Below are 144,179 nucleotides of genomic sequence, written 5' to 3'. Positions count from 1 at the left end.
CACATCCTGGCAGGCCACTTGGCAGCTCCCCCCACCCACTTATTACGCCGTCACGGACCAAAACACACCCAGACCAGGCGACATTCCACCAATCGCACATCTGGCATCCGCAGGTCGTTAGGAGGCCGGACCAATGGGAAGGCTCGCTCCGGCGATGGTGTGCGGGCGGGGGGGGGGGGGGAGAGTCGGCTCTGTGCCCGGACCCTCCTAATCTCACCAATGGGAATGAAGCACTACTTGTAATCCAATTAAAGGAGCGTAAGCGGTTTGTTAGACACTGTGTGTTAATGTAAGCACTATCCAATATCGCCGGGGCTGCTAACAGCATGGCTGGGGATACATTTGGTCCATGGAACATTGAAGAAGTATACAGCTGGAGGGGCTGCCGGGCTAATATCAGGATCAGCACATTTCCATGGTATTTGCTTTGGCCTTTTGGAGTCTCATTTGTACCATCTCAAAGCAGGCTTGTGCGTGCAGAACACCCAGACTGACAATAGCGCTGACCTTGCATGTTCTCCACGAACAGATTGCCGCCCAGAGTCCCGCCGCCGGGAAACTTTCAGCCTCTTGCAAAGTTGAGAGGTTGAAACAAAGATGTGTTGTATAACCATTGTGACCAAAACATTAACATGAGAATCATTTCTTTGGATTTATATTCATGTTTATTTATTTTTTTAATTAAAGCTATAGAATTTTTAGATTAGACAATAATGTTCCTGAAAAACCCAGTTTTAAAAGTAAATATTTGATTCAAAAAATAGTTTTTGTTATTAGGGGTTTGATATTGAGTTAAGTTTATATGTATTTAATTAAAATTGGCCTTTTAAATTAGTCACTGGTCATTTATAGATTTAGATAAAATCTAGTATGATATTTACGTTCAGTTGAAATGTCTAATGTGAGGATTTCATTTGGATTAAGATTACGTTTTAAAATATATCTTCAAGATACACATACACATTTTAAATTAAAACATGTTTCTTCATATTTAATTTCTTTTTTCTATTTTGAGATAAATTTAAAAAAAAAATTTTTTAATTTAAATGCAGAATTGATGATTATTTTTGATTTAAGAGTTATTTTTATGATTCTGATGTTAGCATAGTAAAAAATGTTTATATTTTTTAATACCTAAAATAATAAAAACAAAAATATAAAAACTACATCTTCAAATGAAATGATTTGAGCCAATAGTTATTTCTAAATATTTTTTATTTAGATAAATATCCGATTGTGCGTCAACATAATTTCTAGTTAACATTAATTTAAAAAGAGTTAATTTCTCACAAGATTTGAAAATGAAAAGCGTTTTTTTTTCTCGGTATGATCGAATGACCATCATTTCAATATAATAATAAATTAAAAGTGTTGCTGTCACTCCACCCATCATACACACACGTCTGTATATATTCCTGCTGTAATAATAATACTCTGATGCAAATGTTTTTTTGTTTTCTGGTTCTGGCACCTTCCATTTCCTCCGATCCGGCTGCTGCACACGAGCGTCTGACACGGAGGAACTTAATCATATCATCCTTTTTTTTCTCTTTTTTTTCTCTCTCTCTTCTCTTTCCCAGATGCGGCGGATTGAACTTAATTAGATGCTACATCACCTCAGTGAGGGGCTGCGTGGAAAATCTTATTAAGCACGAGCAAAGTGTGTTTCTCCAGCGCGCGCTGATTCCTTTACATCGCAAGAGAGAGAGAAGGAAAAAAAAAAAAAGAAAAAAAAACCCCGCCGAGGCTCAACTCTCCAGCCCGCGTAACTAATGACGGCGCTGGCCAGATCTGACAGTGAGCTGTGTCTGTATATTGTGCCTAATATCATAATAATAATGAGAGCAAATTAGAACAATCAATTTCCGGGGGTTTGCTTGTGGATTGGAGGAGGAGGTGGAAGTGACAGGAGGTGATCCATCATCCTCGGCCAGTCACATTAAGGCAGGCGCCGTGGAGCAGGTGGGGCCCCCAGCCCGCACCCCGCAGCAGCCAATCACAGGCGAGCGTCAGAAAGGAAAAGGGAGGAACATCCCAAATTAAAGATAAAAAGAAGAGACAAGCGATGACTTTATCTCCTCCAGAGAGAGAGAAAAAACATCCCATAATCGTCGCCGGATCATGTGCCGCTGTATCCAGGGCCCCCGAGCGGCCCCAAGAATGCGTGAGATGATCCCAGATTTTCTGCCTCTGTGAAGAAGATAATGCGCGGGGATAATGCCGGGCGGGTGACGCTCACGCACGCTCACGGTCACTCCCCAGACTAGAGCCCGTGAACCCACAGTAAAAAGAGTTTTTCCGCGTAATCCTGTTCCTGCTAAACGATGGCGTGCGGCGACTATATTGGGTTCCATCAGCAGCCATCAATCACGGCCGCACTTAACACGATCAGCGCCCGCTTTATTCACCGCGAACAATGGGGGAGGCCGCGTCCCGCCTGCGACTGAGTAAATGAGGAATTTAAATACTGCAGCAGAGGCTCACGGGAGGTCCACTGATTCAAGGCTACAATATCTGCTTTTCCAGGGCAACATGATCTGTCACCCGGATGTGCTCCGTTGGAATGATGATTGAAACTACTGGAGATACTTTTTGGGGAGGTTTTTAAGTGGGTCAGAACCAGTGTAAGCTCAATTGAAGTTTGGGGTGACAAATATCGGGAAGGTTGCAGGGTTCACTTGTTTGTGGGTTTACTCCTGGTACTCCGGTTTCCTCCCACAGGCCAGAAACAGACAGAGGTTGATTGGGAACATTGCGGGGAAATTATCCGTAGGTATGAGTGTGTGTGTGAATGGTTGTGAGTCCTGCTAATGCTGGCATCCTGTCCAGGGTGTCCCCCGCCTCTCGGCCAAAGAAGCTGGGATAAATAAGCGGCAGAAAATAAATAGATGGCACTACTACTTATGGATGAATGGATGGATGATGGATGTATGATGATGATGATGATATGGATGGATGGATGGATGAAGATGATGATGATGATGATGATGATGATGATGATGATATGGATGGATGGATGGATGGATGGATGAATGGATGGATGGAGGATGGATGGATGGACGGATGGATGAAGAGGATGGGGATGGGGATGAGGATGAGGATGATATGGATGGATGGATGATGATGATGGATGGATGAAGATGATGATGATGATGATGATGATGATGATGATGATGATGATGATGATATGGATGCATGGATGGATGGATGGATGGATGGATGGATGGATGGATGGATGGATTGATGAGGATGGATGGATGGATGGATGGATGGATTGATATGGATGGATGGATGGATGGATGGATGGATGGATGGATGGATGGATGGATGGATGGATGGATTGATATGGATGGATGGATGGATGGATGGATGGAGGATGGATGGATGGATTGATGAGGATGGATGGATGGATGGATGGATTGATATGGATGGATGGATGGATGGATGGATGGATGGATGGATGGATGGATGGATGGATGGATGGATGGATGGATGGATGGATGGATGGAGGATGGATGGATGGATGGATTGATGAGGATGGATGGATGAGGATGGATGGATGGATGGCTGGAACTGTATTGAAATTGTTTTTCCAATTAGAAGACATACAGACGATAATTCATAAAAATAAAATAAGAACAAGAACAATGTCTCTATTTAAAAAAAGTACAAGATGACACAATCTAAGTCTATAGATAAGAACATAACTCAAAGACAAATAACAAAGACAAAAGATATAAAGATTAACATAGAATAGAATGTCATGGTACTTTCGCTCCACGAACTTATCAGAGTTATCAGAAAACTAGAGGGTATTTCCAAGTGTTATTTTTTTACACTTCTAGGTTAGCTAAAGGCATTTTTAATCCTTCAAAAGAAAATGGAGGTAGATTTGTTTTTATTTATTTAATCAAATTAAATTCTTAAGAAAAGAAGTATTATTAAATTTAAAAAAGGGGTACTTTGTTCCAAAAATATATTTCAAATGAAATAGAAGTTGCTTCAATTAAAAAATTGAATTGTTATAATAATTAAATGTGAGTGAATGAATAATATAATAATGTGAATTAGTTGAACAAATATTTTTTATTTAAATAACTTTAAAATGAATATAGATTTTTTTTCATAGAAGTTGTAGAAGTTTTTATTGAAGCCTTTTTTCAACCTTTTTTGTAGAAATGGAAAACTTGCAATTTTGTTTTGATTGAATAATGAAGAAACAAATCTACCTACTTTACTTAACCAGGGAATTTGGAGATAACGAAGAGATGGTTAAAAAAAAAAGCAACAATATCAAAAGCATGTGACTATGAATCTTTAGTTACACATGCGTCTTTATTCACGCTTTGTCAGCTGGGAAACAAACACTTGTAGAAAACACAAATAGTATTCAACAGGATACAGCTGTGACTCATTCAAGCTGGTTTGGTTTTCAATCATTTTGTCATATTTCTACAACTCAATAGTTAATATAGTGAATATTTTTCTAGTATGACGACCTCCCGTCACTAGAGGGTGCTGTGTCTGCTTCTCCGATCTAGAGTTTGCTTTAGAAGAAATGTACATAAATGATCTCAAGAAGAGATAATTATTATAAGACTCTTCACGTCTGACACGATCGTAATCAGGACCCGGATCCCAAGAAGTCGAACCAGCGTCTGAGATGAATTCACTCGACCACAAACTGCCAACTGTAACAATTTCAAAGCGTGACCCGGATCACCAGTACAGATCCGAATCTGCTCTAATGCGAAATGTTAAGTGGCTTCTCTCCGTGACGGAGCCGTGAAGAGTCGTCACCTGACGTACGGACACGATGTGATCTTCCAGCTGTTCCCGAGCGTCTTGTTCTTCTTCCTTACGCAAAGAATCGCATGTTCACCGTGACTCAGCATCATAGAGCTCCTGATCAATTACATCTTTGAAGCGTTCAAATGAGTGAGGAATGAATCATTCATGAGCCGTGATGAATCCGTTGAATTAACCCATTTTACAAATCTTGACAAAAAGTCTCATTTAAAGAGTATTTTAGTTGTGAAAGTGTTGCCTGCAACCTTTAGTTTCCACCAGCAGGGGGTTATATATCGCTGCGTTCGTTCGTCTTATCGATAAAAGATTAAAATAAACAACCAATGTCCAACTCAGGGTGTGAATGTGGCTTTTAAAAATAGAAGCAACAAAGTTTAAGATAAATATAGATGAAGGCAATTAAAAATGAGATTAAATTCTGACTATAGTTAATTGATCGCAATTAATCGCATCATTTGACAACCGTAGTTAAACAAGCTTGTGTAGATCGGGGTAGGTTAACGTCGTCGCACACCTTTTGTATTGACGCTCTCCTTCTCCGTCACTGCTTCTTTGTTAAGTCTTTATTATTCTGCGGTCAGGCTCCTGAGAGCCACGAGGGCCTCATGACGCCGCCATGTCCGTCTGAAGGGGTCGCAGACGAGGGAGCTATTATTCCAGATGAATGTAACGAATCCTTAATTTGACGGTCCAGATACAGATTCTGAGACTTGTCACATGTCTCTCCAGCAGATGCGAGGGGTTTTCCTCTGGGTACTCCAGTTTCCTCCAGTAGATTTAAACCATACAGGCATACGTCCACCATCTTGTACCGCATTTTGACCTTTGTGTTGATGGCGAGATCTACGGATGTCCAGATTAACACATTGATCAGTTTTATTTTCATGTTATGGCAAAAAAAATTAAAATAAAGAAAAATAACTCAAATTGTAAAAGTTATTTCTTAGTGTTTTTTGGCATTTTGTGTTTTCTCCTTGTCAGTGAGTCATGTGATACACACCGTAGGCATAACTACAGTAGGTTTACCAACCTTTGTTTGAAAGTGGTCTTCAATGACCATACATACAATTTCAATGGAAGGAATCCGGCCAAACTGTTTTCTTTTTGAGTCAAAATGATGCCAATTTAGTTGATTTTTGGTCAGTTTCTGAAAAAGTTGAAAACGTATTGTTCAGGATTGGGTTATAAATGATGTCTGATTGGGAACAATGTTGTTTTTAGCCTGAGGGATGCTAGTTTCTGGGGGAGGGGTCCCCTTCTTTTACCTGGTTTAATCTCTGACATTCTTCCTCCAAATCCAACTCTTCAATACAAAAAGTCAACCCATTTCATATAAAACTTCCATTTTTCATTTGTTCCATTAACTACTGAGTACTGTGTTTAAATCTTACATACAGTATATGGTCATATTACTCTAGTTAACGCTGGAAAGGTTTTTCTTCACTTTCTCTACAATAAACAGATCACATTTATTGAAACATTTTTTACATGTCATATATATTTCTTATTTATAGCCTACCTCCTTCTTTGTTGCTTGTTCAAAGTCACTGGGTTTTGGCCATGGTTGTTGGCTAGTTTCTAGCGTGGTGTTTTTAACTTCTACTCTAGTAGAGAATTCTGACCCGCTCTAGTAGAAGAACTCACATTTCTCCGATCCTTAAAACTTTTCACTACCTGCCAGTTTCTTTCAGGATCAATTTTAAAATTCCGGTTCTTACTTTCAGATCTATTCATGATCAGGCTCATCCTTACATCACTGATCTGACCCAGCCTTACACCCAAGCTCGGGCTCTGAGGTCTGTGGATCAGAATCTACTGATGGTTCCTGAACACGGTTCCGGACCAGAGGAGAGAAATCCTTCCAGGCTGTTGCTCCATTTTGCGTCAAAATGATGCCAATTTAGATGATTTTTAGTCACTTTCTGAAAAAGAAAAAGACTAGTTATTGTGGTTTTGACTGGTTTACATTAAGAATACTTTTGTGCCATCTTACTGGTGATATATCATCAAGAAAGGCCAGAACAGGTCCATGTATAGGATGGAAAAAACATTCAAAAATCTATTTTGTAGACAGAAAAGTTAGTTAACACATGTGAAAGTTAATCTTAACAATGTTTCTGTTATTGTGGTGATCTGTAGTGGAAAAGCAAACCTTTGAATATAAAAGTATTCCTCTGTGGGGGGGACACTCGAACCAGCCGAGTCACGTGATCATCCGGAGCATCATCTCACAGACACACCCTCTTCCTTCCAGCCTCAGACTTGACGGGACTACAAATGGGCTTCTCAGAGTCACTCAAGAACATTTGTAGTTCCAGGATCTTATGCTGCGTCTCCTCTGAAGAGCTCAGGAGGATTTTCTCTCACAGATGGCCGAGGAGCACCTACTGGAAAATGCTGGGAAGATCAGCTCTGTGAGTTTTGCTCAAAACTTTGTTGAAAACTGTCCATGAGAAGTTAACAGGTCTTTCTAAAAATCAGAAGTTTTACATCGATGAACATTTGAGCAAACTACGTTTTTTGCTGGTAGAAGTAACTTGAGAAGAATAATGTGTGAAAATGAAACTGCTCTGAACTATTTGTGGTCTCACAGATTTGCAGCTAATCGAATTAGATCGAAGCATCTATGGGCTTTTTGTCCGACATGAGGGGGAATCTTGGTCCTCGACTGCTGTGATGGAGCTCTTCGCTCATATCTTCAGCTTCTCTGGGGCTTTTACATCAAACTGAATCGACTAGAAACTTATATTTATTCTTGTTTCTGACTTCTCGTCTAAACTGTAAGTGCAATAAAAGTTGGCAACTTGTCACCAAAGTCACATTACAGTTGATACATTTCAGTAATTTGACTTAAAAATGTATTTTGAAAAGGGAATTTTTCCATTTTGCTCGTTCAACAAACATCATACATAAGTAAATGACACGACCTTCCTGAATCCATAAGGAACTACCACACGCTAATGAAACTGAATAATCTTCTGCTCGTCTCAATACCAACTGGTACTAGTTCCTCTTTAAAATACACTACAATTAAATCTCCTCTCCCTCCCAGCCAGTCACAGTGGAAGGCCGGCCACACTGTGTCTGGTTCTGCTTTAGGGTTTCTGCCTGCTTCACCAGTGTCAAAAATTGTTGCTGATACTGATTCGCTGGGACTCGTTTCAACTGTACTGGCACTTTAAATAAATTAAATTGAATTGATAAAAAAAACAACAGATGACACCAACTCATACATATTGAAACCTTTAAGTGCCTGAGAAGAGTGAAGATGAAATAATAATCACTAAAACTGTTAAAATGCTGTAAACAAAGAAACATGTATTATTACATACTTAAGCAGGAATCTCACTATTAATTCACAAAAAATGCAATTCAATCTTTTAATATCATTGGACGTCTTTACTGTTATTTAAATACGTTTGATTCCTGATGTTTTATCTCCCCCAGCGTCTCACCAAGCCTCTGCTGGCGGCGGCTTTACTGGCATCATTTGGCAGCTCCCTGCTCTACGGTTTCAACTTGGCTGTGGTCAACTCGCCGGCACTGGTCAGTATGGAGGTTCAGAGTCATTAGGTTGATGTCGAGAAGTCACACACGTAGATGCGTATCATTTGTCAGGAGATCATCTTTGTTAGGTGAGTAATGTCCGTGGCGTTCCGCTTCAAACCGCATGTGTGCGTGTCACATTAGCCGGTTTCTCCTCGCTTTACGAAATGTTCACACTCTTTAGGCTGTGGTCCTTATATAAACTTCTTCCATATCCTGGGAATATTCGCTGCCATGAAGAGGATTTCCAAGCAGTTGAAAACGTATCGTTCAGGATTAGGTTATAAATGATGTCTGATTGGGAACAATGTTGTTTTTAGCCTGAGGGATGCTAGTTTCTGGGGGAGGGGTCTCCTCCCTTTACCTGGTTTAATCTCTGGCATTATTCCTCCAAATCCGACTCTTCAATACAAAAAGTCAACCCATTTCATATAACTACTGAGTACTGTGTTAAAATCTTACATACAGTATATGGTCATATTACTCTAGTTAACACTGGAAAGGTTTTCCTTCGCTTTCTCTCCAATAAACAAATCCCATTTATTGAAGTTTTACCTTTTTTACATGTCATATATATTCCTTATTTATAGCCTACCTCCTTCTTTGTTGTCACTAGGTTTTGGCCATGGTTGTTGGCATAGTTTTTGCGTGGTGTTTTTAACTTCTACTCTTGTAGAGAATTCTGACCCGCTCTGGTAGAAGAACTCACATTTCCCCCGATCCTTAAACTCTTCACTGGCTGCCAGTTTCTTTCAGGATCAATTTTAAAATGCTGGTCCAGCCTTATACCCCAGCTCGGGCTCTGAGGTCTGTGGATCAGAATCTACTGATGGTTCCTGAACACAGTTCAGGACCAGAGGAGAGAAATCCTTCCAGGCTGTTGTTCCTAAGCTTTGGAACGATCTTCCTCTCCCTGTGTTTGATGATCTACTGACTCCTTCAAGAAACATCTTAAGAAATATTTAATTTTGCAGGATTCTCCTTGATTTTCTGTAACTCTTGTGTTTCATGTGTCTTGGCCTTTTTAAAGTATATATTTTAACTGTGTTTGGTTTTGCTTGTTCAAGCGCTTTGTGACCCTGGTCTAGAAAGTCGCTTTTAAAATAACCTTTACTTACTTACTTACTTACTTACTAAAGTGAGGCTAGTCTAAGCCCAAAAAAAACCCCACATCAGCTTGAATTTTCATCTCTGAAACCGATTCTTATTTTTTTATTTCCTTTTTCTTTAGCATGCATGCACAGCCGATAATTCCTGTCATTTATTCAAGTATTTTCTCTCCCCTCCAACAGTACATCAAGTCCTTTTACAATGAAACGTTCTCGGAAAAATACGGATATATTCCAGAGGAGCGGCTGATCACCATCTTATACTCACTAACAGTCTCCATATTCGCCATCGGGGGCATGTTCGGGGCTCTGTCCGTGGGCCGGCTGGTGACCAGATTTGGACGGTAGGTAATCAGAATGACCTCTGCAGACATTACATGGAGTTGGTTTTACAGATTTCAACACACATTGTGCTTATAGGAAGGGTACTCTGGTGAAGTCAACAATCCTGGTTTTTATCGGAGGAGCTCTGATGGGACTCAGCAGGACATTTAGGATGCCGCTGATGGTCATCGCCGGCCGCTTCATCGTCGGTCTGCACTCAGGTGAGGTAGAGCGTCTTCAGTTTGGTCTTTCGGTCGGAAATGTTTACCGTGCTTTGTCGAACAGGGATCAGCCTGAGCGTGGTGCCCATGTTCCTCGGTGAAATTGCTCCCAAAAATCTGCGTGGGTTCCTGTCGCTCATTCCCAGCATCCACATCTGTCTGGGAGTCTTTATCGCTCAGGTTCTGGGGCTGCACGAGCTGCTCGGAAAGGTACAAAATCAACCCCGAACATAATAGTTTCTGTTTCCTAGTGATGGTCTGATGAAGCTTCATGAAACAGTGTCTTTATTTTCAGAGTCCACTAGATGGCGGTCTCTGCACTATTTTCCTTTGTTTTGAACAACTTTTCTAATGAAACATCACATAATTTTTAAACTGATGGCGCCACCTACTGACCTCTAAACAACATGACACTGTTTCATGAAGCTTCATCAGACCATTGTTTCCTAATTCTTGGTCTGAATATTTTGGGCATTGATGGCGAAAATTAAAATATATATATATTTATATATATATACATATGTTAACACTTTTCCAAGATGTTGAAACATGTTTCTCCTCTAAGCAGTTCTTCTTTTTGTTTTACAAAAACAGGAGGAACACTGGCCTTTGCTCCTTTCTCTCATCGTCTTTCCCGCCTTGGCCCAGATGTTGTTGTTGCCATGGTTTCCAGAAAGCCCTCGATACCTTCTTATAGAGAAGGGCGACAATCAGGCCACACTCGCAGGTGAGACAAACGGCTTTCAATTCGATGGAAAGATTTCGGACACGTGTGTTTTGCAACCAGAATCCATATTGGCCACCATGTGTAAGTAAGTAAGTAAGTAAGTAATATTTACTTATATAGCGCTTTTCGAGACCAGGGTCACAAAGTGCTTAAACAATCAAAACAATACTCAAAAAAGTACATACTTTAAAGATCAAGATAATACTGAGAACAACACAGGAGTTCGAGAAATTCAAGGAAAAGCCTGAACAAATAGAAACGTCTTAAGATGTTTCTTAGCTCAAGTTCCCTCCAACAATAGCTGGGTTGAAATGAACTTGAAGAAAAAAACATCTGGACTATTGATTGTAGATGCTTGTTCTGCACAATAGTTATTACATGTGAAGAGTAGTTATAAAATAAAAACCACACATAGCAAACCTCATTATAAACACATATATAGCAGAGATTATTCTAACAATGCTTTTTCCCTCCAGCTCTGAAATGGTACAGAAAAAGTGGGAACATCCAAGAAGAGTTGGAGGAAATGAACGAAGAACAACGCTCCCTCAGCTCCGTCAAGACCATCTCGGTCTTGGGTCTTCTGGGCGATCGTTGCGTCCGCTGGCAGGTCCTCACCATCGTCGTGCTGAACATCGGCATGCAGCTGTCTGGCATCGACGCGGTGAGAACTTTGTGTCCGTGTGAAGTCATGTCGGGTGTGCAAGAGGGTGTGCAGATATGATGTGAAAGTGTCCAGCTGTGCTGCTCACATCTGCACTTCATCGCGGGCCCCCCAACGCATCCAGTGTACGGCTAAGCAGGGGGCAACAAGGTCACACTTCATTATCTTCGGGTCCACCTATCTTCGGAGGAACATTCAGATGGAAGCGCGTAGATGTTTCACTGGCCCCAGCAAGGGGTTGTAGAGCCTACTGCTCTACAAAGACCATCAAAGGTTGATGTGTTTAGGTAGACATAGATCACGCGTGTCACACTCAAGACCCTGAGGCCACATCTGTCCCGCCAAGTCATTTAATGTGGCCCTCCAGATGATACTCTTACAAGAAAGTGGATTAATGTTAATGTATCTTTTGTGACCTATAAATACACCCGTGTTTAAGATAAGATAAGGACAGACTTCCAATAACAATACAATTGATGTTAAAGAGATAGGTCGGACAAAATTCAAACCTCACTCATTTTCTACTCACCCTCATATCGACTAAGGGTTGAGATTCTTTTCACATTAGTCTGTGCCTATAACTGATCTTCATTTACGTCCAAAAGACAAACATAAAAACATCCAAATACCTCCATACTGCCCATTTATAACGTCCCTCTTGTGTTGGAGCCTGAATGAGAAGAATTGTTCTGGTAAAACGTAAACAAGTCTATATTTTAAACTTGTTTCTAGCGGAAGTTTAAAGAATAACAAGCGATTCAGACAGGAAGTACTCTAGGTAAATATTGCGAGCGCTTCCGGAGCGCACACAGTCTACTGTGTACACTGAATTTGATTTTTTGGGTGAACTATTGTTTTAAGGTTATAACCACAGAGATAATTAAGATTAAGGTTTTTGAAGTTTGGTAAATATATCCGATTATTTTCAGAGATTCTCTGGCATGATTGACACCCCTAACATAGATCCATAGTTGATGTAGCTTATATTAAGGTTCACATTATTTTTTAGTTTTTTTGGCATTTGTGTCAAGTCAAACATATCAATAAATGACGTTTATATTAGTGCATGTTAGTAACCAGAGTCCCGCGTTGCCAAATTCGAATGGAACGTTGCTACGCCTACTGAATAAAGGAAGGAGGTAGAACAAGATCGACCACTGACTCCTCAGCGTTTACCTTTAGAACGTCTATCACCCTAGTTCTGACTCAGAACTCTGCATGATGAGTGTGAGAGTCACAAACATCCTACTGTAATGGTATTGGATATTAACAATACGGCCGAAAGAAGATTCGCTGCTAACAAAACTAGCAACAGGAAGTTTTCTTTGGGGGAGGCAGCCAAGCGGCATCTCAGCTGGGGATGAAAACAAGTTAAAAAACTTCGATTTTTCTTCACAACATTACATTTTTGGAGAAAGTGATTAAGTGACATGAAATTCTAGCGACAAAACGAATCATATTTTTTGTAGCTTTATTCCAAATGAATTACAATACGCAGAAGGTGAACGCTTAACCTCTGAATGATTTCTAAATCCAGAATGAACTGAAAACACAATATGTTATCATCTGATGAAATCACTCCACTGAATTGGTACATTGGTATATCCACAAGAGTCCAAAAGAAAAACAATAGCGCCAAACTTCAATTTTAGTTGTCTCGGCTTCTAAATCAGTGAATATCGTCGCAGGTCGTAACGGTGATGAAACGCTTGTGTTTCCGTTAGTGAATCAACAAGACGGCGTTTAACCACAGACTTACCCATAGTGTGTACATCTCTCCAATGATGGATGTTGCATCAGCAAATGTGATTAATGAGAACACGCAAATTAATTTCAAAGGGAGCGCTTGTCAGGAGTGTGTACCGATGAATCGCTGCATCTCAATCACATGAATGATGGAGGCTGTGAAGATAATGATCGGTGTGATGGATCACATGGACCAACATGGCAGCGCTTCTGTTGTTGAAATGTTTCCTACCTGCACACGTTTGTTTGTTTTTTATATCCGTATCACGTCCGTTCAACTCATTACTTTCTCCTTCAAGATCTGGTTCTACACGAACGATATATTCAGAGAAGCAGGGATCCAGGAGTCTCTGATCCAGTACACCACAGTAGCAACTGGAGCCATCGAGGTCATCTCAGGGATGTTGGGTGTAAGTATGAACGGACAAGAAAACTTCTGATTCTGGGTGTGGACCCGGAAAAAGTCGGCATATAATCTTTGACGGAACAAAGATTATATCATCCTATTTTATCATTTATGTATATCTTTTTTAAATAGAACATGAAGTAACCTTAAATTCGCTGTGTAACCTCAAATAAACTCATTTAAGAACTTCTTGATTAGAACCAGCAACTTGTATTGAAGCCTGTCAGGCATTTTAGTCATAGCCAATAGAGCACTAGTGACTTTACCAGATGTATCATTTCATATTAACAATGTGTTATTAAATATAAACAACATTTTTGTCACTACAGTCCAGTGTTGCATGTTTTGACTGGTTCAGAAATACAGGTGTGCAGCAGCAGTTAGTGGCCATACAAGTGAATGACAAAAGCTTCAACCCTTCCTGAACCTGGAAGAAAGTACAGAATACCACCAAAATGAAATGATCCGATCTAGATTTTGTTGTAATATCCTTGTCCTTTTACTCTACGAAAAGACAGATAACGTAACAAAAAAACAGCAGAATCTCCTTCGTGAAGGTGACCGTTTTTTTTCTGGTATCTTTCTCAGTGTTTCACGATCGAACGCGTCGGCCGAAGGCCTCTGATCGTCGGAGGATTTTTCTTCATGGGAATCTGCTGCGCTGGAATCACCGTCTCCGTTCTCTTACAGGTGTGTGTCGTCATCTTTCAGCACAGCACAAGTGTTAGACAAGTCCATAAGAAGAATTATTTTTATTCATTTATTTTTACTTCTCAGATCGGTAAAAATAACTTTAGGTAGATCACAAGTATTTGATGTCAGCTAATCATTCATCATATCTATAACTATCTATGTGTTTTGGCAAAATATAACCATTAGTACGTTAACACACTGTTACTTAAATGTGTACACAAACTTCTTTAAGTGAGTCTGGGCCAAATTTTTATTATTATTATTGTTATTATTATAAATTTCTGCGTCCCCCTCACTCTTAGTTCAAATCCCTATATCATTAGCAAACATCATGGTCTAAGACTCTAAGGTATAAAGTCACTTGTCTCTAGCTTCATCAGTGTACGACTGACATAGCAAATTAGTTAAAGGGCAGGTTACCTCAAACCCCAACTCTCCACTACCACTCACATGTCTCCAAGATTCAGTAAGTATAGTTCTCCCTGTTGGAAATCTCAGCAAACAAGAGGTTACGAGAGCGTCTATTATGATGGAATGATGGCTTTGGAGGTTAATGACGAACAGGGACAAACATCATTGCCTGACCAATCACAACAAAGTGGGCATGGTTATGGTAAACAAGATTCCACATGCAGATTAAGTGCATTTTAAGTGGGCGGGGCTTAAGCACATTTTCTAATGTAAACATTTAAATGAACAGAGTTTTGTACAAACAGACACACACTGATGAGTACAATAGAGTCCAACATCTATTTAAGACACACTTAAATCAACATAAGTTGCCTTTTATTAACATTTTTTTACGTGCACTTTTCTTGTTTTTAAAGACTAATTCTATACAAGAACATATTCTAATTATTATTTAAATTAAAAATATATATAATCGTTCATATTGCTCTCAAATAAAAAGGAGTAACGTATTTCAAGGGTAATCCAGGGGCGAGAGACTTAATTCTTTCTTCTTTGCTCTGATTTTAAATCCCTATATCCTCCGCAAACATCATGGTTCATCACTTAAAGCCTTTCCATCATATTGCAAATTAGCTTATTTCTGTCACTTATATTAATTAAACAACGCATCATGTAAAAAAAAATATTATTTACAATGAATCAAACATGTATTTATGCATGGAATACGTTGAGAAGTCATGTTATGTGAAAACCAGAGGATACAAAAAATGTTAACAAATGTCACGACGTCACACCCATGACTCACGATGACACGTCCACAGGCTCAGATCGCCTTCATGCGCTACATCAGCGTGGGTTGTGTGGTCGGGATCATCGCTGGATTCTGCATCGGACCAGGTGAGAATTGAACGAGAATTGGCGCTTTCCTCCAGCACTGATGCAACACTGCTCCCTACCGGACACTCGCGTCACTGCAGCCAGTGACTGTGGGGGGAACCAAAAAAAAACATGTATTTCATTAGTCTTGTAAATTAGGGGGAAAACCCGTTAGAGTCACACTACATCTATTCCAGCACCGGGCGGGTTTTTGTTGAAGTGAATTAAGAGGCGATCATTTACAACACGTTGCGTGTGAGGATGATGTATGAGGGAGGATCCTGTGTCGTCATCCGTCAAGCTCTGGGATCCATACCTCCGCACACGGACCAGGAAATTCTGTTGCTGCAATTAGACCTTTAATGGTCCATTGTTCATCAGCTGGCTGTGATGAATACCTTGAGAGGAAACCTTGCTCAATAAAGACCCCCCATCCCACCCCACCATCTCCCCTCCACCACCAAACCACAGATGTTGACAAATTATGGCCCAGTTATTGTTTGACAATATTAAACATTCCTTTATGCAATTATGGCGCTCGGATAATGAGGGTGTAGTTTGGAAGCTTGTTATTGGAGCTTTTTTTTTTTTTTTCCCCTCTCTCTTCACATCCCTCACTTCTAACAATGAAGAGTAATGAGAACATTCAGAAGGAAAAGAGAGAGCTGTTGAACACACCATAATGAGCGAATCATTCTAATAAATGTGGTTACAAACTGACTATCATGGAGGATGTCGTCTAAATAAATATGGAAGCATCACTTGGAGGATAAGGCTGTTATTAGTTATTTAATTCGATTGTTTTTGTCAAGTCGAATGTACCGAATACAGAGTCATCCGAAGTACACACTTGACACCACCATTTTTATTTCCCGAATTCAGTCTAAATATTTGTCTTATTGTCACAACTCAATTTTCTCATTTAAAATGTCCTTGACGGGACTCGTGCTTGGATTTGAATGTCTTTTCCTGTCACTGAAAGAAACAGTGTCTTTGTAGGAGCAGGAGCAAGAAGCATTACGAGTGGTTTGTTAAACTAAAGTACTTATCATGTTTTTTATGAAGTTATTTGTACTTAAATTGATACATAATTTAAAAAAAAATGGGTTGGTATCAAGTGAAACTTAATGAATTAGTGAAGAATTATTTGGATTTAATTATTTCCTGCTATTATTACTTATTGTTATTTATTGCTCCTACCCAGGTGCAAAACAAATAGACTCAGGGACTCATTCATTCCTCGAGCTATTCAATTGTACAATTCTGAGTTCGGGGGCAGGAGTGGAGTGAAAGTATCTGGATGTTCTGTTCTATGTTAGTCTTTGTATCCTTTGTCTTTGTTGTTTTTCTTTTACCTTTGTTCTTTGTCTTTATCTTTAGACTTAGATTGTGTCATCTTGTTCTTTCTCTTTATGTTCTTCTTCTTATTTTCTTTTTTATATATTTATACTTTTGGAAAAAAACAATTTCCCGAAGGAGACCTACTGATGAATCAATAAAGTTTTACCTTACCTTACCTTACCTTATTTAATAACAAATCAAAATTAATTAATCTCATATATATCTCAATGTGATTAAAAAACGAGTTTAAAAAAACAAAGAAATGTTTTGAAAAATGTATAGAAAATGTTTGATTTAATATAGAAAAGGGTTATAATGAATCCTTCATGTCGGTAAAGTAGAAAGAGGACACCCTGGAAAACCCCTAAACCTCTGCCTTCCTGTCGATTTCAGGCGGCGTTCCGTTCCTGATCACGGCGGAGCTATTCAAGCAGTCTCACCGGCCGGCCGCCTACACCGTGGCCGGCTGCCTCAACTGGCTCTCCAACTTCACCATCGGCTTCGTCTTTCCCTTCCTGGAGGTCAGACTCATGCTTTTTAAACTCAGGGACCCCAACGCTTAGCCAACGTCCCTAGACTGAGGCTGGTGACATTTTGGTGTGAGATTTCCGTCGATATGAGGCCTTGAATACAATGTCGAGGAGATGTGCCGGATAAAAGTCACAAGTCTGTGTTTATTTTAACCCGCTTTGAGGAATTACATTTTCAATTTGACACCGAGGGTCTACGGCGGCTCCCCCTCAGTGTCAGACACAGGTCACTTTTAATAAGAGCCGCCCCGGTCTAGTCGGAGAGGAGGCGACTCCCATAACAGCAATTAAATTACCAATTAAAATCCCGACCTTGACGCCTGTCAGTGTCCTATTGTTGCGACGGGAAGTGGAAAGGGCGGCGGTCTCTTCACGAAGCTGTGCTAATAAAGTTATTACAAAATAATTAATGATATTAGAAGATGACTTAGAAGGGAAAGACCGGACCCTCTGTGTTTCGGTCGCCACCCCCACGACCCGAACCTGATGATTGGAGGATTGCATAGACACAGGGTTACCTGGGTATAACCCCAGTTTTATGTATGTATGAGTTTCATTTTGGGTAAATGCAGCTTCGCAGAACCGGCATTACATCATGGTAACCCGATATACAAGGTCCCTAATAATAGCCAGAAAAAACATTAGAAGTCAGGTAGTGAAAGTCTCTGACTGTAACATTTTAGGAAACCATGTAATGAAGATACAAAATGTAGTTTTATATATATCTACACGAGTACTATATTGTTAAAAACTCAGAGTTATGTTGAATTACTGCCGGATATTGAGGATTATCTTGGAAAAAATAAGACAGTGTTCAATGATAGCCATTCTTATTAAAAATTATATAGCCTTAAAATCAAAATAAAACTACAACCTGAAGGAAGATTTAAAGCTAGCGTTGAAGGTTTATTTTTATTAATACATTTTTACTTTACAATAACTTTAAGTGGTCGAAATATTTCAATCCAACTAACCTGTGATTTCTACCTTCAACCATCCCGTTTGGTATAAGCAAGATGATGCGCAGCGTTTTGAGGAACACCTACCCCACCTTTAGTCCTTTATTATATTGGTTTAATGTCAGTGATGTTATTTTAAAACAACAATTCTTTCCCTCGTGTCCTCAGATGGCTGCGGGTCCATACTGCTATCTGATCTTCTGCTCAATCTGCCTGACTGTGGCGGCCTACACCTACTACGTCGTACCCGAGACCAAAAACAAGACCTTCATGGAGATCAGTCAAATGTTTTCCGCCAAGAACAAGATGAGCGAAGACGACGTCAACGCCAACGGACACCTGAAACTGTCCCAGATGAACATGAACGGCTACGGAAGTCTGGGGATCTTTCGTGAAAACTGAGTTCTTGCCTCGGCGAAGCAGCCGGAGAGAGAGCGACCACGGCCACGTTACGTCTGCACACATGGTGGCGTAGAAATTGCAATACTGTAAGGTTTCGTTACGGGCGTTACCAAATAATGAATCCCATTGTTTCTCTGCTGCGGCACACCGGTCACAGGTCGTGCGAGCGTTTCATTCGTTCTGTGAATCTGCATCTGTAACCTCATCTCGTGACTCGTAGGGTTCTCGCTCGACCTTCTCAACCATCTTTATTTATTAGTGACCAGTGGAACGAGCAGGCAGCGCCTCTTGTTAAGCGTCGGGATGAAAATGGCTTTATTGGTTGTCAGTGACTTTGGCTGTCACTTCGCATCCGCGGAAACTTGTTGGTGATGTTTAATTTATAAACATTTGCACTGCTACAAACCAGACATTGTTTCAGTCAATAAACGTATCGTTCATTTATTCATGTTTAGTGTTGGTTTTTTTTCTATTTCCGCCTCTGGTGTTTCCATTTCCAGATGTTGTAGGCAATCATGGATCAATTGCTTAAATACTTAATAAGCTTTTTTATTATTATTATTGGTTTTGTAGTCAAGGTCAGTGGACATCAACGTGCAGGCGGTGACTACAAAATGCAATCTGAACAGGGTGTAGGTTGGAAGCGGTTTACAGCGAAAGTTGTTGACTTAAATGAGAGGTCCGGGAATGAGGCCGATCCAAGTGCGGCGTGGAAACACCAGTCTACAGGCAAAAAAATGAGTTTAAACACAATCAAAAGTACCACTACGACAAAATAATAATAGAAGAATTGTCCAGAATCAGTGTCCATATCACAGTCCAACTTAGAGCACACCACAAACCGTGTTGAGAACAAACTAAGGAAGACATGGAGCATGGATTATAATCTGGCGCCTGCTGCTGGGAAATGCGTGGCTTTACATTCTACAGCTGATGGTGTAGTTGCTGAAGAGCTGCAGCTGTTGCCGCAACAAGCGCGGAGGTTCTAAACAAACTCAAACAAGCAGAACAAAGCAGGAATTGTGTCACAATAAAATAACAAGACATGACATTAAAGCCCCAATATGTAAGTAAGTAAGTAAGTAATTCTTATTTATATAGCGCTTTTCACAAGGGTCACAAGGCGCTTAAACAATCAAAACAATATTCAATAAAGTATATATTTTAAAGATCAAGATAAAACTGATAACACAAGAGGAGTTCCAGAAAATCAAGGAAAAGCCTGAACAAATAGAAACGTCTTAAGATGTTTCTTGAAGGAGTCAGTAGATCATCAAACACAGAGGGAGAGGAAGATCGTTCCAAAGCTTAGGAGCAACAGCCTGAAAAGATTTCTCTCCTCTGGCCCTGAACCGTGTGCGAGGAACCATCAGTAGATTCTGATCCACAGACCTCAGAGCCCGAGCTGGGGTGTAAGGCTTGATCAGATCAGTGATGTAAGGAGGAGCCTGACCATGAATAGCTCTGAAAGTAAGAACCAGAATTTTAAAGTTGATCCTGAAAGAAACTGGAAGCCAGTGAAGAGTTTTAAGGACCGGAGAGATGTGAGTTCTTCTACTTGAGCGGGTCAGAATTCTCGCTGCAGAGTTCTGAATCAACTGCAGGCGAGACAGCTCCTTCTTGTTAAGACATGAAAACAAACTGTTACAATAGTCCAGACGAGAAGAAACAAACGCATGGATTACAAGCTCCAGATCATGTTCCGACAACATTTTCCTAAGTTTAGAGATTTTTCTCAGTTGAAGGAAACAGTTTCTGGTCAGTTTTCTGCAGTGTTGAACAAGAGACATGTCTTTATCAAATACAACACCCAGGTTTCTCAGGCTCAGACTGACGTAAGTCACCCAAGCACTGACTCAACCCTGGAACCTTATCATCAGGAGCAATCACAAGAGTTTCAGTTTTGTCCACATTTAGCTGTAGAGTGTTTACTTCCAGCCATTGTTTGATTTCTAGCAAACAAATGACTGAGCTGTTCAGCCTCTGGGGCTCATGTCATATCAATGAGATTGTTTCTGGCTCCCCTAGTGTTGGAAAAGTGTAACTGCAAGGTCAGAAAATTACTATTGCAAATCGTGTAATTTTAAAATAAATTCTTGTTTCATTTACAAGCATATATCAATAAATAAGGACACTCATTTCCGTTTAATAAAAGTACCAAAAATGTACACAAGTCAATGCCTGAATGAATTGTCTTTTAAAAAGAAAAACTTCCAATAATGGAAGGTACAGCAACCTTAGAAAGTGAACTCTTATGGGTAATAGAAAATAGTAATTTGAATGTGGTTCATAGATGAAAAGGGTTCTTGTTAATACTTCTTACATTATGGTAAAGGCAAGTATCGTCTACGACCCACTGCTGTAAAACAGTGTGGTGGTCGTGTGGGAAAGTAGTTGCCAAGATATATTTGAATACTGAGTGAATAAAGTACCGCATTCTTCTGACTTTTAGGCACAATTTTGACAGAATGATATTATTCAACTTACTGTCCAACTAACTGACAATATTAATCAAAGTTTAGGCTTTTATTTACAGATGTTTATGTTGAGATGTTCAATCAACAATTATTGATTTGACATGTTCACAACCAGAGTGTTAAGTTCATGCAAAACATCAGATTTTATAACGTGAAATTAAGTGTTTTCTGGTTCATTGATAACAGCAGCAGTGACGTCACTGTTAGAGTCGTTTGCTTTGTTGTGATACTCACAAGACCTAGACCACATGACTTGAAAACCTCCTGACTCACTGAGCACTAAAGGGGGAACAATGACCTATTCACCCCTTCAAAGTCGATTTGAATATGTGCGACAAAGAAAAAATTCCAAAACAACTTTGAAAACAGCCAGACATCAGAGTGAGCTCCCTCTAGGGGTATATCCGGGAAGGTTCTCATTCATCCAGATCATGGTTATCCAAGAGGTTTGAAAGCGAGTCAACTGGACTGTGTCGAGTTCTAGGAAGACGTTTCGTCCACTCATCCGACAAGCTTCTTGAAGCGCATTTGTTTATAACATTCCAGGAAGTCAATTCCTGGGTAGAATTCCAGTTTCCTGGTAGTTCAGCCATTTTACAACAAAGGCAAGCACCAATTTTGTAAAACATCTTCACTTTTAAAGTGAAGTAAACCTTTTAAAGACACCTTTTTAAGTGGCCTTGAGTTTACGATAGCCCCAAAATCTTCGGATTGTGTTTACAGAAAAATCTTACCATTTTTTGAAATAAGTCATATGTGTGTACAACTTCACGGTACACTGAACTCAATGTCTTTTGCTGTTTTCAAAAAACATATTATTCCAATGATAGCATTGGACAAGGTACATTTATGTTTATGTTAAACTGAAGGCCCAGGAGCCAAATCTGGCCCAACCCATTATGTGGCATGTTCACGTGGATATAGTGAAGAAATAAAGCTATAAAATGCTAAGGATAGGCTCCAGTCTCCACCCTGACCGGGATAAAGCGGTAGACAATGAATGAATGAATGAATGCTAGTGTTTAAGATACGCTGAGAAACAAAGATTGATGTCAACAATGATTAAGGAAAGTAAATAAAAGTAAAACGTTAATATGGAGGTGGATTTGATACGAGGAAGCATGTTAGCAAACATTGGACAAACACAGGTAGTTATGCTAGATTTAGCATCTATTCTATATTGAAAAAATAAGGTCGCACTTTTATTTACTCTTAAGGTACAGATGGTAAACATCAGAATGAGTGAATTTGCCACCATTTATTCACGGGAATGTTTCTCGCAAAGGAACTTTCTGAAGCATCACCTTCTTTGTTCAGGAGTCTGATGGTGTTTCCTTTTTGAAGGATAGAAACTGGCAGCTTCTCACTTTTTCTCTCTCCTCCCGCCTTTGGCCTGGTTTGATTCATCTGTCGGGGCCTGCAGAGGGGCCCCGCGGCCCCCAACCGAGGCCAAATGGATAAATGTTGTCATGTTCCGCTTGTCCTGCCATCACAGAGGACAAACAGAGAGAAAAGGTGCTTCATCAGAGCAGTTACAAACACTTGTTTGGAGCTGGAATAAAAAGCGGGAGCAGAAGGGAGGAGGTCAACCTGAGGAGTGTTTTTTTTTTTTTTTTTATCTGACGCTGAATGACAAATGGATGCTCAAGTCGTGGGTCCTCAGAGAGGAGAAGAAAATCTCAGGCCTTTTTTCATATGTAACCCGAGTCTGATCCAGCTCTTGCCGTACTGTATGTGGCTGCTGTTAATGCCACAGCATCATGAACATGTACGCACACATGTGCCGGCTCATGTGCCTCGGGCTGGCAGAAGCTATAAATCAAACAAATAGCATCACAGTCTGGCTAAGGAAGCATTCCAACAGATAAAATGCTCCCCCACACAACAAAGCCACACTCAGTGCGTAATTAATTGCAACAAATTACCTCTTCCTCTCCCTGTCGACCCCCACCTCTCACACACACACACACACACACACACCAACACACACTCGCACACGGAGCAGTGACAGACGGCGCACAAGTGGAACTACAACACACACCCTTCATAAGTGCTTTAATGTGGCTTATTGCAGTGTGCGGTCCCCTTAGCCGTGGAAATATTCGCTTGACGGATGTGCTTTGTCGCCGGCGCTCCCCGGCGGAGGGTGGCTGTCAGGGAGGAGATGATGACATTAACAGGGAGGCAAGGCGATGACAAATGCCTGTTATCAGCGAACGAGGCCGGTGACAAATCGAACGGCAGCGCCCAGGCAGCCCCGGCGCGGCGTAATAAAAAAGAAGATGGATGAAGCAGCCAGACAGGCCTCGCGTTAATGCGATTTCCACCGCTCTCCCTGACTCCCAATTAAGGCTGGGGGAGGCGGGGGAGAGAGGAGGTGGAGACTGTGGGTCTCCAGTAGGAGACTGTTGCAGGATGAAGGAGAGCTAAAGGGAGGAAAAGAGGTGATAGGGTTTCATTTGACAGAAATGGGAATATGGGAATGTTTTTCAAAATAATCAACAAAATAAGTACGAATTTAACAATGGATCGGTTTTCGTGACATAATGAGGAGAAACAACGGATGTGAACAAGGAGACTTAAAGGGTTTCTGTTGCATGGCAAAAATAATGGGATGTGTCCCAAATCGCTTACTTCTGTCCGCGCAAGTGCGTCCCGATGAGCAGTGTGCGAAAATGTAGTGCGCAGTGAGCACTCAAATGGCCGGAAAATTGAGTGTGGATCGATGGACGCTTTCCACGCTTAACGGCCGCCGTCGTAGTGACGTAGATGACGCTAAACTGAAGCTACGTTACTGACAACATGTCTTCAGAGCAGATACCGGCGTAAATGTCTCGAGAAAACACTAATTGTACCAGAAAACAACAATAATAACACAATGAAACACAACTTAAAATATCTTGTTTCAATCTGCAAAGAGTGCTGTCAAGTGTCAACGATAGTGTTCCAACAGCTTGTTGCAATAAGTGTTAAAAAGTAGTAGAAGAAGAATCTGTCGAGTCATTTCCAGTAAGTATGTAGTTGCAGTGTTTGATTTGAGACTAATATCTGTTCAAAATGTGTGCACTGGCCAAGTAGGTGCACTATCTTAATGTGTACTGAAAACCAGTGCACTCTGAGAAGTGGGCGATTTGGCCCTAGTCCTTCTTGATCATTGTCTTAGTTTCATTGTCGAAAAAGCTTTGGTCTTATATTGGTCTATCTTCTTCTATGTCTTGATCTGAATACTCAAGTCTTACCATTGGTCCAACGCCTCAGAAAGTATTGGTCTTGAATTGGTCTATGTCTTGTGCTGTATCTTGAATCGCATACTTCTCTTAGTGCACTGGCGGTTATTATGCATCAGGACAGTGTACGCACTAACTAGTAGCAAATTCTCGACAGATAGTATGTCTCAAATCAAACGCACTAACCGGAAATGACGCGAAAGCTTCTTACTACTATTTAACGATGAACAACCAGCTGTAGGAACACTATCACCGACACGCCTACAACGTCAACGTCACTAAGATGGCGACCGTTTAGGGTGGAAAGTATCCATCGATCCATACTCAGTTTTGTGGGTGTTTTGTGGTACGCCAATTAAGTGTGCATGGTGCACTACATTTCGCATACTAAGAATTGAGACGCACTTATGCCCTAAAAATAAGTTTAAGTACGCAAGTTTGCTATTTGAAACACACAGCTCTAGACTGCAGAAATAGGACTGACATCATGTTCCTGGCCACAACTTTTAATTCTCTAACAAGATTCAAGTTATTATTGTTATTATGCAAACAAAACAAAATCAATTCCTGAAAAAGTCTTTGTCTAGCCTTGGCCTCAACACTCTCTAGTCTTACTCTGGACTTTGGAAGCAAAATGAAGCTACATGACAACAGATGCTAAATGGCATTCTGGACTTCATTGTTTGAATTCAAATTTCCCAAATGTGTTTTATATCTTGGTCAACACGATGAGATTGTCTGAATGTATCTATCCATTAGCAAAAATAACTCAAAAACTGATTCATGCAATTCTTTAAAATGTTAGCAGTTGGTAATTGTTGTGGTTTGGTGGTTAGTATCTAGATCTAGGAATGTTGTTGTAACCTAATGCATACAGTGCTGCAATAATAAATACATCATAAGCTGCTTGGCAGAGGTCTGTGCTCGCTGAGTCCTTTTCTTGACTCATTACAACAGTCCCACTCCCCCTTGTGGCCGTCACAGTAACAGTGTACACGGTACGAGGAATTGTATAAAAAGAAGTTCAACAGCTTGATCTTTCCACGTCCTTTACCTTCCTCACAGGGACGAGCTTGTTACGAGTCTCTGTGCTTCGTTGTGTCCCGGTAACAAACGGTATGAACGTATAAGCATCACTTGCCCCGGCAGGTTCAAGTGTTCATCAGCAGCAGCAGCAGCAGCAGCAGGTGTGTGTGGCCCTTCATGCTGCTGTGCTCTTCAGGATTGCGCTCGCTAAATCAGCTCTTATAAAAACAGAGCTGACAGACTGTCACTGGCTCACAGGCAGACAGAGCTATAGAGATGAGCTATGGCCCTGCTCGGAGTGCCTGTTCCAACTCATCCTGTCCAAGGACCCAGATGTTATCTGTTGCTAAAAGGATCAGCAGAGGATATTGAGGAATGGCTCCTGGGAAGAGCGGGGCATCTGTGCCTGAATACCCATGGGCTGCTGTTTTGTCACTCTGACAATGTTTTAGAAGAGGCTGAGGAAGCTCAGAGAGGCTGCAAGAGACCAGGCCATATATCTCCTGCTATTACACACAGGCGAGGAAGAGAGGGCTGAAATGACAATGAAATATTGCAGACGCTCACAGCAGAAGGAGGGAGAAAAAAAGAACAGGGTCTAAAGAGCGACGACAAAGTCTCCTCGGGAGCCAGCAGTGGCTGACAAATCCACAGTCACTAACCTGGATTATAGAGCAGAGGCGAGGAGAAGATGCACTTCATCAAAAATAAATCTACTTTATTTGTGGACAACAGAATTCCTATTAGTCATAGTGTATGTGTTCTGCTGTTACAACGACTTCCTCTTACATTCTTCAACAACAACAAATACCTGAATCCTGGAACAACTTGGTGATAGAATTATGTCCAAAAACATCACAACTAAACCTAATATTTATTTTGTAAAGCAGTTCACTGTGGAGATTCATTAGAGAGCAGTTTGTTAGATTTCAGAGAAGATTTTTCAGTTCGATTTTTTTAGCCAAACAAAGCAAGTATTTACCAGAAACTGTAGCTAACTCAAAGTTGATAAATACTTAGTACTTACTTTACAGTTCAACTATTATATAAACCCAACTTTCCTGACTGACTCACATTATTCAAAAGTTGACGTCTTCCTCTCCAAGATGCAGTAAGTCTCTCATCATGATGATGTTTTGAAGTTATTACTTTATAAAGTTCTTCCCCGTCTGAAATTTGAGCGAACAAGAGGTTACGAGGTTAAGAGCGGAGTCCATTAGCGTCATAATGGCTTCACTCCCTCTCCAGCTAACTGTAATCACACCCCACTTTGTTTATACAACAAGTCCCTTGAAGGTGGAGACTTCTGGGATTAATGCGCTCAGTGACGAACCTCAATAATTGACCAATCCCAGCAGAGTTGGTGTGATTAAGGTCACCAGAAAAATAAAGTGGTTTCAGTGCTTGATGAATGGATGAACAAAGGATGGGTCAATAAAGGGTCATGGATGAATAAAAGATGGATGTAGGATGGCTGGATGAATCATTTCTGATGAAGGTTGGATGGATAGATGCTGGATTGCTGGATGGATGGATAAAAGATTAATGGAAGGGTGGATGAAGGGATTGGTAAAAGATAAAGGATGGATGGCTGGGTAATAGTTAGATGATGCATGGATGGATGGATGGATGGATGGATGGATGGATGGATGGATGGATGGATGGATGGATGGATGGATGGATGGATGGATGGATGGATGGATGGATGGATGGATGGATGGATGGATGGATGGATGGATGGATGGATGGATGGATGGATGGATGGATGGATGGATGGATGGATGGATGGATGGATGGATGGATGGATTAATGGATTAATGGATGGATGATGGATTAATGGATGGATGGATGGATGGATGGATGCATGGATGGATGGATGGATGGATGGATGGATGGATGGATGGATGGATGGATGGATGGATGGATGGATGGATGGATGGATGGATGGATGATGGATGGATGGATGGATGGATGGATGGATGGATGGATGGATGGATGGATGGATGGATGGATGGATGGATGGATGGATGGATGGATGGATGGATGGATGGATGGATGGATTAATGGATGGATGATGGATTAATGGATGGATGATTGGATGGATGGATGGATGCATGGATGGATGGATGGATGGATGGATGGATGGATGGATGGATGGATGATGGATGGATGGATGGATGGATGGATGGATGGATGGATGGATGGATGGATGGATGGATGGATGGATGGATGGATGGATGGATGGATGGATGGATGGATGGATGGATGGATTAATGGATGGATGATGGATTAATGGATGGATGATTGGATGGATGGATGGATGCATGGATGGATGGATGGATGGATGGATGGATGGATGGATGGATGGATGATGGATGGATGGATGGATGGATGGATGGATGGATGGATGGATGGATGGATGGATGGATGGATGGATGGATGGATGGATGGATGGATGGATGGATGGATGGATGGATGGATGGATGGATGGATGGATGGATGGATGGATGGATGGATGGATGGATGGATGGATGGATGGATGGATGGATGGATGGATGGATGGATGGATGGATGGATGGATGGATGGATGGATGGATGTTTTTGTCATGTTTACCTAAACACACAGTTGTTGATGTCGTGGTCTGACTAACAGGAAAAGAAGTCGATCCCAGAGTTGTCATGTGGACACGAGGGCCTGAGTATGTCCGGGAGTTATTGCTGCAGCTCTGATGATAGAAGAATTACAGTACATGGATCATAGCTGGATCGATGGCGAGACAAAGTCATTATGGGGACTGGAGTTCAATGCCTCCCTCGGGCTGCCAGGAGGGACAAAGGCAGGGACGAAGGGCCGGGATTTATCGCCATGGCGACGCGCAACACTCCAAGCGAGCCGGTCATTTGTTGCTCTTATTTTCTAAAGCAGTGTTTGTTTTCCAGGCTCGACCTCCACCTGTGACACGTCCTCGCGCTCACCTGGGGAAGGATGAGCACATAACCGTGTGTTTACAGGTGAGCTCAATGTCCTGCTCCACTGCCAGTAATCAACATTCGTCCTTCTCTTCTCTCGGCGAGAGGGAAGCGAGGGATGGGGAGCACGAGCGGGGCAGCATCGATCCTGTGCCGGGAGAAATTAGGCATGAAATTAAAGCTCCCATCACAGGCCTCTCACCTGATCCGGCACTATTTACACTCCCAGGAGATGATGGCGATGATGATGATGATGATGATGATGATGTCTCCATGACGATAACACGGACAGAGAGAGAGAGGGAAAAGAAAGGGATGCGAGGAGGAGAGAGAGAACCTCTGTCCACACGGCCACTGACCTACCATCAGTTATGCTGGCAGGGCTCAAGTGCAAGGTCAGCCGCAGCCGGAGCCCCCATAAATCACCGGCCCGCTGGTCAGAGAGTGGACGAGGTCGCCGCCTCTCCAGGGCTGATGAGAGAGTATTTATAGATCATAGAGGAGGGAGAGTGGACATTAAGAGGTCTCGGTCCTGAATGCGATGATATAGTTTTATCTTTAACGTTTTTCCAAATGTACAAATCAGTCACGTTAGAAGTGCAGGTGTTGCTAGAGGGCAGCAGAGGGCGCCACATACACATGATCGTCTCACGCGTCCTTCAAATATTTAAATGTTACAACTTATCGAATTAAAGTAATAACTTATCATTATTATCGTTGTACAACGCGAGCATGAAGCGGGTGTGCAAGGACTATAAATTAATGGGGTTTTTAATGTGGGAGGAAATCAGAGAGAAAAGAAAGGACACAATTCTACTCTGAGAAAAGCAATACATTAATTATTGTGCAAATAATTGTGTTAGGTTGGAAGACTGCAATAAAATGAAATCATATTTTAATATTTATGTTGAACTCACTTCTACCATTAATTTGAAAACCACAATATATGTAATTAAACCCATTTTTCTTCAGTGTAGAAGTTGCCTCGAGATGGAATCGTACATTTTTCGGTCGTCTTTAATTCTGATGATGTGTTTTGTAACGTCTCTTGTGTGTTGTAACTACTGTCAATTGAAAAAAATATCCTTTTTTGCGACAAATAAATCTAATCTAATCTAATCAATTTATTAAAAGAGCGCCCCCTGTGTTTGAAACGGATTTAAGTGTACAATGTACCATAATCAAATCTTCTTTAAGGCAATAATTCGGATACAACGATATTTGTATTTATTATTTTTATTAAAATAGGTGAGCACTATGATAAAAGCTAAACAGACGTTCTGTTTCCCCAAAATTGTTTTTATGTCCAGTCATGGCGATTCGCTTACTGACATTTTTTACATTTTTTGTCTTATGAATATTGTTTTTTAATTTAATAATTAAATGTAAATGCGATGTATTTATTCACAGTAAAAAAGAAACGACAAGTCATATATATTGGTATACTCCTTGTACCAATGTTTTTCATTCCTTATTTTTTTTAATTAGTCGATAACACATTTTTATACGACTGTTTACGTCCTTTTTAAATCTTATTTTAACAGCGATAATGAAGATTTATTCTCTTTTAAGCAGTATTCATTTGTTTATTTCTCATTTTATTTGACCTTGTATTACATTTTAAACTTTATTTAATATTTTAGGGGCAGACTAAAAACCAAACTGCACTCTTTTATCACAGCAAAAACTCCTAAACCTACAAGAAGCACTCTTCAGCTCCTCACATTGACCCCCCGTCTCCTGTTACACCCAAATACCTTCGACTCGGAACGTGAAGGTCATCGTGGTGAGATAGCAGAGGTGTTTGATCGATAAGCGCCACCCTCACACTGACAGCTCCTGTCAAGTGTCCGGCAGGAGTCATATCAAATGGATCAACCCTCCGACACCCCCGCCCACGCAGCAAGCCCCCCCACTTTAAAGGAGAGCTGTCACTTAACTGCCGCTGTCACATACCAGTCAGGTGCTTTCAACGCACTGATAACACGCCGGGAACCTCGGCAAGACTGTTAACCTCCCGGTCAGGGGAGAGAGTGTGTGTGGGTGTGTAGCGAGGAGGGCTGCTGAAAGCTTTCAGACAGTTCTGCTTTTAATTTGTAACTTTAATCCAAACGCTGGAATCGGATCACTCCGGTTATCGCAATCAGATTCCGATGTTTTGAGTCTTGAGCCAGCTCCGTTAAGAACTCGCAAATAGAGAATGATTTTTTTTAATGTTAATGTGAATTTAAAATATTCATTTTTGGCTCCACTGTAATCTCCTGTGTATCGACAGTTGTGAAAACTGAAGCGCCTCAAACCCTGCCGCCAAAGTCCGCACGTGCATTTGCCCAGATGTTTTCAGTGTTTCATCATTTACTTTTATTAGCTTTTACGCAACCAGCTCCGTTAAGAACTCGCTAGCAGAGGATGATTTTTTTTAACGTTAATGGAAACATTTCCATACTCACTTTTGGCTCCTCCCACTCAAATCTCCTTCGTATCGACAGTTGTGATAACTGAAGCGTCTCCAGCCCTGGCGCCGAAGTCCGCACGTGCATTTGCTTACAAAGCATAGGAAAACTCAAAGCACTTTGGCCTGAAATGAATGTAACTGCCGTCTCCAACCTTCAGAAAAGGCAAAGCAGTTCGCCTGGTAGCATTAAAAAACTTTAAAAAAGCTCAACTAAAGATAAAATGTTATGTAGTCCTGCTGTACTGGTCCGTCCCATAATGCATTGTTAAAGCTTTCAAAGTTGTATTCCCCGGTTAAGATTCCAGTATTTTAACGTCCTTCAAGATTGGCTTAGTCTGTCCTGGAATTTAAAAGGTAAGTCTAAGGAGTCTAAAAGCAAACACTTTCATTGATTCATTGTTCATCGTTCAACTTTTGAGTTTTTTCTTGCAGTGATCCGCATCCCAGATTCCAGAGGCAGGAGACTCACTTTGTGTGTGAAGTGTAAGAAAAGTCCATTTGCGTGTCCTCCAGCCACCATCAGGCAGCATTCTTGGGTGCTTAGCACTCGGACAACCCTGGACCTGAGGTGCAGTCGAGCCTGCTCGTGGTTGTGTTTGTGTGTCTTGAGCAGGGGTGACAAGAAGATAGTGTTGCTGACTGACGCATGAAGAGTGGCAGAAAAATGCCCCCCTTTGGAATGTGACAATCTCCCAGGGTCCCATGTTGCTCTTCATCTAAAAGCCAATTGTTAAAAGCATTCCTTGGTGAGGGTGAGAAGGGTGGGCCGGTCGCCTCTAAAATGAGAAGACACCCAGTTAATTTCACTCCGACTTTGTGCGAGAAGCTATCTTTGGGGTGAAAGTGTAGGCCATAGTTTAAAGAGGCTCGGTGTTCCCAGAGCTCCTGTAGTCACATACCATCAAACCCACCCACAGAGCTAGGGTAGGTGGTGGTTCTGCTCTGTGGTGAGCCCGGGTCAGAGCCCCAGGTTAAAAGCGACCACACGACAGGGGCAAAGGGCCCCTGCTCACCGGATTTAATTGGTTGAACAGGTTGCGGACCGCCGGGGCCAAACTGGAGGGATCGGATGAAAGAGGCAGAAGAAGATATGGGAATAGACGGTAACATTGAAAGGTAGAAGAAGGCACAGGAAGGGCTGGGATGAGGGGCCACAAAACAGGAAACGTGGAAGGAAGGAATATTAGATTGAATAGATTGAAAAGGCAGAGAAGACGCGAGAGGTACAGGGGACGGCGGGGACGAGAAAGACAGAAGGGGTCAGTCTCCATGATAGGATAGTTAACTTTTACGGCCTCTTTTTACGACTGTTTTGAGAATAGTTCAGTCGGAGAGCTGCTGTGACGGGACCCTCAGCCTCCCTGATGCGTCACTCAAAACACGCACAGGCATCCCTTGATCTCTGTTTTTAACTTTCTAAACATTTACATATATTCAATTTCTTTTATAATTATTTGTGTATTTTGGTGACCACTGGAGCTCAAGTATCGTTGGGTCTTGGTTCATGACTGGAGAAAAGCTGGAGCATAGATAGCCTTAGAACACTGGAGTCGTCAATCATACGGCGAATGTAGGGGTCCACCGTGGAAAATAAAGGGCCGAGTCAAAAGGCTCTGAATCTAACTCTCCTCTATGGTCACGAAATAAGTGACCAAAAGATGGTGCTTAAAAGTGTATGAAATTATCTTTCTCCACAGGGTGGATTCTCCCTCAGTGGTAACTTTGTCATTCGGGAGATACTCAAAGTGGAATGGTTGCAGTGAGAGAAGCCAGTTAATGTGGCTCGTGCACCTCGCTCGTGGGTTGACCCAGGACCACAAGAGAGGCTTTTATAGAGGAGCAGTTATTCTTCCAAACAGGCCAATTGAGACCCACTTTCAAGGCATCCATGATGAATGGGCAAAACAACCTCAGTGCAAACATAAGGTGCGAGGTATTTAGAAAGAATAAAGTATCGTAAGCTTTCCACGAAAAGCGTCACGTTGCGAAAATTTGACAACGTTTGAAAACATTAACGAAACTTTGCAAACTGACGATGCCTTTACAAGGAGCCCGCTGGTTGGTGCTGAGGTCCGTGCGAGGGCTTTTTACGATTCAAGACCAAGTTGTCGAGGACCTTAGAGGTCTCCACCCCCTGTGACAAATGGTGTCAGTGAATGGATGGTTTCCGTGAGCGCAAATGAGGGAATGGCAGGAATTTCTGAACTCCTGTGTGAAGGACCCAGTAGACTGTGACAGACCATAATGAGGAACCTTTAATTGAAAGTTGAGAGGTTGAGAATAGTTTTAAAAAATGGAAGAACAGCTACAACTCATGACAACTATGTCAAATTTTCCAGGTTAGGTTTGACACCGCCGTGACTCGTCTGCTACGAGTCTAGACCATCGTAAAGCACATTCCTAAAGTCACTGGCAATCTCATTTAATGTAAAGTGATCTCCTGTGCGGGGCAAGATTAGTGCGGAATATAAGATCATTTCGCTCTTTAAACCCTTCACTTCACAGTATAAAATAAATGAAAGAAGTGTTAGCTTCCTTAGCCTTGGTGCTAACTAGCGTTCACTATGAACTCACAACTACATTTAATAATACTTCCAGAATTTAAATTTTTGTCCTGACACAGGACAATAAACCGGACCAACTGGCTAAATCACGCTTTTACATCTGCCTTGCATTTAGACCAAATCACAGGGTGTCACGCTAATCAACTTTCGATGTCTTCACTTCTAGACTATAAGTTTGACAATCTGAACAAGTTTTCTTATCTCGCGCGAACTCTGTGAAGCGTTCTGTTGTCGGGAGGCAGGGAGTTAAGAATCCACAGATAGAACCCAGAAGGATCTGTGACTCTCCACGGGGCAAAGCATGGTGAAACAATTAAGCTCTTCTTTGAAGAAGACTAAACAAACACAACACCACTCAACACCACTCTCTCTCTCAACTTCACCTCTTTGCCTCAGGGTGGACTTTTCTTCGCTCTCTCTTTCCCAGCCCCTTTACCTGGTCTACTCTAACCCTGCGTGTTCGCCAGCCGCCTTCTCACTCAACGTTTCCCATCACTTCATCTTCTCTTTTCATCTCAATTTCTGTGGTTTGTTCACACTCCCCATGAGACAAGGCAGTTTTTTTTAGTAAAACAAACAGGCTGCGACAGGAAGGGAGATTCGGTGTACTGCTGCTAGAGTACTTAGCTAATATCCCGTGAGTGAATGTATTTATATCAATAATTTATGTGGATGCACAGATAAAAAGATTTAATCCTTAAAATGCATTTGCTAAAAAAATATACCTTAAAATGATTCTTAAAAAAGGTAAGTAAGCAAGTAATAGTTATTTGTAAAGTGCCTTTCTAGACCAGGGTCACAAAGCAATACAGAGTTAAAAATACATACAGATTCAAAAACTATAAAAGGCCAAGAAAACATAAGACAAACGCAGGAGTTCCAGAAAATTAGGGAAAATCACTATCAAAAATAATGTCTTCAGATGTTTCTGGAAGGATTTCTCTCCTCTGGTCCGGAAGCGTGTTTAGGAACCATCAGTAGATTCTGATCCACAGACCTCAGAACCTGAGCTGGGGTGTAAGGCTGGATCAGATCACTGATGTAAGGAGGAGTCTGACCATGAATAGATCTGAAAGTAAGAACCAGAATTTTTAAATTGATCCTGAAAGAAACTGGCAGCCAGTGAAGAGTTTAAGGATCGGGGAAATGTGAGTTCTTCTACTAGAGCGGCTCAGAATTCTCGCTGCAGAGTTTTGTATTAACTGCAGGCGAGACAGCTCTTTCTTGTTTACACAAGAAAATAAACTGTTACAATAGTCTAAACAAGAAGAAACAACAACATGGCGGTGTTTAATTCATCTTGTCAAGCCATGAAAACTTTTTTTTTAGTGTTGTTTGATTTTGTGTTGTCACAGGCGTGATTTAGATTCTCCAGAAACAAAATGAATGGACCGATATAAGTTCCAAATAGGTTATATATCATGTGGTCTTACAACACTTTTTCAAGAAAAACAACAAAGTCATACATCCTTTTATCGAACAACGTATTTGGTTTTCTGACACATCCAATTTTTGCCTATACCTTAATCGGGGTTAGGGTGGGCTAGGGGCTATTCCTGCTGCAGAGAAGAAGTTAACAACCTGTCTAAGGATTGGATATATATAAAAAAAAAGATTAAACGTACAAATGTGTCGTCCAGATAGTAGCGACTTCCAGATTACAGTGTTTTTCTCAGATCTTCTTAACATCCTATCAAACATTTTACATTGGTGCAACACGAATCTCAGGGTTGGTCCCATAATCTGGTTGAGCAACAAAAACCAAGTGAATATACAAATTGTCACCCTCATGCCAACGCGTTGGTAATTGAGTGGTTAAAGGTGGAGTGTGCTGTTGTTTACGAAGAAAAAAAGAAGTTGAGCTTCAAGGGACGAAAAGGTAAGGCAATAAAGATAAATGACCCCGTTGAAAACAGGAAGTAAGAAGGTCGAGGCTGAAAAAAACACTTATAATGAGAGGTGCCAGAGAAAGATTGGGAATGTGTTAATAACTACCGAGCAAAGGAGCATAGGAGAAAACAAAAAAAAGGCAAGACACAGTGAGGTTTCATTCCCGAAGGGGTGGTGAATTCCTTTTTCCTTCTTTCTGCGTTTTTCATGCTTCTCTCACTCCCAGGTCCACACAGCTGTTTTAGAGCCGGGGGCTTCTCTCTCTAGAGCCTAGATGAAAGAGTCGCCCTTAGCAGCCCTGCAGGTACTTCTGGTAAAGCCATTTCTCTGGCTGTCCACTGCCCGGCGTATGAAATGAAAAAGGCAGAAAGGGAAAGAGAGAGGAGGGAGGGTAGAATGCAGTGGGTTTGTTGGGAAAAGAAGAAGATCTGACCAGACCATTTGGTAAATGACAAGGTTAAAGAAGAGGGGGAGCATACCTTAACTCACCCTACATTGACCTCGGCCTTTCTCTGACTCTTACCCTGCACCCCCAATACTAGGAATGATATCTGCTTTTATTGACTTTGTTAAAGCGTTTTCAATGCTACTTCCTATGTGTTTACAAGACAGTAAATCACGCTCCTTTCTGGGTGGGGGGGTTATAGGTTGAAATCCAGAGGCCAACACTCTGAACACTAAGGAAGAAAACATCAGTGGAAGCCAAAGCACGGCATCTTAGCAGGCATGAGGTCACACACCCGCACAAGTGGAGCTGATGTCTTTGTTTAAGTGGGTTCAGACGAGATTAGCAACTCCTGTCTCTAAAATGAAGAAGCAATAAAAGAATTCGACAACCATAACTAAAGCTTGTCTGAGGAGTACGTAACGACATTAACACTCAACATTCGAAGTTTGTGTTACAACCGGACTTGGATTCCAAATGTGTTTTTGCAAACCTACCGCATGCACTTGTAAACTGTATTCTGAAGCACTTTCCAACTCTCCAGGAATTGTGGATTACGTCTTTATCTGTAGGTCTACACTGCCATTTTTTCAGAACAATGAATTCTAACGTGTCGGTCAAGACTTTCTTCCCAAAGGTCACAAGCTACAGAGTAGCTTTAAAACACTTTAAAAATGAGTGTGTAAAAGATGACCAGAACTTACTCTTGCTATTTTTAAAGGCCAATCCAAAAGTCCCACAGAAACAAATTCAGGCCTCTTGTGTCTCAGATCTTGCTCTTTCAGGTACCACAACTGGGTACATTGAGCATAGATCAACTGCTAAATCGATCACTTTTTGTTTTGGCTCAGGTATTTCTTCAACACAACGGTCTGCTGCACCGATCTATCTCTACACTTCAGACAAGTACTTGTTGGAAAAGCATTACGAATACCTGATCTAATGTGGGTTACAGGTAAAAGTCTGTGGGAAGGGGTTGATACGCAAGTCGCTAGTGGTCACAGTTGAATCCTTAGGGGTCCAGTCTGGCTGAGCCTGAAAGAAAATGGTGGATCTGGTCTATCATGGGCCCACCACCTGCCAAAGGAATAATAAAAATCGGAAGCACTTGAGATAAGAGATAAGAGACACTGACATGACTGAAATAATCACCTAAAATATCATAACATAGATAAGGTACTTCAGCAGAAACAGCACAGGATCTTCGGTTCTGTTGCCTGATCCTTTTTTTTTAGATTTTTCTCAAATGTCATCAAAACATTGGCCGTCTCTCAAATTCCAGATCTAGGTGAGTTACGGTGGTGTGTTTTACAAAGTGCATAATTAGAACAGGTGCTTGTAAACCATCAGGCTTTTAGAAAAGCCACAGTGGTTTGGACTTTGGTAGGACCAGATGAGAAACTCAACATCCCACATTTCTTTCCACTCCAACACATTCTCTGGTTCTTTCAATCTTCCTGTGCAGCTGTTTTTTTTCTTGCCGCTCGTGGTGTCTACCTTTCCACTCGCTCAACCTTATACGGGAGTGTGTATTTTTACGTCTCATATTAGTTTGGAGAAACAATACCGTTCAGTGAATGGTTGTCTGTTCTGGGGACTTCTCAGACGTTCAGTCACTTCTTTTCTAAGAATAACTGATGAGCATTTCAGCCAAAAAAAGTTCCTTTCGCATATTTTCTACTCAACAGCATCCATTTTTTTTTCTGTCAGACACTCCCACTTTTTGAGCTTTGTATTATTTAACAAACTCTCTGCTAAATGGGAAAAGCAGTAGAAGCGGGATCAGTGGTAAATCTGGGTCTGTGTCAACTCAGCTCAAAGGCATTAAGAAGCCAGCATAGCGGCTCTCAAGAGAATCTCAGGAGCGAAGCAGCAGACAGTTAGGTATGCAGAAAATATTGAATAAAAAATGATGCCCCTTTGGTATGTTTGCTGCGAAAACCTTTGATGTACAGTCTGGAGAACTTTAGCCAGACATGCCACCATTAAAGAAAGGTCAGATTTCGTGTGCGAAAAACTTCTTGTTTTAAGGTTAAAAGGTTGCTGGTGACAGTTCACTTAAATGACTTGTTATGGTTGGTTAGCAACTGCCAGGAGTTCACGATGGAGCGTGAGTTTGACGTGTGAATAGGGAGACATACGTTAGACATCATTAGTGGTAAAGAGAGAGCTAAGCCAAAAGGCAAAACTACCCTCACCTATGGTCCCGAATGTTGGGTTGTGAACCAAAGAACAAGGTTTCGGGTACAAGCTGCTATAAGAAGTTTTCTTCGTAGGGTGGCTGGGCTCCCTCTAAGAGATAGGGTGAGACACATGGTCATCCGGGAGAGGCTTGGAGTAGAACTGCTGCTCCTCTGCGATGAGGAGTCAGTTGAGGTGCCTTCGAAATTATAAGAATGCCTCCAGGACGCCTCCGTGGTGATGTGTTCAGGGCATATTCCCCCAGACCAGGGGCTCCTATGTTGGCGAAGAAAAGGTGGGCCTCCCTGCTGAAGCTGCTGCCCCCACGACCTGATAAGTAGATGCAGATGAGCCGAGGTTGTTTAGACAATCATCTTAATAAATTAAAGTCAAGATTCATTTTTGAAATTGGCCTCTAGGGAGTATTTGGAACACAAGATAATGACTTTTCTCAGTCAGAAAACCTCCCAAAAATGATCATCGTCAAGAGTGTCTGATTCACAATTTTAGGTTCTTTGTTATGTGATTGAGCACAGACTACAAGTTTTATCGTTTCATAGCCAGTGATGTTAAGACTCTCGCAGAGCCAGAGTACTAATATCTTATTTCATGTTTTAGTGCGTCTTACTCTTTCGTCTTTATATTCAATCTTAAAATATTTCTGATCTATTTCCAAGAACTTAATTTATGTGTCAGCTTTGGCTTTGAGCGACCCTCGTGTGAGATTGTAAAAAGGAGCTTTCACACCAACTTTAATTATCACGAACGCAGGTTTTTAATACGGGTGTGTCCGTTGCTTTACAGGGGTCAAAATATGAGAGAACAAAGTGTTGAATTGTTCCAGGTGGCAAAGTGACTTGTACAAAGTCCCGCTGGAACTAATAAGGCAGGTCTATTTTCACCCTTTAAATCCCCCGCATTGGTTAAAATGACTGATTTACAGCTAAGACACAGACTCAACTCAGTTTATTATAGAAATATTATATTATATTTAACTTTTGTACTGCTCTTGCAGTGTGAAAAGTGTAATAGTTTCCCAGAGAAGAGGGGGCCTGCGTTTATGAAGCCTCAGCGGTCCCGGAATGAAAAAGTCAGTCACGGCTCGTTAGCAGAGTAATCCTATTTGAGGCTCGGAATAAAGTAAACCTACACTGTAGATTAACACTTCCATGTATGATTTAAAGCGGGGATACAAAAGGGATCTGGAAAATGCGTTCAGCAGGTGGTGTCAGCGGGATTCCATCTTTTAAAGGTGTGAAAAGAGCGACAAGTGAGCTCACCACCAATGTGGTGGATATGAAGGAGGATTGTGACACTTTCAGATGAAGGTTTTTACAATCGACAGTTTTTATTTGGCTGTTTTTGCACCAATAAATCAACATATTTTCTTTTAAATACTTCCAAAATATACCTTGAAATATAGAGGAACATTCAACCTATTAATGTCTGTATGTTGGTGCTCAGCTTTTGAACATGATCATCAAGACCTTCGCTTAGATCCTCAATAACTGTTTCATGTTTATTGGACAAAACATCACTAGTGCTCTGATACCAAAACCCGAAAACCTCCGAGACGTTAAGATCAGGATTGTGGTCTTAAAATCCCTCACATGCTTATCTTCATCTTCGTATGAATTAAACTTCTGGATCTGCAAACGTGTGTGACACTTTTATATGTGTGTTAAAGTGCTGTGCGATGAGAGTTAACATACCAGAAGTAGCTCCAGATGTGTCTGGGGTACCACACTTCACTATTTAAGTAGTTGGGGCCAAAATGGCACTTCATTTATGTATCATGTCAATGTAGTTGTTTTAGGGGAAGACTTTTCGAAAGTTGTGGATATAGCGTTAAAACAAATGTCTTGAAACTATTGTATGTTAAGAAACTTTTTTTTTTCCGCATTTAGCATTTGAATTATCATTGACAGCCACAGACTCGATCAAACAGTAGGTGGCAGTGGTGTTTCAGAATTCACATGCACACAGCCTTATTAGAACCAGAATACAAGCGGTTTCTGTCAGCTCCACCTGCACCACAGAGAGTGACAAATCTTCAACAAATGATTGGTGGATCCACACCGTAATTTGAAAAACTACTGAAATGTATATATAAGTATCTTGTCCTATGGTCAACATTTCCAGAGAATTTTATTGAAATCAATTTGATCATTTATTGAGTTATTTTGCTAACATAAAGAGTAACTTTGATTGTTAAATTACCCTCTTGGGAGCTGGAATAAGACGCTATTGTTGTCCTTTAATTTAGATAACAGTTGTTTAAGGTCAACTAACTTGAAAACACAAGTCTTTTTCTCTAAGATGCAGTAAGTCTCTCATCATGACCGTGTTTTGAAGTCATTACTTTATAAATTCCTCCCCCTTCTGAAATCTCAGCAAACTAGAAGTTACAAGACCGGAGTCCATTATGATGTAATAATGGCTTCACTGTTTTGTCCAAACAGACAAATAGTGAAGAGTTCAACAGAGGTCCATGACCAATTTAAGACACACTTTAATCAACATATTACTTACAACACATAAACATACAATTAGTAGTTTGTTACCAAAGTCAATTTTTTTCGGAATTCATTGTTGAAAGGTCAAGAAATAAATGGTTAAAATTTGAGTGATGTAAGGAAGTTCCACTTGGATCCAGGTATGTTTTGAAGAATTCTTTCCCTCATTCAATCAAATCACTGAAATAAATAGTTCATGTGACTGTGGTGCATTTCAACACTTGTTGAATCACTTCATTCAAGCAGCAAAGGTTCGAACTCCAGGTGAGGTTATTCCTTTTTTGCTGTGAGTGCCGAGATTTTTTATATTAAGTCATGTAAATTGGGCTCGTTGGCAGAAGCATGCTCCGTTTCAGTGCTTCCATAGCTCCATTAGATTTTGGATGTTCAGATACAGAAGCAGGAATGTCAAATATCAGGTTTCCAAATACTTACCTTTTCCCACAATAATGAATAAAAAGTTGGGGCAAGACATACATGCAAAGGAAGTTGACTAGGGGATGGGAAATGTTACTTGAATAAGACAATACTTGGATGTTAAACATTATGACATGTGTCCGTGTCCTGCTTCTAAGGTATGTGGTCCTGAACTGGACTCCAGAGGAAGACGTTACTATCGTAGAAATGATGACACCCCTCAACGAGGTGCAGGAACCGTCCTACAAGGACGTGATTAAAGTAAGAATTAGTCACCTCAGTTGTGACAGTGAGAAGTATGAATTAACCAAAGTATTTCTAAACAATGTCTGGTGTTTGACAGACATTCAGAACTGACCCCCCCCCCTCTCACGCACACACACACACACACACACACTGGGGGCTCCGCTGTTTTTTTATGGCGGCCAGAGTTCAAAGTATAGCATGTTACAGCCATCATCTTTCTCCTCCTATCAAGCATACGTGTAACAGTCATGTTCCCCTGAAAGCAACCCCGCCGCTTTGTTGTCATAAAGAGTAATTACAGTATAATTGCATGATGTATGAAAGCCTGCAGCGAGAGTGTAACACACCAGGCGCACAGTGACACACTTAAAGAAAGTCAAGCCAACGTAGTGAAAAGTCAGAGAAGAAGGATTGTGAGCGAGAGAGCGTTTGTCTATAAGACCGAGGCTTAAGATTTGATGTGAAAACCATTCTTTGTCATGTGTTCACATGGAATTCATATTACTTACATGTGTAGAGTGAAAAAAAGGAACATCAAGGTCTGTCCTTTGAGACCACCAAACAACTTAGAACCTGCATTCTGGGAATAGGTTAATGTAACTGTAGATTTTCTTAAGTACATGCCAGTACATTTTTCCATGTGCCGGTGATAGAAAACATAATGTGATTTAAATGCGGAATTCTTTGGAATACAATCTCCCACCAAAAATCTGATTATAGCAAATAATAGAATATATTTATTTACATTAACAACAGTATAGTGTTATTATATTGTTTTTTCACTCTGTGATCATAAACATAAACCACATTATTTATTGTGTATTTTTATGGTCCAAATAGTCTATATGAACAACATGTACTTCCTCATTTCCTATGAGCTATAAACAAGATCAGGCAAGAGTGAGATATTAAAAATTCAACAAAATGTATACATATTTAACCGTCTAAAACGCTGAAAACAACTTAAAAAAAATGTGTTTCCTGTCTTTATTTACAGTTTTAAAAATAAGAGTTTCCAAAAATGTAAAAAAAACTGTTCCTTTTCCTGCATCAACCGATTAAACTGATCAAGAACTTTTTAGCAGCAAAGAAACATGAAATTGTTTCGTGTGTCGAGTTTAATTGAGAATTATCAAGACTATTATAGCTATCCCGTTGTTTGTTTATTAGCCGATGCTACGGTAGCTTGTACAAGCTAGCTGCATGCAGTTTTTCATTAGCTTATTATTTTATAGGGTAACTGGTCAGCCAGAGAAACAACATATTTTCCTTTAAATCTAAAATGAAGAGCTGAATGAATCAGCGCTGTTTTTTAGTTGCTATTTTTTTTATGAAATATCAGATATTTTTTTCTTTTTTTTAATCACTCATTTGACTCTTTTCTTAAGTGAAATACATTTAATTGATTCACAGATGTTTACGTCTCCAAGTGTTTATAGTCTAACATAGTGTCATTTCATTTATAATCCCTCTTTGGAATTCACACACACAAAAACAATTATAAGTATAAAGGAGAGTAAAATGGGGTGTTATGAACACTGTAAGTAAGTAAGTAAGTAAGTAACTTTTATTTGTATAGCGCTTTTCCAGACCAGGGTCACAAAGCGCTTAAACAATCAAAACAATATTCAATAAAGTATATACTTTAAAGATCAAGATAAAACTGATAACACAACAGGAGTTCCAGAAAATCAAGGAAAAGCCTGAACAAATAAAAACGTCTTAAGATGTTTCTTAAAGGAGTCAGTAGATCCATCAAGCCCTTCTTCGGTTATTGTTATTTATTTTTTGTCATTAATTCTTGTGCGATCAACAATCTTAACACTGGGTATCACTGATTTAGATAAGAATCAATACACAGATTCCAATGTTGGAAACAGGTAATCAATTAATTGAAACAAAATGTGTATTTAATTTCAATTTCATTTGAGGGTGAGAGACAAGGTAGTGGTGAGAGAGATTAATTTAAGTCATTGCACTTTAAATGTTTAAATACAAATGAATTTAATTTAGAAATTAATATTGAAGCGTCAAACACAATCTAAGGTCCATTTGGCTTTATTTCAGTGCTCAAAAGTATTTAGGCGGAGTGTTCTAACAAATGTTCAATTTGGAAGTAGCTCCGCCTGCTGAGGATGTTAACTTTCCCGCAAGTTCATTTAAATGTAGCAGCCAAAGGCTGGACGCGACCGCAGAGAAACACACGTGAGGGACGAAGACGCGCAACTTTTTTTGACGCACTGAGGAACCGCAGGATTCAGCAAACCCCAGAAATATATCTATATATATATATCCAATCCGGGGATATTTCATCATTATGCAAACGGTTCTTGAGAACTCCCTGAAAATGTCATAAAGTCAATTTGTTCTCATTTTGACTTTAATGGAATTGTCCAGTCAGTGAAGAAGAAGGAATCTGGGTTGGAATCTCGCCTCCAAAACTTCTGGACTTGTCATTACTTTGAAGGATTCTTTCACCTTCCAGATACACGTCTTTTTTTTATCGGAGGGAGGTGATCGCTCAATTGTCACGAGACTCTCAGTGTGATGACAAGGATACATCCGAAGGTGAAACCTGCGGAGGAATTTTAAAATCTCCAGCGCACACAGTGGAATATTCATGCATCAATATTTGAATTATTACAAGATGAGGCTGAGAACATCGAGGTTTGGTTGTCTGTAAGTAAAAACCATAAGATAATATAACTGTAATTCCTGCTCTCTATTAATCACAATTTTTTGTTTTTTTATCCAGGTTACTTCAGTTCACAGCGCTTTGCTTTTACGCAGAGGTAAATATCTTTTATAGTCAACTTGAATAAATCATAGTTACTTAAAAAGCTTAACCCCAGCGTCTGGACCTTTTTTTTGGTTTAAAAAAAAAGGGCTGCAATAACGATGGGAACACTTTATTATAAAATGGCATTTGGCAACAATTCAAACATCTTGAAAAGTAAGTTTAAAGGTGATTGTAAAAACATGTGTGCAGCGGGACACCCGAGGAAGAAAGTCAAGAGGTGAAAGATCGCTGCTGATGGAAGAATATATATTTAAAAATCATTATATTACAATAAAAAATCTGTCATAGTCGTGAGGTTTCAATTTGACGTCACAAGGATGTTCGAGGCCCCCCTGCGACGCTCTTAAAAAAAATAGGTGTCTTCACCGGTGCCTGATTAAATTGATTGACGTTCTATACGTTTGTCCACAGGGTTCCGTGCAGCCTCCACCGAACTTTAAACACCATGTCACCGAGCAGAGCCGGCTGTCGGACCGAACCAGCCGGCGCTTGACCAGAACCTACCAGTTGTACAGCAGAACCAGCGGCAAACACGTCCAGGTCCTGTCCAACAAGCGGGTCAACGCGAACGGAGAGGACGGAGCGATGCACGGTATGTGTTTTAATTATTATTTTATTTATTTAATAAACAAATGTATTAACTTTTTTTGTGCTAAATATGTAATAGTTTTAATTTCCAAAACTATTTAAACTTTTTTTGAAAATTAACTAGTCCTTTTTTTAAAACCAAAGACCGGCCATTTAAAAATAAAATATCGCGATATTTGAATTTGGTTTAATATCAGAATAAGAAACAAAAAGTGTTGTAAACACAGCATATTATTTTTATGTGTGTGTGGTGGCAGTACTGAATAAAAATAAATAATAAAAAAGGCACAAAATATGCAATGGAAAAATAGAACCATAACAAGAGTGGAAAGTGTTATTATTTAAATCATAATTTCCATCATGGAAAATATATTCAATAAGTTAAAGGATACTTAAAGACGTCTGGCATCAAAGTTCAAATACAATATGGTAAACAATAACAATTGTGTTGTCTGTAAAACTGTGCCATTTTAATTTATTATTAATCGTGTTTTACTATAAATTATTATAAAATATTTACAGTAAAATGTAGAAAATAGTCTCTTAAATACACTGAATAATTAAAAAGATCAATAATGTGCATCAGTGGGTATTATGGGATTTACTAATGCACTATAAGATTTTCTTTAAAAAAAAAAAATGTCATTCAAGCAAAAATATTTTTTTTTATTAATTACCAGGTCGGTGTGTTGGTGAGTTGTTTATTATTTCTGTACCTAAAGAAGGCCCTTTTTAGACGTTCATGTAGATATAATAATTTAATGTCAAAGTGATCAAACATATCACAAATATAAATATATTCTGCTTCCATATACACAAATGGTTCCTTAAATAAAATGATGTTTCAAAATTGTAAATAAAAAAAAGTTTAAAATTGTCTCAGAGTTTGAATTCACACAACCTGGAAAGTTCATCATCTGTTCTTCTGACCTCTGCAGGGTTCATACATTCTTGCAACCTGGGTTCCATCTAACGCTCTGACCCTTGGCTTTCTGACCAATATTAAAATTCAAAATGACACTTAAACAATTCAAGCTCTGAGAAACGTCTAGTCACTTCTGACATGCATCACTAATTCTGAAAATGTGTTGGTGTTGCCATCATTGTTTAACACTTTTGTAAGTTTTGACTCCATTCATCATAACCTTTAGGAAACCACTGAAAGGAATACAACGACATGATCACACAACTGGTAAAATATGAAACACATTATCCTCAAAAACATGGGATAGTGCGAGTGTAATGGTGCGTGGGCGTTGAAAAGCAGTGACTGGAGGAATAATCCCAGAGCCAGGATAAATTGTATTAATTATAAACACAGTCAATGGCTTGTGTCACCATATTTCATTTTTTTTCCCCAATCTTGTTTCTCTCGACTGGAGAAATATAGTTTTCAACCTGGTAATGTTACGAAATGCCACTTTTTTCGATCAATTTTTTTCTCTGCAGAATTCATCCGACTAGTTTTTTCGAAAGTATCCCTTTGAGGATTCTTTTAAGCTATGTCGTGTTTTGTGAGCAGAAACATTATATATTTTGTTGCAACAATAAAACAGAAGTAACTAGTCTGAGTAAATGAGCATTTTATTGTACTTTATTACATCTGAAAATATAATTACAATGTAAATTCTTAATCATTAAACTTAAACAATAATATTTGTTGGTCCATTTTCTCTATGTGACAATACCACCATAAAAATACATTAGAAAAATAAGTATAGTAATAGTATTTCTGTCATAAAGGAGAAGAATCTGATCATTACTTTAATGAAGTTTGGATGTTTTAACATTTGAAAATTAATTTTTAGAACTAGAATGTAGATAAACATCGTAATAGTAAATCAATCAAAAGGTCTGTAACTTCTAGTAAAGCTGTTCTTTTACTTAGAAGGAATTTTAACTCTTCCTTTGGTACTTTTATTGAAGTAAATGATCTGAATAGTTTTTCCATCGTCTGTGTGACTCAATTTACAAGGTGAGGTGAAGTAAGGCATCCTCACTTTATACCCTTTCCATTCCCCGGCCTTTTCCTTTTGTGCTCTTTTGTCTTTCAAACTCTTCCCACACACACTCGCTCACACACTCTGGCTACACTTACCTACTAAGTGGGTGTCAGTCTTGTCAGTGTCCCAAATCTGACCGCTGCTCGGTGCATGTGGCCGCATCGCTGACCGCAGCATTGTCGCTCTCCTTTATCTTCCCGCGGCACTGCATCACCGCACATTTGCACAATTCCCCACAAACGGTCAAACAACCGTTGTCGTCAACCATATCGTAAAAGAAGGACATCTCTCCATAGAGATTTTTCTGAATCAGTGGAACAAAATCTCTCATTATTTTGTGTTTTTTTTTGTGTGCAGCTAAACTGGAGGTGGAGACCGACTCGTTTGGGAGTCGGGTCCGGATCAGGGGGGTGAAGACGGGATATTACATCTGCATGAACAAGAGAGGGAAGCTGATTGGAAAGGTAAAACAAATGTCTGTTTATTTATGTTATCTTCTTGAAAGGTATGGAGCTGACCTGGATAATACCCATATATTAAATATCACTTTAACAACAATGGTTTATGATTTAGAATTAATTTTTAAATGCTCTTTATTTATATATTTGTTTATTCTTTATTGAATCTGTTGAAGTAGTAGTAGTAGGCTTCAGGGGTGATCCAACATTTTCTTGGGGGTCAAATAAGATTCATTTTGTAGTCCCCGGCCCCGTACAATTATTACCGAGCTGCATGGAAATAAAAAACGATTGAGATCGTTTCTGATCTATTGATTATTACTGTCTGAAAGTGTTTTGTTTTGGAAAAAAAAAAAAGTATGCATCGATCAAACTTTCTTAGTCAGACACTAAAGACTATGAGACAATAAAGAATGTAATATTAACAAGGTTGCTCAGTTTGATGGGGAAATTTAGCAGACGTACAAATTCTTCTTTTTTAACATAAAAGGCACTTAAGAGATACGTCTAACTTTCAATGCTTCATAAAATTCCTTCACATCTGCATCAAGCTTTCAGTTCTGAATGACTGTTACTATGGTGACCTATAAAGATGCCAGTGTTTACGATAAGGAGATTATGGAGACGAGTTAAAGTGACTGCGAGGGGAAGGACCTAGACGAGAAAAAACACAATGATTATGATAGATCAAGATTAAGAATAATATCAAACTTGTATACTAAATGTTTGGCCCTCGACTTATAATAATCAGTCTTTTTTTCCCTTTTGAGTGATTAAGCTGGAGCCCACTATTGAAGATATATTAAGATACTGTAGTATTTATTCGTAGTATTGTCGAGTATTTCACTCTGGAGTACTTGAGCTACAAAGTTGGATCTTTTTTTGTTTGTTTTGAAACCAAAATATGTTCAAACATCAGCTTTAAAAGTTGCTGGAGTCAACTGTATCCCCTCGTCCTCAGTCATCGCTGGGATTTTATCACTTCTTTAGCTGAGAAGTAATGACTGCTGCCATCTTGTGGCTGGAATTTAATTGCAACACAAAAATGCTGCTGTTGAAGATCAATACAGTATTGTGGAAAAGAATATTGCGATGTGTCCGTGTATCGATGTTTTGTCACAACCCTACTATGCTAGCACCTCCTGCTGTGTTGCTACGATACGCTAACGTTTAGATCTGTTATTAGAGTGTTTAATAACAACCTTTTTTTTCCACATATTTAGAGGAAAGGTCGAGGCAAAGACTGTATCTTCACAGAGATCGTTCTGGAAAACAACTACACGGCGCTCCAGAACGCCAAATACGAGGGCTGGTACATGGCGTTCACACGGAAGGGCCGCCCGAGGAAAGCGTCCAAGACCAAGCAGCACCAGAGAGAGGCCCACTTCATGAAGCGACTGCCCAGGGGACACTTGCTCAGCGAGAGGAGGCTGTTCGACGTCCTCCCTCTGCCCGGGCAGCCTGTCGGTAAGCGGACTAAGCATTCCCAGCAGTCACGCTCGGAGGGCCGCTGAGGGCCCCCCGGGAACCCCTCCTGAAGAACCGCGGACAGATCTGCACTACCAGAGACGCTGAGGACATAGTGCATGTTAATCTCCTTATTTCTGAGCCAGTCAGCAGACTGTAGTTGTTGTCATTAAATCAGGGAACTTATAACTGAAGAAGCTCGTCTGTATTGGACTTTTCCTATAAACGGGACCGGATGTCTAAAGGTACGATGAAGACTGACATGGCAGCTACCTGTGGATCCTTTTTGTGGGTAATACTTTTGCGTTCCAGCTGATTTTTGGCCTTAGAAGGCTGTTTTCGGAGGAATCTTTAACCTGTCGTTTTCTACGTATATGAATATATTTTTATGTAAAATATGTAAATGAAGGTAAATGATGGAAATATTTATTGTAGAGTGTATATTAAAACCACTAAGGACACACCAGAGCTTGGCTTTTCCTTTTTCTTTTGTAGGGGGCTGTTTTGGGAACATTGATCGTTGCCCCCCAAAAAGTCGGGAGACCCAGATAACTGAGAGGCAATATCTGTGACTGGCTTCTGAATTCAATGTGCTCAGCAAGTGAGACTTGGGCTTGAATGGCCGGAGCTATGCGTTAAAAGCGATGAGGTCAGCCCACCATTTTGGCCCAGACAAAGGTTACCACCATGTAGTTGCATTTCTCACGATCGCACACCGTAACCCTCTGATCAAATGGGCTCTTTGTGGAAGCTCATATAAAAGGGCATGTTATACAATAGTGGGTTCGAATAATAACACGAGGAGGGGTCAGTTATCAAAAAGAAGCAGGGAGGGTTTCGGGGCGCGAAAGGGGGGGGGGGGGGCGGCGGCAGAAAAAGCATAGACAGAATGTGGCATCGACTGAAAGAAGGGGAATGGCTGGGAAGAGGCATTCGGGAGTGAAAGAAAGGCAAAAAAAAAAAAAAGAAACTCTCTTCCCAGGAGCAGTTGAGCATGACCGTCAGAGGCCAAACGACAGGGGAGGAAGAAGACCCCTAACAAGAACCCGGCGGCTCTCAATACATGAGCTGGATGTCCAATTTGTTGGTCCCTGTTTGCTCGGACAGAAATCATCTCGTCAGCGGAGAATTGAGGCCAAAAAAATCAAGAATTTAGCTTCTGAGTATGATTTATTTGCTGGTTTATGTAATGCTAAGACATTGATTAGATGATCTGATGCATTTAAGTTAAAAACAAACATCAGTAGCTAACATATGACAAGGTAAATGTGCTGTAAGTCTTCAGAACAGCATACATTTATTATAAAATGTGATATTTTCATCAGGTTCTGTCACATGGATATGGAGGCCAAAATATGCCCAACTCATTTAATATATTGATTTTACTTCATCTGAAGTATAAAACAGCTTCATTACTTTAAAAAACATTAAGTGAGTTATAGCGTTCTATAGCCATAATAAACCTTAATAATGTCTTAATATATTTTTTAATTTAAATTGTCAAACCGACAATTAAACTTTCCTCTTGAAAAATGTTAAACATGAAAAAAATGACTTATTTTGAAAAGTTAATTACAGTAAAATTGAAAAACTGTAAAAAAGGGGCTTACCGCTCAAATCATAACCCGGGGCAGCTGCAGCAGAGAACCCAACGGTGATGATGGAGCTGAGAATTTGACTTATTTGCAGGAGGTGAAATTCCTCCAAGTCCAGGGTGGAGCGGATCAGGAGCTTAAATGTACCTTTTTTAAAATAAAAAATGTTTTTTGTAAAGTTAAATGCGACATAATTTGTAAGAAAAGATGTAGTTTTTGTCTTTTCTGTATTTTGGTGGTGAATTTCCACAAACTGGATCAGTTTTGAGCTCAATCAATTATTCAGTGTGTTGCTAGACTTGGAACTTTCGACACTTTAAGACTTTTGGACAAAGTTAGAACGCAAACACACAAATAAGTAGTTATGGTAAGAAAATCTGATAATCATTGGGAGTTTAATCATGTAAATACTTTTTCACTTCTGTGATAAAGATGTATAATTGTGGTTAATTATACACAAAAAAAGGTGATATTTAATATAAATGATTTTAAAAGAACATTTGTCCATTCAATCAAGAGTAGAAAGTCAGCTGGTGACTTTCCGGGTGGCCTCGCTACATGCGAAGAACATGAAGGTATTCAGTTTAACACAAATAGGATGTTCTGGTAACTGTGACCCTGGAACGAACAGGGACAAGCCATTGTGTGTTTTGAGTGTTTTACAAGGCCATCAGTGAAAGGAGGGCGGGCAGTTTATATGACCCCCGTCAAAACTGCAGCCTGGAGAGACACAACATGTGAAGGAAGAAAAATAGTCTTGTTAAATTAGTTACCGGCAAGCGTTTCAAAGGGAAGCAGCAGAAGGTTAAGTATTTAAGATATTCAAATACTCATGCATATCTGATGTATAACGAAAACAGGTGGGTTTCTTTCCCACTTCATGATCTTTATTGCTCCAAAGCAAAACACAGAAGGCTTAATATAAACAAGGATTTTAATTCTTGCCACAGTCAAAGGAAAGAAGAGATTTCAAATCGCTGTTTCAGTGCATTTCCTGCAAGTTCCTGGGATTGTTTGCTCATACAAAAGGCACCACACAGCGAGAGCTCCACAATTATTCCGCTTATGGAAAAATCTTTTTGGGAAATTTGACTTTTCCTGGAACATCATTATTCAACTCATTTCACTGAGTTTTGCAGTCCACGTCCCCCTCGCCGGTCCCCTTCAGCTTCTTTATCTCCCGCAGCAGCTCCTGCTCCAAACTCAGGATCTCTTTGGGCTTCTTGTACTGGACCAGAGAAAAAGTGCAATGATGACTTTAACATGCCTGTTCTTGTTCTGTTTATTTTTCATCAGAGATTTTTAGTGGTGATGTGGAAGCCATAAATGACAAGAACACCATGTTGTAAAAGTGAAATGCTGTTCTGTTTGACCACGGCACAATATTTTGACCACTAAATTAACATTATACACTAGAAAACAACTACCATGTTCGAGGGCAGACGACTTTTACTTAATAAAACCAGAGACAATATCCATTTTTCTTGTGTTCATACAATTTAAGGGTGACTGAAATGTATCCCAGCTAACTAGGGTGAGAGACGGGGAACACCCTGAAACGGTCCATCGCAAAAAACTCAATTCAAAACACAATAATAGCTCCATGTTTTTGCACAGTATAGTCAAATCAGAGTTACTCGGGACATGATTAGAGAAAAAAATCCATTATTCTACACAATTCAAGTCGATAATGACATTATTCTAGTGGTTAAATTCCAGAAACTTTTTATATATCAGTCTTTATTTAACTTTAATTACATGTTTCTTTGTTGTTATACTTACACTGACAATCAGTGTGTTGTTGGCGTGACTGTGGGTTACAGATGAGCTTTCCAATGGCAGCTGATTACGATCCAAATCAGGAATGTTGAACTTTTTGTAGTACCTGGCAAAGCACGGAGAAATTGTCAACCAGATGTTGTGGTAAATGTATTGTACAGTGCCATCTATGGGAGGAGTTTGGGATCGCAGACGGTGCAACTATTTAGGAAAAGGACTGACATTTGACTTGGTTTATGAAATAAAATGGAAAAAAGGTACTTTTTATTTGTGGTTCTGATGACAACACATCTCTCCGACGGCGATGTGGAGACGCTGAAAACATCCTTCGGGTATGGAAGGTTCCGGATTCTCCATTGAAAACTGTCCTTGGTGTCTTTTCGGGTGAACACAGGCTGTGGAAATGCAACAGAAATGTAGACTTGAGGATTAAAGAAAAGGTTGATGTTTGAGGACAACATACGTTCAAAGAGTTCTCCTTAATAAGATCCTCAATTGGAGAAGCGGCCAAGTTTGGACCAGAATCTCCAACTTCTGTTTCCCATTGTCCTTGCGACCCAAGCGTGCTCTTATTCCGCCACTTTCGTACTAAAACAGAACATTGTGTTAGAAGTCCATCTTTAAGGAGGTTTTTGAGGCTGAAATAAACTCGGCTTACCAATAAGTTCATCTGTTTTCAAGTCGTACTCTTCGGCCAATTCTTTACCATCTGAGAAAAGGTAATGAATTTTCCTTTTCCCTTAAGAAAGAATAAGAGAAATTAAAGATAATTTGTAACATGTGATACAAAATAAAACCAAAACATATGTGCACATTTTTTCGAGCGTTTGCCTGTTTATAAAGCCATAACAAAGATTCATTCCTAGATGTTCATGGTTAAAACTATTTTGATGTACATAGACACATAGAACACATGTGAATATAATATTGCTAACAGTAGCATGAGTGCTAGTCAATGAAGCAGATACTGCTCAAAAATATAAGATAGAATACGTTAGAATATTTTAACGTATATGACGTTTTAGTACTCACCATCGTGGATTAATGCCGTTTTCTTTGACGACTTGAGCACATCGACCCAGCTTTCTACCGCCATGTTTTTCTGTGGCAATGGGTGACTTCCGTCTACAAAAACGTTACCATAGCAACAAGGGTCGGCGCATATACATTATTTATCCAGGTCATTTATTTCCTAAATTAATGACTTTAATCGATTTATATAACAGCCTGTATGTTTTAAATTGTAAATATATCCAATAGTCAAAAAGGAAAACCGGAAGTGCAACATTTAAATTCCCGGACTGCAACAACTTGGTTCCGGACGAAGGGTAACAGACTACACTTTAAAGATAGTATTTGCTGTTAATACCAGATATTACAATAGGACGAGTAAACGTGATATTTTACTTAAATTGCTTACTTATAAAATTGTGAAATTAATTTATTATAAGAGCGTCAAGAACAGCAAAGTAGAGTGTTAGCACATGCTAAGTAGTTAGCTTAAACAAATGTAAACACAGATTCAGAAGCAAGTCATTTGATGCTTTGAAAATGCAGCTTACGATGGAATTGTTTACTTCATGGCTCATTTGCAATGGAAATGAATCCGTATAAGATGTGGATATTCTGAGGAACTTTTATGTGTTGATAGAATGTATATGAAACCCGTTTAAAAACGACAACAACAATTGTTTTGGCTCAGCATTGTGTCCAGATAGCATGACATTAATAGTTAGTTATACGTATAAACAATATATATTTTTATTTATTTTGGAATATTTTGTAATGCATCAAATCATATCAAATGTATAGAATGCAATGAAGTAGGGATACAAAAGAGATACACTTGGTTAGTTTTGGTGAATGCCAAATTTTATCACAGTCTCTTTATTAATCTGTAGGCACTGATACAGGATAAAAATTGGAGATGCTGTGGCCATTCTGTCATCTTTAAAATAAAGGGGAATATTATCCTTAAAAAATAATATAGAGAAACTGTGCATTGTACCAGTTTATGTTTTGGAACTTGTGAATAACTTCATGGCTCCTTTGCCATGGAAATGCATCCTTATAAGATGTGGATATTCTTAGGAACTTGTATGTGTTGATAGAATGTATATGAAACCCGTTTAAAAACGACTACAACAATTGTTTTGGCGCTTTGTGTCCAGATACCATGACATCAATAGTTAGTTATACGTATAAACAATATATTGTATTTATTTTGGAATATGTTGTAATGCATCAAATCATATCAAATGTATAGAATGCAATGAAGTAGGGATACAAAAGAGATACACTTGGTTATTTTTGGTGAATGCCAAATTTGATCACAGTCTCTTTATTAATCTGTAAGCACCAGATATAGGATACAAATGGGAGATGCTGTTGCCATTCTGTCATCTTAAAAAGAAAGGGAATAGTCACCTTAAAAAAGAATCTATGCATTATACCAGTTTATGTTTTGGAACTTGTGAATACCCTGATAATGTTTTTTTTTAGGCCTCTGGCTCTGTCATAAACGCTACAATGGAACCATGCCGTGGGATTCTGAAAGCTTTCCCTAAAGTTAAAAGAGTCAAAGCCTTGCATGGAAACGAAGCACCGCCAGTGAAGAAGAAGCTTGAAGACTCTGATGCCAAAGGCAGGCTATCTTTCTATTTTAATGTTAATTTGTTTTCTGTCACTAACTCTAACCTGCCTTATTTCCTCCTCCACAGGAACAACTTTCACTAATGTCAACATCTTCATCCTGCCGGCCGGAATAGGCGGTGCTAGATGCCAAATCTTTCAAAGGCAAATTCAGCAGAATGGGGGGGAAATCGCAAGCTCCCTGTGTCCCGGAGTCACTCACGTTGTTGTTGACGACAGCATGGACAGCAAAAGGGCTCTGCGCCTCCTGAAGGTGGATGGTATGCCCTCTGGAGTCCAACTGGTGAAATGCAGTTGGCTAAGTTCGTCCATCAGTGAGAAACAGCTACTTGATGCAGACAGTTACAGTCTTTTACCTAAGAGGTGAGATGTCTTTCCTGATAACTATTCTTCTTCGGGGGTTGCCTCAGAAAGTGTCTTTTACCTCAGCCTTTTTTTGTGCATCGTACCTGGTGACACTGATCCTTCCTGTCCTCCTCTCCTTTAAATAAGCTATTGTATTCATCTCATTTTCTGTTTAGGCTTACTCTACATCCATCCATACTTTCTTTGAATGAAAATAACTATATTCTACGATTCCTGGGAAAAGATATAATGTCATTTTTTTATTAACATTTGATCAATATCTCAAGATGTCCGTATCATTATATTTGCATGTGACACGATTGGGTGAGTATCTAATCTAGTGATAATCATATGTAAAGATATTCATATCTTGTGATCATGTGCATATAATCAGTACCACCATCCCATTTTAGTGAGGAGCATAACAAGATTTCTTACAGTTTATACATTTGAACTCTAAAGTCCAATTTTTTAATTTCTTTACAGAAGGTTATTGGCCTTGTTATATTTTCCTGGTTTAAGTTTAAATAAAAATGATAATGCATTCATTTCTTCTCCATCAGAGTCCTTGATAAACCAATTGAAACCACCAATGAGGCCCTGGAGAAGAAAATGAAGGCTGAGACAGATGTCAAGTCTCATCAAAACAAACAGGCGGATTTCCCTGAGGTGTCCGAAGTAGGTTGAAAGGATTATTGATGAAAAGAAAGCATGTAATCCCCCCCCCAAAAAAACGAACATCTTCTATTCCAGACAAGCCCAGAAAGCAAAGGAGAAATGCAAAAAGAAGAAGATGGGGTCTCCAAAACTGACCTTGAAGCTCTCATCTCTGGTCTGCACCCCAAAGAAGAGACTCCTGGTCCGAGCCTCGATTCTGGTCTGGCATCTGGTGCCAACGCTGTTCCAGGAAAGTGGGTGTGTGCCCAGTCCTCCCACTCCAAAGCAAATAACTACAATCAACACCTCACGGACAAACTAGAGCAACTGGCCAAGGCGTACACTCACCAGGGCGACAGGTGGAGAGCGCTGGGATACTCCAAAGCTGTTAATGCTCTCAAGAGCTACCACAAACCTGTGACGTCCTATCAGGTGAGTCACACTTCCTCTTTTATAATACCAATGTCATTTGTGATCATATATGATGATGTGATCTTCTCATTTAATGTCACACATGTAATGTACAGTCATGGGCGAAAGTATTGGCTATTCCTTAAGTGCATTGTGACAACAAAAAAAAGGAGAGAAAAAGCCAAATATTACATAATTTACACAAATGGACAGGACAAAATTAGTGGCACCCTATTAAAACTGTGGGTAAATATTTTTATTTCAAGCATGTTGTTTAAACATACCTGTGGCAGGTAAAAGCTGCTGGCAATATATAAATCGAACCGAAGCCAGTTAGAGTGTATAAAACTTGACTCATCCTTTGAGTTATATACTCTCTATGCATGGAGAAGGGAAAGATAATTGTTTGAGGACTCAAGATTTTGGAAAAATATCAAAAATATCAAGGTTACAAGTCGATCTCCAGAGACCTTAAAGTTCCTTTGTCAAATGTAATCAAGAAGATCATAACCCATGGAACGGTGGCAAAGGGATGTGGACACAAGAGAAAAAATGATGAAAGAATGCAACTCTGAATAGTTCGAAGGGTGGATTAACAAACTCAGCCAACTTCTACACAAATTCAAACTGTCCTCCAGACTCCGGGTACAATGGTTTCAGCTCGAACCATACGTCGTCATCTGAACGTGAGGCAGGGCTATGGCAGGAGACCGAGGAGAACCCCACATTGTGACACAGAATCACAAAAAAGCCAGACTGCAGTTAGCAAGAACATACCTGAAATAAGCCTCAATCCTTCTGGGAGAATGTTTTGTGGACAGATGAGACCAAGGTAGAGCTTTATAGCAAAGCACACAAAGAAAAGAACACCGTACTTACAGTCAAATATGGTGGAGGTTCAAAGATGTTTTGGGGTTGTACTGCTGCTTCTGGCACTGGGTGCTTTGACGGTGTGCAAGGAATCATGAAATCTGGAGACTATAAAAATATTTTGGCCAGTAATGTAGAGCCTAGTGTAAGAAAGCTGGGTTGTTCCAGCAGGAAAATGACCCAAAATGTACCTTACAAAGCACCCAGAAATGGTTGGAGACAAAGCGCTGGAGAATTCTGAAGTGGCCATCAATGAGTCCAGATCTAAATCCGATAGAGCACCTATGGAAAGATTGTTGTTGCGAGAAGGCACCCTTCAAATCTGAGAGACCTTATTTTCTCCAAAGGAGGTGCAACCATGTGTTAAGTTGAGGGTGCCAATGATTTTGTCCGGCCCAATTTCTGAGTTTTGTGTAAAATGTGAAATTAAAAAAAAAAAAAAAAAATCTTCTGCTTTTTGTGTTTTCCCAATGTACTTCAAGTAAATAAACATGTGTATAACAAACAATTGAAATAAAAGGTCAACCTCATCTACCTTAATGCCAAACATAAACTTATGAAAATGTTAAACACCTCTTTCATAATTTCCTCTTTTTTCCCATAATCAGGAAGCTTGTCTGATTCCTGGCATCGGAAAACGCATGGCTGACAAAATCGACGAGATCATGGAGAGCGGTCACCTGCGGAAGCTGGACAACATGGGAGACGCTGTACCCGTGTTGGAGCTTTTCACTAACATCTGGGGTGCAGGAGCGAAAACGGCACAAGCGTGGTACCAACAGGTAAGAGATGAAAACCTGCAGGCCATGACTTCTCATAGGGATTCCCTGATATCTGCATTATATCCATGTGTAAAAGAAGTTTCCCAGGGGATCAATAAAGTGATATATTATCTACTTTTGATTACATTATGTTCTTTATGTCTCAACTTGAAACAGCCTTGTTTAGTATCTTTTAATAAAATGGATCTAAAAACCACTCAGAAAGAAAGAAATCAGAGGATGAAACATCTTTATTTTTTAATAACCCCAAATACTTAAGAAAAAAATATTTTATAAATTATAATTAAAATGTCTATTTTAAAATAAATATATTCCGGCCACTCCGGTTTCCTCCCACAGTCCAAAAACATACAGAGGTGGATTGGGAACTTTGTCCTTAGGTATGAGTGTGTGTCTGTGTGTGAATACTTGTGTGTCTTTGTGTGCCCTGCGACAGACTGGCGTCCTGTCCAGGGTGTCCCCCAGATCTCGCCCGAAAAGAAACTGGGATAGACTCCAGCCCCTCGCGACCCCAAAAATGGAATAAGCGGCAGAAAATTCATGAATATAGTAATTTAAAAATACATAACATGCTTTAAATGTATCGATCAAAACTATTAAAAATAAAATATTTTTTTAACCATTTACAAAACTTACAATAAGATCCTCTCAGATCCATTAGCATCGAGGCAACTTCACTGCAGTGTGTTAAAGTGGCTTTTAGCACCAAAATCCTGATCCATATTTAGAAGTCGGTTCATTTGGTCAACATCTCAAAAAGATAGATAATGACAAAAGTAAGAAAAAGCCTTAAGCCCTTTGTGATGAACAAAGGATAGAAGATTGTTTACTGGTGTGTAAAAATGACAAAAACTACAAGGAAATACTGCAACGTGATCAGGGTTTTATTATGGTTCAACTTGGCCTGTCAAGTTAATAAAAATGAACAGCATATCATTTTGAAACAATAATCTTTTTGTGAGGCTGTTTGTCACGATTTCGCCTGTAACGTTTGACTTCAATCTGCTAGAATAAAAGTTGTTTGATTCTCTTAATTTAACATTTTAAGGTTTGGTAGTAAACGTCTTGTCTCCAAGGGATTCCGTACTCTGGAGGACATCCGCACCAAAGCGCACCTGACCAACGTCCAAAAAATTGGACTCGAACACTACGATGACTTCCTGGACAGAATGCCTCGAGAAGAAGCCGCAGCCATCGAGAAAGTGGTAAAGCACTCTCTTCCCGACTAGATATTAGAATTGAAATACCAGCGTCTTCATGTCTGCTTCAATTTATCAAAACGATATCTCTTGACAAAGATTCCGACCTTTAGAAATTTTTACTTTTGAGAGGATGGAAAAGTGTTTATCGGCTGCCTGTTGATGCAAAGAGCAGACTTTGAGGAGCTTTCCACAGCTGAATATTTTTGATCAATGCGTGAGCCAAATCACTCCAGAGCACTTTTGGAACAATGTTTTTTCGTATAGTGTTACTTTGAATGTTCATTTTGCAGGAGATACAATCCGGGTTGTAGAGATGACTAAAGCATGTGTGCTTCCTATATCTGGAAGATGCACAAATTTGGAGGGAAAGAAAAATGTGTCAAGGATAATATTCCGAAATGGAAACTCCCTCATGTATCACCCTGCATGTCCACCAGGCGTAAACCAGCTCTTCTTCAGCTTGTAGCCTTTGAATTATATCTGTGTTTTGCAAAAGGTTTGTCTTCAGATAAATATTTTGATCTTTAACAATTGTGATTTTTGTATTTAAATCTTCAACCTTTGATATTTTAAACTCTAAAATAATGTAACCGCTTGAAGTGATTTTTTTGTGGGGTGAACTACCCCTTTAAAAGTAAAAGGGAACAGTTCAAATTGACATTTAATAGCACAGCCATGTTGTGCTGTTGAGCTTTTTGTTATTATAATTGTCCTTCGTTTTACATGGATGAGTTCTCATTTGGGATGTTCCACAAATCACGTGTTTTCATCTAAAAGTATGGGGTACAGCTGGTAATAGCAGGGACATAGAAAACATGGGGTACATGGTAACGATTTGTAATGGAACTTTTTTTTTTTCTTGAGTATCTGCGACAAACTTCTTCCCCCATAAATTTGTGATAGAAACTCTGTCTTCTCCACCAATCTCAATCCTTTTCTCTAAAACGCAATCACACGTGGGACCAAAAACTTTTAGTACTTTTGGCCACAAGCGGAAAAGAATATTAAATTCCTAATGATAATAACTGTTTGTTCAGCTTAATCACTGATATGTTAATGACCATCTCATCAATAGAACATTTATATTCTTTGGTTTTCTTGGTGTAGGTGCGGGATGCTGCTCTGTCTGTGGACCCCGGCCTGGTGTCTGTGGCCTGTGGCTCTTATCGTCGTGGAAAGTCAACATGCGGAGACGTGGACGTGCTGATAACTCACCCAGACGGAGTCTCACACAAAGGCGTATTCAGCAAAGTGCTTCAGATCCTCCGTGACAGCGGTGAGAGCGCCGACATCAGCGAAAGCACCGGCACTTCCCCGACACAAACAAAGTGATTTTTATTCTCCCTTCCAGGGTTCTTGACGGAGGATCTAGTGAGCCACGAGGAGAACGGGAATCAGAAGAAGTACATGGGCGTGTGTCGCCTCCCTGGTCCGGACCGCCGCCACCGCAGGCTGGACATCATCGTGGTGCCGTACCGCGAGTTCGCCTGCGCCTCGATGTACTTCACCGGCTCGGCACACTTCAACAGATCCATGAGAGCTTTCGCAAAGACTAAACACATGAGCCTGTCAGAGCATTCACTGAACCAAAGCGTGGTGAGACAAGGCAGCACAAAGGTTTACGCTGGCACTCCGCTTCATACGGCGACAGAGAAGGATGTTTTTAACCTCTTAGGGATCCCGTTCAGGGAGCCTGGTGAACGGGATTGGTGATGATTTACAGTTTTCTGGGAGCTTTTTCTCGTCCATCATTGGTTACTGTAGCCTTTATATTTGTTGTGTATGCATGTCATAATTCCAAGGAGAAATCCATACATCCATCGCTCACCATCAAGTGTGGGTCGCAGGGGCAGCAGCTGGAGCAAAGTCGCCCAGACTTCCAGAAACATCTTGTAGCCCTGCCATGAGAATAATGAGGATTTACCAGGCTCACCAGTGCGTCCTGACTCTCCTGGAGGCTTCTAAGAAGCTGCCTAAGCGATAGCAACATGAATGTCTCATTGTGGAGGAGCAGCAACTCTACTTTGAGTCCCTCTCGAAGGGACCTCACTTCATTGTAGAAGAAAAACTAATTTTCTATACTTGATCACTACCTTAAGTACACAACTATAGGTGAGAGTAAAACGCCACTTTTTATTGTTAAATGATGATGTTACAGTTTGCTATTAGATGTCAATTATGGATTTAATGGACTGGTGGTTTATTTGGCATTAACTGAAATTATATATGTTTTGATCAATTTTCCCTTAATCAGTGAATGTTTGCAAACTGCTTATACAGAGACAAGTTTTACCTTTAAAGAAAAAAATCATTCAACACATCCTGATGATGAATGGAATGTACTCATGAAATTATAGTTTTACCTGGTAAATAATTGAGTGTTTACTCTTTGTTATTGGTTTTACTGAGTTGTATTGTTAACTTTATAACAAATATGACACTATAAATTCAACGTGATGATTATTTTTAAAAACATGTCTTACCTGCTGTTATGTTTTTCCACTACATTCTCCTTTTCCATTTTCCCACTCTGTCCTCTTTCTAATCTCTGAAGAAAAATAAAACACCTTATCTGTCTATTTTCTTACTTTTTAGCCTTGAATCGCTCCTGCTTATATGGGAAGAAGCTCCTTCCCATGTATGGTAGACATAGCTGGAGAGCAAATAGTAAGATATTTATCAGCAAGAATGTGGCGAGTTGATACGTATCGTGATATGCGCATGAACAACGATACATTTGTTGTACGTGTGTGTGTTTTTAAACCGAAAGGTGTCCAAACTTCAGCAACTTTAAAAACTTGCTGGAGTCTACTGTATCCTCTTGTCCTCAGTCATCGCTAGGATCTCGCAGGATTTAAATGTTCCTTTGGCTGCGGAGGACGTAATAACTGCAGCCTGAAGTTTAAAAAATGAAAAAATGCTGTAAATATTGAATGTTTTTTTGTTTTTTTTAATCACAAAAACAAATCAAATTGTTTTATTTCATTCACATAAAAATATATATAAAGCATAAAATAACTATGATTAGATAAGATAGGATTTGAAAGATAGATAGATAGAATTTGATAGAAATTGTTTTTCCAATTAGCACACAGCAATTTTCATTAAAATAAGAACAAATAAAAAGAAAGAAAGTACAAGATAACACAATCTAAGTCTAATGATAAAGAATATGGCTGAAAGACAAATGACAAGGATAAAGGATACAAAGAAAGATTAACATAGAATTTTAATGTCAAGATACTTTCTCAGAATTGTACAATCTAATAGCCCGAGGAATGAAGCACAACATCTGAAAAAAAAATAGATACAGATAAATAGAACAGTGTCGTGGAGAACAAATAACGAGATTTACTGCAAGACAATAACCCTAATATGTGTATATATGTCGATCAGAGAGAAGGTCATACGTATGACGATAAAGATTGCTTCTGTTTTCGTACTACTTGTGTGCTATCTTGTTTTGTACTGTCACCACACACAAAAAAAAATGTTGTGATTGCAACACTGGCCTCAAAAGTTTCCGATTCTTCGAAAAAAAATAAGAAGTAACACGAGTCCTCTCAGCGTGTGCGCCGATCAGACGCACTCGTCGCTGATTGGCTCCTCCCAGCTGCCGCCGGCCAGCCAATCACAAGTCAGTGCGCAGCACCAAGCGACGTCGTGCACATGGAGGCTCATCGCCACACCCCGCTGACGGAGACACTTGTGTAACAGCTGTTTTTCCCCGAGAGTAGAACCAGCAGCACCAGCGTCGAGCCCCCGCTGGACATGTCGAGCACGCCGAGGACGCGGCGCACGCGGCGGCCTGCCTGTGCCGCGCGGCTCGCTGAAGACACTCCGGTCCACAGGTTGTAGCAGAACTTTTGGTCCAGAAATGAGAGCCGAGGCGTCGCTGCTCGCCATGGGTTTGTTTTTGCACGTCGTCGGCGCCACTCCGACCGCGTCCACGGCAGACACGGTAAGACGGAACGCTTGTCAACAAAGCTAGCTCGTTGCTAACGTAGCGAAAACTCCAGCTTTTGTGTTTGAGAGTTTTTTTAAAAAAAATTTTATCAACACCGAAATGTTCTAGTAGTTTAGTCGAGAGTCGAGGTTTCGCTTTTAAAAGTCCGGGACCAGGTATAGCGGGGACGACAGTCCGCTTGTCACCGAGGCTACGTGACCTAGCTTTGGTGGTTCTGTAGGCCCCGCAGTTGGACATCACTTTCAAATAAATGAACGCATCGAGAAAAGTTATTTAACCATCCAGGGGCCACTCTTTCCTCATGACGAGTTTTAAATCCCCTAAGAACCAATTTGTTTGACTGCTAAAAAATCATGTCACAACACGGTCTGGAATTTATAATCCATGCCTTTGTGTCTGGACTATTATAACAGTTTATGTTGGTGTCTAAACAAAAAGGAGCTGTCTCGCCTGCAGTTCATACCAAACTCTGCAGCGAGAATTCTGACCTGCTCTAGTAGAAGAACTCACATTTCCCCCCCATCCTTAAAACTCTTCACTGGCTGCCAGTTTCTTTCAGGATCAACTTTAAAATTCTGGTTCTTACTGTCAGAACTATTCATGGTCAGACCTTCCATCAGTGATCTGATCCAGCCTTACACCCCAGTTCGGGCTCTGAGGTCTGTGGATCGGAATCTACTGATGGTTCCTGAACACGCTTCCGGACCAGAGGAGAGATCTATATTCGACTAAAATAAAACCACTGCAGTGTTGTAATGATCACACAAATTGTGTTGGACAACCAAAATAAATTTAAAAAAAATTAGGTGATGCATATTTTACATTATGATGTCACACATGTTTGGCTTCTATTTCGGACTAACAACGTGGATAAAAAATAAATGTTGATCAATTTAGTTAATTCACGTGTCAGCAGAATTGTTATTTGTTTCACATAAGCTTTCTATTGGAGCGAGCTCGTGAATCCAACCACACCTGTGGACTCGGGGATTAAACCCTGTTGCTCTGGCTCATGGGTTTCTTTCTCTGCTTGAAGCGTGGTCAGCGATTTCTTATCGCAGACCGCACCTTAAATCTGCAAAACTTTGTTTAGTCACAAACAATTTCCGGAAGGAGACCTCCAGAGGGATTAATAAAGTTTTATCTGTCTATTTTGTTGAGACAGAAAAAACAAAAAACTTAGGAGTTGCTAAAGTATGTTATCTTGAGGAATGATGACACTTGGATTAGGGAAGTATTGCCATTAATAAACAACATATTCACATGTGGAAGCTGCCTATTATTATGGAGAACTTATTGGTAGTGGTGTAGCAAGAAACTGGCGATACAATACTTATCACGATCAGTGTTATCTTGACCTTTAAAGTTTATACCTTATTGAATATTGTTTTGATTGTTTAAGCGCTTTGTGACCCTGGTCTGGAAAAGCGCTATACAAATAAAAATTACTTACTTACTTACATAAATTATATATTGTGATACTGTAGGAACAAGGATATATTTGTTGTATTGTTGAGTACTTGACTCGTCCATCAATTTAACGAACGCATGATTCTTGACAAAGTTGTAACTCTTTTGATTTGTTTTAAAAAACGAATATCAGCTTCAACAGCTGCTAGAGTCGACGGTATCATCGTGTCCTCAGTCAGCACCGGGATTTCATTTGTTTTAATGGTTCCTTTAGTTGCTTAGGACATAATAAACCAGCAGCCTGCATGTTTAATTGCAACGCAGTAAATATTTGCATGTAAATTGTTAAAAAAAAAAGTATATTATTTTGTACACACTTAATCGGATTATAAACTGTAAAAGATGTATCGTGGAAAAATAAAATGTAATTTGAAAGTCAAAAAATTACAAAATCACTATAGTACTATCGGGTATTTTGGAAAAATATATCCACATATGGATCATTAGCATGACTATCATCATCCACAAGGAAACGATGATAAAAGATAGATTTTTTTTCAGCTTTATTAAAGCAGCACCATGTGAGTTTAAAAGTTTATGATTAAACAAATTTGTTTCTGGCTCCCTCCACTGCTAGAACGGTGTAACTGCATCGCCGCCACAATTTTCATACTGATTGTTTACAAAACATAAAAAAGGCTATTTTGGTTTCACTGCCTTGAGACAGTTTGGTGGTCATGTGATGTACACATGAGTCACTCTGACCAAGTTAAGTAATGTAGAGGACCTTTAAAAATACTATAGTTTTCTTTGCAAATTAAATAAACTCTCTAAAAAAATGCCACATTAAATAGTGTTTTGTACAATACAACCTCAATGACCGTGGAAGAAAAAGTCAAGGGGTTCATTCTACACTTACGTCTGCAACCTCCGTGAGTAGATCGAGTCTTCTGGCAAATTAAGAACCGACGCCGCTTGTGCTCGGATCTTTTCAACAGCTTCTCATTTTTGTCTTGATCTATCTCTAGCAGAGGATTCTTGGAGGGGGGACACCCGCTTGCAAGTAATGTATCAGTTTTGCGTGGAAGACTGACATTTCTTGGACTTAATAGTGTCTGTGGACATTAGGGCTGCACGATATTGGAGATATGTGCGATATTCTTGAATTGCTATATCGATATTTTTTCTTTGCCTAAAAATTTATTTTATTGTATGCAGTCGAGCGCAGGAGCGAGTACTGTAGGGGAGGTCCGTAATGTAGATGAGGAAAACGATGCGATATTTCCCTTTCGCGCTTCGGTGCCGACATGATCGCTCACTTCTAACGCTCAGTTTCGTGGGACTTGCATCGGTTTTCCGCGAAACTGAGCAACATCAGAGAGGAGCCACCGGCATGTCGCGATATCACCAAATCAGTAATACCTCCTTGTACACAAACACATAAAACTTTATAAATGACCTGACGCTTACAAGTTAGCTTATTAGCATACGGCGAAGACGGGCGGGTTTACACTTGTTTGGAAGTTCTGCGATCTTACAAGAAAACAACTCGGACGAGAGGAAAAGTACTTACAATATGCTTTAGCAAAGGAGGTTGAAAGAGATTAGCTGCTGACTGGATTAATCGCGTTTGAGGTAGGGCTCATAAATTAGTCTTAATTCCATGTATATACAGCGCGCCGGTGTAGGTACATTTTCTGTCCCCCCCCCTACAATTTCGGTCCCCCCACTTCCTACGTGATGACGTCACTCGCTGCATAAGCGAACGTCTCTTTAAAATATTTTTTATGGGTTAAAGAAACGTCAACAGAACGTTTACATGATACTTTTTACCACACATAAAACATTTATATTGACAAAAAGACGATCTTCGTCAACCTTATCACTTTCGGTTCTTTAATTTCCTGGTCTGAGGAAACATGTGACTTTGACACCAATGGAAGTTCCTGTGCTACATGTGACGAAGCCGCTGATTGGCTGAAGCTGTTTCACTAATAACAACGCACAACTGCACAATTCAATACAAACATTCGAGTTCCAAAATAACGATGTGACGTCATCCATACCTACACCGGCAAGACCATAGTAACCGAAACTAGCAAGCTGTGCCGCACAGCTGACAGACAGACGGAGACGTAAACACAACAAGACATAGAAGTACAAATTTACAACTTTACAGAACGTGACACTGATGGGTCAAAATACCGATTTTAAGAAATGCTTGATTTGATTGCTTGATTGTTCTATGAAAAATTGGAATTTATGGCACATGTTTTCGATATGCATTTTGCACGTGCCAGTATGCAGCCCTAGTGGAGATTACTGGCTCGGCCATCTTCGGCGTCCCTGGCTAGATTAAACATGGCAATCATGGAGCGATAATGATGTGAGCTCGAGGGATTTTATCAGCCCAATTTGTCAGCTCTGCAAGTCACTTTGAGGTTATGGAATCATTCCAGCTGTCTTACTTTGCCTTTGTGTAAAACTTGTGTCGTGTTAATAACTCTTATCTGAGGTCAGCCGCTGACTCTATCAGTTGGAAAGAAACGAAACGGAACATCGTAGTGTGGGATTTTGTAGTCGGCTGCAGGACATTCGCTGATAAACAAAGTAGATTTGTGTCATTTGTGAGCTGATTATTTGTATTAAGTTGAGTTTGTTTCTTTTTCTCTGCAATAAGTTATAAGATGGTTTTAGAAAACAAACATACAGTCAGAATCTCAAAGGTCAACTTAGTTGCTTCATATTGTAAACAAGCTTAGTAATTGATACACTTTTATTGAACTTTCAAATGATTGAAAAATAAACTTTAAAAAATAAATTGTTCGTAAATCGCTTGTTTTATTTTGTTATTTGTGTTTTAATTTTGTAGTTTCGCTGAATCTTTTTACTGTCGCCACACACGCTTGCATTGCGGGAAAGAACAAGAAAACAACATTCGACAAAGGTGTTTTCTAACCTTTTTTATTTTAAACATTCTGTTTTCATGGGAAGGTGTGTTCAATTGGATTTTGATTATTTGTCCAGTCCAATCTGAAGGATGGGTCCAAAGTTGAGGCCCGAATTACAGGAGGAATCTTTTATTTTTTCTGTGGTGACGGACAGATTGACAGATGGGGTTAGTGAGGACAATGTTTTCTAATGTGGGTGTTTTCTGGAGACAATTGTTTTGAACGATGCAACGAACTGTAAACATACAAGGAGAAGATTTTTTTTTCGGATTTCGGTGAATTACAGGTATGTGGAGACGTTTGGAGTCAATGTATAGGGAAAAGGAATGTTGAAGATCCCAGGTTGAAGGCCAGAAAGATGACCATTGACGTTGTTTTTCAGGTGTTTACTAGATTGTTGGTGGTTCAGTCCTTCACAGCTCGCAAGATTATCCAGTAAATTAAGTAAATATTGACTCTGAATAAACAAGTAGTAAAACAAGCTAAATAATATGAATTATATTTGTTTGAAGACTCTTTTGCACCTTATTAGAAGTTTAAACATTTGTAATTTTATAAAAATGAAACTTCAATGGTTTTTATTTTTAGATGTTGTCGTAAGTACCCTGTCATGCAATTTTAATGTCCACCATAAAATAGTCATAATTATGTATAGTCATATTCTGTGCCTCTCACACACCTTATTCTTCCTGCCAGGAGCTGGCTGGAATTTTCCGTAAGGCAATTCCATGTGCACGGTTTGAGTCACGGTGGGTGCTTGTGGGAGGGTCTTCTAGGCATAAGAGGGAGTGAAAACATTTGAGAGCACTTTGACGTCTGGCCGTCTGAGGTAATCACACATGAAGTTGGGGATCTTGCTTTGTGTGGAGCCGGGATCATCATGCCTTTCATTCTCGGACCTTCTCTGGTAATTTGAGGACAAACTCTTGACAAATCCTTGCATGGATTCTTGCAGGCAAACCTCACCTCAGGGCAAAGTGCTCGACGTCATCCTGGTGAGACCATTACATGATCATTACACGCAGCGGAACCTAATAATAGAAGAATAGTCGAGCACATGCTGGAAGGGGGTCAACATGCCTGCAGTACAACAAGACGATAGTTTATTGTTTATGTCTGGAGAGGGAATAGGTGTTGTGCAAAAGTTCTGACTTGTTCTGCTCTGGCAGTTTTTCAAACATTTGCGTCTGATATGATCCTCGCAGACGGATGAAATTCAAGCAGCTTACAGGCACAACCGGTTAGCACTTGTTTACTCCACATTCATTACTAAATATAAATGCCTGCGACGGGTACATGAGATCATCTTATAAACATTTGACTTGTTTCTGTAAACAAGTTAAATCTGTGAGCTTATTTATTTATTTCTTTCATATAAAAAGTCTGTGAAGCCAAAAGTAATTGAGGGAAATAATTCAGTTACACAATAGTTGGGATGATTCAAAGTAAACAAGTTATATTTTTGCGATGAGCCGTAATGTTATTATCCTCTGACAAGTTCATCGCTAAACCAGTGGGATGTTTAGAGGTTCCATGTCTCATTTGTGGTACACCAAGAATGAGTGGTTAAACCACGGCAGCTTAAGGAGAGCCAAGTGTATCAGAGGCTGGTTCGGGCCGAGTTTACAGAAAAGTTCCTAATGATAATCCGGATGTAGATGATTTAGTTGTTGCTATAACACAAAAATGAAAAAGTCCTTTCTCATTTCATTCTGACTCTTGTCCGTCAATGGCGCTCAGGGCGCTGCCATGAATCTATGTTTGTAACAAGTAGACACTAACTTAATAAAGGGTTTGATTCAACCAACAAGATCAAACCTCGTTCCCTACAGCCATGTTCCCACTGTCCTTTAACCCTTTATATCCCTTTTCCTACTAATTTAAAGGTCGCCCGGATTTTTATATACTGATTGAATGGCTGTAATATGGTTTGAAATATAAACATAAGTTGCATTTTAATAGACTTAAGTTGCTACTGTGAGTTTTTGACCGTGTACATCTAGTTAAAATGGGCGGAAAACGGACAAACTGCATGCGGGCTATGTTCTAGCTTTCTTATATCTCTTCCACCCTTTCTTTTATTCCTCTTTTTCTACCCCATTTATTTAAATGGGGAAAATCTTCAATATATGTTTCAACTCCTTCCACTTTGACCTACTACTTCCACTACTACTTCTACTACTACTTCTACTCTTACTACTAATTCTACTAGTACTTTTACTTTTCTTTTAGTTTCCTACTTCTGATTTGACTACTAATTTCACTTCTTCTACTTGAACTACTACTTCCACTTTTACTTTTCTACTACTTCTATTTTATAGTAATTCAACTACTTCTTCCACAGCACAGCAGGGTCAGCATTCCCACTGCATTTTCTTCTGGAAATGCATTTTTCTAGTTTAATTAATTATTGTTTTGTTTATTTTAAACACTACACAATAAGCACTATTAGCGTTAGAACTAAACACTTGTAACTTGTGCTTCCAACAGAACACCTTCTTTGTCTCGCTCCTACTCCGTGAACTCACCTGTGTGTTTTCCCTCCTAATAAGATGTTTTTTACCAATCTTTTTACCAGTCGTTCAGGAGTTATTGTGCTGATGAGTAACAGTTGATACAGTCTTACTGCGGAAAGAGTTGGTGCTAGTGTAGCGATGGTTTAAAGATCACAAAGCATTGATTTTTAGATTTTCTTTTTATTTTCTAGATGCAATTGACCTAAAGAAGCTACAGCAGTTTTAATAATAAAGGGTTAGACAAGTTTTTAACGGTCAAATGATGACTTGTGTATTTTTTTTTTTTTTTCAATGAATGATGTCATAACTTATTTGGTGCATTTCAACTAAGCTTGTCCAGGCCTTGGTGGATATAAGTGTATGTACCAAAAAAAACTGTTTAGTTTGGTTTAATTTTGTTCCAAATTAAGGATAAAAAAATAGAAATCAACCGCTTACAGCTTTTGCTGTCAATGTTCCTGAAACTATTTGACGATGAACTCTGTACCAGTTGAAGATCAGTGACTCAAATTAAATGCACAACATGATAGGAAGGGCACAATGTCTGGCAGACGTGGTGCAATAAGAAGCTCCCTACAGTGCCAAGAACTCCTTGACCTTTTTTTTAAATGAACCACACTATGTGAGTCACTACAGATAATGCATTGTGCTAAAGTGCAAGTGCCACAGTACCCAAGCAGTTCTGGTTCCTGTTTGAGTGGTGTTGATTTGAATGTGTTTCTGTCTCTCGCAGAAAATGAAAAACTGCGACGGCGTCAACAACCAGAGTTACACATGCGAGTCTGGACACTGCTGCGGGGAGTCTCAGTGCTGCAGCTACTACTACGAACTCTGGTGTAAGTTCCCTTTTCTTCACTTGAAAAAAAATCAAGACGTTTTCCTGATTTGTCAAGTTCCTCAGGAAACCAGCTCGGTGGCAGAAAAAAGGAATCTCCCTCGTTGCATTATTCTACATTTTTTGATTAAAATAACTTAGCTAATGCTAGTTAGCATCACAGGTATTATGTCTGATATGGTCCTGATGATGTCATTTCAATGCTACTAGCCCATGAAGCATTTGTAACTGGGTCGCACCGAAAAAAAAGTGTTTATATAATTTCTCTGTCTGAAAGGTCTTCTTTCGAAATGATATATTTTTCCTGAAGTGTTATTGGCCTGGGACTTTTCGACACGTCAAGGAACAGTCTAGGCTTGGTGCTTAAAATGCTTAAGATTGGTCCGTGATTTAATGGTGAAAACAAACTAAAATAAAGGTATGATAACAGAGTTGCAGATCTGCCGCGCAAGTCTTCATTCATGAGCAACATGTAATCGAAAAATAATCTGGATTATTTATGTAGCTGGAGAGTAGAAATATTAGTAAGTAAGTAATTTTTATTTGTATAGCGCTTTTCCAGACCAGGGTCACACAAGCGCTTAAACAATCAAAACAATATTCAATAAAGTATATACTTTAAAGTTCAAGATAAAACTGATACTACTTGTCGTTTACAAACATTCAAAAACATTGTGGACTTTTCATCACCTTAATGGAAACATTCTATTGAAGAAAAGCTCTGAACCGGCCATTTATTCAATAGAAAGAAAACATCCCGTCCTACCAGGACGTCTGTTGGTCTCATGCCAGGATCTGACCCCTCTCCAGCCATTCATAATGAACCCCGGCTCAGACCCTTCCCATGCAGCGACGATCCAGTTTCAGACGTCGATGCGAAGCCAAGCAATGTGACCTCGAAAGCTCCCTTTACTTAAGTTGATCACTCTGTAGCTTCTGACCACGAAATCAGTCGATACAAAGGTCAAATTCCACTTTTTATTCTTGAAACCCCTTTATCATCCGACCCCTGACATGTCCCTGTCACACGAAGCGTGTTCAACTGTGACTCGTTCAGGACGGCAGTGACTCTTTAATTAGAAGAACTTATTGTTTTCATATCATAAGACCCTGTTGCTGTGCAGATGATGGCTTTTAATAAACTCACCAATCAGATGCTACTTTCAATCTTTGTCAGTCGTTTACCACCTGACTATTTCCAATTAGCTTCTTTTATCCAATTTTCTCTTTCATCCTTGTTGTTTCAGTCTTCTCGAAACTCTATTATAAATGGGGTTTTTTAAATAAAAAAAATGGGGCTGAAATGACCAGCCATTTGAACATTTATGACGTCAACCATAAAGGGCAACTAATGTCAAACTTCCCCGACTCACTCGCATGTTTCAAATGTTGAAGTCTTCCTCTCCAGTAAGTCCCTCATCATGACCATGTTTGGAGCTTATTACTTTATAAACCTCTCCCCCGTCTGAAATCTCAGCGAACGAGAGGTTATGAGAGCGGAGTCCATTATGAAGTAGTAATGGCTTCACTCCTGCTGAACCACACCCCGCTTTTTTTTTTTTTTTACAACAAGTCCTTATAGGTGGAGACTTCCATGATTGATGACGAGCTGTGACAAACCTTAATGTTCAACCAATCACAGCAGAGTGTTCCTAGTTATGGTAAAAACCATTTAATCTCCAGATAAACTAATTGTTTTAAGCACATTTTCTAATGTAAATATTTCAATGAAAAGAGAGTTTTGTACAAACGGACACATACTGATGATACAATAGAGTCCAACATCTATTTAATACACACTTCAGAATCATTGTCTTTTAAATGGCCGACCAAAGCAGATGTTATATTTTTAAAAGATGCTATTTGTATTAAGTCTTGTTACTCCTGTTTAGTTGATGCATGAACTCTGTTTTGTTCCCTCCAATTGCAGGGTTTTGGCTAGTGTGGGCGATCATCTTCATTTTGAGCTGCTGCTGCGTGTGTCATCATCGCCGAACCAAACACCGCCTGCAACAACAACAACGCCAGCATGAGATCAACCTCATCGCTTACCGCGAAGCACACAACTACCCATCCCTGCCCTTCTATTTTAGTAAGACATGCCAGTCACCTTGCTTTTAAAATATGTGCGTCTTCAGCTCTGATATCGATTTCACAATCAGCCTTTTTGATTTTCTATCGACTCTAGACCCACTTTAATAGATTTGACCAAGATGAAAGGGGAAAAAAAAATTTTTTTTTGGACATGTAGCATTTACATTTTTATGACACATTTTAGGGCCGAACATTTTTGAAGACGACGTCGCAATGAGCTTGTGACGTTACAACTTTAGGAAGCACATGTGTGGAAGGTTCTGTTGGCAGTTGAGTTTGAATGTAAAGAAAACTGATGTTGAAACACTATTATTGTGCCATGAAGTTATACAAATGATTTTATTGTATGTTATTTAATTTGATATACACTGTACTTAAATATAAAATCGCAATAATTATGGGTGAAACGTGTAAATATTTGGGGCACGGTTAGCGGCTGTCGCCTCGCAGCAAGAAGGTTGCTAGTTCAATTCCAGGGCGAGTTTGTATGTTTTCCCTGTTTTGCTGCGGCACTCCGGTTTCCTCTCACGGTCCAAAAACATACAGAGGTTGATTGAGAAATTTGGGAAAAATTGTCCATAGGTTTTATTCAATTCAATTCAATTCAATTTTATTTAAAGTGTCTTATCATAACAAAGTTATCTCAAGACACTATACAGTTGAAATAAGACTACAGTTGATTAGGGAAAAATAGATCCCAGCAATTCAACAAAGAGCAAGAAACAATGAGTGTGTGTGAATGGTTGTCTGGATTTGTGTGCCCTGTGACGGACTGGCATCCTGTCCAGGGGGTCCCCTGTCTCTCACCCTATGACATTGGGATAGACTCCCGTCTCCCGGTGACCCCAGTATGGGATAAAGTGGTAGACAATGAATACATGTATTTTATTAATTTATTTTTCAACGTTGATTAGTTCTCATATGTGGAGTTCGCCCAGTATCTCTATTGTTTTAACTATTAATAGTTATGTAAATAATCTTTACATTTCTTTCCAGGATTTTTACCAAACTACCTCCTACCTGACTATGAAGAGGTGGTCAACAGACCGTCCACTCCTCCCCCTCCATACAGTGCCTTACACACTGGGCCCACGACAGTGGTCACAGGTCCACTTACTCCTGAGCACACGGAGCCAAACTGTACTGTCATTCAACCCACCGCGGTGCCCCCGCATTCTGACGTTCCCATGTACGGAGGCGCAGTAGAGCCACAGCCGCCCCCTCTAGACTTGAACAAGCCCCAAGATGCCGCAGTGATCCTGACCTCCGACACTGACACACTGGGCAACCACCAGAAAGGGTCCGCGAGTCCAGGAGACCCCGACAAGGACGCCCTGCTGTCCGACGGAAGCGCCGGCGGGAGGACGCGCCGGTTCACGGGCGACTCCGGAATCGAGGTGTGCGTCTGCGGGTCCCAAGGAAGCAAGTGCGGCGGCGTGGCGGCGGGCAAAGAAGGCAGCGGGCCGCCCAAGGAGGCGGACCTCCTGCTGGGACGCGAGGACGACAAGCGGGACTTCTGCGACAGTTGCGGCCACCGCTCCTCCATCTGCGTGGAGGAGGAGCCGCCGCGAGAGAGTCGGGCGCCGCTAGGACACCCCCAGACGCCGCGCAGGAGCAGCACTCCGGTGTGCCTCGTCCTCCACACCATCAGCGAGCAGGAGGCGCCGCACCACAGCGCAAGCACTGAGCCACAGGGTTGAAAACACTCGGCTAAAGATACTTGAGCAGGGAAAAAGTTTAGCGTGAAAATGTGGAGAAAAGAACTTCATGTTAGCGAAACGTCGAGAAAACTCCAAAAACATTTTTGCCTTAATCTGTGGAGGTCATTTCTAGGCTCTTGATCGGCCTTAATAAAGCTCTGAAGACACGGCGAGGCATCTCGTGCAGCAGGAGCTTCAAGTCAAGGCAGTGATGACGGGACGTTGCCTCGGATTATCTCAATGCTCTAGTGTTCTGTGAGGAAAAAAAAAGATGGAGAGAGAGCTCTTGCATGAGGTGCACAATATTTCACTTTAAATTCAAGAAAAGAAGAAAGAACTTTGTTACGATTTTTAATATACAGCACTTCACTTTTGTCTTAATGTAGCTCATGCCTACGGTTAAAATAAAAACCCTCCTCCGGAGACTTCGAGGCAAGGAGAACGATACACTAAAGAGCCTGAAACTAAAGAGATTATTGAAAGTACACAACTTCAGACCTCACCTTTTACAGATGACCATCAGCCATCATCGGTGTGAAACAAACTTGCTGCCTTTATACTTTATACAATAAAGTTTAAACGTAATTGTTACAAACTTTTATGACCCAACATTGTTAGTCAAAGTAATTCTAACATTATATATTCAAATGGCAGTGAGTCGGCACCGAAGCCTTTCGTGAGCATTTTAAAACGCTAACCTCTGCAATAATTGGTAGCTATTCTTCAAAAGCACTTGTCTTTGTTATTAAGCTCATCATAGAGAAGAGACGGATGTTTGGCCAAAGCACAAACGTTACACTTTAATAGCAAAATGTAACCTGAATACTATTTAAACCCATAAAGGTGATTTTGTAAAATGTATCTTTCAACAAGACTCATAAGTGCTTTACATGTGCTGCTACTTTCTGAGGGATGTTGTCGCACTGTTATATTCATTTTTTTTCAAATGGAAACCACTTTATATTTTTCATAGCGTGTCTTAAAACCATAAGAGTTGCATCAAATCTAAAGCTTTACTGAGTTTTCTCTGATTGTGGCTTTTGTTTTTATTATCCTTTTGAATCAAAAAAAGATGCGTGTTGGTTTTATTCTTGATTTATATAAAGGTACAGTCTGTGTATCGGATGTTAACAAAATCATACGCGTTATGCCAAAGATTTTTTTACTCGTATGCGGTTGTTGTGCTTGTTGTTGTTTTTTGGAAATGTTCCAATTGTAAAACTTATCAAAACCACCAACGTATCTGAATGTCAATAAATAACTTCAAATTTAATTCTATTTTCATATTAATTGTTCATGTAATTATTAAGTGAAATGCTAACTTAGCATTCTGGCTACTAAAGAGGCATTTGAGAACATGTGGTCAATTCACCTTAACTTATTTTTTTACTCATCCTCATGCCGTTTAAGGGTTGGGATTATTTTCAGAATAATCTGTTCTTATTAGAGTTATAGACAAAAAATGTTTATTTTAATGTAGTGACTGGAGCTCAGTTGTTTTTTGTCATCAAAAAGACACTTAAAAACATCCTTATAACCTCCATACTGCTTTTCAGTTACGTCCATCTTTTATTGCAGTTTTTTTAGGTCGTTTTTAGCATAAATATTGCGACTTCAAGCAGGAGCAGAGAGACTGGGAACTTCTGCTACAAAAAAAACTTGAAATGGACAGAATTACTTTTTAAAAGTAAAAGAAAAATAGGTGAAACATCAAATTCTGAGGTTGTGTACATGCTGGGCACATTGATGTAGTTTACTGAACATATTTTCTTTTTGTTCTTTCCTTAAATTTGCCATTTAATTACGTTTTTTTCAACGTCTTCAGAGAGTAGGGTAATTCAAAGATCACCGCTTGAAAAGCTCACAAGAATACTGTATATAAATAACTTGGATCACAGGCAATGATTGTCAATATTGTCTACTGTCAAAAGGCTTTACTAGTTAGCGGGGATTTGAATAGTCAATAATTCATCTGGAGATATTTTTGCAGAAGAGAACGCAATGAAAATTATAGCTAAAACACTTGAATTATAAGAAAACTAATCCTTATACGTCAATAAGGACATTTCACCGATATCGAATGTAAGTGGACAGGCAGTCATGATAATCAATGTCCATTAATAATGAAGTATTTTACCATGTAAACCTCTCAAAACATTAGAAATATCTCCTTTATTTTGCTTAAAACTGAATTAAAAACCCAATCTTCTGATGCTGTTTTCTGTTCAGACTCTCATCAAGACTGTTCAAAGTCAATAACGGGAGCTTATGAGACCGTTAAACTGTTTATATGTTATGTGTTTGATATATTTATATTATTTTTCTATCGAGTATTTGGGTTGTCCAGTTGAATCTGCAATGCGTAGTGTAAGCAGCAGAGGGCGCTGTAAGCAAACAGCTGTCAGTCACGCAGCGACCAAAACCCACTTCTGTTCACTTCCTCGGTCCAGTCTGTCCGAGTCATGTCTGACGCACGCGGGTAAGAACTGAAGAACATTAAACAAAACTTTTATTTTGGTTATTATTTTTGTTCGTAGTTACCGCGTTAGTCACGTTAGAAGTCGAGTTTCCTGGAGTCGATAACCGAGTTAAATCTTGTAATTTCTGCCGCTATAAGTTAATTCAGAGTTTTAATGTCAACAATAACACAAAGTTGTCGATGCTCGCTGCTAGCTTAGCGAGCTAACTGTAAGCTAACTGTAGCTGCAGGTGTTTAACGTTGTTGTTTTCAATCAGATTCGAGGGTTCAGCGGTGCATGTGGACGTCAAGGTAAGAACTCACGTCGATCACAGCCAGGGTTGTAACGCGTTACAGTAACGACCTACGTTTTCGCGGTAACGACTGCTGTAACGAGACCGTAACGCGTCAAAACATGACAATAATGAGGTTGCTATGGTGCGTTCAAGGACCTACGATATTTTAACTGTAAACGCGACAAATATAACTGAATACTGTATCACTTAAATGAAAAATAACAAATCATCGACTTGGTAATTTCATTTATTTAACAATCCTATTTATTTTTTGATATTTATCTTTTAAATAGTGTTGTTAAAACTGTTTTATTTAATAGGTGTATGTGGTCAATAGTAAAATAAGGAGAAAGTGTGTTGAAGTTGCTATGGAGTGGTCAAAGATAACACAAGTTATCAGTATTTATGTACTTTTCTCACCTTTTATCTGAATTTAATAATCACAGCATCCAAACTTACACGTACACGCCCGCAAACTTACCCTTATCCCTCTCTTACAAATGTTTTATGTAATGGGTCTTTCTTACAAAAAAAAGTTACTTAGAGTAACTAGTAATGTAACTAAGTTACTATTTTAAAGTTACTTACCCAACTCTGAACATAGGTGACTTTAAAACCATTTTTTTTGTTTGTCGCTGGTGAACAGGACTATTATGGGAAGAAGCTGCAGAAGACTGGAGATTTGAAGACCAATGCATGTGTGGCTCCATCTCAGCCCACTCCCCCCCACGTCCTCCGGGCCTTGAAGAAGGTGCATGCTGACGTCACTGACAGGTGCGCCGCAAGTTGAACTTACTTAGCTCGAATATTAGACAGAATACTAGTACTTCGAAGACAACATAGAGTCAATATTAAATCATGTAGAATTCTTAGTTATTCAACATTTAACTCTTTAGATCAGACCAAGTGCTGCCCGCGGACCACATGCCAAGTAATACTATAAAACTTATGTCAAAAAGTTTACGATGGCTGACTAATATTACTCGTTGAACTCCACATATAACTTGTTAAAGATCTGCAGCGGAAGATATTTTTCCTTTTTTCTTTCTTTAATGTGTTCTTTTCATGGGTATTGTTTTGGGGAAAAAGGTGCATTTATATCAGCTTTTTTAATCAAATGTATTTTGAATTATTAAAAGTATTTTTTGACATAATGATGTTTTTTTTTGTTCGCATGTGAAATGTTTATATATATATATATATATATATATATATATATATAAAAAGATTATACAAGTGATTTGGGACTCAATCTTTAAAAAAAAAAACTTTTTTATTTTGATAGTTTTCTCATAATATTAAATCTCTTTATTAGTCCCTTTTCTTAAATATGTTTTTTAATAACAGTCAGAGAATACAACGTGGCCCCAGAGGAAATTTATTATTTTTATAAAGCGTTTCCATAAGGAAGTGTAACAGATTTCCCTTCCGTGTCTCAGGTACTATGGCTGCGGTCTGGTGGTCCCTGAGTGTTTAGAAGGCTGCAGGATTCTGGACCTGGGCAGCGGGAGTGGAAGGGACTGCTACATGCTGAGTCAGCTTGTAGGCGAGTCTGGTCACGTGACTGGCATCGACATGACTGAAGATCAGGTACACGAGAGAAAATAATTGCAAAGCAACCTCATAGTTTCCTCTTTTGCTGATTTAGAAGAATTTTCTTCCTTTTTTTTATTGATATAATCTTGTCCGAGTTCACTTTCAACACTCTGGTGGTGATTGTTATATATTGAATATATTGAATATTCTTCATGCTGCCCTTTGACTGTATTTTTGTGGCCCTCATTAAGGCCAAAGCAAAATTCATCAGATAGATAGATGTAGAACTAACGATTTTATTTTGTGTTTTCCTTTAATTTCATGACTTCATATTTAATAAATTATATCTAAAGGGCTTTTGTTTTAGGACTTTTGTCTTAATTTTTCTCAGTCGTTAGTTCCCGTCATTTCAGTTAATATAAAAAAAACATTTTAAAAATGGCTTTTACGTCAGATTAAATTAAATAAAAAAAAAAGGTCCATCACAACAGTCATTGTATAAAATGTGGCAGCTGAGGAAATTTAATTTACAAGCCATTCGTACAAACGAACCTACCATACTCTAAACCGTTACATTATATCGCAACAATAATTCAGTTTTACTGCCTCTTATCAAAAATAGACTTTGTAACACTAATGGTTTGGTCTAGATAGACATCAAATATCAATATGACCTGCTTGTGTCTGATAACGTGTCTCACCGCTTCCAAGCTGCGATTATTACTCTTGTTGTACAAGAATAATTGTGGGTTGTGTTGCAGCTGGCAGTGGCGCGCTCACACATCGACTACCACACCAAAGAGTTTGGCTACAAGACTCCCAACGTCGACTTTGTCCAGGGCTACATCGAGGCCCTGACCGGCGCAGGACTGGAAAAGAACTCCTTTGATATCATCATGTAAGATTCAGAGATCATTTATGTCCACGACTAACAAATGTTCTGAAAGTGTTGCCTTTGTGTGACTCAGCTCCAACTGCGTGGTGAATCTGTCTCCGGACAAAAGGCTGGTCCTGGCTGAAGCCTACAGTGTCCTGAAGGTGCTCCTGTTTGATGAGTGAATGAGTGACAGGCAGTAACACCTGGTGTCTGGTAGGATGGAGGGGAATTCTATTTCAGCGACATCTACAGCAGTGGTAGGCTGACTGAGGAAATCAAACAGCACAAAGTCCTCTGGGGTGTGTGAGGCTAATATCTCCTGCTGTGATAACGTCTGATGCAACAAACGAGTTGTAAAGTAGGTTGGTCGTGTCTGCAGGCGAGTGTATTGGTGGCGCCCTCTGGTGGCAGGATCTGGTGCAGCTCGCTGAAGAAGTGGGTTTCGCTCCTCCCAGGATGGTCACCGCCAGCATCATTACCGTGGACAACCAGGAACTACAAGACCTTCTTGGTGAAACACGTTTGAATATTTAGTTCTTTGACATTTCAGTTCATGGTTTTTTAGGATTGAGATCCATGCTGAAGACACTTTAAGGAAAGACCGTTCATAGTCAGACATGTTTATAGTATACATGGTACAGGCACATGAATAAAAGAGGTTAGTTTAAAAAGTGTTTACACATGCAAAATATTAATATTAGTATAATATATTTATTTTTATTTTGTGTACCATTCAAGACCAAGCCCGGGCAACCTTGGTCACAATTTTATTAAGTATTTATTTCTATTATTTGTCATTTGGTGAGTATTGGCTCTTAAAAATATTTAAGTAAATATATACAAAAATATTTGAGAAAAGGTGTTTTTATTTATTTGGTTTTATACTTTTCGCTTCACGTCAGCAACTTTATATGATGGTCAAAAGTTAATGGTACAATAAATATTCATGAAGCAGTGTCCTTGTTCCAAAAACTCAGTTGGTGTAATGTGTAGCCAATTTCCGAGTCCACTAGATGGCGGTCTCTGCACAATTTTCCTTTATTTTAAACGACTGTTCTAATGAAACATCATTTTTAAACTGATGGCGCCACCTACTGACCTCTAAACAACATGAAACTGTTTCATGAAGCTTCACAAGCCCATAACTATAAAATGGTTGCTTGAAACCAAATATTATAAAGTGCGGGTCAAAGCTTTTAGAATTAAAGTCATTAAAGACAGTATCTTTACTGATCGTGCTGAAGAATAGTTTAATTTATAATGTTTTGGGTCTTTAATCTTTCAAGTTTCCTTTATGAATATTTAAAAAGTTCTGTAAGTAAGTAAGTAATTTTTATTTATATAGCGCTTTTCCAGACCAGGGTCACAAAGCACTTAAACAATCAAAACAATACTCAATAAAGTATATACTTTAAAGGTCAAGATAAAACTGAGAACACAACAGGAGTTCCAGAAAATCAAGGAAAAGCCTGAACAAATAGAAACGTCTTAAGATGTTTCTTAAAGGAGTCAGTAGACTCCATAAAGCGCAAAGAGAGAGGAAGATCGTTCCAAAGCTTAGGAGCAACAGCCTGGACGGATTTCTCTCCTCTGGTGTATGTATTAGACATATAGGATACATTTTTAAAAACAATAACAAAATATTTTTTTATAATAAATCATTTTAATAATAATTATAATACAACAAATAATACAGTAAAGTAAAAACAATAATGAATAAAATAATTATGAACATATGAACCACAATAAACATGAACTGAAAGACAGTAAACACAATATTGGACACAAAAAAACGATCAGAAGAAAAAGTTATGACAGGAAGTTTGGCCCTGCTCGCTAAAAACATTATCATGATTGTTTATTTTTAATTTCTACTGTGTGTCCTTGTTTGCTCATTTTTTAACGTTGCATAACTGACCGTATCTTCTGGGTCTGGGGGAAGCTTCCAATGACATCTCACTGAGGAACGTTCGTGTTCTTTATGTGTTCAAAACAGGAGACTACAAGTTCGTGTCCATCACGTATCGTCTCTTCAAGACCCCGAAGGGAAGCTCACAGCCCCGCCAGGTCATGTATAACGGCAACATCACCGGCCTGGACTCGGCGTTTCGCTTCGACTCCCAATACACCTTCAAGGTCTGAGGCCAGAGACTGGGATGTGTCTTCGGCTCTTCTACACCCAGCTTTATCTTTCAGGTGAACGAGGCAGTGGAGGTGGACGGCGACGTGGCTTCTATCCTCAGCAAATCCAGATTTGCCGGGGAGTTCACCTTCCAGCCGCAGGGGAGTACCGGGGGTCCGTGCGGAGTCAAACCTCAGGTCAGTGAGAGAAAAAAAAAAGAAGGTCTTTGTGCAGGAGAGGTCAGCGTGTATCTGCGGCGACACACCCAGAGAGGCCCACTGCTTCTCTGAATCGCGTCGTCGCACACATCCACAAGTGAAAGGTCAAGCAGCTGTCTCAGAGTCATAACCAGACTGTGGACCCACGCTGGGGAACCTTGAACAGGAAGGAATGTTCTCTGCTCTGTCAGAGGAATGCCATCTTATCCATGGATAGTCCACCGAGAGTTTTACGTCTTGATCTTCTTGTCACAATCCTTCGATCGCGCCTCACGTCGTGATTAGAATGCAGAATATTTTTATCTCGAGAACGCTGATGATGACTGATTTAGAAATCCCGGCGGCTCAACCTTTGGACTTGACCCTCTAAGTGACCACGTCAGGTGGAGATATCATCATATCTCGATGTGATAAAGAGGATAATAGTATTTTCTGCAGTATCCTTATTGCTCTGCTACCGTCAACAGATAACACAAAAATTTTAGGCAGTCCAGGATAACAGACTGATTAACAACTTGTTATGTTTGTGCATCATTTTAAACATTATATCGTTCAATAAAATGTCATTTTTATGTTGCAGCCCGCCACTGTGGATCCCTTCCAACTGGTCCAGCAGCTGGACATGAAGCGTTCAGCCGCTGGGGGGTGCTGCAGCGCAAAGTCAGCAACCTGCTGCAAGTAACTTGAGAAAAAGAAATCCCAGCATCACTGCAGTTTTCTGAAAACATGAGTCATGCTCGGGTTTTTAACGTGTCATTCACACACAAATAAATACGTGAATCATACATTGTTTTCTTACTTATTTCTCGATGAGTCCAAGTTTGGCTTTTGAAATCATGTCAAGAAGTTGAACTTTTATCACATAAAAGGAGAAAATTATGTCAATAAAATTATAACAACTAGACAAAAGTTCACTAATTAACAAATACTTCTGTTTATTTTTAAGTCAGTTCCTTGAATAGACAAATCATTTGGTTATGTAATGATGTTTACATCCATTAAGAGTATATTCCTGGAGTCCATTGACCAATAAAACCATCTTATTTAATGGCTCAAAACATTTATCATTTGTTTACTGAATAAATTGCTTAAATTAGACACTTTTAGGAATTGTTTTTTCACTATAAATTAATTGTATTATTATTATAATTCTGTGACATTGTGACACCTCGGTGTGTGTCTGGACAGTAAACTGGTCCTGCAACACAGACCATGTATATAAGAAGGTTCAGAGCAGACTGTACTTTCTGAGGAGGCTTCGATCATTTAACATCTGCAAGAAGCTCCTCTGCATGTTCTACCGGTCTGTGGTGGTCAGTGTCCTGTTCTATGCTGTGGTGTGTTGGGGTGGGAATGTGTCCAAGAGGAGTGTCAACAGGTTGGACAGGTTGATCAGCCTGTGGTTGACATGAAGCTGGACTCACTGGTGACAGTTGCTGAGAGGAGATCACTGAACAAACTACTGTCCATCATGGATGATGACAGTCATCCTCTGAACACTGTTACCAGTGAACAGAGAAGCAGATGGAGTGAACGAGTGCTCCTCCCATGATGCAACAGTAATAGACTCAGGGACTCATTCATTCCTCATGATATTAGACTATTAAATTATGAGTTTGGGGGCAGGAGTGGAGTGAAAAGTTGATTCTATTCTATGTTAATCTTTGTATCCTTTGTCTTTGATCTATGTTCTTTATCTTTATACTTAGATTTTAGCATCTTTTCTTTCTTTTTATTTCTCTTTGTTCTTTGTTCTTATTTTTATGAATAATCGTCTGTATTGCTGTGTCTAATTGGAAAAACAATTTCCCTAAGGAGACCTTCTGAGGGATCAATAAGGTTCTACCATAACTTACCTTACCTTACCTTACCTTACATTGCTTGTGCCTTTATTAGTGTGTGGGTTTATAGTTTATTTTTGGTTTCTTTTAGATTCATAGTGTTAGCAAGTGTTAGAAGCTTAATAAATGTTGTTTAGATGTATGTCTTAGAAAGTAAATACTTGAGCATATTTCATATTAAATAAAGTAAGGCTAATCAATACGACTAATGGTAAACAATTCATTTTAATATTTCAAATTAAGTTACACTTATAATAGTTTTATGATCAATTCAATTAGATGGATAAACGTATAGATTATTATCATATTATTGATTTGGAAAATGATTTTGGGAAATATGGATTCAGAAAAAACATAAACATAAACATTAACAAAATATATAAGAATAGAAAGTATAAAAAAAATAACACAATGTGATCAAGATCAACAAGTGACTTACTTTAAATGTTTCTGAAACTAAAGTATAATAAATCGATATAATAACACGAACAAAAAGCCACTACTTTATCAATTATATATGGAGATATATTTGGCCAATTTTCAGTAACTTATGAGAAATATTTTAAGTCAGTTTCTTTATAAAAACCTCCTTAAATAACACGTTTCTCATTTATAACTTGTTGCTTATAATGTGAATTTTCCGTCTTTTTATTCACAGGGGAAAAAATGGAATTAAACGCCTTGTTCAGTGTTATTAATTCCTATGAAACACCGAGTGTCCAGCTGTCATCGACCAGAGTTTTGATAAACGTCTCAAAAAAAAGTCACGAGTAAAGTCCTGTCTCTCTTAACATGAGGTGCACTTGTTTTGGCTCCTGATTGGCCGAGGCGCTCCAGCCGTCCCCGCCCCCCGGAGCTTTGGCGACTTCTGATTGGCCGCGGGCCTCATCCGTCGCGCAGCACCTCGGAGAAGGCACGAGTTGGCCCTTAAGCTCGCATCAGTGTCGGGAACACGTCCGTGGGAGCGAGAGCAGGTCCCGATGCCGCCGGCCGAGATGACGCCAGACCGGCTCTGAGTCCCAGCAGCTCTTCTTCTCACAGGAGCTCGTGTCGCCAGCGGTTCCCCCCCCCCCAAACATGGCAGAACCCTTATCCCGAGCTGCAAAAATGGCGTCACTGGACCGGGTCCGAGCTCTGGCGATGCTTTTCCTGACCGTCACTTGCTGCTGCTGCGTGGCCCCGGCCAGCGGCAAGGAGGCCCCCGAGGAGACCGTCATCATCGGGCTCCGGCTGGAGGACACGGACGACGTGTCCTACATGGACCGCGGGTACCTGCGCGTGAGCGAGCGCTCGCGGGTCAAGCTGCGGGTCTACGGGCAGAACATCAACAACGAGACCTGGTCCAAGATCGCCTTCACCGAGCACGAGAGGAGACCCCCCCCGGAGGAGGACGCCCCGGGGCCGGACGACCAGAGCCAGGAGGACGCGTCGGGCGCGCATCCCTGCGGTATCAGGACCTCGGACATCATCATATTTCCCAACATCAGCCTGAACCGAAAGACGTCCGGGATCGTGGAGATCGAGGTCAAACCCCTGCGGAAGACCGAGAGGAGCAAGGCGTACTACCTCTGCATCGCCACCTCCGCGCCGCCCGCCGCCGGGACCCACGACCCCTGGACCGAGAACACCTGGATCTACCACGACGGCGAGGACACGCACGTGATCGTGGTGGAGGAGAAGAAGTTCCTGCTGCCCTTCTGGCTCCAGGTCATCTTCATCTCCATGCTGCTGTGCCTGTCCGGGATGTTCAGCGGCCTGAACCTGGGGCTGATGGCCCTGGACCCCATGGAGCTCCAGATCGTCCAGAACTGCGGCACCGAGCGCGAGAAGAACTACGCCAAGAAGATCGAGCCTGTGAGGAGCCAGGGGAACTATCTTCTCTGCTCGCTGCTGCTGGGGAACGTCCTGGTCAACACCACGCTGACCATCCTGCTGGACGACATCGCGGGGTCAGGACTCATCGCTGTGGTGATGTCCACCATTGGAATAGTCATCTTTGGGGAGATCGTCCCTCAGGCCATCTGCTCCAGACACGGTCTGGCAGTAGGGGCCAACACCATATTCTTGACCAAGTTCTTCATGCTCCTCACCTTCCCGGCCTCGTACCCGGTGAGCAAGCTTCTGGACTACCTTCTGGGTCAGGAGATCGGGACCGTGTACAACCGGGAGAAGCTCCTGGAGATGCTGAGGGTGACGGACCCGTACAACGACCTGGTGAAGGAGGAGCTGAACATCATCCAGGGCGCCCTGGAGCTCCGGACTAAGACGGTGGAGGACGTGATGACCCCGCTGAGGGACTGCTTCATGATCCCGGGGGACACCACCCTGGACTTCAACACCATGTCGGAGATCATGAAGAGCGGCTACACCCGGATCCCGGTGTTCCAGGGGGAGAGGTCCAACATCGTGGACCTGCTCTTCGTCAAGGACCTGGCCTTCGTGGACCCGGACGACTGCACGCCGCTCAAGACCATCACCAAGTTTTACAGCCACCCGCTGCACTTTGTCTTCAACGACACCAAACTGGACGCCATGCTGGAGGAGTTCAAGAAAGGTGAGGCAAACAAAACCTTCAGGAAAGTTTCTCAGGAACATCCACTGAAAGTTACATTTCATCACATTTTAGACGTGATATTACATGATATACACACATGTCAGTTGTTATTACAAATATTTTATTCATAAAACTGTCAGTCAAACCTTCAAAAAGCTTAATAATTAATAGTATATAGTGTTTACATGTAAGTAAGTAAGTAATTTTTATTTATATAGAGCTTTTCCAGACCAGGGTCACAAAGCGCTTAAACAATCCAAACAATACTGAATAAAGTATATACTTTAAAGGGCAAGATAAAATTACCAATATTTGATTCATAAAACTGTCGGTCAAATCTTCAAAAATCTTAATAATTAATAGTATATAGAGGTTACATGTAAAAATAGGATGTAAATAAACACTGGGAAATATTCTTTGTATTACATGATAATATAGCATTATGAAGTATCAGTTCTTAATACTGTCCAGATACATAAATAACTGAAACATGAAGTATATACTTTATTGAGTATTGTTTTGATTGTTTAAGCGCTTTGTGACCCAGGTCTGGAAAAGCGCTTTATAAATAACAGTTACTTACTTACATATCTTCTTTTTTTCCAAATACTTTTTAAAGTAGTTTCATTTAAAAAACGAAAATAAGTAAGTAAGTAAGTAATATTTATTTATATAGCGCTTTTCGAGACCAGGGTCACAAAGCGCTTAGACAATCAAAACAATACTCAAAAAAGTACATACTTTAAAGATCAAGTAAGATGAAAAGTTTTCTAAAAAGTTTTTAGAGTTCGCAACCTTACAAGGGTTTTGATGGACCGATAGTACGACGGTGTAAGAAAGTAAAATTGTGTTTTGTTTTTGAGAGATTTGTTCGTTCTGAAATGGTCAGCAAAGCCATACAAATGATTTCCTTTCAAAAATATATATATTCAACTTGATATTACATTGATTTTAGATCAGGTTTCAAGTACCATCCTCTCCTTTGACCATTAGAAACATTTCGTCAAAGTTTGATTTTGAGTTATTTTGCCAGATGAATCTTATCTAACCATATAAACTTAACTTATCTTAACAACAAAGATCGATTTTTAGAAGCTATTAAACTAAATTTAAGTAGTGTCGACAAGTATAAATACATGAAACGATCCAAGTGATTTGAATCTAAATTGAGTTTAAAATATAAATCATAAAGTCGTAGTAGAGGCCATGTTTATTGTGTTGCAGGAGCAGACACGCGTCTTGTCGTACAACCAGTTCCTATTTTTAGATTTACTCTTCGTTGTCGGGCTTCTCTTCTGACTCGTCCTTCTTTCCGAACACCTGTTGAAATCCCAGATGACGCCGACGTCTCGATCCCTCCTTCAACACTTCCTGAGCGGAGGAAGAAGTGTCGTTATCTCTCCATCGCTTCCATGGCTTGTTAATGTTCACACAGTTTCTCTCTCTTTCTTTTTTTCCCCTCCTTTCCTCCCCCCCTTTTTTTTTACCTTCTTTCATTCAACCCTTTCTCTCCCCCCCCTCCCTCCCTCTCTGATTTATGAATGCATAGGACATGTGGGAATGGTGTCGCGGCAGAGCCGAGGTTATCAGGTGGGGGCATCTTGTTTCGAACCAAAACCTGCTTAAATCCTTCTCCACTTTTAATGTTCTCTCCTCTAAGTGATGGTGGTGATAACTCCTTTTGTCCGGCGCTGGAATGCAGTCATGTGGATAATGAATAACACTCTCTAACACCCTCGTGTGTTGTGTGTGTATGCGCATGATGTTTACCTCACTGCCTAGTTTACCTGGAGTGTTGCCCCCCCACACCCCCCAACATCCCCTCCTGTTATTCCTGTCGGTGTCGGCTTCTTGAAACCGGTCAGTGATGCAAATAACGGGTCAAACGTACAATTGAACGGCTGATCGTAATATTCCCTTTAAGGAGATTAACGGGGAGGAAAACAGAAAACAAATGATTGAGCTCCATTACCCGGAATAAGGTGTAGCACTCCATGCCAAATTGCATAATCGACTGGATGGGAGGGAACGTGGGGGGGGGGGGGGGTGTTGGGGGGGGAGTTTGTTAGTACATGCGCTAGCAGCGTGAAGCTATTCAACGCTCATTTTCTGAGTCAACAAAACACTGCGACTTGTTTTGCTGCATTACAGCCAAGATAGTGTGATAGAACCACTGCTGCGACGCCACAAGTGACATTTCCAATTCCTGGGAGTGGGAAGAAAAAATAGATGAGCATCTTCTCTGTTCTGGAGAAGAACCATGTTTTCTATTTAGGTGTTTGTTTGCCTGTCAAAGTTGTATCAGATAAATGGAGAGTAGACTTATGTCACAGTACAGATTGGGAATCCAGTAGGATCTGGAGTCCTACTCAAATTGAACTGGGATCTGAATATTGATATGGGTGAGGGTCCGAATTTAAGCCTTGGAACGATCTTCCTCTCTCTCTGTGTTTGATGATCTACTGACTCCTTCAAGAAACATCTTAAGACGTTTCTATTTTCTATCTAGTTCAGGCTTTTCTTTGATTTTCTGGAACTCCTGTTGTGTTATCAGTTTTATCTTGACCTTTAAAGTATATACTTTATTGAATATTGTTTTGATTGTTTAAGCGCTTTGTGACCCTGGTCTGGAAAAGCACTATACAAATAAAAATGACTTACTTACTTACTATTATAATTGGAGATTATCCTGGTAGGATTCCCATTTTTCCTAAGGATAGTTTGGAATTCCAATATTCCGATCCCAATACAGTAGTAGCGTTCCGATCTCTCCTAGTACAGATGGGAATTACAGATCCTACTGGATTCAACTATGTACTTTGACATATATAGATATATATTTTACAATATATTATTCCTAATATGTCCATTTAAGGTGTTCAGCATATCTGTTGAAAATATGTCATCTGTGTTTTTTTCTGAATCGTCACCTTATACTTGAAGAACGGATAATTTGAGAGTCATTGAAGGGAATATGAATCACTCATAGTACCTTTGATGCAGCCCACAGACTGTATTATCATGAACATTTGTTACAAGCTTTTTATGGCTAGATGTGTCAATGAAAACTCCACAAATTAAGGCTAATACTATGTGTAATGTTATTTAAAGACTCTTAATTTTCCTATTGGAGATATAGGTGGCATATATTTTCAACTTCTGAATGTGATATCTCCTGTCTGTTCAATTTTGGCCTAAGCTCGTTTTAAATATATCTAATATATCTAATACAATACTTTGGATACACTTCAGCTTATACAAAAACTACATAAAAAAGAACCGATTGACAAAAGGATCGTCTTGAAGTCGGCTTTCAAACCTATGTTGGAAATGTTCAACTTTTTCTTTTACAAAATAATCAATAGAAAACAACAACCAAGCAAGGAGATACCGAACCGGTACCAGAGACCCTGACCTGTTGGTTTAAAGTTCCGATTCCTTAAGAGACACTAACTAGAGAAGAACGGATCCCTGTTGATTGTCGATATACTTGTTTCCAAAAACGTTGTTTCTGAAATGTTGTAACCGTCTTGAATCCTCTGACAGTTGACGTCTGTCATCTCCCTTCTTGCCGCATCACACAAAAGTCACCTTTTTTTTTCCGGGTCTCGCCGGAATCGGAGTCTGGCGGCGTGCCAGAGGGAATTCGCCTTCAGCCCCTCGTTTGAAGTCATAGGCGACTGTTGTAGAAAAAAGGGCTGAAGGGTCAAAGTTTCCTGTTAATCTGGCTCCGTTCACAGCACACACTCGGTTCAGAGTGCTTTGTATTGTAAGTCACTGTTAATTAATTTGATGCCGCTTGTGGAGCTGCACAGTCGCCTGAGGTTGGTTCCAATAAACCGAAAACTATTTCATGTTGTAAATTTCGGCCGCCCTGCTATTTTCGTGTCGGAACCAGAACATTAAACATTAAAAAACGATTGTAACAAATCTATTTCATGTGGTCAAAAAGAACCAAAAATTGTATTTCAAATATTATTACAATATCCGGTGGAATCAAAATAATGCTTTTTTTCGGTCAAATATTAGACTTTTCTCGAATAATAGACTTAATATTCTTATTGGAATTTCCTTGTATTGTGGTTTTCTGTATGTAATAGCACTTACCCTCCGACTTTTTACCCTCACATAGATTACTTATTTAATGGTGTATATAGTGTGTGTAAAATATACTTGTTGGATTTTCTTATTTGCAATTAACATGCATGTATTCACGGCGTTTATTCATTTCCGTGTTGCAATTTAACTTCCTGTGAGGGATGTCAGCGGTCATTAAGTCGGGGACAATGAAATCCTGCAATGACTGAGAACGAGAGGATACACTCGACAGTACAGTAGCTTTTAAAGCTGATGTTTGACGACCATTTTCACCGATACCTCATTAGACCGTCAAGAGTCATGTGGTCTGTAAGTTCACCAGAGTCAAGTACTCAACAATACTACAAATACATACTTGTTACTACAGTATCGCTCTGTACGGTATCGCGATATGTATCGTGTCGCCAGATTCTTGAGTGTAAACCCTTATTTGAAGTCCCATTAAGGGCGTAATTCACTATTTCTCACCCATTTGTTCAGTAAATTGTCGTTTACCGCTCTTCATGCCGCTGGGATGTCTTGATTCTGAGTTTGATCCGAGACGGTTGGCGTTGGCGGTGTTCAGTAAAACGGTCGGCAGGGAAGGACCCTAGGGTCGGCGGTTAGCGGACAGATTAAGACTTTCCAACCTTTCTTCCTGGAAATGTTTGACCTCTTGCCTAATTGCTGTGTGCCTGTGATTGCACAGATTACCGTCATCCAGTGGTGCTTGTCAAAGTCCAGTCCTGCCAGGTAATGAGTTTGGGAACCAAATCAAGTGGCCGAGTCAGACCCAGGAATCCGGCTGCTCCCTCTGACCTTATGTGTGATATTCCAGCCAGTGCAGCGTGCAACGAGACCAGTAATGATGCATGGGGCTCAGATCCGGTTAGTCACTGGAATTCTGGTCCAAACCCTCGCAGATCTCTGCCTCGGGAGAAGCTTCTAACCCAGCTTGGATGTAGGAAGACTCTTCACTGGATTGGCAGGCAGCCATTAAGACACTTACGAGGAATACATTTAACGCAGGCTGCCGATCTATCGCTTCTACTTCTACGCTAGTTTTTTTTTTCATATCTTCAGATGCAGATGTTAGAATGAGGCACGATCTGTTGGATAAACTTGAAACAAAACCTCTCGATTGAGTTGATGGCAACAAAGTCATTGATCTGACAAAAATAATGTCAACAAAAAGGATCTCTGTATGTAAAGTGATTCTGTGAAGTGAAAAAAAATGGGTTCAAACTCCTCTTTGGATGTAAATTCATGGCGTATAAATTCTTTGCTTTCCATGTTCTGAAAAATAAAATACTGGTTCAGTGTATACTGTAGATGAAGTTGTAACAGTTGTTGGACTCACATGTTGGTGAGTTACATTTGTAAATTTACGGGGTAACCAAAACAAAAAATTACCAAAAATCTACAGATAAACCAAATGAATTGTTTTATCTTAACAACATGCACACTTTTTTTATGCAGCTAGAAAGATGTTTTTAACAGCTCTAAAACAAATGTGTTTTTAGTATACCTTGTTCTGTCTCTGGGAGACGCTCTGTTTCAGGTACCCGGGTCACTTTGACCCAGAGACCACCAAAGGGATACCAGCTCGATGTATCACACTTGTTTTTGTTGAGCCACCGGGTCACCCAGAGATAAACAAGGGTCAACGGCCTTAACTCACACCTAAGGAAACATTCAGACGTGAAACGCTCTGCGATGAACTTCTACAGCGAGAATGTGAAAATTATCCGAAGTGCACTTTAAGCTTCTAATCAATGATGCCATACATCTGAGGGAGACACACATTGATTTTCCATGAATACCAAGCATCTCTGCAACATAGTCGCTTCCAGCTCGATGTATTTTGTGCACTGAGTCGGCATGAATGAATACATCAAATATATTACACGTACTAGAACATGCAAGCTCTTGTGTGTGTGTAATAATATACATGTCAAACACCAGTCACATTTTGAATGATTCAACCAGAATCAGAATATTTTACTAGCAGTGTTGTAACCTCATCTTGTAATGAATCTTATGTAGATTATCTATGTAAAAAAAACAAAACATTTCTGTCTTGTCATGAAGCTTTTTGAAAGGAATGGCACCTTGTTTTTTGGTCCACTTTTTACCTGTAAAATTAGAAACATTACTCTCTAGAAAAAAAGGTTTTGGATGATATTGTTTAGCCTTCATTTCAAAAATAACACATGGGCATCAGTATTGGCTACATCTTAACCGTTGGGTTATCTCAGGGTCAGGGTGACCCGAAAGCCTGAAAACAAATAAATGTTTTTTTTATCCCTTGTGTTGCCTCTGGGTCAAGATCGACCCCTGCATATGTATTTATGGAAGCCAGGGAGGTCGTTCCCCTTGACACAGACACAACACAAGGGATATCACAAACACATTCATTTCCAGGCCTTCGGGTCACCTTGACCCAGAGACAACACAAGGGATATCACAAACATGTTTATTTTCGGGCCTTCGGGTCACCTTTACCAAGAGAGACACTAGAGATACCACAAACATATTTATTTTCGGGCCTTCGGGTCCCCTTGACCCAGAGATAACTCAAGGGATATCACAAACACATTTATTTTCGGGCCCTCGGGTCACCTTGACCCAGAGACAACACAAGGGATATCACAAAAACATTTATTTTCGGGCCCACAGGTCACCTTGACCCAGAGACACACAAGGGATACCACACACACATTTATTTTCGGGCCTTCTGGTCACTTTGACCCAGAGAGAACTCAAGGGATATCACAAACACATTTATTTTGGGGCCCTCGGGTCACATTGACCCTGAGATAACACAAGGGTTATCAAAAAAAAACATCCCTACATCTGGACCCGACTGTATCTTTATGGATTGAAATGTCCTGAAAAAAATGCTACAAAAAGCAACATGAAATATATTTAAAATCATTTATATTTTCTTCTACGACGCGAAACTCCTGCAGCAAACGGTGCAACTCAAGGGCTTCTGGTCAATCGGATGTTTTGACCCAGGATTGCCGTGTGGAACGGTTCATTTGGCCTACATTCTTTAGATTCTGGTACAACTATGAGTAGAACTTAAGACCTGATTAGTCCAATGTTTGAGGAGTGAGAATCAAGGTGGAGGACCCTCGCAGAGCCAGAACCGACCTGGATCCATGACATTCCTCTTCATCCTGACAGAGCGACACACAAACATTTTAAACTTTCTATATTTGGACGAGTTGCTAAATGCTTTCCTGTCCTAATACGCCCCAGTTGGCACGCGGGTCGGGACCCAAGAACCACAACACGGCATCTGTTTATGTCTAAAAGACTCTTGTTGTGAAAAGAATTGTGTAATTTTCACAGTGAAAACCTCTGATTTCCTCCCACGTACAGTGATCGAAAGTTGTTTGCGGTCAAGGGTCAGTGTCTATTGGGTGAGGAGGGGGATTTGTTGAGTCGACTGTTGTGGTCTCTCAGATTTTTCTTATCTAAATCCTGGCATGAACTCCAAAAGCATTACCTCACACCACCTCGTAACAATCCCGACGTTTAGCCTTGTGATGAATGTTATGCAGGGAATGGTTTGTCAGATGTTTTCATGGAATTATAACGATATTCATCAAGTTTTAAAACGAATATTTGTATAATGATAAAGTTAAAATGCTCGCAAGAATAAGACGTATCTGACTTACAGAAAATATGTTTTTAATCTAATTTCAATCATGGGAATCTTAAAAGTTCCCTTCATTTCTACATATAAAAAAATACGTTAAATATATGTCACTGTATTTAATACATTTCATTCTAACATGAATTTGACCTGACAAAAGGTTTCAAGTTTTCCAATTATAAGAAAGCAAAAATAATAAATTCTTACTATTTCAGTTGTAAAACCTTAAGTCCTAAAAGTTTGATATACTGCTCCGTTTGTTACTTAAAAATAATTAAATGATAAAGTTTTTGTCGATTCTGTCATTATATATATATCTGAAATGTGTTTTTAATTTGATATAACAATGTGACTTTTGACATGTAAAAACGGGATTTCGATCAAGTTTAGTCATTGATTATTATATAGTTTTATGCTCTTCAACTTTGTTTTTTGCTATTTTATTTTTTAAGATGTTTTTAATCTGTAGTTCCTTCGGTGAAAAAAACGCTATTGTTAAACTGGTCTGTGGTGCAAAAAACGGTTAGTGAACCCTACACAAAAAAAATAAAGTCTATTAAATATGATGTGAAAGGCACTTTACAAATAAATATGACTTACTTTAATTGTAAATGGTTGCATTATCTGGAGTGGTTTCTATTTGAAATCTATGTTTGTGTGTTTATTTTCTCCAGGAATACAACACAGAAGCATCAGCCTAGCGGCGTGTTTGCATGCTCCACTCATTTGTTTCAGTGTGGGGGCGGCGTCACATGTCAACTACTGACTCCCCAACCTTTTGCAGCGTTGACCCGTTTAATGTCGGCGTTATTATGTGGGCCGGCCTTTAGATGGATGGATAAATACTTTATCCCCTGGAGGAGAAATTAATTTGTCCAAAAAAACATCCATAAATACATGTTTATCAATTAAATAAAGAAATAAATATAATCAAATAAATATATAACTACAATACAATTACAAAAAACATATAAAAAGACATAAATAAATAATTCAAAAGTTGCCAACAAAGAAGTAAAAATGCATGTATACTTTGAGGGAGAGATCTGCTGTGGCACCTTATAGCAGCGTTCCATACTGCAGTGCAGGGAGAGGAGCCTTCACATAAAAACAGTCAAATAAATAATGTGGTCTTTGTTTTTCCAGGTTTTTTTGGGGGTAAACTACTAAAAGAAAACATGTTGAACTATGAAGAGTCACCGACTAATGTTGCTTTAGAGAAAGTACCTTTTTTTAAAACTAAAAACCTTTCAGACAGGAATAGTATATAGAATATAATTTATATTATTTTATTTCTTTTTTAATTCTGTGCGGCCTGGTAACCAATACCTCACGAATCTGTACTAAACCGATCAGTGTTTTTAGTTGTGATACATAATTTAATGGCATTTTCTCAAGATTTGGGCTCAAAATGTGAGCATTTAATTCACCCGTCTGATTGACTGAAAACATGGGAATGTGAAATATTTCTTATTATGTTTCTATTCATAATGTCTTGTTTGTCTGTTTCAGAAAAGGTATTTAATTAAATATATTGTTTATCGCCTATACGTGATACATAGTACATTTTTGAAACGACTGTATTCAAAAATATTATTGCTCATTATGATGCTAACGTTATGAGCATTTCAAGTCATGTTCTAATGATAAAACTAAAGTCACAAAGGACAAGTAAGGTTGTTTAATGTGGTTCACGAAAAGCAAAGTAGTTTAACTTCATCGTGGCTCTCGAAGATTTCCAGAAAGTGGAAATAAAACACGTCAAAATCGCTGCTGTCAGGATAAATAGCCAATTGTTATTACAAAAACCATGTTGTTTTGAATAATCTCCAAAAAAACAGAAGCCAGGAATGAATTTCCCTTGAGCCGTAATTTAAAGCCGTATTAGTAGGTTAATGAACTAACGATTTTGATACAGAGACGTGTTGTTACGCTAAACCACGCGTGTTCTCAAGATGGTCGTTACAAACTGTAATATTCAACCAGAACCATAAAGCTGGGTATTGTGTTAACATTTTTCAATACAAGTACCTTCTCTTTAATACTAGTTCCTGAACGATCCTTTTGTTCAACATCATGAGATCATTTTTTTTCTTACTGAAACTAATAAAATCCTGAGCAAATTTTGGTCAGAAAATTTCACCAAAAACTTGGTACGAATCGAAGTGTTTTTGTTGGTGCCATAGAAGAACCGTTAAAAATAACTCAAGAAAAATGAAAATAAAAAAAACTTAGTAAAGCAATTCAAAGTAATGCTTATTCATTCAATTCTTTTTTTTCTGTCCGTGAAGATATGCTCCTTCCCAGGTGCAAAACAAATAGACTCAAGGACTCAATCATTCCTCGGGCTATTAAATTGTATAATTCTGAGTTTGGGGGCAGGAGTGGAGCGAAAGTATCATGATGTTTTATTCTATGTTAGTCCAAAATGTGTATCCTTTGTCTTTTTTATTTTTCTTTGATCTATGTTCTTTATCTTTTTAGACTTAGATAGTATCATCTTGTTCTTTCTCTTTATTTCTCTTCTTGTTCTTATTTTATTTTGATTTATTTTTTATGAAAAATTGCTGTATTTGCTGTGGCTATTGGAAAAAAACAATTTCCCAAAGGAGATGGAGATCCTGAGGGATCAATAAAGTTCTACCTTACCTTACCTTACCTTAAGAAGTTAGAAATGTTGTACAGGAGCTTGTATTTTCAACTTCACTCTTAGTTAGATAATATAGTCTTGGTTGATATTTGGACACCCCTGCGCTAATAAATTGTACTGCTACACACCATGTAGAAAAAGTTTATGACAAACACAAACATTTAGATCTTAGATTTAAGAATTTAAAAAAAAAGTTTGTTTCACTTTTATTTTGACGTCATAAGCTGTTTCATACTAGTTGTTAACTGTGTCCAGTATAAGACCCTCCTAGTTGTTAAAGGCCTCGCCTTATTTCCAGCGTTTCACTCAAGTCGGGGTAACTAGCTACATGTAGTAGAGAAGCCGAGCCACTTGCCTTCGTCCCATCCCCCTTCTTCTCCTCCTCCTCCTCCATCCACATTCCCTCTCTCCCCTCTTCCCTCCATATTGTCCTCTCGCCCGTTTCTCTCAGTGTTATAAATTACAAACGACACAAACCTTCAGGCCTAATGCCATGCTGTGGACGCCGTCCAAGCTGGACCCGGGCGCGCCAAGAGGCCGGCTTCATTGATAACACCAGGCACACTGTCCGTCCCTCTATTCACCAGGACCAGGAAAAAAGGGCTCAGACGGGCCCTTCACAGGCCCGAGGGACACCAGCACTCTTTGCGATCAGCTGATGGAGCCTTTCTTTTAGAGGGCTGGGAAGGATGGGAGCAAAGTTTAACTAAAAAAGACCACAGACAGGTCAGTTAGCATCTTCTCTGGCGACCACTCCAATTAAAAACGGGGAAGAAATCTATACAAATATTTGCACTGGTTCTGTGTCAATCTTCTGATCCATTTAGGCCCATTTAAAACTCTTTCCTGTTTGCTGTTGATGTGACAGAAAATGAAACTTGGAGCAACAAAACAAGGAGTGTTTGGAGACAGACTTTTTTTTTTTTTGTCAGTCACTGCTTTTCCTTGATTTTCTGGAACTCCTGTTGTGTTCTCAGTTTTATCTTGATCTTTAAAGTATATACTTTATTGAATATTGTTTTGATTGTTTAAGCGCTTTGTGACCCTGGTCTGGAAAAGCGCTATACAAATAAAAATTACTTACTTACTTACTTACTTACTGTTTCAGTTTAATGGCATTTCATTCAAGTTTATTTAATTTACGTATCTTAAGCTAACTCTTATATTAGGGTAGAAAGAAAATACATACACTTAAATATTTTTTATTTTATACGCTCCAACAGCACTTAATGCAATCAAAAAATACAAATATTAACTTAATTTCTCTTTGTATTTCTTCTCTTTTAAAATACAAATGTAGATCCCTCGTTTATATTCAGTCTGATGTAACAACTTCCTATGTTTACTATGTTACTACAGTTTTCTTACAATTAATTTCTTCTTAAAATAAAATATATTGTTGTTGCTACAGTAGCGGAGAACGTCGTATCATCGCTCCTGTAGATGAATGCAAACACACACCGTTACCTTTACTTGTGTTGCTTATAAAAGCGACGACGTTGCGGAATATCTGTTGGTCACAAAGAGGCTGACTGAGGTTTTTCTGGGAACGTGTTGCTGAAATCGAGGATCTTTGTTGCCGTGGGTCGTCCACGATAATCACCACATGCGACGCACTCCATTATTGATGGAGACGCCCCTGACTGGGAGAGAATCACACTAATATTTAATGGCGTCATCCAACATCATCAGTGGGGCACAATATTTATACACATTTATACTTAAATGTTCTTTTTCACGATACCCTTTGATAGGGTAAATTAAATTAGATCGATTATTCAAAAAAGTATATTTATATATATATATATATATATATATATATATATATATATATACAGTATAATATATATATATATATATAATATATATATATATATATATATATATATTATACTGTATATATATTTGCAAAACCCAATTTCTTTTTAGCAGAGAGGACCATTGGCTTTTATTTGACTAGTTTACAAAATATTGTTCTTAACGACTACATATTGTAGTTTTTTTTATTGCTAAAATAAAACTATTGGACATCATTTCAGCGTTATTAAGTACTGCTAAGTTTACTCCGGGCACTCTGGTTTCCTCCCAAAGTCCAAAAATATACGGAGGTTGATTGGGAAATTGGGGAAATTGTCCATATGTATAAGTGTGTGTGGCCTCCTGTTCAGGGTGTCCCCTGCCTCTCTCCCTGAAGAAACTGGGTAATGCTCCACCCCTCTGCAACCCTTAGTTAATAAGGGGCACGTATTGAATGAATGAATATACATTTCCCCACATCTACAATAAAGTTCGCACTGAGGACGAGAGGATACATGTTGTTGTACAGTTGCTTTTTAAAGCTGATGTTTGGACAAATTTCTATTTTCAAAAACAGTTTTACACGTTTCTGGCTTTTATGATCCTGATACCGATCCCTGGGTTTTGAGTATCCGTAGATACCAATTTAAAAATATTACTTTTTGTGCCCTACTGTGAAATAACAATGCTCATGACTTAATATGGAGTAAAGAAGTTGGTATTTTTTCAATCAAGTTTTAAAAGCCTTTTGAGAACATAAAAGAAAAGCCAGTTAAATTGTAAACTGTGTTTACTATTTAACCTGCAAAAAGCTAACTATAAACAAAGTGAAAAAGTTTGAAGCTCATTAAGTGAACACTAAAATTCCTAAAAATGTCTAAATACATTTGTAGAATAGAGATAAGGATATCAAGGGACATGTGGCCCGTATGATTATTATCGCTGGTGTTGTTGCAAGGTGCTCAAGATGTTCAAAGTACTTTAACACGCTGAAATTATTTAAAAAAAATTGTATTTAGCAAAACAAGATGCTGTTGTTAAGAACAACAAGTCTCTGCTTCAAAACCAATTGGGTTTTGCAAATAAACATAACTTAAAGAAACACACTCAAATACAACCACATATGAGAATAACACTAATTATGGAAATAAATCAGAGCATGGAGGAGGTTTTAAATACAATATTAATAAATAAAACGCTCAGTAATTAGAGTCGTGCTGGATTTAATAAATGTTGATTTTCTGTCACGATCCTCAAACTTGAATCATCACCCGATCCATGATCAACACCATTTAAAGTTACTTAGTAAAGCGTTAGACGTTGTTATGGCTAAACTAAACGTGTTTCATGTATTTTATTCATCACTGTATCGACCAGTGTTTAACACAAACACTGCTCTCCAGAACCTTTTCTGTTATTGTTGACCTTCACGAGGTTCTACCGAAGCTTCTCTCATCTCTTCAGAACAGACGGCAAAGTGAACCGTTGTGTTATCTCTGGGTCAAGGTGACCCGGTGGCCCGGAAACAAATGTGTTTGAGTTATCCTTTGTGTTGCCTTCAGGGTTAAGTGTATTGTTTCGTGTGTCTCTCTTTGTTTTTTTTTAAACTGCTCATATTATTTGCTGTGAGGTGTTTTTAGTCTGAAGTCAAGATAGTTATTAAACTCCCTTGATGGGATCCACCAGTCGGACCTTTTTCCCCAAAAACTCAATCAGACTTTGGATGGATTTTCAATCAAGATGTTCTGTAGTACGTGTCGAAAACATATTGTTACTAGTGATGGTCTGGTGAAGCTTTGTGAAACAGTGTCATGTTGTTCAGAGTTCAGTAGGTGGCGCCATCACCTTAAAAATTATGTTTCATTAGAAGAGTTGTTCAAAACCAAGGAAAATAGTGCAGAGACCGCCATCTAGTGGACTCTGACAATAATGACACTGTTTCATGAAGCTTCATCAGACCATCACTACTTGTTACCATATATACTGTAGCTCAGCAGAGGACAGTGAAGCGAAGGAAGTTGTTTGCGAAATCATCCAAATTTCAGCGGACACCGGACAGCGTCCATTTTTTTATTTGAGCCTTAATGAATTGGTGAATTTGGTGCAGCGGTATTTCCACTTTTCTTTGTGTCTTTCTCTGGAAAAGTTTAGAGAGTATGGTCTCATTTAGTGACAGCATAGCAACCTACACAATAACACAAACACACAATTACGTGATTGAGTGTCGTATACATAATTAGCGAGATCACGTTCACCATTATTTCTAATTCAATGGTCAGAAGAAGATACAAGGCGATGGTTCGACTCTGGCATCTTTTAAATCTTTTTTTTTTTACAAACTGTAGTCTGCCCTCTAGTGGTGCCGTCGTCTGTGCCATCGCTGCTTATCCAGTGTTAACCATCGTCATTTCCGGTTTATCCTCGTGCACTGATTCGCTAGTCACAGCTTGCACTTGACCAATCAGAGTGGCCGTTGAGCACGAGGGACAATGTTTGATTCTACATGTGAAATTGTCAAACTAACTCACTTAAGACTCTGTTTGAGTCTTTCCAAACGATGAATAACATTCATTCAGACTCGAGCGAGAACATAATTCGCTTTGACAAGTGTATCTGTGCCAGAGAAGCTTGTATTCGCCCTGAACCGTGGGATGTTTGACAACATGCTGCTGCCGTACATGTCACCCTGCTGACAGCAGGGGGGGCACTGCTGGTAGAGTTCCTGAGTTGCAGCTGACCCCTCTGATCCTAACGCTCGTCCACAAACTCTCCTACAGTTGCTATAACTTTCTTCATTCTATCAGTTATTATTAGAATCTTGTTATTGTTTTAGCGACAAGCTTATTTTTGTTTTATGAGAACGACGACCAATTCCTTTTGATCAAACGTGTTACTGAACAAGATGAATACATTTTAGTTCGTTTTTTAAATTTTGGATAATAAAGGGACTCGGTGTGAGTCTATGAATCGGTCTGCACTGACTGTGTTATGTTGAAATGACTGATTTCTACTGTAAACTCCCAAAGCTTTTTTTCAGCGCTTGCTCCAACAGTGGTTTATTTGGGGTCCCCTCTAAACACTCTTTTAGGTCTTGAAAATATTCAAACCTTCCATTATTTAGTCTAGTTGAAGTAGTTTTTTAGGTAACAATCATCCCTTTACAGCGAACTAAACGCATGGATCCCTTTAATTCTGCTGATTTACTCTTAAGGTGTAGATTATTTCAGTGGTTTACATTGTATGTGGCTCACTGGATGGAATAAGTAAATTATTATTCACGTTGATTTTGTGAATTTGAAAGATGCCAGTTGTTAAGATTAAATAAGAGGTATATTATGAGTTTGTTTGGTGAAGTTGAGTTAAATTAGGATAAAACACAAACAATTTTTAAACACCAACCATTTCTTGGATGCCATTAAAAAAGTTTATTTGTATTGTATTTGTTTAGAAAATGTATATATAAACCAACAAAAAGACAAAAAGAAAATAAATTAAAGTTAAGCAAAGTCTTTTTTTATTTTTTATAATTCAAACAGCAACTTATTGTTCTTTATCTAACCCGTGCAAACAAGTGAAGAAACAAGCTAAGCTGTGATGTCTTAATAATCTTTCATGCTGATGAAATAGCTGATAATTACTCGTGACTCCTAACCAAATTGTCATAAAGTTTTTGACATACCTGAAGTCTGTACAGTATTTTTCAGACTATAAAGTGCAGTGGATTATAAGACACAATATTGTGGAGCCTCCCAAGGTACCACAATACCACAGAGCCCCATTGAGTAATACCATAGACCTTTAGAGAGTAGTATCAAGGTGCTTCGTCGACTAGCACCACGGTGCTTCGTGGAGTAATACCATAGAGCTTTATGGAGTAATATTACGAAGCCTCGCGGAGTAATACCACAGAGCTTCATCAAGTAATACCATAGAGCTTTATGGAGTAATCGCGGAGCCTCGCAGAGTTATACCACAGATCTTTATCAAGTAATACCATAGAGCTTTATGGAGTAATCGCGGAGCCTCGCGGAGCCTCGCGGAGTTATACCACAGAGCTTCATCAAGTAATACCATAGAGCTTTATGGAGTAATATTACGAAGCCTCGCGGAGTAATACCTCAGAGCTTCATGGAGTAATACCCCAGAGCTTTAAGGAGTAATATTACGAAGCCTTGAGGAGTAATACCACAAAGCCTAATGGAGTAATACCATAGAGCTGTATGGAGTAATATTACGAAGCCTTGCCGAGTAATACCTCAGAGCTTCATGGAGTAATACCACAGAGCTTCATGGAGTAATAGCACGTAGCCTCATGGAGTACTACAACAGAGCCTCACGAAGTAGTACCACAGAACCTCGTGGAGTAGTAACAAGGGGCCTCGAAAAGTAATACCATGGAGGCTTGCGTAGTATTACCACAGAGCAACGTATAGTAATACCACATAACAGAGCCTTGCAGAGTATTTCTCTAGTGGCCTTGCGGAGTAATACTCTGGGTTTTAATATGTTTTAATACTATGGAGTAATACACTTGAGTTATACTACAGAGTAATACTTCTGAGCCTTGATTAGTAATACTCTGGAGCCTCATGGACTTATACCACTAACTCTTGAGGGGTTATATTCCGAAGCCTCGCAGAGTAATACGACAGAGTAATACTATGGAGCAATACTACAGAGCATCGCTGAGTGATACTAAGGTATCAAAGCCAAATAATATGTGTTGAAATACTACGCAGCCTTGCTAGCTTTGTAGCTTACCGAGAGTTTGATCGTAACTCCAGTGCTGTGTACAACTTCAAATGCTTCGAGGTCTTGAAATGCGTGTTTGGAAATACCTGACGTATGAGTCATATTTCATGAGTGAGGCTCACCATTCAGCAGCTGCAACACTCACAACAAAGCAGCACCTGACCACAGGCCCATTCATCCATCCCCACTGGTCGCCCATTGATGCCTCTCCTTCTGACTGAGGCTCAAGGAATCTCCACCCGGGGGACTTTTCAACAACAAACGCAACCAGCTACGACAGCAAGCTGCTTCTCTCATTGAATAACAATGTCCTTCCAGCACTGTGTGTGTGTGTGTGTGTGTGTGTGTACGGCTGTTCTCACTTCGTGCCTGTGCAAGCGTTCGTCTGTAGCCAGTAGCAGCGCAGTGATCTTGTCACCATCAGCGATGGAGCCGAGTCGTCAGATAGTGTTCGGCTCGTTCCAGTCTGTTTACTGTTTTGATGGATCATAACAAGGTCTTTGATGGCCGTGAAAAGCCAGAAACTAGGCTAATAATGCTAACAGCCTGGCTAGCCTCAACTCTTCTTCCTGTTTGACATGACTAGTGGTTCTTCTTTCTCATACTTGTGAGTTATAATTCACATTCTTTATTATTTAAAAAGTCCCTTTAACTTCTTGAACGCTTTATTACTTTTATAACATAATAACATTTCCTTAAATAACATTTTGATGCATCAATAAGATCTCTGTTATTCACCTTATCAATAAAGTAAGTAAGTAAGTAAGTAATTTTTATTTGTATAGCGCTTTTCCAGACCAGGGTCACAAAGCGCTTAAACAATCAAAACAATATTCAATAAAGTATATACTTTAAAGGGCAAGATAAGGTAAGGTAAGGTAAAACTTTATTTGTACCTTACCTTACCTTACCTTATCTTGCCCTTTAAAGTATATACTTTATTGCAAGATACAACTGAAAACATAACAGGAGTTCCAGAAAATCAAGGAAAAGCCTGAACAAATAAAAATAAAAATAATATAAAGAGGGGGTTCATTCCATGGACGATCAGTCAAGATGAGCGTGAGGGAACAGGCCAGTGACCTGGATGTTCCGCCGCATTAATGATGAAGGAAGGGACTATTGGACAAATTTGAAGTGATATCAGAAGTTGCCTTTGATGACATGAAAGGATGCATTCACTGCCTCGACGCTCGTCACTTGGTAACAAACTAGATCAGAGGAGGAATTAGAAATCAATTCGACTTGAGTTATTTTTACGATATGAAGAGACAAGTGTTTTATTGTCGGAGTGATTATGTGACTGTTAAGTTTGACATCCTGTGTCATCTGTGTGTTTGATCTTCTATTCATCTTCCTTTTATGTCCGTGGTAAGGTCTAGCAGAAAATGTAAAAAATATCAAACAAGTCTAAAAAAGCTTTTTATCACGTATAAAAGCGTGTAATCAAAACTACTTTTTTTTCAATATTATATCATTTAAGATATAAAACGGTCTGTATTAAAACTGTATTAATGTGTTAAATGAAACCTTGGCCAAAATGACAAGTGGTACGTATGAATGTTACAATATCTTTCATTTAATTATATTTCTTTTAACAACTTCTGTATAAACAAACCAAAAATAAATAAGAATCCCACCATCTAAATATCATTTTGGCCAAATAAATGGCTTTTTTTTAGATCTTGTATCAGAAAAAAACCTGACGAACATGATGGTGTTTAAATGTGTTTTCAACGACATTGGTTTCCTTTTCCAAGAAAAGTTTGAAAATAAATAAAGATAAAATATTCTAAAATTATTTAGAGCAAACAAGGGAACGACTTGCTGTCTTGATTTGTTTAACTTGTGTTAAAATAAAATGGTTGTTTCTCATAATCGCACCTGATTTATTAGATCCTAGAGTTTAAGGTTATTTTAGGGTTTTCTCCGTTTTCTGGTTTGTTTGTTTTTTAAGGGAAAAACATTTCTTAAGTCTGAATTTCTCAAGTATTCTGCCACATGTTAGTTGAAGGGGTGTAATTGTTTTGTTTTTCTACACTTGACAAAGCTTCTTACTATCATGTAACCATTTACACAAAGGAGATTTACAATTTACAATTTGCCATCGTCATATTGTATTTACGCTCTATAACCACTAGAGGGTTCTGGCTCAATTCAAATACGTCCAAACCAATCCCTTCCAGCCCTTTCAGCATTTAAAAATAATTACGTAAACCCACAAATCAAATATGTCCTAAATCATAGAAAAGATAACAGATAAATGCAGATAGTATTACTACGCAAGACACCTTACTATTACTCTGCAAGTCGCCTTATTGTTGCTCTGCAAGATTATTATAGTATTACTATGCAAGTCACCTTAGTATTACTACACAAGTCACCATAGTATTACCCTGCAAGATCACCATATTATTACTCCCCAAGTCACCTTACTATTACTCTGCAAGTCACCTTATTATTACCCTGCAAGATCACCATAGTATTACTCCACAAGTCACCATAGTATTATTCAGCAAGTTACCATAGTATTACTCCGCAAGTCACCACAGTATTACTCCGCAAGTCACCATAGTTTTACTCTGCAGGTCACCAAAGTATTGCTCCCTAAGTCACCTTAGTATTATTCAGCAAGTTACCGTAGAATTACTCTGCAAGTCACGATAGTATTACTCTGCAAGTTGCCCTAGTATTACTCTGCAAGTTGCCATAGTATTACTCTGCAATTCACAATAGTATTACTTAGCAAATCACCTTAGTATCATTCAGCAAGTTACCATAGAATTACTCTGCAAGTCACGATAGTATTACTTTGCAAGTCACGATAGTATTACTCTGCAAGTTGCCAAAGTATTGGTCCCTAAGTCACCTTAGTATTATTCAGCAAGTTACCATAGTATTACTCTGCAATTCACCATAGTATTACTCAGCAAGTCACCTTTGTATTATTCAGCAAGTTACCATAGTATTACTCTGCAATTCACCGTAGTATTACTCAGCAAGTCACCTTAGTATCATTCAGCAAGTTACCATAGAATTACTCTGCAAGTCACGATAGTATTACTCTGCAAGTTGCCATAGTATTACTCTGTGAGTCACCTTAGTAGTACTCCGCAAGTCGCCATAGTATTACTCAGCAAGTTACCATAGTTTTACTCTGCAGGTCACCATAGTATTGCTCCCTAATTCACCTTAGTATTATTCAGCAAGTTACCATAGAATTACTCTGCAAGTCACCATTATATTATTCAGCAAGTTACCATAGTATTACTCTGCAAGTCACCATAGTGTTACTCAGCAAGTTACCATAGAATTACTCTGCAAGTCACCATTATATTACTCAGCAAGTCACTACTGCGCGAGGCTCCATAATAGATTATTTAAATATATATACTTTGTCATTTAGGAACATTTTAAAACTTTTTTTTAGTAAAATAAACACTCTTTTATGAATACAATGGTTTTACTTGTTGTATGTTTTAAAATTGTTCATAAAAGCTGGTGAGTAAACATTGTCAAATTCTCAGAAAAATTAATTTAGTTATTGATTTTTCTAAAAGGTTGTGATTTGATCTGTGTAAGCATCATGACTATGTTGACTCCCATGGTAAGTTGTGATGCTTCTAAGTTAACGACAAATACTGAGGACATATTTTTTCAATTTCTTAATCAATCGACTCTCAATTCGAGCACTCGTCTCACAGTATTTGCTCTCCTTGTACAGAGTTGATCTATTTTTATCGGACATGCTTCCTGTTGCAATGAAGACAAATATTTGACGTATTAATAGCACCGTCCTTGTTGCCCATGTGGATGGAAAAATAGGTCAAACTGGGTGGAAAATAATGGACTTTGCAATAGAGGTAAATATCGTAGAGAAAAAAAATCCCATCCATCCAAAGTTGTTTTTCATGTCATTTATTTGGAAACATTGTGGTAGCAAGGACCGTTTTGACTCCCTCCCATCCCTCCAAGACTCCCACACAAAGTTTCTAAGCCTTTTTTTGGTTATTTATAGATTGTCCTTACACTATGGAAAATTATGACGAAACTGCATTCCTTAAATACTCTGGGAATGTTTCTGTCTCCGGAGTAGAGGTTCTCAGGGAGGGTGATGCATCTTTGTTTGGAAGGATGGACGGCTTGTCAGAGCGCGACACTTCACATCCGGTTTTCGTGTTCCAGTAGCTGCTAGGGTTTGAAAAAAAAGGAGAGACAGACAAGACAAATAAAAGTCAGCTTTAACATGAGAAAACATAATTTAAAAATGGAAGGACATAAATATGAAACTGTAATATGCCAAGATTTTGTAAATATGGTCATCTCTGTATTAGACAAGGTTATACATAAGTATAACCCTAAAAGATTATTGTTTGTTATCTTCTGTCAAAAAATGGACAAATGCTTAGACATGAAATAAAAACACTTCATTTTGAGTGTTAAAAAAGATTTGAAAAAGTGCATGACTACTTTAAAGATTATGGTTTAACTAAATAGTTCCATATGATGGATGGATGAATAGTAGATGGATAGAAGGACAGTCAATTGATGTATAGATGGATGAATAGTAGAATAATAGATAAATGGATTGGTAGATGGATGAATAGATGGATGGATGAATAGAATGATTGATGGGTGGATAGACGGTCCTATAGACAAGCAGACAGGAAAACTTACAAAGAGATGCAGATGAAGGATGGTGGGTGGATAATAGTATGATGGATGGATAGTAGGAGGATGAATAGATGGATAGATGGAGAGATAGATAGATGGAAATTAGAACATGGATAGTTGTTGATTGGTAGATGGATGGATAGTAGAATGATGGATAAATAGAATGATAGATGGATGGATATATAGTAGAATGATGATAGAATGATGGATGGATAGATGGATGGATAGTAGAATCTTGGATGGATAGATAGCTAGTAGAATGATGGATAGTAGAATGATGGATGGATAGATGATGTATAGTAAAATGATGGATGGATAGATGATGGATAGTAGAATGATGGATGGATGGATAGATAGATAGTAGAATGATGGATGTAAAGATGGGTGGATAGTAGAATGACGGATGGAGAGATAGATAGTAGAATGATGGATGGATAAATAGATAGTAGAATGATGGATGGATGGATATATAGTAGAATGATGGATGCATAGATGGGTGGATATTAGAATGATGGATGGAGAGATAGATAGTAGAATGATGGATGCATAGATGGGTGGATAGTAGAATGATGGATGGAGAGATACAGTAGATAGTAGAATGATGTATGGATAGATAAATAGATAGATAGATAGTAGAATGATGGATGCATAGATAGATAGTAGAATGATGGATGGATAGATAGTAGAATGATGGATGGATAGATAGTAGAATGATCGATAGATAGTAGAATGATGGATGGATAGATAGTAGAATGATGGATGGAGATATAGTAGAATGATGGAGAGATAGATAGTAGAATGATGTATGGATAGATAGTAGAATGATCGATAGATAGTAGAATGATGGATAGATAGATAGATAGATAGTAGAATGATGTATGGATGGATAGATAGTAGAATGATGGATGGAGAGATAGTAGAATGATGGATGGAGAGATAGTAGAATGATCGATAGATAGTAGAATGATAGATGGATAGATAGTAGAATGATGGATGGAGAGATAGTAGAATGATCGATAGATAGTAGAATGATGGATAGATAGTTAGTAGAATGATGGATATATAGATAGTAGAATGATGGATAGATAGTAGAATGATGATAGATAGATAGTAGAATGATGGATATATAGATAGTAGAATGATGGATAGATAGATAGTAGAATGATGGATAGATAGATAGTAGAATGATGGATGGACGAACGGAGATAAAGCCTCTCACAGAGATGCAGGTTTCTAAGCCTCTACGATACCTTCAGATGCAGCTGAAGCAGGAAGTCACTGCATCTCTCAAGTCTTGGCCCCGAGAACACATACTTCCTTAATGGGTGCAATTGAAAGTGAATTGACCTCTGACCTCAATGTGTGTAGCGAGCCTGTGTGTCGCGGTATCCCAGCATGCATTCAGCACGAGACAGTCCCAGATGTCGGGCAGCAGTGGTGGCTTTATAGGGCCCCAGACATCTTCACTCACCCTCGCCAAGGTCGGTGCCAAGTTCCAGGCTCCGGAGGGTCCGTGACCTTTGCCTCTGTTTCCCGCCTTTTCCAGACCTCAGTGGATGAACCTTGAGGAATTTTCAAGACCAGTGTGTCATCGATTAACTCTATACATGCTCTCCTTGTTTGTGTTGCTCACATTAGCCTCGTCGTCATAGCAACACAATAAATAACCATTAATAATGTCTCCCTGTACTGTTGCTATGATTCTTCTTTATTGTGTTATTGTTTTGGACTTGTTTTAATTTTGTTCAACTCCTTCCTTCCTGAGGTTTTTTATGACTTTTGCCCTCCACAATTTTCCTTTTTTTTATTATATCTTTTAAAACTACTGTTTTTAATCCAGATTCTACGACGTCTCTTTCTCTGACATTATGACCCGTTGAGCTGCACAAACATTATTCTTCCTCCATGGCTACTGAATAACTGGAGTTGTGTTGTCGAGATGACCTCGGTTCAAGCCATTACAACAGGTCACCTGTAATAGGTAACCTCTGTAATCTTGACAAAACCCACCTGAGCCGGTGTTACGACATTATGGTTTGAGTGTCCAAGATAAAACGTCAAACTCCTGACGTCTGATCCGACAAATATTTCAAAATAAAACAGGGGTTTACAGGGGTTTTGTCTATAAATTAAAGCCTCTTAGTTTAATACAATTGTATTACCTTTTTTTAAATCGTATTCATGCATAATCCAAATGTTTAATACTTCAATAACAAATCTTCAACTGTTATTAATCTATCTATCCATCCATCCATCCATCCATCCATCCATCCATCCATCCATCCATCCATCCATCCATCCATCCATCCATCCATCCATCCATCCATCCATCCATCCATCCATCCATCCATCCATCCATCCATCCATCCATCCATCCATCCATCCATCCATCCATCCATCCATCCATCCATCCATCCACCCATCCATCCATCCATCCATCCATCCATCCATCCAAGAACAGATTACTCCGAAAATAATCCCAACATGAAGGTGATTACAAAATTTGTTAAATTAGATTTTTGAGTGAACTATCACTTTAAAGAAACTACGATGAAGTAATTACACCTAAATGACTTGTGTAGTTGAAGCATTTGGGGTAAAAAATATTTTCTTTCTAAAGACAAGAATGTTTTACTCGCCTTCTTGAGTTCTATTGTCAACCTTTGTTGACTTTAAATATTAATAACAATTTTAAATGATTTCTTCACTCGAGACAAGACTTTAAAATATTCCTTAGAAGTGTTTGCTCTAGAACTTCTAAAGAGGGGATTACTTTAACCATTGACACTCCATCAGTGTTTGCCCGCGTTAACGTCAACACATCGGCGATGAGGCAACATTTTCCAATCATTCACTTGTTGGTCTAATCGTCAAATAAACATGCAATAAAAAAAAACGCTGAATCAGCAAGAGAGTTTTGACCTGCTGCAACCAAATGTTTGTGTATTTTCATCTACGTATGTATTGTATGCAGACGATGGTGTTCAGTACATGTGTGTCTCCTAGTTTTAGAGACCTTGTGCCAATGTGTGAGTTTGTGTTTCAGCATGATTTATATGGAGTTTGTTTTCATTTTGTACGTGAAGAGTCACGTGCTAATGGTTTGAAACACCTTCCAGGTAGTGATGGTCCGATAAAGCTCCATGAAGCAGCGTCATTATTTTCACAGTCCACTCGGTTGTAGACTTCTTCGTGAACACACGTAGAACTTCTGTTCCGGTAGAGCTGGTCCACACATCAGTGGCGCAGTAAAGCACCGTCGCTGCAGTGTCTGCAGCTACAAACGCTGAGGCTGCACCTGAACCAGTGATGAATCTGTCCTCCTCGCACGTGACACCCTCCACTGTTCGGTTGCATCTGCATGCAAACGGCCCGAAACCCGAGGCTTGCTTGGCCCGCTGCTCCGGTGAGAATGTTGCCGGCGCTGAATGGAAACTTCATTTTGTGGGGACTAATATTAGCCTCTGGAAAATTCCTTTCAAATGATCACAAGCTGAGAAACGGCGAAGAATTCGTTTCAGCGTCTTGTGTGACAGTTTTTTCTCCGCATACATGGACGTTCCTATCTTTTTCATATAGCACGCCGAGGGGTCCTGGGAACGCAGATGTGAGGCGGGGAGTGAGTGGGGCGTGTGGGGGGGCTTCGGATGATGAAATGCTGGACTGTGTGACTGTAAATTGTCGGTGACGTTGACTGTCTTCAGGCTCCTGCTGACACAAGTGTGAGACTCTTTGACAACTTCACATGTTTCAGTCAGACTTTGGACTGGATCGCATAAAATCCCCTTCGAACCTCCTTTATTTTATTTAATTCTACGTCCTCACACAAAGATGAAACTTAGTCGCTTGGTTAGTAAGTAAGTAAGTAAGTAAAGATAGCTCTGGTTACGGGTAGATTCAAATATTAACACACTTCACGGTATAGAATCGATATTCAACAGCAGTGTATTGATTTTCATTTGTTCACTTTCAGATCATATGAAGCACATTTTGTTTGTATCGTAGTTGTTTTATGGTTTAAACTCCAATAAAATTATTCGATTTTTTATTTTACAATTTTAAAAATTCACTGTTGCAATTGAACTTCCGGTTGCTAGGTGGCAGCAGTCGTTACTTCCACCGCAACTAAAGGAGCAATGAGATCCCGATGATGACTGAGGATGAGAGGATACATTCGACCTTTTTAAAGCTGATGTTTGGACATATTTTGGTTTTAAAAAAACAAATGAAAGCAGTTACGACTTTGTCAAGAGTCATGTGGTCTGTAAATACTGCAACACCAGAGTCAAATACTCAACAATACTACACATATATACTTGTTGTTACAGTGTTGCGTATTTTTGCCTCTGTATCATGTTAGTATTGTATTGCCAGATACTCACCTGTAGTGCACTTACAATAAAAAGCATCACCCAATCATTTTAAGTCTAAAACAAATCAGCACAAATGAAAAAAAAAAAAAAAAATGTTTAAGTTATAGTTCGGCCAAACTTCACTCATTTTCTGCTCACCCTCATGTTGGGATTATTTTGAGTAATCTGTTCTTTTTAGAGTAATAGGCAGAAATGTAGGTGCATCTTAATGTAGCGACTACTGCCCAGTAAATGATCTTCAAAAGACACCGTAAGAAACATCTAAATACCTCGTCTGTAACGTCCATGTTGTGTACTTTCGAAGTACTTCTGTTGTTATTCTTTAAACGTCTGCCACCAACATTTTCTTCAATTCTTCTCGTCAAGATGGACTTTTACTTACTTACTTACTCTGGTGTTGTCTCAGGGTCAAGGTGAGCGATCTCCCTGGCTTCCATAAATAGATGCTGTGGTGGAGGTCGACCTTGGCCTCGAGACAACACAAGGAACACCACAAACACATCTGCTTCAGGCCACTGGGTCAACTTGACCCTGAGATAACACAAGGGTTAAATATTTGACTGAAACAAGCATCTCCATGTGTCAAGAGTTACAGGCTAATGTTACATTGGAAAAAAGACAGTCAATACAAAAGATGGTATCAAAGATGGTACCAGTTACAGTTTGGTTCTACTGAGAACCTGGTCAGATGTATATCCCCACGATTCAAATCACAGAATATCTTCCTGTCTGCTGTTTCATCCCGACTTGACATGACTTTTGTGTTTGCTTCTCTTCACCAGGTAAATCCCACCTGGCCATAGTCCAGAGGGTGAACAACGAGGGCGAGGGAGACCCCTTCTATGAGGTCCTGGGGATCGTCACACTGGAGGACGTCATCGAGGAGATCATCAAGTCGGAGATCCTGGACGAGACAGATTTGTACAGTAAGTCGACAACAAGGGATGCGATTCTGTACGTGGTGAAGAAGAGAGTGCAGGCAGAGTGGAACAGATGGCTGTCAGGGTTGATCTGTGACGGAAGAGCAGTGGTGCCGGTCCGTGAGACCTTTCTTACTGGGTCGCGAAGAAAGAAAATAGATAATAATCGGTTCTATTGGATATTACTGCCGAAAATGATGGGCTGGTGAAGCTTCATGACACAGTGTCATGATGTTTAGAGGTCAGTAGGTGGCGCCATCAGTTTAAGAAATGATGTTTTATTAGAACAGTTGTTCAAAACAAAGGAAAATAGTGCAGAGACCACCATCTAGTGGACTCTGAAGATAATGACACTGTTTCATGAAGCTTCATCAGAGCATCACTACCTGATTTTTCTCTAAAATAACATTAGCATGTGACTCTTGACATTTCAAAAATGAAAACACAAACTCTTTAAGAGACATAACTTCTGAGTCAGAGTCCATATAAATAATGCCTAATAATAATCTAACACATTGGCACAAAGTCTCTAAAAACTAGGAGACACACGGGTACAAAACAACATCGTCTGCATACAATCGAACATACATCGATGAAAATAAACATTCGAAAAAAAAAAAGGTTGGGGACCCCTGGTCTAGGGTTTCAGTGCTGACTTTACCTGTTAACAATTTTCTTTCAAAACATACATCAGTCTTGGTGTGACCATGAGGCAGAAACCTTGACCGAATCAGACCCACTACTGTCACTTATTGAGGTATAAAAGAGATTCTGAGCGAGAGAAGAGTGAAGAAAAAAAAAAGTTGTGATGACTGTGGGTCAGTTTTAGGTTAGTGGGTCAGTCAGTGTCCAGTTTAGCATTTAAACAGCTTAATCTGAAGTGTTTGTATCTGGTTCTGAGGTGAGAGAATGTATTAAAATTTAGTTTAGAAGTTTTATCAAAAAAATAAGTGAAGTTAAGTTTGCTCCTCATGGAGTATTTTCTGGACTGTGCTGATAGTTGCAGGAGGGTTGCCTGTTTATTTGTTGTGTCCGTACATATGGCTTGAAGAAATGCTAAGAATGTGCTAAGCTAACAACGTAGCCCCCTATAGCTCTCCCCTTATTCCGAGAACGGAACCACAGCAAAAGTTTCTGGAAAAAAAAAAAAAAAAGTTTGGGTAACTCAAGTTTAGTCACCCGCTGACCCGGGGCTACGGCGCCCTTGGAAGGACGTGGGTTTGACCCCCCCAAGACTCTTCTTCAACTTTTTTATTTTGCCTTCCTCAGCTGACAACAAGACCAAGAAGAAAATCACGCATCGGGAGAGGAAGCAGGATTTCTCGGCCTTCAAGCTGACCGACAATGAAATGAAGGTTAAAATATCACCTCAGCTTCTGCTGGCTACCCTGCGTTTCCTAGCAACAGGCAAGTGGGCTGTGTTGCTGCTCGACTCCCCTCGGGGAGGCCTTCAGCACCTCACTGTGAACATGTGTGTGTCAATGTGTGTGTGAAATGTGCTCGTGGGTGTAGAGTAGAGCGAATGTGAAGTGTGTGTAGTGGTGTGTGCATGTGCGTGGGAAAATTGATGTTTTTTTGCTGGAAGGATTTTACAAAGTGCAGCCCAGTTACCACATGAATGTATTCTGGGGTCACACTAGATTAGTGATGAAGCTTCATGATACAGTGTCATGTTTTTAGAGGTCAGTAGGTGGCGCCATCAGGATAAACAAATGATGTTCATTAGAACACTTTTCTTAAAACAAAGGAAAATAGTTCAGAGACCGTCATCTAGTGGACAAAATAATGACACTGCTTCATGAAGCTTCATCATCTAAAATAAATAAATAAAAAATAAAATAAGATCATCCTCAGTTTAAAATCAGTTAATTGTGCTTATGTAAATAACTGATTCTCAATATTATTTGTTTTAGTCGAAATTATTTATTTGTCTTTTTTGGGATCATTTCTTTTCTTTTCTAGAGAAGTATTTGCCTTTTTTTTCACTATTATTATTAGTTATTTTGGTTTTTTTTAAATGTATTTTATTTATGTATATGTATCATGTATATTTATTTAACTTATGTCTTTGTGTGATTATTTTTCTTGAATTTTTTTTTTTTTTTAATATATTTCAATATATATATTTTTTTACTTCATTTGTTCACTTTTCTTTATTTTTTGTTCGCAGTCTTAAAATAAAAAAACAAACGAATTATATGAAGTATTTCACAATTAAGTAAACATTTTTTAAACAATATATTTATTAATGTACCAAATACACAGTTTACAAGAATCGATACAAACCAACATAAAACAAAGACAAAAAAGTAACAATATTCACAGTAATAAATGTAATAAGACCAGACAACAAATAGAAAATGACAAATACAAAATGATGTTTACATATGTGGACTAACCACAGACTTCAAAAAAGATTTAAACTCACAGTTTAACTCTTGTCAACTTTTTTTTTGTTGTTGTTTATACTTGACGCCTCCTGATACTGTCATAAAATGTATTTGACAAGTCAATGTCTTTGTTTAGCTGCTTAGTTCGGACTGAGCAGAGAGTTGAGACTCAAAGATTGGTTTCTCAAGCTACAAAGAATGTCTTAGCGGCCTCACAAGAACTTTTAAAAAATAACCTTAAACATCCATTTGTTTCCCCGTGTGTCGCCGCAGAGGTGGATCCATTCTCTCCCGTGCAAATGTCGGAAAAGATTCTGCTGCGCTTGTTGAAGCATCCCAACGTGATCCAAGAGATGAAGTACGACGAGAAGAACAAGCGAGCGGCGGAGCACTACCTCTTCCACAGGAACAAGCCTGTGGATTATTTCATCCTCATCCTGCAGGTTTGTTCAGCAGACGTCTGTCACTTAACGTAACCATTACTATCACATTCTTGCTGTGTTCCAATTAAGAATGGACTTTAAGTCGTTGGAAATATATATTTACGATAACTTCTGTAAAATAAGTAGCTAAATCAGCTGTTTTTGTATATTGATCTCATGTTTTGCATGCCATGTGACAGGGGCAGGTTGAAGTCGAGGCTGGAAAAGAGGGGATGAAGTTTCAAGCAGGACCTTTTTCTTTCTACGGGACAATGGCTCTGACCACATCTCCAGGTGAGACACTCTAGGAATTAATCATTAGCAATAAAAGCAATAAAACTGTTTTAAATTCCTCCAGAAAACGCGATAAAAACAGACATAATCTTACCCAAATGTTTTTTTGTAAGTTTAATGTTGAACTAAGAGGCGTGTAAATGGTCTCTGGCTGTGCTGACGTCATGAGAGTGCGTCCTCGCTCCATTCATAAACTGCGGCGCTTTTCTCCTGAGCCTGGGCGGGCTGGACCTGAGAGACCCCTAGTGGTCAAACCTCAGAACGTCAAGTCTTGCTACTTTGACTTGAGTAAACAAAACATGACAATAACAGTCATAATAACTTTTGTAGTTGATGAATTAAATCGATGCTAAAATATGTTCATCTTTAAGTAAGAAATCGTGTTTTATTGTGTTGTTTACTCTTATTTGAAGTGAATATTAAGTCTACATACTTGTTCTAGAAATAAAATCTTCTTCGATTTGTTTTTAGAACTGTTTTGGTGTCGTGTCTAATCCTAAACATTTTCTATGTTATATTTGTTTGTATTACTATACTATGTTAAATGTTGTAGAAGTTTTTATTCATCATATTGTTCTTTTGTCCACATAAAAGTGCCTATTTCTTTCTTTCTTTTTTAACAATGTTATATATTTATTAGATGTTTGTTTATATGTTTAGGACCATTACTTAATACATTATTACATTTTCTATGTAGTCTTCTTTTCTCACTAATATTGATTTATAAAACATTTACTATTCAGTATTCACATTGTTTTACTAAACTAGTTTTCATAGTTTAATGATATTTTTACTTTACGGATACAAAATGTCTTGATTTGTATTTAAAAATATATATTTTTCAATTATAATTGTCTTGATTTATATTACGAACCCCTTCACACCCATTAGACATTTTAACTTTTTACTAAAGTAGATCATTTTTCTAATGTTTCTGTTTCTTCTCTCCCTCAAGTGCCTCTGTCGCTGTCCCGCACCTTCGTGGTCAGTCGAGCTGAATCGCTAGCGGGGTCTCCAGGTACTCCAGAGTTTCCTCTAATGTGTTGTTGTGCAACAATTGTGTTACTGTGTGAGAGTGTGAGAATCGGTTTGAATATGCGAGTGTAAAAGTGAGAAACAGTGTGGGACTGTAACATCCTCGGAGCCATTCCTCAAGTGGCTGAATGGTGTTGGCGACTGGAGGCCCCTAAGCTCCGCCCCCCTCGCCTCTCACCTTTGACCCTCCGCCTACATAAACAAGACCTACAGCTACAGCCCCCTGCTGGACGCCACACCGCGCGTACACACACACACACACACACACACACACACAGACATGTTCAGACACATGTAAGTGAAGATCACACACACACTCATGAACACAAACACAACCACATGCACGCATGTTCTCTCACACACGTCGCGACAAGCTGTGCACACAAGAGTTCTTCTGCGTGTGCGTTCCTGCCACACTCTTCTTTTTTTTTTACACAGAATCAAGAAAAGTTCTAATCTGTGCGAGTTCAAATGGCTCGCTCGAACACACACGCTCATATTCCGACATGAGATTACATACATTCCAGTCAGTGTAGTAGCATTAGCGTCGCTCAAGCTGTGTGTGTGTGTGTGTGTGTGTGTGACTTTCACTCCTTAAGAAGTGGAAAACATAATCTGCCTTTAATTAAAAGAAGAAAAAAAAATGGTATTGGTGGCGAACAACATCCGGGACTCCCGAAATCAAATCGCTTTTATGAAACTTCAAGATAAAAGTTTTCAACATTTGCGTCAATTGTTCATAAGTTAGCTTGCTCGCAGGAACACTCCTTATAGGGTCAAGGCGACGCCGGGAATTGTGGGTAAAACCCACAAAATACTTACTATGGTTTATTTTTTTGGTTTGTTTTCGGTGGGAAAACATAGACGTTTCCTTCTCCTCTTGGGCAAACGCAGCCGGGAAATTACCTCAGGGGCCACATTTTAAACAGGGGCTGGTTTGAGGGACCAACAAATAAATAAAGGTTTAAAATATATATATATTGTTGTTGAATAAAATCAAGCTTAATATGTAAAAGGTAAATAAGTAAGTAAGTAATTCTTATTTGTATAGCGCTTTTCCAGACCAGGGTCACAAAGCGCTTAAACAATCAAAACAATATTCAATAAAGTATATACTTTAAAGGTCAAGATAAAACTGATAACACAACAGGAGTTCCAGAAAATCAAGGAAAAGCCTGAACAAATAAAAGTGTCTTAAGATGTTTCTTGAAGGAGTCAGTAGATCATCAAAGACAGAGGGAGAGGAAGATCGTTCCAAAGCTTAGGAGCAACAGCCTGGAAGGATTTCTCTCCTCTGGTCCTGAACCGTGTTCAGGAACCATCAGTAGATTCTGATCCACAGACCTCAGAGCCGAGTATCATTGTATTGTATTTTATATCAATTTAATTTGTTTTTAAAACTGATATAAAAACACATATTCACTTAAATATTTTGAAGGAACGTGATTACATTACTACTGGCTATTAGTGTGTTTTTACCTGTGAGAGAAATAGAGAAAAAGGATAAGTTTAAAAGCTTCGACTAATCTCCATGACAACAGTTTTTGCCAGGATTGACAATCACAATTGGCTGTATCGTCCCAACTGCTTTGAACACAGCGCCTCGCAGTGGAAATTTGTCGTCACTGCAACAGCTGCTTTCAGTGGGATGCAAGACAACTGGACCTGTTGCTAATAATAAAAAAAAAACAACAACTCTGGTTTCCTCCCGACAGAGAACAAGTCTCCTCCGCGACCGTTCGGGCTGAACCACTCGGACTCTCTCAACCGCAGCGACCGGATAGACGCCATCACGCCGACCCTGGGCAGCAGCAACAACCAGCTCAACTCCTTCCTGCAGATCTACGTGCCGGACTACTCGGTCCGGGCACGCTCAGACCTGCAGTTCATCAAGGTAAAAAAAACAAAAAAAAAACAACATTTGTAAGGTTCATCCACGACCTTGACCTTTTGACCTCCGCCCCCCCCCCCCACAGGTCACGCGCCAGCAGTACCAGAACGCGGTGATGGCGTCTCGGATGGACAAGACGCCGCAGTCCACGGACGGCGAGTTCACCAAGATCGAGCTGACGCTGAGCGAGCTGCACGACGCCGTGGAGACCGCCACCGCCACGGCCGTCCACGCCGGCGGCACCCCCGCCGTCACCGTGGCGACGGCCAACGAGACCTCCCACCTGCTCAACCAGCAGCAGAACTGTGTGAGTCGGAGCAACCACAGCGCCCCCCACAGCGACGGGCCGGTCTAGGGACCCCACCACCACCACGACCTTCACCCCCGGGGCGGAGATAAGGGGAAGGCAGGGCGGAAGCAGGTCCTGCTTCGAACGGTAGCCCCCCCCCCCACCCATCAGTGAGTCAGTACACCCTTTCATAAAGGGGAGGATACCCGCTGGAGCGCCCCCACCTGGACGCTGCCAGGCTCCCGGCTCCACCTGCTCACACAGGCTGCACCTGGACTTCTTTTTTTTCCTTTTTTTTTTTTTTTCTTCATGGCGGTGACTTGGACTGGAGGACTGAACGTAGACCTCCCCTCTTTCAGGCCAAAGACCTGGACCCCCCCTCCCCCCACCCCCTGTTCTTACACTGGACTCGCTCTCACAACACACACGCGCTTCACCCCCGACCTGTGCAACTTTCAGGGAAACTCATCGGATCCGGTTCAGCGAGGACTCAAACCCCAGAACTCTGGTCACCAAAAACCGCATCGAAAGAAAACCGTTTCACCACGAACCAAGAATGTTTCCTGTATTTATTTATTTTATAATATTGTATGTATATATATATGTACGCGTGTGGACGTGGCACGGCCACCGGGCGGCACAGGAGCGTGCCGCAGCATGCGTGCCACATCAGCAAGGACATGCTACATATATGTAGGTCTACTGGTGTACATGAGGAGGTGGAGGTTTTACAGTGTATATTTACAGATCCTCCTATTTTTACTATGATCCTTAAATCGGGCCTTCAGTAGATTCTATCTTTTTCACCTTAAAAAAAAACAACAAAATCACGCGATTGCCTTTAAGAGAAATCATATTAATTATTTTTAACAAAGTGCAATGAACCACACGTTATTTAAGAGATGATTATGATGAAAGAACAAATCACTTTATTGTTAATCGACAGATATTTTTGTTCGTTTGTTCTCTATGTGTGTTTGATTTGGAAAAAAATATGCAAAAGATGCACCCCCAAGTGAAATTGTCACCCCCTTCCCTGTGTCCCTCCCTCGCTCCCCCACATGTGTCTTCCTCGTCTCTCCTTACGCTCCATCGCGATGCTAACATCTTCACGGAGACGTTCCAAGAAAAAAGTGTCGACTCAGCATCTGTTCTGTTTTTATTTTTTATTTTTATAGTTTTAATCAAACTTGATAATTGCACAGTATTAATGACCTCATCTAAAATGTTGAGCATCAACGTCACAAAAAGCAACCTCGACATTAAACATGTCCATGAATGATACTCTTGAGTGTGTGTGTGTGTGTGTGTGTGTGTGTGTGATTGTGAGGGAGTGAAACACGCAACTGTCGCCTGGACTAACATTGAATTAAGTTTTAGTCTTGACAAGTTTTAATACTTTTTAGACTATTGTTTCAGTTTTTTTTGTGTCTAAACAAGAAGGAGCTGTCTTGCCTGTAGCCCTCTGCAGCGAGAATTCTGACTCGCTCTAGTAGAAGAACTTACATTTCTCCGATCCTTAAAACTCTTCACTGGCTGCCAGTTTCTTTCAGGATCAACTTTAAAATTCTGGTTCATACTTTCAGATCTATTCATGGTCAGACCTTCCATCAGTGATCTGATCCAGACTTATACCCCAGCTCGGGCTCTGAGGTCTGTGGATCAGAATCTACTGATGGATCCTGAACATGGTTCAGGACCAGAGGAGAGAAATCCTTCTAGACTGTTGCTCCTAAGCTTTGGAACGATCTTCCTCTCCCTCTGTGTTTGATGATCTACTGACTCCTTCAAGAAACATCTTAAGGCACTTTTATTTGTGCTTTTTCCTGATTTTCTAGGACTCCCATGTTTGTCTTATGTGTCTTGATCTTTCAGAGTTTTTAAATTTGTAGGTATTTTTAACTGTGTATTGTTTTTGATTGTTAAAGCGCTTTGTGACCCTGGTCTAGAAAGGCGCTTTACAAATAACTATAACTTACTCACCAGAGAGATCCAGAGGGATATTTTTTCCAGACCCGCAGCGAGGACTATACCCTCTGGGGGGGCCTTCACCAATCTTGTGCCAATGTGTCCTGGTGTTCCACCTCAACTTCTGCCAGAACCTACTTCGTCTACGTCGCTAATGGATCAGTACCCAATGGTTACCCCCCCTAGAGTACCTGAACCTAGATTCTACGAGTACCTATTAAGCTCCGTAACCCACACCACCCTGTAGTCTTTGAAGGTAAATAAGATGTCCTGTTACCCGGGATTTTTTAATAATAATAATAAAATAATAATAATAATAATATATATAATAATAAAAACAGTAAAAATAAATGGTATAATTAACGTTTGTGTTTTGATAATTTTCACTTGTTTATTTTTGACGTGTCAAGAGCCTCAAGCTAATTTAACTTAACTTAAAATACCATCTTTTTGTCAAAACAATCACATTTCAGACAGAAATAATCAGTGATACAAATTGTTATATCGGGGTTGGGGACCACTCTTTTATAAGACAGAAAATCTCCCAAGGTTACCTCAACGTACCCAGGTTCTACGAGTGACGCCCTGTAACCCACGTCACCAAGTTGAAGGTCTTGAAAAAGGAGTGTGAGGTTCCCCTCTGTGTGGATGTGGTTTTGACTCTCCTAAAGAACGACGACGTCAGGGAAGTTATGAAAAACTATCTTTATTCTACAATGCTGGGTCACCTTTCCTGGAACAGAATCATCTGAACACAATCACAACACAGAGGAACGTAGTCTGATATGCATAAACCAACATTAGAAAATAATAAAAAGTGACTTTAAGATTCTGATCATCATGACCGACAGGCATTGGTGGTTCGGAATATAATTATTAAAAGAGGGAAACGAGAGAGGAAAGGTCTTCTGTAAAACCCTTTTAACAGCACAAAGATTCACATTCCCTTAAAGTGTCCAGAGACTTGGTAAAAAAATAATAAAATGTTGTTTGAACGTCAGACAAACGAGGGATGACTACAGGAGACGCTTCACTTGAGAGAAGTGCAGAACCGTTAAGGGAACAGAGGATGGAACGTCTGCAGCTTTCTTCTGAGCTGCCTCAAGTTTTCACTCACATTTTGACATTGATCTCAACATTTAACAGCGTTTCAGTCGTGATAAAAGTCCAATTTCTACATTTATATTAGTTTGTCTATTTAGAAATATTTATAGCAGGGGAGTCACGGATCACGACGACTCAGGTCCGAGTGGCTGAGAGAACTTTCCGGAGGAGAGTGAAGAATACAGACTTCCTGGAGGTTCATCCTTCCTCCCGCACTTCCTGGCCACGATCTGACGGAGAAACCTCTCGGAATTCCTACTTGCATACCGAGGCTCTTCCACTTCTGCCGCAGAAAAATAATCTGACTACAAAAATACAACGAGGTGCTCGTGTCCGAGTATTTACAGAAGCACCACTGTGTTGTCATGGCGACGAAAAATCCCCCCCCACCAAACCCCCCCTGTCGTTGCCTCGGTAACCGGGAATCCGACTATCAACAAGCGCACAACAATCATGAGAACTTGAATGAAATCAACTGATAATGATGAGTCATTATAATCCGTCATCGGATGTGTTCAAATCAACGAAAAAGGGAATTAAAATCTCTAGCATCAGAACAGTCTGGTCCTCTCTGCGCTCTGTGTCTGCAGCACTAAAATAAACACTGGAGAGTATTTTCTTCAGACATTATAACGTCCAACTCCGACTTGGAAACAACCAGGAAGTAAACCTTTGCTCCCTTTGTGATGTGCATTTATTCTTCCTCTTCTTCCTCCTCTTCTTCCTCCTCCTCCTCCTCCTCCTCGTCATCATCCTCGTCGTGGCAGTGCGTGATCTCCTGAGGCGTCTGGGGGTACATGTTGGGGGCCTTGACCTCGCTGTCGGCCCGGGTCAGCTGGTTGCGTTTGCACTCCTCGTCCTTGCAGTCGATGGAGCGGTTTCGCGTCGCCAGGGGCGACTCCAGGTCGATGTCCACGTGCGCGTGTTCCACCGTCGACTCGTGCGGCATCTGAAAGGCAACAACCACAAGGTTCAACATAATGTCCATCTAGCGATGGCGAGATGAAGCTTCACAAGGCTTATAAACTACTATGAAACCAACCACTTGTTTTCACAGTAAAACTTAAAATAGTGATGCTCATTTTGATTTAACGTTTCTTGGTCAAAAGGCGACATCTTCTGGACAACAGAGGTAACTGCAGTCGGGCTTAAAAAGCTTATCTTGGATAAACGTGTTTGATACGAACCTTGAGATCAGTTTAAAACTTTAAAAAAAATGTCCCTCACCGGAGAAGTACATTAGAAAATCACTCGGAGAGCACATACCTCTGCCAAGGAGTCTCCCATGGCTTCATTAAAACACAAAATTTCGATTATATCTATTATTTGTTAACTGTAAGTAAGTAATTTTTATTTGTATAGCGCTTTTCCAGACCAGGGTCACAAAGCGCTTAAACAATCAAAACAATACTCAATAAAGTATATATTTTAAAGGTCAAGATAAAACACAACAGGAGTTCCAGAAAATCAAGGAAAAGCCTGAACAAATAAAATGTCTTAAGATGTTTCTTGAAGGAGTCAGTAGATCATCAAACACAGAGGGAGAGGAAAATCGTTCCAAAGCTTAGGAGCAACAGTCTGGAAGGATTTCTCTCCTCTGGTCCTGAACCGTGTTCAGGAACCATCAGTAGATTCTGATCCACAGACCTCTGAGCCCGAGCTGGGGTGTAAGGCTGGATCAGATCACTGATGTAAGGACAAGCTTCACCTTATTGTTATTGAGGATTATTATGAGGAATTCATAAACGTATTTGATACGCACCTTGAGACCAGTTTAAAACCATTTTCCCTCACCATAGAATTACATTAGAAAAGCACTGGGAGAGCACATACCTCTGCCAAGGAGTCTCCCATGGCTTCATTAAACACAACATTTGATTATATCTATTATTTGTTAACTGTCATAGGAAGACTTTTTTTCCAGAAATGACACCCGTGGATGCTTATGTTACTCAAGCTGACTGTTAGCAAAGAAGCTAGAGTTCCTCACCAGCACGTGCGCCGCTCTGAAGAGGTAGCTGAACGGGTAGTAGAGCAGGTTGATGAAGGAGGCGGCGTACAGGTCCGCGTACCGCATCACCTGGGAGGCGAACAGAGTCTGTCTGGAGCCACTGCGGAACAGACTTCCCATCATGCCGTAGCACATGTCCATGTCGTGCGTCACTTTCTGGAGAGCAAGACGGGAGGAGATACATTATGAAAACATCTTCAGGACAAAGGCCCGGAGCCAGAGGAGCATATAGAGTAGAGATGGCGATATGATTAATATCACGATACAGGGACAACAATCGGTACATTGTGATACTGTCGGAAACAAGAATATAATCTACAGACCACGTGACTCTTGATAAAGTCGTAACTATTTGTTTTGAAACCAAAATATGTCCGAATATCAACTTTAAAAGCTGCTGGAGTCACTGTATCCTCTTATCCTTAGTCATTGACAGGATCTTATTGAATTTCAACACAAAAATAACCAAACTCAGTGAAAATGTTCATGTTAATTGTAAAAAAACAAACATAATTTTATTATTTTTGATCAACTTTTTCAAATATAAACCATAAAATAACTAAGATACCAATTAAAATATGGGTTTAAAGGCTCCCAAATTTGTTATTGTAAAAAAAAGTAGTGATATTGTCTCACACGGCGAATAAAGAGGCGATTTATTTTTGTCGTCATGGTTACGTATGCACGTAATGACCATTGCCCCGGCAACAAGGGGTCATTGACAGTGTACCTTGACTCTCTTCTGGATTGTGCTGATGTCAGGTCTCTCGTTGCTGCTGCTGTCCAGATGCCTGAGGAAGGGCGAGAGGGAGGATGATAAGCCCCGGAGGGAACGTGTGTGTGTGTGTGTGTGTGTGTGTGTGTGTGTGTGTGTGTGTGTGTGTGTGTGTGTGTGTGTGTGAATGCACGAGTGTCAACTTGGCGGGCGTTGTCAGGTTATAAAAAGCACAAGTTATCAGGCGACCTTCAGACTTTGACCCCTCTCTTCTCTCTCCACCCACGTGAGGTAACTCACTTGTACTGCTCTGCCAGGAAGATGTCCAGACCCTGCAGTTCCTCGAACAGCGCTGCAAGAGAAGACAGGGGCGGTCAATATCCAGGCAGGGGCGGAGGCCTGGGCCTGGGAGGCGCTCCCTCACAGCTCTTATCTGTCCACACGTGCAGCTCCTGCGCCAGCTCCGGGATCACCAGGAACGTCCGCCAGCCCTGACGCTTCTTGGACTTGAGGATGTCTCCAAAGATGTGGTCCCCGATGTACACGATGTCTTTACCTTTGGCCCCCAGCAGGTCGCAGACGATGTCCGAGGAACCTACAGAGCCAAGAGTGTCATTAAGAAGCTAGACAAACAGAAGAGGATCTGGTAGTCAATATTGCAGTTACATGCTTTTAACACTGGGGGGCGCAAAAAGCAATCTTTTGAATCTTACTTTTTGCAGTTTTAAGTTCAATAAATGTCAAAGTGACTAGAAACTTGTTGAAAATTTTAGCTCTGTGTTGTTATTCTGAAAGTATCAAGTACTAGTAGTATCGAGTAACTATCAGGTCATCACCTCCAGAGTAGACGATGCCGTGCTGCAGAGGTCCGGTGTACGTTCCAATTTTCAAACGCCCCGTTATCTGAAAAAAAATCAAGGACTGATTATTTTAATGCTTCGTCTTTGAAGTTGAATATTTCATTGTGCATGACGTAAGAAAGAATACTTGTGTCCCCCTCAAGGCCCGGAATTTATCTCAAATAGTTCCGAATCAAAACTGTCCATCAGTTAATGCTTTACTTTTAATTCAAGATATTACTTCGATGAATGTATTACAATGATTGTCATGTGACTTAAATTTTAAGATTATTTTATTTTCCTTGTTATTGGAATTAAATCATGTCTAAAATATATATGTTTTACATTATGTACCATTTATTATATAATTATATATATAAAAAATATATAAAATTGGTTTGTGTAGTTTTTATTTGGTATATGTATTTACAGTTATTGATTCACATTATCATTTAAAAGCAAAAAACATCTTTAAGATACATCCTTATTATATTGTTTCAACACAATAATAATATTAAAAAGCTAAAATATATATTTCCTGAGACTCAATGAAAGCGATTCATCATGTCAAATGTCAAATGATCATCTTTGATCTCCATTCAACAGCCGAGTGGATTAACTCGGTTCTCTAGTTATCAAATGTGCTAATAATGGCTCGGAAACAAATGTCGCCATTTCGCCAAAGCCTACAACAATAACCGATGAGAAGCCCCGTCATCCATCACCATCATCCGAGCTTTATCCGGCCGCCTCAGCTGTTCTGACTCACCGTGTCCACTTGTCTGAGCACCGTGCCCTCTCCGAAGAACACAGGCTTCCTGGCGTCCACCAGGATCAGATCGAAGTAGGACTTCCAAGGCCTGTGAGAGGTTCCCGGCTGTTCGGGACAAGAGCCGCACACATTAGCTTAGCGTCACGCAACCTAATCAGTGACGGACCACCTGCTTTGAAAAAAAAAAAGCTGAAACTTGCCTTCGGGCCGTGGGGGAAGTCGAACAAGTAGGTCATGATTTTCTGTGGGAACAAACCAGAGAGGGGAATGAATCAGCCTCTTGCATGACAGCCACTCTCGGGTCTGGTCACTTACATCAGTGTACTGGTAGTCGCTGTTGGTTGCCAGGAAAACTTTGGCCACTTCATTCATGCGGCTGAGGAGGAGAGGCAGTTTCCCCTGAGAACACAGGGAGTTGCAGATCAGTCGTTTGAGAGCAGTGTGTTCAGAGCCCGCCGTGAATACTAACAACTTACATCTCTCACTACATACTTCTCCAAGTTCTCCACCGTTTTCTCCTTCAGTGTTCCCTGAAACGTAGCAAAAGACTTGTTTACCATAGATTTGTAGCGCACTTGTGTTTTATGTTAACCCTAAACTATGCTTGTAAAATTGTCGACTAAACTCACAACTTTCAACTGAAATCACAATTTACTTACACTTTTATCAAACACTTTTTGTTTGCTAGATCCCCTGAGGTATTTGACTTGTTTTGCAAACTGGTTTTCAAAGTAAAAAAAAAAAAAAATGGCATCAAACAGGACTTGACATGCACTTTTTAAATGGATTCACTAGATCAAACACAATGTGAAAGCAGAGTGTGACGGATCAAACACATACAAGTTCAGTGTTCAAATTTAAATTCTCTTAAAGGGATATCTTGGCAGCACGGTCGCACATTTCTGAGGGTGAACCTCAATGAAAACCACAATCAAGTTGAGTTCCAGGAATAGTTTCCTTAAAAAAAAAGGTCCTTCCACAGCAGCTACACTTGAAGAGAACTGAATAATAAAAGTCTAGCAGTGAAAGAAAATGAATAAATAATCATCTCACGTTGTCCTTTTAAAGTTCTTAGCAGGTTGAACAAAACATTTTAACAACGTCTACAGCTATTAAATACTAATTAAACCATATTGTTAAAACATATTTTGCCCGAGGCCCTCGTATCTAAACCTGTTCCGCACACGCCTTTGAACCTGTTTCTAATCGTATCTTAAAGTCCTGTTTTACTGAGACTGTCGCTCGTGTCCTGAAACGCCCCGTGAGGTGGATTTTATCATGTTTGGTTTACAACAGAGCAAACAAACGGCTTGATTACGGGTGAAGAAGTCCATTTGTTTTCCATTTCCAGGACAAACCTGGAAAACCGACCTCAACTGCTCTTTTCCAAAAGAAAAACTATTGATTCAAGATCCTTAGATTCTACTTTGACTTTCATCGTACAAATATTTTGGTTCATTTCATCCCAGGACTTGTGAGAGGACGAGGCACTGACCTTGAAGTGGACCCAGTCAACAGCGTCTCGCACATCCTGGAACATGCTCTTAAAGGACATGAAGAGGTCCCCGTCCTTAAAGCCGGTGTCACAGCTGGAGAAGGTAAGATTGGGGGGAAAGCATGACTCATGCTTTTGTTTGGTCGCATCAGGGATGACTTACACAAGGGTTCAGAGGACAAACATCTCAAGTCTACAAGTTGTTTAAGAGGTTTTTTCCAAGAGGGAAAAGTTCAGCGATGCCTCATCCGAGAGATCTTTGAGAACATCAGGAGTGACTGTTTGGTTTTCCTCCCCACATTAATGAACTTGTGTCAGCAGGCGTCGGGTCGCTCCCAAGCTGCAGAGCTTTCTGCTGACCCAGATTTTGAGGCCGTGCTGAGCGCAGTTGCACAACAGAGACTAACAAACACAGCTGCTTACCTTGTGTATCTGTCACAGTTTGAGAAGAAATCCACCAGGCAGGCGAAGAGGTAGGTTTCTGCGGCGACACAGAGACACAAGGGCAGTGAGGCGGGAACTACAACTGACCATCTTTTGTCTTTGTACAATAATCGTAACTTCATATGGATTCATTTTTGTGCATTTGTTTCGTTTAAATCTGAATTGTATTTGTGAAGTTTTAGTATCAATATATACTGTATTTTTTTAAATGATTTTCTTCAATTAAAAAAAAGAGTACTTTCTCCCCTGTTACTTTTTTTAAAGGCTTAAATAAAAAATCTATTTGTGCGTCTCTTTCTCTACAATTCATACACAGAAATGGCAAAAAACCTAATCATGACTTATTGTATTGTAAACAATTGACAAGAATAGAAAACAAATCAAGTTTTTTTTATATTTGTGCTTCTTTTTTTCAATAGATAACAGGTAGTTTAAGTGTGTGTTAGATTTTACCTGGCAGATTGAAGAGTGTGTTGAGGATATAAAAGCGTTCCGTATCATCCCTCTGGATGAACTTGTTCGGGTAACGTTCCCGGATCTCGGGGCTGACGAATCAGAGAACACAGTCAAAATAAAATAAACTTTTCAGAATAAAACAATTTCTATATTTTATATTATATATTTTCCATCCGACATTGTGCCTTTATTGAGGACGTTGCAAAGATACAATCGAATAACCTACAAGAGTATGTTGTTGCATAAAAGGACTGGGATTGGCTGATGCCTGTCATGTGACCAGGAAAAAAAACAAAAGGACAGTCCAGAGAGGAAAAACTGACGCTCAAGAGAGAGGTAAAATAAACCTGTTTTCTGGTTGTATTTAGGGCTCAGTAATTCAAAATTAAAGTGGTTTACGACTAAAAACTGATGGAGCCCGTGGGAAAAACAAGGGTTGAACATTTTATATAATTTCTGAAAAGATGGGAATGGAAAACAACTAATTTATAAAATAAAAATGATCCAAACTCACCCTCTGACAAAATGGAATCCATGGACACAGACGAGTATATTTCCATACGCATCGACCTTCAACAGGTTTCCATATATGGTGTCGAACACAAGACCCCTGGAAAGAGAGCAGATCGGCCAGTTTGAGAATGGGGCGAAGAAAGTCGGAACCCAGACAACACCGGAGAACACAGGTCAATACTTGATGACTGCATCACCACGCGTCTCAGAGAGGTGACGGTCCTGACCTAGTGGGGAACGCCGGGTCGTAGACGAAGCTGAGCAGCTCTTGTGGGTAACCGATGGACACGAGCCGCTCCACCGTGAGTTCGAAGCCTAGAGACTCGTACTCCGGCGACTTGTACACTAGAAACAAACAGAACGGATCATTTAGTGACGCACGTTACACTTTATTGTGATGCTCTTTGTGTATGCTTATGATCACTAGAGTACACGTGAAGACGCTCCAGTCACATGACCTAAAGACAACGCTGTTTGTGGATAGCATGTCCTTGCTCCGGGGCAGATCTCCCCTTGAGGCTCGAAGCCTCTCCCTCCCAGGGTTCGGCCACGTCAAGCACACAAATCCTCGACGCAACCAGATCAGGTGTCGAAATGACAAACGGCTGGACTTTCAGCAGCGGCTCTAACAAGAGGGGCTGAGTCACACAAGTTGACCCTTGTCCCTGCCAGGACTGCATATTCCCCCGGCGTGCCAAATCGAGGCCTGAAAATAAAGTTTGCGGCGGAACCTCCGAGCGCTGGGTCTAGGATTTGTCGTAACGTTATCTGACACAAGGGAAAGAACAAGTCAGGTGATATGAATAGACAGCGAAGAATGCCCTTGTGTTGTCGTCTTCTCTTTGGTCCGTGGAAAGAGGGAAGAGTCTAGAGAGGCCTTTACTTTCACTCCAGGAAGATGTAACAACTGTTACTACTCGTTGCTCCTACAGTATCACAATAAATCGTATCGTCCCCCCCTGTATTCTTTCCAATACACAGCCCTAGTTACAATTGGACTTGAGAATGTTAATCTTATACCAGACCCGTTAACCAGAGCTCATGGACCATGGACTTGATTTGACATCGTAAAATCTGTCAGACCAAGTATGTTTGATGCAAAACAATAGTAAGTAAGTAAGTAATATTTATTTATATAGCGCTTTTCCAGACCAGGGTCACAAAGCGCTTAAACAATCAAAACAATATTCAATAAAGTATTTTAAAGATCAAGATAAAACTGATAACATAACAGGAGTTCCAGAAAATCAAGGAAAAGCCTGAACAAATAGAAATGTCTTAAGATGTTTCTTGAAGGAGTCAGTAGATCATCAAACACAAAGAGAGAGGAAGATCGTTCCAAAGCTTAGGAGCAACAGCCTGAAAAGATTTCTCTCCTCTGGTCCTGAATCCTGTGCGAGGAACCGAAAGTAGATTCTGATCCACAGACCTCAGAGCCAGAGCTGGGGTGTAAGACCAAAAGCAACTTTATTATATAAATATGTTAGCTTCAATTTCTACCACATAACTATCAATCTCAGATAATAGATAATGAAATATAATATGCGTTATGACGGCTATGTAAATAACTTAACTTTAACTTTGTTTTTGTACCGTAATTCGCGTTTTGACAATTAACATTCTTACGGGGGTATTTTGCATCCTCTGGTTGACTAATGAAGCGGGGGGCCACAGGCAATCCACCCCCAGAATTGAAGGAGAGCCGTCTCCGGGGCGTTAACCTCAGCTGTAAATGCAGCGTTGCAACAAGTCCTGCCGGTAAGTCAGAACCAGGAGCAGAAAAGGGAGATCACATCGCTACTTAGGAATGTCTCCCTCATTGTTGTCTTCAGTCATTTGATAACGAAGATGAAAAGAACCGTCCCGACATATAGAGATTAAGGCTAGATAAACTGGACGGGCGTGCTCCCATCATCCCTGAGCTGAGGGATTCCATAGGTCATTCCCAGACTTCCCTTCCCCCAATCCCTTCAGTTCCTCCCAGACGCTTGTGAAATGTTTGTTCCTTTTCTCCTACATTTGACATGAAAACACTCCCTGTCTTGGACGATAATCATAGTTTGTTGTTGTTGTTTTTTTCAAAAAACATCTTAAAATTCTGGCATGTGTGGATTGGGATGGCTAGGTTTATGTTGAGAATAAAGATAAAGATGAAAGGTGACCCAGATGTAGGACTTGCTGAGGAGCTGAACGGCGTTTAGAACATGTTGAGTCTTCAACCCACAGAATAAAGTATTCTGTTGATAAAGCATTTAAGTATCACTATTTGTAAGTAAGTAAGTAATTTTTATTTGTATAGCGCTTTTCTAGACCAGGGTCACAAAGAGCTTAAACAATCAAAACAATATTCAATAAAGTATATATTTTAAAGATCAAGATAAAACTGAGAACACAACAGGAGTTCCAGAAAATCAAGGAAAAGCCTGAACAAATAAAAACATCTTAAGATGTTTCTTAAAGGAGTCAGTAGACTCCATTTAAAACTTGAATAAATACAGTTATATTTGATATACGTACATCTGCAATTTTCCAATCCTAATATTGATTGATCAAACACAGAGGGAGAGGAAGATCGTTCCAACTTCGGTTATGTGACTTTGAAACTTCGACTGAAACAAGCGTATTGATGTTTTTCTTCCAAAACAAAGCACCTTCAAGACAGTACTAATCAATAGAAGAGAAATTATATAAATGGTTTTTTTTCTTGCTATGCAGCCTCATGATCGACTCTTTTCAAAAAGAACATTGGATTCATATATTATTTACAGTAAAAAAAAAACACACTTGTGTAAACAAGTCATAATTAGAAGCAGTAAGACGTGACCCTGAAGTGTTCCTTTCACATGTCATCCTAAACTCTTCCTGCTGTATCAGATGTTGGACAGTTTGAACAGTAGGACATGGAGCTCGTAGGCGAATTATTTTTAGCTGAAATCAACACAAAGTTAACCAATCGAAGGAAAACGTTGCACGTTCTGTCAAACAGGAAATCATTTTTGGCCACGTTGTTGACTTTAAAATGTTGATACGAGTGGACCTGGTTCTTTCACGAGTCTGGATGACACCTTATATCCTGCCCTGGATTATTGTCGGATACACCATACCTCAGATCTGTTACTGAGACGCGTGGACAGAATTTATGGTCAACACATTTAAATCCCATCGTATAAATCAAGTTAACACCAAGTGTAAGAAAGAGTTGGGTCGGTTACAAAACCACTGCTGGGTCGAGACCCAAATATATGTTGCTTAATATGTTCATCAAACGTGTTTCCGACAGACGTACATGACCCTTGTTTGGGTCCGACCCCGATAAGACAGAGTAACCCGGCTGCCACCACGACCCGAGAAGATCATCAATTGACCTGAAGTGTGGTGCACAGCTATACTATACTCTATTGAGCTCTTCTGCATTGTTCTGCGACAAAACACATTGGTCACACAAAGATGGCATTGATCCGGTCCACAACCGTTCTCTCCCTGGATGTGTCAGATGTCGATCCCCGTGGCCAGAACTTAAACCCCTAAAGCGATACATGATAGCCACGCTTTCTGCAAACATTAACACTTGGTTATGAGCGGCCATAAAGAGCCATGTCAACAGCTGAGCCTTCATAAAATCCAACTGCAGGCGGGACAGGGATTGGGGCGGCGGGTCCGGAGAGGGACTACCAGTGATCCCCAGTTCTCCCGGGAAGCAGCGCGCCCCGGTGGGCACAACAAACAAACGTGACCCGCTCGTCAAAGTCAAGAGACTATTTATAGATGCGCCAAAGCCGATTCAGAGAACAAAGTTGCGGGGCCATTCCCGTCTATTCCAGGGAGCGACTTCACACATTCCATCATCCCAGCGTTATACGGAGCTTCATTTGTCTCTGGCCTCGACCCAGAACGTATTTCTGTTCGCGCCAACCTCCAATCATCATCAGGGGAATACTGGCGCTTTAACCGTGTCCCATGTCATGTAACGTTTTCACTGTCATTCCTCCACATACGTTTATTTATCATTAACAATCCCTTTTAACAATCAGCGTTTCAGTGAAGCACCCACCTGCCAAAGTGTAATCCATGTCAAAACCAAAGCACTTAATCTTCTCCATGGCCAAACTTCTGTTGACAAACACTCTGAAAAACAAAAAAATAATGGAGAAATTAAATCCACTGACACAGATAGAAACATTTCTATCACTTATTTAAGGCTAGATTTCTTTTTTTTTAACCAGAATTCTATATAAACGACAATAGAAGAGACTATTTTAGTGACTCGAGTGTAAAATGCAGATGTAGACGTTGATTTGATGGCAATGACATTCAAAAAAGAGACAGCTCCGAATATTGAAGCAACTTGTTGTTTTCATTAAAGCCACTTGTGTTTTTCATTGAAGCAACTTGTCGTTTTCATTAAAGCCACTTTTGTTTTTTCATTGAGCAACTTGAGTTTTTTCATTGAAGCAACTTGAGTTTTTTCATTGAAGCAACTTGAGTTTTTTCATTGAAGCAACTTGAGTTTTTTCATTGAAGCAACTTGAGTTTTTTCATTGAAGCAAGTAGTTTTTTTTATAAGCTGATAACAAAACTTAACGACTAATACTATAGAGAGACGCAGCCAAGAGTGGGTGCTGCTGGTCAGTTGGGAAAAGAAAGCTAAGATTTGACACATCAGAGGTAACCGAAAAAAAAGTTGGTTTGAACTCACTTCAATACAGCATTAAATATTAAAACCATTATAAATCAATACTATTAATAATAATTCCAATATTAAAAGGTTGAGTTTGTTTTTATTGAATCATTGAAATAAAACGTTAAAATATTTTTAAAGGATTTTTACATATACAACTTCTAGGCCAAAAATAAAATTAAATAAAATAGTAAAAGAATGGAATAATACTGCCAACGGACAATAAAAGGCTTACAATTTCAAGAAATGTCAAATGTTGAATTAAATATCCCGATGGCACTGATCTAACTCCACAGGTTTGTCAATGTTTAAACTTGAATGTGTTTTTAAATAGACTATCCACCATTTTTTAACCCTAAAGATATGAAAATTAAATCATATTATTTATTTAGGGATCATTATTTAGACTCAAGATGAGCATGAATGTACATTTATTTATTTAATATATTTAATCAAGCGTGACACCAAGTGAACCAGCGAGACAGAGGTTCAGCTCAAACAACATTGATCGAGCACACAGACCTGCTCAGCTTATCGACCAGCACTTTTGCCCAAACCTGCCTGAAGTCAGATGTAGGTCAAGGATATGAGGCCACGTGTCAACACGTGCAATAATTTAAAAATAAATGCACGGATTCATCATTTTGAGTTTGTGTTTCAATCATTTTCACTAGTTTACAGGTTTATCTTGTGAGTGAATTTGACTGAAGAAAGCACCATTAGCACAGGCTAATGTTACTCTGTAAAGAAAACATCTTTCATAGAAACAAATACCCTACAGACGATGATAATCAATAGGAGAGAAATTATATTAACTTTTTTTTTTCTTTTTGTGCGGCCCGGCACCAGTGAAAATGAAAAAATGTAAGTCAACTACCAGACTCTTTGTCTAGATCAAGGTTGGGCAATTGCATTTCCTAGGGGCCACATTATATACTATTGTTATAAGGGGCCATCAAGCCAAAAGAAGGAAGGGTGCAAAAAAAAAGGTAATATGATGAGAAAATTCAAAGATAAATAAATGAATAAAGGGACATTTAAAAATAAGTTTAGGCTTTAATTTGATTGCATATCATCTTCTAAGATCTAAAAAAAAAGAAAAAAAAAGATTCTAAAATTCATTCATCATTGCTTATTTCAAATATTTCACCATTTAAAATAAAATGCATCAGATGCAAAACAAGTATTCTAATGCTATAATAAAATGTTAATTCATTTACATTATCTTTATTTTATATACATTTGAGAAAATATATCATATAAAAGCACCACGGAAATTATAAAACCAAAAACCCATTGAAATGACAAATAAAAGGCAGAAAGCAAAAAAAAAAGATATTCAAACTAAGATCTTTAGGAAAATAATTGCAGGGTTGAAATAGTAATAGTATTGATGGAATTCGATTTTAAACATTTCTAAATGGCCAGCTTTATAGTACTATTTGAGGGTACATGCGGGCCGCATAGATAGAGTCAGGGGGCCGCACTTTGCCCAGGTCTGGTCTAGATGTTTAACAACATGAAAATATATCATCTTGACTTTAAATTTAACCTAATACTGATGCAGAAAAAGGATATTTATTTTATTAAAATACATAAATGTAATGTATCAACTACAAATAATGATTAAATTATTATATAATCATCACAATTTCTAGGTATTAATTAAACTTTATTTGTGTTTTTAATGTACACAAAACTTTTTTATCCCTAAAACCTAAAAATAAAAAATGTACTGCATCTTTTTTGCAAATCGATGTTAATTTAAATAACAAGTGGTATAATTCAGTGATGATACGTCAAGTAGGTCTTCACATAAAGACCCACTTATTTTAATTTCACTATGTAATGTATTGAAACATTGTGGTGCTAAAAACTGTAACAATTATTATTATTGTTATTATTACAAGTTACATGTTTCCATCCTGTCAGGCTCTTGAATTAAGGAACGTATAGCGCGAGTCAAAACCTAAAACAATCCAACGAAATGTAAGCGATCTCTCACACTGCTGTGCAAATACCTTGCTGCGGGTCCATATTGAACGAGCTGCCACTTGGACCTCTGTCCAGACGAGCGCCGATGCATTGTGCGAGATTACCCCTCAGATCGACTCAACCTTGTTCTGACCCGCTCTGGCAGCTGTGTCCCACAACAAAATCCCCTCAAACATCCTCCCCAACACACCCCTCCTCCTCTCTTTCTTGTCGTTCAGCACATTTCTCAATTGTTGGTCAAAAAAAAAAGATATTGCGGCGATTCCACGCCGTTCTCTGTTGTTCCCGGTGTTGTTGTGACGGTCAGGTAGGAGGTTATTGTTAAACCTAACAAAAAGGTTCTCTACTATCAACTAAGACCATCAAGGTTTAAGTTAATCACGTACTTATCTCGACCTAAAGGGATCTGATGTTGGTGATGTCATCACAAGATGATGAACAATGGCCTTTATTTAAATCCTCTTGAAAACATCAGTGACATGCCGACTTGACCTTGACTCGTCCCTTTTCCTTATCTTAAATCGACTTCTTCAGTGAGAATAAAATATTAAATCAGGAGCAGGGACGTGATCCCATTAAAGAAACCGACCCCAGGAACTTGATCATTGGACCGGCACTTGCCACTATGAGGGTTAGTCATCGACGGGTGTGTTTGCTGTGCAGGTGGAAGATAGTGACAGTGGAATGACCCCCTATTAACACGTCATGTGTTATGTAACGGGGCGGAACAAACAGCTGTTCACACCCAGGACACCCGGCGAATTAATCATTGATCGATTGGAAATACATTGAACAAGACGACAATGCTACATCTGAACAACATGTTGACACACAAGCAGCAGGTGAACATTCTTGAATTGTCGGGAGTCAAATGGGATTGTTTTCAGCGGCCCTTTTGTCCAAAGCTAGCAACAAACAGTAAACAACATTTCTCTGTATGTGGCAAGTCAAACCTGCAGGCGGGGAGGCAACGGTGGAGGAAGGGAAACTGATACACACTGACTCAACATTTACTCAACAGTCTTGTTTTAACTACTGGCACGTCAGATAAAGTGTGTGTCATAATACTGCATGTGAGTGAGTGAAGACCATGAGCGAGTGTTTGTTTTTTATCAAACGTATGTGTACATAGATGTGAGACTACTTTTAGTTAGAGCTTTGCAAAAAAAAAAAGGAAATCCACCCCCTCAAAACCACAAAAGCCTCTACATCAAGCTTCAGGCAGTTTCCGCCTCCAACTTCGCTGAGCTGAGCTGAGATGGTTAAATGTTATTGAGCTTTTCGCCGTGAACCAGTTATTAGGGCGTCAAACTCACAGTGTTTTAGGAGTCAAACATCCCATGTTTATTACAGTGACATCGATTGTAACATCATCTTAATTGTCTCTATTTGTTAAATCTAGTTCTTTTGCTCTCATTGGAAGGATGTTTTTTGACGTTAATAATCTTTGTTTTTTTTTCAATCTTATCCCACCATATTTATATGTCACAATATTAATATAGACAATAATCGACTTTGATTTTTAAGCCAACCATTCATCGAGCCACGTCAGGTGAGATTTACATCTGCACATAATGGCTTAATAAAAGATAACCTTCTACAACTGAACATATCTTTGTCTACAAGCTTGTCCTCCGGATCTAATCTTGTCCTTTCTACTCACTCCAAGAGAGATCCTGAGTCACTTCAAACTCCACTTCCTGTCTTTGTATCGGAGCCGCTTTCTCGTAACCATTCATCACGTCCTTTAAAGCCTCCCTTTCACTTTTTTATTAACTTTATCTAATTAAATTGTTCTGTCTTGAATGCTTCAGAACACAGTAGTGCGGGCTGTTCAAATCTTAACATGCCATTAATGTTCTGAATTATAAATTAAGTTTCTCTTCGTCTCTGTTTACTTTGTGGTCTTAAATCCAATTATAGAACAGTGATAGCAGCAACATGTGTAGGTGGGCTTCATCCTTCTTTGTCCTAAAAAGCTCTATTTCACAATCACATCATCTTTTATTGTCCTTCTTGTCTTGATACTCCGCCCTGAACATTACTTTTGTTTGTTTAAGGTTGATCTTCTGTAAATGTGATCAAATAAAGTTTAATTTATTGGGTCTAATATAGAGATCAAAACAGTTATCATGATTTTAAACACGAAAGAAAGTAAGAAAATATCAGTTTAACAAGAACAATGTGTGCAAATATCCATTATTTAAAACCGTACCGTAAAGTTTAGCCAAAATTATGAGTAATTATCCTGAAATCTATGTTTAATTTTTAATAAATAAATTCATATCCTGATACAAATCTAATTGAGTGCGTGTTTACCGGTGATATGGCTCTCTCCTGTATTTTTTCATGGCCAGTCCATCCATGTTGGCGGGCAAGTCTGCATAGTTCTGAAGTCTGTCGCTCCATGAAGTCGTCATTCTTGGAATATTTCAACGCCTGGAAAGATAGAGGGACCTGATCAAAGAGCTTCAAGGTCACATCGAGTCTGACAGTTGTTATCACATGATAATAGATCAGTAATAAGCCTTCAATGATGTCACTACTATTACCACTTGAAAACATGAAATGAGGTTGTTTAGGGGTTAACTTTAAAACCATTGATGCGTATTCTAATAGTAAATGTAAAACTGTAAAACAGGAACCAATGTATGAGAAAGACCATTGTTTGCTTATGTGAGTGACATTCTTGATCATTTATGGTCCCGAGTCTGCTTTCCTACTGACCCGGGAGCCAACGTCAAAGGTCAACTTTCTTCAGGGGAAAAGACCTCACATAGGAAAGTGGGTCTAATAAAAAAAAATCTTCAGTAAATACTTTATATTTAAGGTAATAAAGGTCTAATACATTTTTTTAGAAAAAACCTTCAGTAAATACTTTATATTGAAGGTAATTTTTGAGCAAATTGGATAGAAAATAAATGTACTTTTGCCTAAACCGTAGACAATAACTGTGTGCTTTTTAAATGATACATTTACTCTTAAATGTTCTGATATAACTGTTACACCACTAAGAAAAATAAGCTTCTCCTCCCAGCAGTGGAAAGTGACGCAATGCATTTTGCATTTTTTTCTTGTTTTTTTTTAAATAAAAATGTTGAATTCGTGTACAATCTGGCACTTATTTAATGTAATACATGTAGCTTCAGAAAATACATTTATCCTCCAGAGTCACCTATTGTTAACGTGGTTTAAGTTCATGCTGCAAAAGTAAATAAAAGTCAAGATATCGATCCCTAACTATTGACTTATTACGGCGGAAAAAAAAACGATCTGACAACTTTGCTCTTGCGGTTTGACTAAAAGCTAAGTAGCTCGACGTCTTACTAGGACGCGGAACAAAAGCAAGAAAAGAGGGAGAGAAAAACAAATAAAAAAAAGAAAGAGTGGAGCTTAAAGGAGGGGGTCGAGCTGTCGTGTCAGTCGCCGGAAGTCTTTCTCAGGAATGTGTCGAATTAACGGTTAAAACGTCCGTGATTGACAGGCGAGATGCTAACTCTCCTCCAGGCTAAGCTAGCTCTTCCATCTCCAGGTCGAGGGATGATGGCGGTCGATGGGTTCGCGAGCATCCGAGGCGAGAAGCAGAAAAAAACGGCCGGAGGAGGAAACATTTTTCTCCGCATTTCTATTCACCGAGACTCACCTCCCGAGTTGTTGGACAAAGACAGCGATCGGTGCGACTGAGCATGCGCAGCAGGGGAGCGGAGCTGCAAGAGTGCGTGTGTGAGAAGCGAGGGAAGGAAAAAAAAAAGCAAGGAAAAAAACAAAAACCGGGTGTTTACACAGAAGGCTGCAGAATAAGAGTCGTGCTCGGGCTGATGTCCTCCGAGTCTGAGCCCCTGAGCCACAGCTGTTGTTGTGAGGCGGGCGGGGGGCGGGGCCAGAGCGTGCCGTGGGGGCGGGACAGATAAGCTCCGCCCACCTTAGCGGTGTGTTTTGGCACCTTATTATCACCTAGAATTATATAATTATTACATCCTTTAGAATCACCAATAATAGAGAATCTTTATGTGCTTTTTTTAATCTTCTTTTTGGAGATTGTGTTATTTACTTTTGTCTCTCAAGTGTGTGATCTAAAGTAATCAGAATCAGAATCAGAATCAGAAAACCTTTCTTAGTCCCGCGAGGGGAAATTCGGTTTAACAACAGCAAGAGAAATAAAAACACCCAGAAAGAAAAACGAGAAAGAAAATCTAAATAGAATAAAAGATAAATCTGCGCTATATAATAAATACACAATCATATTTACATAAATAACAAGAGGTGCAGTTAAATAGTTATCTTGGTGTGTTCTTGTTGTGGAGTCTGATGGCAGCAGGGAGGAAGGACCTGCGGTACCTCTCCCTCACACACCGGGGATGGAGCATCCTATCACTGATGGAGCTCCTCAATGCCCTCAGTGTGTGCTGGAGAGGGTGAGACAAGTTCCTCCTCATGGAGCCCAGCTTGCTCCGCATCCTCCTTCCAGTCACTTCCTCCACAGGATCCAGGGGGCGCCCTAGGACGTAACCGGCCTTCTTAATAAGGCTGTCCAGTTTAGCCCTATCCTTTGCTGTCATGCTGCTCCCCCAGCAGACCACACCGTTGAAGATGGCAGAGGCCACTACTGAGTCATAGAATGACTTCAGGAGTGGCCCCCGGACACCAAACGACCTCAACCTCCGGAGCAGGTAGATTCTACTCCGCCTTTTTTTATAAAGAGCAGCAGTGTTATCCACCCAGTCCAGGCGGTTGTTGAGGTGAACACCCAGGAACTTGTAAGTCGTGACAATCTCAATGTCCTGTCCCTGGATGTTCAGTGGTGAGGGGGAGATGGAGGGACACCGCCGGAAATCCACAATCAACTCCTTAGTTTTGCTGGAGTTGATCTGAAGGTGGTTTTCCAGGCACCAGTCAACAAAGTCCCCGGTACGGCCCGTCATCCCCGTCCCTAATGAGGCCGACGATGGCGGAGTCGTCCGAGAACTTCTGCAGGTGACTGGTGGGAGACAGGTGTTGGAAGTCTGCAGTGTACAGTGAAAAGAGGAACGGTGCTAACACTGTTCCCTGGGGGACCCCTACACTGCACAGTACAGTCCTCGAAACACCATCCCGGGTCCTCACGAACTGTGGACAGTTGGTGAGGTAGTCCACAATCCAGTCCGTGAGGTGAGTGTCCGCTCCAGACAGCTCCAGCTTGTCCCTCAGGATGTCTGACCTGATGGTATTGAAAGCACTGCTTAGATCCAGGAAAAGGATCCTCACAGTGCTTCCAGGCGACTCCAGGTGAGAAAGTGCTCGTTGGAGAAGGAAGATGATGGCGTCCTCCACGCCGATGTCAGGTTGGTAGGCAAACTGCAACGGATCCATGGAGGAGCGCACCAGAGGACTCAGGTAACTAAGGACCAGCCGCTCCAGAGCCTTCATAAGGTGGGATGTCAAGGCCACAGGTCTGTAGCAGCTGGGATCCTTAGGGTGCTGAGTCTTCGGCACCGGTACCACACAGGACGTCTTCCACAGTAGTGGAACTCTTCCCAGGGTCAAGCTCATGTTGAACAGAAGTCCAACAATTTCACTTAACTGGTCAGAGCACGTCCTGAGTACTTTGCCACCGATGCTGTCTGGTCCAGGGGCCTTTGTTGTCTTGGTTCTCCTAAGCTGATTTCTCATCTGGAGAGGTGTGAGGGACAGGCTGGGGTGGGGGGGCATTGTCCCCTGTGGATTCAGCGGGGGGGCTGAAACAATACAAGCTCGGGGGAGAGGAGAAGGTAAGTGTAGAGGTGAGAATGGTGGAAGAGCAGGGGGGGAAGCCGACACCTCAAACCTTGAAAAATAACTGTTTAAGTTGTCGGCCCAATTTTTATCCCCCCCTGCTACAGAGAGCCTGGTCTGATGTCCGGATATGGATTTCAAACCTCTCCAGACATCTCTGGTGTTGTTGTTGGCCAGACTCTCTTCCATCCTCCTCCTGTACCTCTCCTTTCCCTCCCTGATCTTTCTTCTCAGCTCCTTCTGGACTGCCATCAGATCCTCTTTGTTTCCTGACCTAAAGACTCTCTTCTTCTCCTTTAAGAGAGCCTTTATTTCAGGATTAATCCAGGGTTTGTTGTTGGAGAAGCATCGTACAGTTCTGGTTGGTACAATGCTCTCCACACAGAAGTTGATGTAGTCCGTGACACATGAAGTTAGTCCGTCAATATCCTCCTTGTGGGACTCACTGAAGATGCTCCAGTCCGTGGTCTCAAAGCAGACCTGCAGAGCTTCCTCAGCTTCTTCAGACCACTTCTTGACTGAGCGAGTCACTGCTGGTTGCCTGCTCACAAGTGGCTTGTAAACAGGTAGGAGATGGACCAGACAGTGACACAATATTATCATTGGAAAATTGCAGATGTATATCAAATATAACTGTATATACTCAAGTTTTAAATGGATCTACTGACTCCTTAAAGAAACATCTTAAGACGTTTTTTATTTGTTCAGGCTTTTCCTTGATTTTCTGGAACTCCTGTTGTGTTATCATGTTGTTATACTGTAGTTACATGAACTACACTCACACGAACATGAAAAAAAAATTGGAATTAAAATGTTTTCAATTTCAGTCATGCAAAAAATACAAAGTGTAACTTTGATGACAACATTTTTTTTTTTTTTTGACAGACAATTTTACATGTTATTGTAGTTTAAAGTTGACATGTTGTACTTTAATTAACTACACTCTCACAACAGCCTAAATAAAAACTGCTGCATTAGAACGTTTCGAAATCCAGTCATGTTATATATACTACCTTTTACTTTGATTATAAAAACATATATTTTTGACAAACATTTGAAATTTGGCATGTTATTGTATTTATGTGGACGTGAATGAACTACACTTTGGAACGATCTTCCTCTCCCTCTGTGTTTGATGATCTACTGACTCCTTCAAGAAACATCTTAAGACCTTTTTATTTGTTCAGGATTTTCCTTGATTTTCTGGAACTCCTGTTGTGTTATCAGTTTTATCTTGATCTTTAAAGTATATACTTTTTTGAATATTGTTTTGATTGTTTAAGCGCTTTGTGACCCTGGTCTAGAAAAGCGCTATACAAATAAAAATGACTTTTTGAATGAATTTTAAAAATACAATACAATTTTTAGATAGCAAAAGTCTCGATTTCTGTATGTTGAGTACATTAAAAAAAAAAACGATTTCCTTCGTGGATTTGGAACTGGAAACATATTAATGGACACATCAATATCAGTAAAATGTGTCTTTCCCCTAAAAACTATTTTGTTCCACGCGAGCCCATACTGTACCTTCTGTAGTGTAATGTTTACTCTGCAGAGGTCAGAGTGTGTCTGTGTGTATACTATCAACTTTCCTCAAACACGCTGCATTTGTCCTTTCACATGAACAGTCATGAAGAACAACATTGAGCAATGTTTAGAAAACTATGTCAAATAAATGCTAAAAGATTTATCCTGGGACAGCAATGGAATCCATAACCAGCGGCAGGTTATAAAAGTTTGATCTAAAAGGTTAGGAAGTAAAAATAGTGATCAGTTATTATGTTAGAAAATAATTGAGATTATAAATGAAAAGTCACTTGAATAAAATTCACTTTTTTGCAGAAAGGTGTGTAGTATGAACATAATTACCACTTATTTTTGTATATTTAGAAATATGAAATTACGACTACAATTGAGATAATATTTGAGAGTACAAAATTAGTAATAAAGAAAAGTATTTTTATTACTTAGTGTTGTATATAATTTACAATTATTTAACATCATTAATGGGCTGAAATCTACAGTATATGCTATAAATATAAATA

The 144,179-nt window shown here is 39.7% G+C and overlaps 8 protein-coding genes across 8 annotated transcripts; 6 read left to right on the top strand and 2 right to left on the bottom strand.

Moving 5' to 3' along the window:
- Positions 1-7,178: 7,178 nt before the first annotated feature.
- slc2a15b (solute carrier family 2 member 15b) lies at positions 7,179-19,186 on the top strand. Its single transcript, XM_087783388.1, has 12 exons — positions 7,179-7,223; positions 8,257-8,355; positions 9,648-9,808; positions 9,885-10,009; positions 10,074-10,219; positions 10,604-10,736; positions 11,213-11,400; positions 13,446-13,556; positions 14,141-14,242; positions 15,478-15,553; positions 17,267-17,394; positions 18,531-19,186. Exons 1-12 carry the CDS (start codon positions 7,179-7,181, stop codon positions 18,762-18,764), a joined length of 1,548 nt encoding a protein of 515 aa, XP_087639514.1. The 3' UTR covers positions 18,765-19,186.
- A 24,394-nt stretch (positions 19,187-43,580) lies between these two features.
- fgf8b (fibroblast growth factor 8b) lies at positions 43,581-48,962 on the top strand. Its single transcript, XM_087783376.1, has 5 exons — positions 43,581-43,857; positions 43,934-43,970; positions 44,390-44,570; positions 46,927-47,033; positions 48,251-48,962. Exons 1-5 carry the CDS (start codon positions 43,799-43,801, stop codon positions 48,539-48,541), a joined length of 675 nt encoding a protein of 224 aa, XP_087639502.1. The 5' UTR covers positions 43,581-43,798; the 3' UTR covers positions 48,542-48,962.
- A 2,043-nt stretch (positions 48,963-51,005) lies between these two features.
- On the bottom strand, positions 51,006-52,974 carry dpcd (deleted in primary ciliary dyskinesia homolog (mouse)). The gene is made up of 6 exons (XM_087783366.1): positions 52,901-52,974; positions 52,527-52,607; positions 52,332-52,456; positions 52,130-52,263; positions 51,872-51,974; positions 51,006-51,317 (listed from the first exon to the last, which is right to left on the bottom strand). Exons 1-6 carry the CDS (start codon positions 52,962-52,964, stop codon positions 51,213-51,215), a joined length of 612 nt encoding a protein of 203 aa, XP_087639492.1. The 5' UTR covers positions 52,965-52,974; the 3' UTR covers positions 51,006-51,212.
- Positions 52,975-53,160: 186 nt separating this feature from the next.
- Positions 53,161-61,364, top strand: poll (polymerase (DNA directed), lambda). The gene is made up of 9 exons (XM_087804952.1): positions 53,161-53,196; positions 54,371-54,512; positions 54,589-54,883; positions 55,429-55,543; positions 55,619-55,954; positions 57,412-57,585; positions 58,662-58,790; positions 59,895-60,063; positions 60,139-61,364. The coding sequence occupies exons 2-9, from the start codon at positions 54,398-54,400 to the stop codon at positions 60,498-60,500; spliced, it is 1,695 nt and encodes a 564-aa protein (XP_087661078.1). The 5' UTR covers positions 53,161-53,196; positions 54,371-54,397; the 3' UTR covers positions 60,501-61,364.
- A 1,121-nt stretch (positions 61,365-62,485) lies between these two features.
- On the top strand, positions 62,486-75,533 carry wbp1lb (WW domain binding protein 1-like b). The gene is made up of 4 exons (XM_087804938.1): positions 62,486-62,748; positions 70,365-70,467; positions 72,397-72,558; positions 73,557-75,533. The coding sequence occupies exons 1-4, from the start codon at positions 62,665-62,667 to the stop codon at positions 74,258-74,260; spliced, it is 1,053 nt and encodes a 350-aa protein (XP_087661064.1). The 5' UTR covers positions 62,486-62,664; the 3' UTR covers positions 74,261-75,533.
- A 1,137-nt stretch (positions 75,534-76,670) lies between these two features.
- Positions 76,671-82,552, top strand: as3mt (arsenite methyltransferase). The gene is made up of 11 exons (XM_087783353.1): positions 76,671-76,739; positions 76,997-77,030; positions 77,661-77,788; positions 78,454-78,604; positions 79,312-79,448; positions 79,519-79,588; positions 79,645-79,726; positions 79,807-79,938; positions 81,424-81,563; positions 81,624-81,746; positions 82,348-82,552. Exons 1-11 carry the CDS (start codon positions 76,723-76,725, stop codon positions 82,447-82,449), a joined length of 1,116 nt encoding a protein of 371 aa, XP_087639479.1. The 5' UTR covers positions 76,671-76,722; the 3' UTR covers positions 82,450-82,552.
- A 2,015-nt stretch (positions 82,553-84,567) lies between these two features.
- Positions 84,568-120,311, top strand: cnnm2b (cyclin and CBS domain divalent metal cation transport mediator 2b). Its single transcript, XM_087804927.1, has 8 exons — positions 84,568-86,162; positions 112,935-113,078; positions 114,342-114,479; positions 115,736-115,905; positions 116,085-116,178; positions 117,134-117,196; positions 118,929-119,107; positions 119,190-120,311. Exons 1-8 carry the CDS (start codon positions 84,686-84,688, stop codon positions 119,457-119,459), a joined length of 2,535 nt encoding a protein of 844 aa, XP_087661053.1. The 5' UTR covers positions 84,568-84,685; the 3' UTR covers positions 119,460-120,311.
- Positions 120,312-122,047: 1,736 nt separating this feature from the next.
- On the bottom strand, positions 122,048-140,221 carry nt5c2b (5'-nucleotidase, cytosolic IIb). Its single transcript, XM_087804921.1, has 18 exons — positions 140,027-140,221; positions 138,703-138,822; positions 133,762-133,835; positions 129,938-130,055; positions 129,712-129,807; positions 129,195-129,286; positions 128,721-128,778; positions 128,298-128,391; positions 127,279-127,332; positions 127,118-127,201; positions 127,003-127,044; positions 126,800-126,907; positions 126,028-126,094; positions 125,616-125,786; positions 125,492-125,543; positions 125,207-125,267; positions 124,456-124,632; positions 122,048-123,414 (listed from the first exon to the last, which is right to left on the bottom strand). Exons 2-18 carry the CDS (start codon positions 138,801-138,803, stop codon positions 123,160-123,162), a joined length of 1,704 nt encoding a protein of 567 aa, XP_087661047.1. The 5' UTR covers positions 138,804-138,822; positions 140,027-140,221; the 3' UTR covers positions 122,048-123,159.
- Between the last annotated feature and the right edge of the window lie 3,958 nt (positions 140,222-144,179).

The sequence above is a fragment of the Callionymus lyra genome, chromosome 1, assembly GCF_982586985.1.
Source record: "Callionymus lyra chromosome 1, fCalLyr1.hap1.1, whole genome shotgun sequence".
Taxonomy (NCBI): Eukaryota; Metazoa; Chordata; class Actinopteri; order Syngnathiformes; family Callionymidae; genus Callionymus; species Callionymus lyra.
This window is presented reverse-complemented; position numbering and strand designations above follow the sequence as displayed.

Excerpts from the sequence above, each read along its gene's own strand:
- slc2a15b (XM_087783388.1), top strand. The coding sequence starts at position 7,179 with ATGGCCGAGGAGCACCTACTGGAAAATGCTGGGAAGATCAGCTCT. Across the intron at positions 9,809-9,884 it reads CTGGTGACCAGATTTGGACG|GAAGGGTACTCTGGTGAAGT; the intron begins GTAGGTAATCAG and ends TTGTGCTTATAG. Across the intron at positions 10,220-10,603 it reads TGCACGAGCTGCTCGGAAAG|GAGGAACACTGGCCTTTGCT; the intron begins GTACAAAATCAA and ends TTACAAAAACAG.
- fgf8b (XM_087783376.1), top strand. The coding sequence starts at position 43,799 with ATGCATCAATATTTGAATTATTACAAGATGAGGCTGAGAACATCGAGG. Across the intron at positions 43,858-43,933 it reads ACATCGAGGTTTGGTTGTCT|GTTACTTCAGTTCACAGCGC; the intron begins GTAAGTAAAAAC and ends TTTTTTATCCAG. Across the intron at positions 47,034-48,250 it reads GAGGGAAGCTGATTGGAAAG|AGGAAAGGTCGAGGCAAAGA; the intron begins GTAAAACAAATG and ends CCACATATTTAG.
- dpcd (XM_087783366.1), bottom strand. The coding sequence starts at position 52,964 with ATGGCGGTAGAAAGCTGGGTCGATGTGCTCAAGTCGTCAAAGAAAACG. Across the intron at positions 52,264-52,331 it reads TTAAGGAGAACTCTTTGAAC|CCTGTGTTCACCCGAAAAGA; the intron begins GTATGTTGTCCT and ends GCATTTCCACAG. Across the intron at positions 51,318-51,871 it reads ACAACACACTGATTGTCAGT|TACAAGAAGCCCAAAGAGAT; the intron begins GTAAGTATAACA and ends TCTCTGGTCCAG.
- poll (XM_087804952.1), top strand. The coding sequence starts at position 54,398 with ATGGAACCATGCCGTGGGATTCTGAAAGCTTTCCCTAAAGTTAAAAGA. Across the intron at positions 54,884-55,428 it reads TACAGTCTTTTACCTAAGAG|AGTCCTTGATAAACCAATTG; the intron begins GTGAGATGTCTT and ends CTTCTCCATCAG. Across the intron at positions 57,586-58,661 it reads CACAAGCGTGGTACCAACAG|GGATTCCGTACTCTGGAGGA; the intron begins GTAAGAGATGAA and ends CTTGTCTCCAAG.
- wbp1lb (XM_087804938.1), top strand. The coding sequence starts at position 62,665 with ATGAGAGCCGAGGCGTCGCTGCTCGCCATGGGTTTGTTTTTGCACGTC. Across the intron at positions 62,749-70,364 it reads CCGCGTCCACGGCAGACACG|AAAATGAAAAACTGCGACGG; the intron begins GTAAGACGGAAC and ends TGTCTCTCGCAG. Across the intron at positions 70,468-72,396 it reads CTACTACTACGAACTCTGGT|GGTTTTGGCTAGTGTGGGCG; the intron begins GTAAGTTCCCTT and ends CTCCAATTGCAG.
- as3mt (XM_087783353.1), top strand. Across the intron at positions 81,564-81,623 it reads ACTCCCAATACACCTTCAAG|GTGAACGAGGCAGTGGAGGT; the intron begins GTCTGAGGCCAG and ends TTTATCTTTCAG. Across the intron at positions 81,747-82,347 it reads CGTGCGGAGTCAAACCTCAG|CCCGCCACTGTGGATCCCTT; the intron begins GTCAGTGAGAGA and ends TTTATGTTGCAG.
- cnnm2b (XM_087804927.1), top strand. The coding sequence starts at position 84,686 with ATGGCAGAACCCTTATCCCGAGCTGCAAAAATGGCGTCACTGGACCGG. Across the intron at positions 114,480-115,735 it reads CCTGCGTTTCCTAGCAACAG|AGGTGGATCCATTCTCTCCC; the intron begins GCAAGTGGGCTG and ends GTGTCGCCGCAG. Across the intron at positions 116,179-117,133 it reads GGCTCTGACCACATCTCCAG|TGCCTCTGTCGCTGTCCCGC; the intron begins GTGAGACACTCT and ends CTCTCCCTCAAG.
- nt5c2b (XM_087804921.1), bottom strand. The coding sequence starts at position 138,803 with ATGACGACTTCATGGAGCGACAGACTTCAGAACTATGCAGACTTGCCC. Across the intron at positions 125,787-126,027 it reads CGGCATCGTCTACTCTGGAG|GTTCCTCGGACATCGTCTGC; the intron begins GTGATGACCTGA and ends TTGGCTCTGTAG. Across the intron at positions 123,415-124,455 it reads TCAGAGCGGCGCACGTGCTG|ATGCCGCACGAGTCGACGGT; the intron begins GTGAGGAACTCT and ends GTTGCCTTTCAG.